The sequence below is a fragment of the Mobula hypostoma genome, chromosome 1 (assembly GCF_963921235.1).
Source record: "Mobula hypostoma chromosome 1, sMobHyp1.1, whole genome shotgun sequence".
Taxonomy (NCBI): domain Eukaryota; kingdom Metazoa; phylum Chordata; class Chondrichthyes; order Myliobatiformes; family Myliobatidae; genus Mobula; species Mobula hypostoma.
The window spans coordinates 44,359,285-44,503,463 of NC_086097.1; the positions used below are offsets into that span (position 1 = coordinate 44,359,285).

The 144,179-nt window shown below is 40.6% G+C and overlaps 2 protein-coding genes across 8 annotated transcripts; one reads left to right on the forward strand and one right to left on the reverse strand.

The window, feature by feature from the left end:
* Positions 1-6,326: 6,326 nt before the first annotated feature.
* wdr25 (WD repeat domain 25) lies at positions 6,327-71,883 on the reverse strand. Of its 5 annotated transcripts, XM_063047339.1 has the most exons (9): positions 71,768-71,883; positions 71,600-71,666; positions 69,215-69,273; positions 59,952-60,747; positions 23,692-23,839; positions 19,225-19,355; positions 18,177-18,347; positions 16,929-17,069; positions 6,327-9,217 (listed from the first exon to the last, which is right to left on the reverse strand). In XM_063047339.1, exons 4-9 carry the CDS (start codon positions 60,684-60,686, stop codon positions 8,996-8,998), a joined length of 1,548 nt encoding a protein of 515 aa, XP_062903409.1. In that variant the 5' UTR covers positions 60,687-60,747; positions 69,215-69,273; positions 71,600-71,666; positions 71,768-71,883; the 3' UTR covers positions 6,327-8,995. The 5 variants fall into 5 exon arrangements, with proteins under 5 accessions (XP_062903409.1, XP_062903403.1, XP_062903415.1 ...); XM_063047333.1 differs by lacking the exon at positions 69,215-69,273; XM_063047345.1 differs by lacking the exons at positions 69,215-69,273; positions 71,600-71,666 and having other exon boundaries at positions 71,768-71,871.
* On the forward strand, positions 71,822-108,176 carry LOC134346019 (tryptophan--tRNA ligase, cytoplasmic). Of its 3 annotated transcripts, none has more exons than XM_063047359.1 (11): positions 71,822-72,059; positions 72,452-72,594; positions 81,844-82,057; positions 83,546-83,654; positions 84,451-84,570; positions 87,626-87,808; positions 91,769-91,869; positions 96,027-96,139; positions 97,078-97,251; positions 97,398-97,538; positions 107,873-108,176. In XM_063047359.1, exons 2-11 carry the CDS (start codon positions 72,487-72,489, stop codon positions 108,029-108,031), a joined length of 1,422 nt encoding a protein of 473 aa, XP_062903429.1. In that variant the 5' UTR covers positions 71,822-72,059; positions 72,452-72,486; the 3' UTR covers positions 108,032-108,176. The 3 variants fall into 3 exon arrangements, with proteins under 3 accessions (XP_062903429.1, XP_062903430.1, XP_062903431.1); XM_063047360.1 differs by lacking the exon at positions 71,822-72,059 and adding an exon at positions 72,107-72,361; XM_063047361.1 differs by lacking the exon at positions 71,822-72,059 and adding an exon at positions 72,107-72,357.
* Positions 108,177-144,179: the final 36,003 nt, after the last annotated feature.

Consider the following 144,179-nt stretch of genomic DNA (forward strand, 5'->3'; position numbering starts at 1 on the left):
AAAATAATTTGTACCTGAATTATGTCTTATATACAGTGGGAAAATAGAAAAAATGTATTGAAAGTTATCAATTAAGAAACCTTTGAGTCAAAATTGCAGCTGTTAATATACTTAAAGCACATAGTGTCAGCTGTGCTCTGTTTCATGCTCTTATTTTTCTGCATTTTATTTCCTAAGGTCATCTAATAGCATTCAAAGTTTTCTTTGGTTTTACCCTTTTGGTATTTATCTCACCAAACATTGTTCTGTAATACTTTATTCTATTGTAGCTGCTTATGGTTTACAAAATATTTATGATTAATCTCAGCAGAAAATGTGAGATAAATGTGAAACTTTTGAGATGCTGCTTGTCCAAAACACAAGCCAGTACTTATATAAGATAAAGAACACGGTAGTAGAGGAACTCAACTGGTCAGGCAGCATCTATGGATAGAAATAAACAGTCAATATTGTGGTCAGAAACCTTTACCTGGACCAGCCGGATGAAGGGATTTGGCCCAAGGTTCATATGTGACAATGATCCTTCAGTTCCCATATGTAAGGAATATGAGCTGTGTTAGACCATTTGCCCTCTTGTGCTGCTCCACAATTCAATACAGCTTCAGCATTATTTTTAGTCTCAATCTCCATAACCCTCAAACACTCGATAGAGAAAAGTCCACTTTAGCTTTGAATCTATTCAATCATGCAGCCACTATTACCCCTGGTCATGAATTCCAAAGAGTCACAACCTTGTGAGGAAGAAATCCATCCTCATAGCTTTGTTACACAGTGACTTCTTATTCTGAATTACCTTGCCTCCATTTCAGTATTCCTTGAGATAAAGAATGCCACATACATTTTACTAAAGTGCAATAGAAACATTTTCTGATTGAATATGAGCTGATCTCAAATGATTATTTTTCAGTCCCTTCCACACGCAGTTTTAAAATATTTCTGATTTAAATATAAAACTTTGATTATTCTCTTCCATCTAAATGTTAACAAAAGAGTGGATTGTAGATGAATAACAATAGCTCATTAAAAGTATTCTATTTGCAATTCATGAATTATCCAAATTAGGTTTTATACACAATAAAAATACACTTAAGAAAAAAATACACCAGAAGACTTTTATTTCTAAGAACCAAGAATCTTTTGTTATGCATTATGCAATTCCATGCAAACCTACCAAAAAGAACCACCATCGCTAGGAATTTGCTTACATTAGTAGTTTTCAAAAGGCTGGCCTGAATTTGATACATAACTTCACTGAACATTTACCAGATTTTATTTCTTGTCATTGCATTTTGATTTGTAATGTTGTCTGAAATACCTGACCCAAGCCTATGTACCTCTGATACTTTCCACAAGTGTTGAATGATGTGTTAAATGAATCAGTGCTCCACTTGAATTATAAACCATAGAAGAATCAATAAAAGGATACTGGAAAGCACTATAGAAGAAAAGCTCTTGGCTGTGTCTTGGCAATTTTTAAAAATTATATTTTATACAGGCAACACTGACTATCATAATAGTTAATAATTCTTTATCAAAATATATTTTCACATGGACTATTCTCATAATCTTGAATTAAAATAAAAATGAAAGCTGGAAAGTTTACATTCCCTGGTAGTGACATCTAGGTTTTAAACAATGAGTTCTTCATAAAAAATTAGAGGCTGCTCCCATATTATGGTAGGAAAGAGGGCTGCATTTTAGAAAATAGCCCATGTCGTGATTTTCCATAAGGTGAATCCGTATCATCTGTGAATGTGTCAAGTAGTGAGAATTCAAAAGAAAATAAATTTTGTACTTATTTACTTTGTTCCCCTACAAATTAGAGCAATATTCATACCGCATCTCAAAGTTTTGAGTATTGATTTGTGAATTCTGTGAGGGTGAACTTTCATTACCCCAGACAGTAATAACGCAAGTCATTTGTTCTTAAATTCTTTCATGGTCCCAGTCCAATTTCAGACAGTTGCAATTTCATTCTTCCAAATTAATCGACAGTGGCAGTTGTAGTGTTCTTGTGCAGTGTGTTGAAACTCTGACTAAACACCAAGTTAAACCGGAGTCAATGAAGACAGAGTCGTAGTAAGGTTAACCATTTACTGTTCACTCTTCCACATTAACATCGCATGGTGAAAACTGTTGATAAAAAAATACAAACATATACAGCGTCTGTTTCATTCTGGAGACCATGCACGCTCTCTTCTTTTAGCGAGTGTCTCCAGCCGCCCCGAGGAGGGAACGAGGAGGGTCCCGTCACACCACCGCCGAGCCTGAGCCCACCCCGCGTTTGAAATCGAAAAGCCGACACGCGCGCCACCCGAACCGCGGCTTCTTTAACAGAAACCACATTAATATTTTTACTTCAAATATTTTCATAGGAACTTACGGTGTTGCTTCTATAATGTTTCTTTGTGGTAGACAGGGAGTTTTTCACGATCATGCTACACACATGGCATCCACCTTTATATCTTCCTGAACCAGAGTTACACACAAGAGCAGCGAAACCGGAGGTAACACCATCACATACCGCGATATAGCATAGGCAATGAGTTTACCTTCGTTAGATTGTAACATAATTATCAACCTTTAACTTTAACTAGAAAATAGTCACAAACAAATCATTTAAAGCGTAGACCCAACAAAGTCAAATAAATGCCTTAAAGGCAACACAGCAGTTATACCTGACAGCACGTTAATGATGCACTTTTCCAGAATGCTTTGTCACCTGGAAAGTCTGGAAAAAGATGCAGGGGTGTCCATACTTTTCCAACAGGATTCTGTGCTGCATGGGTTGTTCCCCTGGCCATTGACTGAGAAAAATATTATATCTGCTGGAAAACCTATATTGAGTGAAAGACTCCCTAAAATCTGCCCAAAATTATTCGAGTAGTCCATCATTAAGTGGTGAAAACTGGCATATTTTCAAATCCAGGCAAGGAAGAGAGCCAGTTTAAAGACAATGCACATAAAATAGTCAAAATGTGTTAAAACCCCAAAAACTATAAGTATGTCAACCACAAAAATGCCATCTATAAATTTGCTGACAATACAACCATTGTTGGCAGAATCTCAGGTGGTGACAAGAGGACATACAGGGGCAGGTTATATCAGCTAGTTGAGTGGTATCGCAGCAACAACCTTGCACTCAGCTTCAGTAAGACCAAAGAACTGATTGTGGACTTCAGAAAGGGTAAGATGAGGGAACACACATCAGTCCTCATAGAAGTATCAAAATTAGAAGGAGTGAGCAATTTGAAGTTCTTGGATGTCATGATGGCTCAGGGGCAGGAATGATTACTTTGAGTGCCAGGCTTTAAATGTTTCAGAAAGGACAGGGAGGGATGCAAAAGAGGTGGGGGCGTGGCACTGTTGATCAGAGATAATGTCACAGCTGCAGAAAAGGAGGAAGACATGGAGGGTTTGTCTACAGTCTTTATGGGTGGAAGTTAGGAACAGGAAGGAGTCAATAACTCTACTGGGTATTTTTTATAGACCACCCAATAGTAACAGGTATATTGAGGAGCAGATAGGGAGACAGATTCTGGAAAGGTGTAATAATAACAGGGTTGTTGTGGTGGGAGATTTTAATTTCCCAAATATCAATTGGCATGTCCCGAGAGTGAGGGGTTTAGATGGCGTGGAGTTTGTCAGGTGTGTTCAAGAAGGTTTCTTGACACAATATGTAGATAAGCCTACAAGAGGAGAGGCTGTACTTGATCTGGTACTGGGAAATGAACCTGGTCAGGTGTCAGATCTCTCAGTGGGAGAGCATTTTGGAGATAGTGATCTCAATTCTATCCCCTTTACCATAACATTGGAGAGGAATAGGAACAGACAAGTTAGGAAAGCATTTAATTGGAGTAAGGGGAAATATGAGGCTATCACGCAAGAACTTGGAAGCATAAATTGGGAACAGATGTTCTCAGGGAAATGACAGAAGAAATATAGCAAATGTTCAGGGGATATTTGCGTGGAGTTCTGCATAGGTACGTTCCAATGAGACAGACAAAGGATGGTAGGGTACAGGAACCGTGGTGTACAAAGGCTGTTGTAAATCTAGTCAAGAAGAAAAGAAGAGCTTACGAAAGATTCAAAAAACTAAGTAATGATAGAGAGCTAGAAGATTATAAGGCTAGCAGGAAGGAGCTTAAGAAAGAAATGAGCAGAGCCAGAAGGTGCCACGAGAAGGCCTTGGTGGACAGGATTAAGGAAAACCCCAAGGCATTCTACAAGTATAGGAACAGCAAGAGGATAAGATGTGAGAGAATAAGACCAATCAAGTGTGACAGTGGTAAAGTGTGTATGAAACTGGAGGAGATAGCAGAGGTACTTAATGTGAACTTTGCTTCAGTATTCACTATGGAAAAGGATCTTGGTGATTGTAGGGATGACTTACAGTGGACTGAAAAGCTTGAGGTTGTAGACATTAAGAAAGAAGATGTGCTGGAGCCTTTGGAAAGCATCAAGTTGGATAAGTCACCAGGACCAGACGAGATGTACCCCAGGCTACAGTGGGAGGCAAGGGAGGAGATTCCCGAGCCTCTGGCGATGATCTTTGCATCATCAATGGGGACAGGAGAAGTTCCAGAGGATTGGAGGGTTGTGGATGTTATAAACCAGTGAGTCTTACTTCAGTGGTTGGTAGGTTGATGGAGAAGATCCTGAGAGGCAAACTTATGAACATTTGAGGAGGCATAATATGATTAGGAATAGTCAGCATGGCTTTGTAAAAGGCAGGTTATGCCTTAGAAGCCTCATTGAATTTTTTGAGGATGTGGCTAAACACATTGATGAAGGTAGAGCAGTAGATGTAGTGTATATGGATTTTAGCAAGACATTTGATAAGGTACCCCATGCAAGGCTAATTGAGAAAGTAGGGAGGCACGGGATCCAAGGGGTTATTGCTTTGTGGATCAGGAACTGGCTTGCCCACAGGAGGCAAAGAGTGGTTGTAGACGGGTCATATTCTGCATGGAGGTCAGTCATGAGAGGTGTGCCTCAGGGATTTGTTCTGGGACCCCTACTCTTTGTGATTTTTATAACTGATGTGGATGAGGAAGTGGAGGGATGGGTTAGTAAATTTGCTGATGACACAAAGGTTGAAGGTGTTGTGGATAGTGTGGAGGGTTGTCAGAGGTTACAGCGGGACATTGGTAGGATACAAAACTGGGCTGAGAAGTGGCAAATGGAAATCAACCCAGATAAGATAAGAGGTGGTTCATTTTGGTAGGTCAAAAATGACGATAGAATATAGTATTAATGGTAAGACTCTTGGCAGTGTGGAGGATCAGAGGGATCTTGGGGTCCGAGTCCATAAGACAATCAAAGCTACTGCGTAGGTTGACTCTGTGGTTAAGAAAGCATACGGTGTATTGGCCTTCATCAATCATGGAATTGAGTTTAAGAGCTGAGAGGTAATGTTGCAGTTATATAGGATCCTGGTCAGAACCCACTTGGAGTACTGTGCTCAGTTCTGGTTGCCTCACTATAGGAAGGATGTGGAAATCTTAGAAAGGGTGCAGAGGAGATTTACAAGGATATTGCCTGGATTGGGGAGCATGCCTTATATGAATAGGTTGAGTGAACTCCACCTTTTTTTCCTTGGAGCGACAGAGGATATGAGGTGACCTGATAAAGGTGTTTAAGACGATGAAAGGCATTGATCGTGTGGATGGTCAGAGACTTTTCTCCAGGGCTGAAATGGCTAGCACGAGAGGGCAAAGTTTTAAGGTGCTTGGAAGAAGGTACAGAGGAGATGTCAGGGGTAAGTTTTTTTTTTACACAGAGAGTGGTGAGTGAGTGGAAAGGGCTGCCAGCGATGGTGGTGGAGGCCAATACAACAGGGTCTTTTAAGAGACTCCTGGATAGGTACATGGAGCTCAGAAAAATAGAGGGCTATGGGTAACCCCAAGTAATTTCTAAGGTAAGGACATGTTTGGCACAGCTTTGTGGGCCGAAGGGCCTGTATTGTGCTGTAGATTTTGTATGTCTCTATTTCCAGTGAAACCCAGTAAATTTAAAGGGGTTTCTAACATACTGGGAGAAAGGCACAGTAACTGGCATCTTGGAGATTTAGAAGGAAACATAGGAACTGGCATCCAGGTGATTTGGAAGGGAGTGCAACAAATATCAACCGGTGTGCCAGATGCTGAACCATTTGGATATTTGGGTCACTAACTGTCAAAGCGTTATTGCATATAAATGATTTGCAATACAAATGTTAACTTGAATATTTTATTATATACAAATTGAATTTTTATGAATTACGTATATTTTAAAATTATTTTTTATTATTCATTAGAACACAAACATTTACTTTTTCCCTCCCCACAGAAAACATAAACCAAAATCAGAAAGAACATTTAAAGCAACTTTTACACTTTTTAACCTAAGGATAGTCAATTTCAGCAGATTTTTGAAAAAGCACACCATCAAGAATTTTACATCACAGAAGAATGCAACTTAACCCACTGAATCTCTGCTGACTTTCTGGATTGCTAATCATCTTGCTCTATTCCTGACATTTGCTTGTATCCCAATAGAAATGATCCCAATGGAGTTCCTAAATCATACTAAATCATTGTTTAAAATACTGGCAGTACTAAAGTTTTACTGATTCCAAGCAATGTTGTTTTAAAATGTTTGAACGAAGTTGATACTGATTTTGAATTAATCCCATGATTTATGATATTTAACTCTAACATAATGTCTAAATGTCTACATAATGCAGAACAATTTCTATATACAGCAGGAAATTCAAGAGTTATTCATCTAAATAGAAATGAATGACATAGCTGGACTTCATTTGATCAGTACGTAGAGAAGGACTGAAGGTTCATTTAATGTAATATATACCCTTCTTGTTTTTTTTTACTGTTTTTAATGGAGGTCGGGATTGAGGACGTGATTTTAAGTTTTTTAACTCTGTCTGGTTTCAAGTTAGCCCATTGCTTTGCATTGCTTTTAGTTAGTTGCACGGTGGGTTTTTTTTTGGGGGATTTTTTTTTCCTTTTCTCTATTGATATATATATAAAAATTAGTATACTATTATGTTACCTTGGTACGTTATGTTTAAATTACATTGTTTGTAGTATTTTTTTTGTATTAATATCTTCTGTAATTTTATTATATTCTAACAGTGTATTAGTGCCTATATGGCTTACCTTTTTGTATACTTATTCAATAAAAAGATTTAAAAAGAAAAGAAAGAGAAGGACTGAAGGAAGCAAATTTAATTCCTTGTTCAAACAAAATAATTTGTAACACATTTCCTTTTATAAATTTTTTAATTATTGAAGATGGCAGGCAACATTAATTTTAATCGACTTCATAAAATATATCTCATCACAAACATTGCTGCCTTGAGCCACTTCTGACTCCAGCAAGTCGATAGTTCTCCTTATCGATTGATCAACACAGTCTGAATCATCAAACATTATTGAATAACATAATCAGAGAAGCATAAAATTATCTTCATTTATATTAACGGCTTATGAGCATCCAAAGTGAAATCCATAACATACTTTTGATGTGGAGGTGGACTGCATTGGCATGTAACATAATGAGAAGGGGCATTCGTGAGTGGAACACCATTCCATTTGACATCTTATGTTAATGACATTGCACATAACACTGCACAGTGTGATTATAAGTGTATATTGTATCAATCTTGGTGAAACAATTATTTCAGCTTCTGCTGCTACCAGTGAATCAAAAAAAAAGTGCCAAAATTGTAAACAGGAGAAAATCTGCAGATGCTGTAAATCTGAAGCAACCCACACAAAATGCTGGAGGAAATCAGCAGGCCAAGCAGTGCCTATGGAAAAGAATAAACAGTCTATGTTTCAGGCTGAGACCTTTCATCGGGACTGGAACAAAGAGGGAAAGGAGTCAGACTAAGATGGTGGGGGGAGGGGAGGAAGAAGTACAAGGTGGTAGGTGGCATCCTCTCTCTCTGGCTATCCATCCCATAGGATAATGATGGTTCTTTTCAGTCAGTTAGTGGGGTTTAATATGTGCATCCTGGAGTGGCTGTACAGGCCGATCCTTGATAGGCACTGCTTGCCACATGCTTGGCAGGTGAGGCCTGGAGGGGCAGCAGGGGCAGGAGCTCTGTGCAGTTGGGCTGACATCACCAGGGTTGAAACTGCTGGCATTCTGGCTCGAGAGAGGGCCTCGGTATTGGAGACCTTATCTCGTCAGGTGATCTTCATCAGAGAACACAGGTGGTGCTGCTGCAGTTGGTCAAGCTGGCGTAAGAGTCTCTGATATGGGCACCATGTCTCACATCCGTATAACAAGGTTGATATGACAACAGCCCTGTATACCTTGCACTTGGTGGCCAACCTGATGTTCTTTGACCAAACTCGATCTTTCAGCTGACTAAAGGCAAAGCAGGCTTTTCTGGTTCTTGACTCAATCTCTACATTCAGAGAAGCTGAGGATGTTATTATGGCGTAAAACAGGGTAGGTGACATACGAAACCAGGAGAGGGGGAGGGGGAGGGGTGAAGTAAAGAGCTGGGAAGTTGATAGGTGAAAGAGTTACTGGGCTAGAGAAGGGGTAATTTGATAGGAGAGGGCAGAAGACCATGGAAGAAAGGGAAGGGGGAGAACCACCAGAGGGAGGTGATGGGGCAGCTAAAATTGCCTAAAATTGTGGTCTGTTGGTTCATAAGTGGTTCACTGAATCATATGTATAACTTAACAGGATCAAACATTGTCCCTGTATCTGTGATTTTGTCATAGCCCAATTGAACTACAAAACTAGCATCTGGGTACTCAATCTAGTTTAAACTTCATATTTCTATTTATTATGAGTTATAAAATATGAAGCCTATGACAGAATCAATAAGCACAATACTCTATGTACTAATGAAAATTAATTTAACTTCTTTGCTGGGAAAGAATATTTTTCCCCAATTCTAAGACAGAATAATGAACAATATTATTCACTCACACCTCAAGTTTACCTCCCACTTATGCTGTTTAACCGATCATCACTGCCACAATTTGATTTCTCCACTCCAGTCAGAAGATGCGATAATAGATGGGTGCACGGGGTGAAATGAAACATCAACGCAGGCTTGCTTGTGGGCAGGCAGAGTATGGACCAGTTTTGAATTCAGATAGTTGTAAAAACATAATGTCCCATCGGAACTTCCTGAAGCTATTAGAGTTCCATCGCTTGAAAATTTGCAGCCCACTGCATAACCTTCCACCTGCAAAATATTATGAAAATTTATTTACTACAAATTAAAATGATGTTCAGTGCAGAGCCTTTCACAATAAAGCTACATTTTGAAGCGAATTGTAAAATTTTACTCAAGTTTAGCATTGAGCAAAATAGTATAAACATTTAGGATGCTAGATCGTCTTCTCAGACAAACATCAATTCAGATCGGAAAGATAAAACCTTAAAGGTTAAACCTAATAGAAGCTGAACTTTTTTATATCCTCAGACAATTTTAGATGCTTTATCAATATCCTTTTCTTCATAAGGTAAGAATTATGATTGGATCCTATTTATTAAGCTGTCTTCAGTCAACAAAAAAATAGAAAATAGGAAAAGTTGTATACCTATTTCAACATCCAAATGACCATTTTACCCTTTCTCATCATTTCCCGTATCCTTTGATTCCTCTGTTGATAAAATTATATCTAGCACTTGTATGAATATATTTAATGACCTGGACTCCATGGTCTTCTGTGATTAAGATTGCCACAGTTTCATCAGCCCCTGGGTAGAGAAATTACTCCAAATCATGGTTCTAAATGGCATATCTCATATCCTGAGGCTATGACCTCTTTTAATGAACTCTCTATCAGCTAACAGAAATATCATCTCTGTATCTAGTGCTGTGAAAAATTTATAAATTTCTATGAAATAGTCTCTCATTCTTCTATACTCTGGTGATCATTGGTCTAACTGCAGATATCACTCCTGCTGTTCCAGGAGTCAGTCTATTAAGTCGTAGTAAGTCTAAGAAGCTGCTGCAGGCCAGGTAGCATCTATGGAACGAGATAAGAATTAATGCTCTAAGCTGAAGACCTTTCATTAGCACTTCTCATTGTTAATCTATTAATGTTTTGTTGCAATTTCACTGTGGCAAGAACAGCCTTCCTCACTTAAAATGATGAAAACTGCACACGGAAATCCAGATGGAGTCTCAGAAAGACCATACACACAAGTAGCAAGAATTCCTTGTTCCTATACTCAAATCATTTTTAAAAATCATTTACAAAATACATTTTGCCTTCTTAACTAGTTGTTGCATTTGAATTCTTAATTTCAGTACTAGTATACCAGGACACCTAGGTCTTGTTCCATCTCCCCTTTTCCTAAGATCAAGATCAAGATTCAAGATTGCTGAAATGTCAATTTCTGGTACAGAAGTGTAACGGAGAACAAAATAATTGTTACTCCAGATCTGATGCATCACTAAAACAATAAGATAAGGAACACAATAATTTAAAAATACAAAATAAATAAGAACACATAAGATAGCTTGCTTATATATATACTGTACATTGATTGTATGTCCATAAAGCGATGCTAGGCACAGGAGAGTTTGTGCACAAGTTGATTCTAGCAGAAAATGATAAAGTAGTGGTGTTGGGGGTGTGGAGGTACTAATCAGCCTTACTGCTTGGAGAAAGTAACTTTTTTTTTAATCTGATGGTCCTAGCGTAGATGCTATGTAGCCTCCTCCCTGAAGGGAGAGGAACAAACAGGCCATTATCAGAGTGGGTGAGATCCTTCATGATGTTACTGGCCCTTATCCAGCACCTTTCTGTATAGATGTCCTTCATGGCATAGTAGGCTGGTGTTGGTGATGCGTTGGGCAATTCTGACTACCCGTCCTAGATCCTCCCTGTCTGCCAGTGCAGCTTCCATACCAAGCAGTGACGCAGTATATTGGGATGCTCTCTACTGTGCATTTGTAGAAGGCCGGGAGTATAGATGTACGTAGTCCAGCTCTCTTCAGGTTCCCCAGAAAGTAGAGGCAGTGGTGAGCTTTCCTGATTATGTAGAATGTGTTCTGGGACCAAGAGAGGTTGTGCGAGATGTGCACTCCCAGGAGTTTGAAAATGCTGGCAGTTTTCACTGCTGAGCCACCAATGTGAAGGGAAGTGTGAGTGAGTTCTCCTGCAGTCAATGACCATCTCCTTTGTCTTAATGACTTTGAGGAAGACGTTATTTGCCAGGCATCAGACCTTGAGCTCTTCCACCTCCTTTCTGTAGACCATCTCATCCTTGTTGGTGATGTGTCCCACCACTGTTGTGTCATCGGCAAACTTAATAATGTGATTCTCAGGCATTTGGCAAGTGTGTGTGAGTAGAGTGTAGAGGGCTCAGTACACAGCTGTGGGGGACACTCATGTTGAGGATGATGGGAGGGAAGAGCTGTTGTGGATCTTGACTATCCAAGATCTACTGAGGTCTGTTGGTTAGGAAGTCCAACACCAAGTTGCAGAGTTGTGTATTTAGACTGAGGAGTAGGAGTTTGTTCACCAAGATCTGTGGGACAATAGTGTTAAATGCTGAAGAGAAATCTGACACGAGTGTCCTTGTTTTCTAGGTGTGTCAGGGCCAAGTGAATGACAGATACTATGGAGCATTTCTATCGATAAGGATGTTGAAGAGTGTCAAGTGTGGGAGAAGTGTTGACATATGCAATATCCAGCCGTTCAAGGCACTTCAGGATGATAGGTGTCAGTGCCACCGGACAGTAGTCATTCAGTCCTGAAGGTGTGGAGTTCTTTGGTACAGGAATGATGGTGGCTGATTTGAAGCATGTGGGGACAGCAGCCTGGATGAGTGAGTGTTGAAGATGTCAGTGAGCTGGTGTGCATACTCCTAGTGCTCAGAAATAAGAGAAAATCTACAGATGCTGGAAATCTAAGCAACACACACGAAATGCTGGAGGAACTCAGCAGGCCTGCTGAAAATTCTCAACTGTACTCTTTTCCATAGATGCTGCCTGGCCCGCTGAGTTCCTCCAGTATTTTGTGTGTCTTCCCTGAGAACTCAGCCTGGGATGTTGTCTGGCCCAGTCGCCTTACACAGGTTGACTCTCTGCAGAGTCCTCCTCACAGCTGCTGCTGCCACAGATAGTGGCTGCACACCTGGGAGGGAGGCAGCTTTAGTGGCTGGCACTGTGTTCCATGCCTTGAAGCACGCATAAAAATTGGACTGTGAGATGACTGTTCTTGAGGTACCAACATTGTCTGCACACTTACAGATGCAACCAGTGACAGATGAGGCATACTCCTTGAGGTCTGTGTCTTTTCCGTTTGTGGCAGCGTCCTTGAACGTCTGCCAGTTAGGCTGTTCAAAACAGTCCTGAAGCATAGAGATTTCCTCATTAGGCCATACAGTGATGGTCCTCATGACTGTTTTCTCCATTTTCAGCAGTGGTCATTATGCTAGGATTGAGATTATTGAAATGTGATCAGAGAGGACCAGATAAGGGCGTGGGATGGATGACTTTTGTAAATATTGTGTTTCCTAATAATCACTGCTCAGATAATAAGCTTTTTGTTTTTAGTATCACATTGGATAACCTCACATTTATCTGTGATGAAACATCCAGTAATGAAACAGTCCATATCTGCTGCAACAGCTAAACAACACTTAGGAATGAGTAAGTAAACAGCATTTGTAACACTTTAAGTGTCAGCCATTGGTCACCTCCAGTCAGAGAACAAATCAACAGCATGGATGTAGAGATGGCACATTGGTTAAAACTTGGGAACACAAAGGGCCTGGATAAACAACTCAGAGACCAAGAGTTCAAATGCCACCAGGACAGCTCTGGGATTTAAATTCACCATGGATGTTCTGTCCTTATATACTTCCATCCTCCATCAGGAAGGTCTCAAAGCTCTACGCTTCTTTTTGGATTCCAGACCTAATCAGTTCCCCTCTACCACCACTCTGCTCCGTCTAGCGGAATTAGTCCTTACTCTTAATAATTTCTCCTTTGGCTCCTCCCATTTCCTCCAAACTAAAGGTGTAGCTATGGGCACCCGTATGGGTCCTAGCTATGCCTGCCTTTTTGTTGGGTTTGTGGAACAATCTATGTTCCGTGCCTATTCTGGTATCTGTCCCCCACTTTTCCTTCGCTACATCGACGACTGCATTGGCGCTGCTTCCTGCAGGCATGCAGAACTCGTTGACTTTATTAACTTTGCCTCCAACTTTCACCCTGCCCTCAAGTTTACCTGGTCCATTTCCGACACCTCCCTCCCCTTTCTAGATCTTTCTGTCTCTGTCTCTGTCTCTGGAGACAGCTTATCCACTGATGTCTACTATAAGCCTACTGACTCTCACAGCTATCTGGACTATTCCTCTTCTCACCCTGTCTCTTGCAAAAACGCCATCCCCTTCTCGCAATTCCTCCGTCTCCGCCGCATCTGCTCTCAGGATGAGGCTTTTCATTCTAGGACGAGGGAGATGTCTTCTTTTTTTAAAGAAAGGGGCTTCTCTTCCTCCACTATCAACTCTGCTCTTAAACGCATCTCCCCCATTTCACGTACATCTGCTCTCACTCCATCCTCCCACCACCCCACTAGGAATAGGGTTCCCCTGGTCCTCACCTACCACCCCACCAGCCTCCGGGTCCAACATATTATTCTCCGTAACTTCCGCCACCTCCAACGGGATCCCACCACTAAGCACATCTTTCCCTCCCCCCTCTCTCTGCATTCCGCAGGGATCGCTCCCTACACAACTCCCTTGTCCATTCGTCCCCCCCATCCCTCCCCACTGATCTCCCTCCTGGCACTTATCCGTGTAAGCGGAACAAGTGCTACACATGCCCTTACACTTCCTCCCTTACCACCATTCAGGGCCCCAAATAGTCCTTCCAGGTGAGGCATCACTTCACCTGTGAGTCGACTGGGGTGATATACTGCATCCGGTGCTCCCGATGTGGCCTTTTATATATTGGTGAGACCCGACGCAGACTGGGAGACCGCTTTGCTGAACATCTACGCTCTGTCCGCCAGAGAAAGCAGAATCTCCCAGTGGCCACACATTTTAATTCCACATCCCATTCCCATTCTGACATGTCTATCCACGGCCTCCTCTACTGTAAAGATGAAGCCACACTCAGGTTGGAGGAACAACATCTTATATTCTGTCTGGGTAGCCTCCAACCTGATGGCATGAACATCGACTTCTCTAACTTCCGCTAAGGCCCCACCTCCCCCTCGTACCCCATCTGTTACTCATTTTTATGCACACGTTCTTTCTCTCACTCTCCTTTTTCTCCCTCTGTCCCTCTGAATATACCTCTTGCCCATCCTCTGGGTCACCCCCCCCCCCGTCTTTCTTCCCGGACCTCCTGTCCCATGATCCTCTCGTATCCCCTTTTGCCTATCACCTGTCCAGCTCTTGGCTCTATCCCTCCCCCTCCTGTCTTCTCCTATCATTTTGGATCTCCCCCTCCCCCTCCAACTTTCAAATCCCTTACTCACTCTTCCTTCAGTTAGTCCTGACGAAGGGTCTCGGCCTGAAACGTCGACTGCACCTCTTCCTATAGATGCTGCTTGGCCTGCTGCGTTCACCAGCAACTTTGATGTATGTTGCTTGAATTTCCAGCATCTGCAGAATTCCTGTTGTTTATGTTGTTTTAAAGCCGGGCTGGTTCACTGTTGCCCTAGGGGCTGCAGAGATAAGTGCCATTGTGGAGCCCCTTCTAAATCTCTTTCCTATCTCCCTAAGTTCTGCTTGAAGAACTTCGCCTCCTTTACTGCAGCCATTAAGTAATGAATTTCATTCCAGCACCAAAGAAACAACAAACTATGCTGAAACCATCTTTGCATACACAGAAATGCCTGTTCACTCCTCCATTTATAGAATTCCTTTTTACTGTTGCTTTCTTTCCGTATTGCTGAGCCACCAGTGCTGCTATGGTCTTGACTTTGGCACTGCTCCCCAGGGGCACCTTCTCCCTCATCAGCAATCAGAATACTGATAAGAGAACAAATTCCCTCATAGGCCTCTTGAATCTTCTGCTTGCTCTTATTTTGGTTTATCTGGCAATTGCCCATACAGAGATTAAAGCTAGCCGCTATAAGCCAGTACCATGCACATCATTAATAAGTAAGTCAGCAAACATTAGCAAGTAAAAACTATGTGGAAGGAACAAACTGGTAAGAAGCTTACATGATTGAAATTTAAATACTTTTATCTCTACACACAATCCCTCTTGAGCTGCCAGAAGATCATCTCCAAAACGCTTTATGTGCAAAGTTCAAATTACATTCATTATCAAGGTGTATATATATATATACACAAGCTTGAAATTTGTCTTATAGGCTGCCACTAGAGAAAGAAACACAATAGAACACATTAAAAACCTACACAACAAAGACCATCAAACTCCCAATGTGCAAAAAGGAACCGCTGCTGGATTTGAGCAGCTGCTTTCGGAGATGTTATTGAAATTCTGGGATTTATGGATTGGACTGTAATTCAAACTAACTATAGTTCATATCGGCCTCTTTCAGTTCTACGTTTTCTTGTGTTTTCGTACATTCTTTCTTGTTGTAAATTGGTGGTCTGGAGGTTTGGGGTTTGATGTTCTTTTTGCTGTTTCTCCTTGTGGGCAATCTGTTAGTTTTTTATGTGTGTGAGAGAGGGGGTTGGGGATTTGATGTTATTGTCACCGTTGCTTCCTTGTGGATGATAGGTTAGTTTTTTTTTGCAAGGGAGGGGGTTTATGTTTTCTTTTCTTGTGGTGGGATGGGGTTGATGTCTTTTCTTTCCACGACATCTATAGTTTTTCTCTATTTCATGGCTATTTTCTCAGAGTTTTATTCTGCATGCATACTTTGATAATAAAATGTAACTTTTGAACCTTTGAAAAAAATAAATTGTGCAAACAATGAAAAGTAAACAAATAACACATAGAACATAAGTTGCAACGTTCCCGTAAGTGAGTCCACAGCCCCTGAGCCAGGTCAGCACTGAGGTGTGAAACCAGTCCAGAAGCCCGATGACTGTAGGCCACAGTCCCTGAGCCAGGTCAGCATTGAGGTGTGTGAAACCAATCCAGAAGCCCGATTACTGTAGGCCACAGTCCCTGAGCCAGGTCAGCATTGAGGTGTGTGAAACCAATCCAGAAGCCCGATTACTGTAGGCCACAGTCCCTGAGCCAGGTCAGCACTGGTGTGTGAAACCAGTCCAGAAGTCCAATGGCAGAAGGCCACAGCCATGCAGTGCATTGATCACATTCCAGAAAAAGTGTAATTAATAGAATAGTTAGTAGTTCATTTGCTGCCTGTAAAGTGTTGCTTTGTCTCACCAGCACCATCTTTGAATGAAGCACCCAGTCTCACAAGGAACAGCAGCAAAGTCCGCTGTTGCTCAAAGCCTAAACATAAGGTCCTACATATTTAGATATTTCCCTCATGTATGGTTGTCCAGATAGAAGATGCGCCCTGGATTTCTACATGGCTCTACCATGTCACATTCTACTTAAATAAACTCACTAAGCAGGGAACTAGAATGATTTAAATATAAAGCTACACCATTGCTTCTTTCTCACTGGGGTCCCACACAGAGACCACTTAACATGGTGGAAACTGCAAATGAGCTGTAAAATACAACAAATTATTTGAAAAGCTTTCAGATGGATGCACTATTCAATAAACAAGCTTAATACGGTGCATCTGTTAAATGATATGCTAAATCTCAGCTTGTTACATTTCTAGGTGGATTTTACAAAGAAATCAAAGAGACTTTCCTGAAGAGAACAAACATTTATATTCAGCAACAAACACAAAATGCAGGAGAAACTCAGCAGATCAGTTAGCATGGATGGAAAAGAGTAAAGAGTCGAAGTTTCTGGCTTAGACCCTTCTTCAGGATATTTATGTTCATTGGTCCTGCTTTAGTAGTAGAATAATCTATTAAAATACCTTATGCCCTTCGTATCGTTTCCTTTTGTTCATCCTGTAAGGTCTCTGAGTAGAAAACAGCACCATGTAGTTGCCATTAGTTTGAGCAACAAAGACAGGTTCTTTGGGATGGAGAGCCATGCATGGAATGGTGTATCGTTCCTATGGAGAAGGAAGGAGTTATCAGATCTTTAAATCCCATGAAAATTCACAACAAAAATGCCTCAAAATATTTTGGCAATGAAGTAAAGACCTCAATGCGATTTCCTTCAGGGACTTTGCAATTTAACTGCTTTCAGCAATAAACATTACTGCCAAAGATATCCCACTGGTCACATTCCAACAAATGAGCTCAGTCATGATTGAAAATGGCAGTAAATATGTACAAAATTATCTAGTGCTTTCTCGGCGTGTATGACAAATAAACTCTTCTTGGGCTTCTAGCCAAGTACAGGTATTGATTATAACCAACGTTTTGATGACAAACTTTGCCATCTTCATCAGGGATGATGCCTGGGCATGTCTAGTCTGGTGGTATTAAAAATGTCAGTTAAAAGCGATACTGGTACCTGGCTGGAAGCCTGATAAGAGTTTATTAGTAAATACGTAGAGAGTAGCAGGCCATGCATATAATTACAAAATGTACAGAACAAATAATTCATTAAAACTTTTTGGCAAAGTTAAAGTTGTTGAGTTTTTGTTTTTACACCAAGCTACTCAAATCATACAGCAACCCAGGATGATATGTAATTCGGTCGAGGCAGGTTCAATGTTGTCATTTAAAGTTAAATTAGATAGATATATGGACAGGAAAGGAATGGAGGGTTATAGGCTGAGTGCAGGTTGGTGGGACTAAGTGAGAGTAAGAGTTCAGCATGGACTAGAAGGGCCGAGATGGCCTGTTTCTGTGCTGTAATTGTTATATGATTATAAGTTAGCTCATCCTCACAAGTTACTGTGCAACTCGCACTAAAAGAGACTTAATTTTGTTACAAAATTTTGGCTGCTGTATTTTGCTAGCAATAATTTGTGTTATCCTTTGCTGTACTAGAAAAAAGCATTACAGAAATAATGAATTTCAAAGTGCATCAAAAGATTAAAATGACACAAATGAAAAAATGTTGTTGTACGATAAGAAGTAGTTATTAGGCAATTAAAAAGGGGCACCATAGATTTTCTAAAATTTAATTATACAGTGAGAATGAACTCAAAACATTTGACACAAGTATTCTCAATGAATAAATAAAAATGTGTATTTGTCATACTCACATGGAATATTTGATTGGATATTCGAGCAGAAGTCTGGAAATCCCAGGCTATGATTGTACGGTCTGCTGAGTCTCTGCTGACAGCATCTGTACTGGTAAGAAATTCATTTCCTCCTGGAAGGAAAAGAATGTCGAGTGTTTGCTGTATTCCAGCATTGTAGTCATTCACCACCTGGAATGAAATAGAAATACAATTACAGTGACAAAAAGTCTTTGTCCCTTTACACAAGAAGATTTTTAATAAAAAGCTCTGTTTTGCAAGTATTAGTCACAATTTAAGCCCGACTTTCAACACATGTGCTTTTATAATTTTGATCATCTCACTCTCAACTGAATCCAAAACCAATTTCCAAATGTAAACATTGTCTGCTGAACCAATACAAACTGAATTACAGGAGAAAAGTTGGAACATGTTAGCTTTTTTTATTTTGGCTGATAAATTAGCGGTTTAATACTTTAAATTCTAATGCCTTTGTCATTTATATTGCTGTTCTGCTGAAGAATTAAATGCATTGTAGAAAGGGAGCAGAGGAAATTTACAAGGACATTGCCTGGATTGGTTAGCATGCCTTATGAGAATAGGTTGAGTGAAATTGACCTTTTCTCCTTGGAGCAATGGAGGATGGGAGGTGACCTGATAGAGGTGTACAAGATAATGAGAGGCATTGATTGTGTGGATAGCCAGAGGCTTTTTCCCAGGGCTGAAATGGCTAGCACGAGAGAGCATAGTTTTAAGGTGCTTGGAGGTAGGTACAGAGGAGATGTCAGGGGTAAGTTTTTTTTTACGCAGAGTGGTGAATGCGTGGAATGGGCTGCCGGCGGCAGCGGTGGAGACGGAGATGATAGGGTCTTTTAAGAGACTCCTGGATGGATACATGGAGCTTAGAAAAATAGAGGGCTATGGGTAAGCCTAGGTAGTTCTAAGGTAAGGACATGTTCGGCACAGCTTTGTGGGCCGAAGAGCCTGTATTGTGCTGTAGGTTTTCTATGTTTCTAATTCAGCTTACTTCAGGTCAAAAATATATATCAATAATAAGATATTACCAAACCTTGCAACTTCTTGTATCCCATGCTCTCACTGTTGAGCTGAAACCTCCACTCAAGAAGACATTTTGATTTGTAGGACTGAACGCCAAGCAAGTGATTTGAAATTCATTACAAAAACTGTTGACTTGTTTACCTGTGTCAAGAAAAGTGAGATTTTAAGTTACCAAGCTGCCTGACGATCTTTAAGTTTTGACATTTTGAAATGACAAACAATACATTATCTATTTAGATTAAAGCAAAGGTTTATTTTATTCTTATGTTTCCTGATGATTGAATAGGTAAATATACCATGTTTCCTGGGTACTGAAAAGACTAGGTGATATAGTAGAAGCTGTCATTCTGTTTGCATTAACATATCTAATGTTATTGGGCAGAAATGAATGGAGTTTACATAAATACCAAGACTTCCACTTATCATCATTTGATGATCTATACTGCTAAGTAGGGAGATGGGGTTTAGTGGTGACATTCCTTGAGTAAGTAACTTTTTTGTGTTGAACCTTACGATGACAAATAAGAGATCTTCCCAATTCTATGAACTGTATGTCAAATGATTCATCAGGAAATATTCTGGAACAATGCTTGTGAGAACATGCTTGGAACATCAATATCTGTAGAAAGAGAAAGAAACTTAAACCTTTCAAATCAAAGAGCCTTAATTAGAACTGGGAAAGTGAGAAAAGTTCATTTTAAGCTACAGAGTGAATAGTTAAAAGGTGGATAGGACATGGGAAATATCTCTGGTAGTCCTGACGAAGGGTCTCGGCCTGAAACGTCGACTGCGCCTCTTCCTATAGATGCTGCTTGGCCTGCTGCGTTCACCAGCAACTTTGATGTATGTTGCTTGAATTTCCAGCATCTGCAGAATTCCTGTTGTCTGGTAGGCTAGAACTAGCTTTGTTTAATGTTCCACAGTGTTTACAAAGTGGTCTAGTCATCAGATTAATGAGAAACAGAGAGAAGACAAAGAGAGGTGATAAAACTGTGAAATGCAAGTCAGTTCCATTGCTCAAACCTGAAATCAATGTCTGTAATGTATGCTCCCATGAATTAAAGCTATTTTTCCTCCTGCTGGAATTGTAATTATTTTGTAAATCTGCCCACCCAAAATATTCAGTTCCTGTTACCTGTACTGGATAAGCACAGTTTAAAAACTGAGCCTAAGCACAGTCTGTGGGAAATACCTCTTTGCTTCCTTTGTCCCTACTCTCTTTGATCCAAGAGATTAAGGAGATAGACTGGAGATACCACAATTTTCCACATGGATTAAAGACCTTGGGGAAGATTTAAGCTATCTAAAGTGGATAGAAAGTAAATATGCTTTATTAATAACTAACATGGAAAACAATTGTCATTGTACATTTATGGAACATATATTGTTCAGTTTGACGGCTCTTCTTCGGAGGCCTTCAACATCTGCAGCAGTGTGAAGCAGGGCTGTGTGCTTGCCCCCACCCTGTTCGGCATCTTCTTCGCAGTCATGCTGAAGAACGCCTTTGGAACATCTACTGATGGTGTCTACCTCCACACCAGATCGGACGGGAGGCTGTTCAGTCTGTCCCGGATGAGGGTGAAAACCAAGGTTTGTGAAGTACTCATCAGGGATATGTATGCAGACGATGCGGCACTGGCAACACACTCTGAAGAGCAACTGCAAAGCCTCATGGACAGCTTCTCAAGAGCCTGCCAGGACTTCAGCTTGACCATCAGCCTGAAGAAGCCCAACGTGTTGGGCCAAGGCGTTGAGCACCCCACTGCCATTACCATCAACAACTACCAGCTGGAGATAGTTCATGAGTTTACATACCTTGGCTCCACCATCACAGACGGTCTCTCCCTAGACCCCGAGATTAACAGACGGATCGGACAAACAGTCTCAACATTTGCCAGGCTGACAAAGAGAGTCTGGGAGAACAGAAAGCTGACGACGCACACCAGAGTTGCAGTCTACAGGGCCTGCATCCTCAGCACACTGCTTTACGGCAGCAAGACCTGGAGCCTCTACTCCAGACAAGAGTGGCGTCTCAATGCCTTCCACCTTCGCAGCCTGAGACGCATCCTGGACATCAAGTGGGTTTGCCGAGTCACCAGCAATGAGGTCCTGGCCTGCACCCAGATACCCAGCCTCTTCACCCTGCTCCAACAATGCTGTCTCCGCTGACAGGAGGATCCTGAAAGACCTGCTGTACGGGGAACTGGCCTCCGGCAAGAGAACACAAGGGCGGCCTCATCTTCGTTTCAAAGATGTCTGCAAGAGAGACATGAAGTTACTGAACATGAACGTCGAGAAATGGGAGGACATTGCAAGCGATTGCTCTCACTGGAGGCTGAAAATACACACAGATCTAAAAAGAGAAGAGAAGCTGAGGCTTGCTGCTGAAAAAAAGCACACTCGCCGAAAAAACGGCACCAAGACAACACTGGAGGACAGTGCCTTCAAGTGCAGTTGCTGCAGCCAAGACTGTCACTCCCGTGTGGGCCTCTACAGCTACAACAGACGCTGCTCTACCAACAGAGACTGAAGCAAGACTTTCCAGGCGCAGATCCATGGTCTCGCGAGACTAACAGATGCCATCTCAATTCAAAGTAAACCTTTAACAAGATATTAATTAAATATTAAACAATGCTCTAGAATCAAGAGCTTAAGATAAGGAAATTACATCAACAATAAAGTTGGGAGGTTGAGAGTAGAAACTCTTTAATGTCTCTGCTCCAATTTTCAGTTGCTTCATCAATGACCTTCCGTTCATCACAAATTCAGAAGAGTTAACGTTTATAATCACAAGACTGCCAGACGCTGATCTCTGCAGCAAAATAGATGCCATTTTCTATTGCTGAGTCTCCACCACAAATATCCTGAGGGTTATCATTACTGGAACAGCTAAAGGAGTAGATTTGAGCTGGGTATCCTATGATAAATGATGTACCTTTTGACATTCCAAAGTCTTCTTACCATCAATAACAGCGAGCGTGATGGAATACTTTCCACTTGCAGGGAGCTCCAACAATACTCAAGCTGGTTGATACCACCCAGAATAAAGCAGCAGATTGACAACCACCTTCTCATCACCACCTTCTTAACAACAACTTGGGGATGGGTAATTAAATGCTAATTCAGCCTGCGAAAACCCACGTATCTGAATGAATGTATAAAAATAATTCTATACAAGTGATCCTTACCTCCAGGCTTGACAATAATCACTATCATAATCAGGTCACATAAGTATTTAATTATGTCTCTTCTACAATTAGGTTTTTCTTGTAATTTTCATTCCAAGTGCCACTACTAATGCATATTGCCAGATGGTGTTCCTCACTTTGAAACTGATTATTTTTGCTAAACAATTAATCTATAATGTAAGCAACACACATCAAAGTTGTTGGTGAACACAGCAGACCAGGCAGCATCTCTAGGAAGAGGTACAGTCGACGTTTTGGGCCGAGACCCTTCGTCAGGACAAAGAGTCTCGGCCCGAAACGTCGACTGTACCTCTCCCTGGAGATGCTGCCTGGCCTGCTGCATTCACCAACAACTTTGATGTGTGTTGCTTGAATCTCCAGCATCTGCAGATTTCCTCATGTTTGCGAACCTATAATGTAACCTTCCTTTGACAAGAATGGGTCTAACTACTGACCTCTGCCCAATCTAATATTAAATGAATATTATACAAAGGAATTTTACAATTTAACTATACAAGATGCATTTCTTAACTCGGGTACTTATTAACAAATAAATCATGAATACTGCTGAAGGTTCTAGAAAAGCTAAAAACTGCAGATGCTATAAATCAAAAATAAAGATACCCAGAAAATCTTAGAAATGCTCAGCAGATCAGATAGCATCCATGGAGTGAGAAATAGAGTATCAGTGTTAAGAGTTGATGAGATGCCCATTGTAATCCCCACCTTCCCCTTATCTACAATTTAAAACATTTCTTGACTTATTTCCAGTTCTGGTGGAAGGGCACTGATCTAAGTAATTAAATTATTGCCTCTCCATAAATATTGCCAGCCTACCAGTATTTTCCATTTTCTTTGTGATTTTTCTATTTTAATTAAAAAATGACAACATTGGTTGCTTGGAGATCATGTGAGCAAGTACACCTTGTCTCTAGGCTAACTGATGTTGCAACAGTAGACTGTTTTAAAGTCGTTAGGCTGAAAATAAATTGAAGAATAGTGTTGCTGAAATTAAATAATTACCTTTTTATATTAATGTTCAAAAAGTACTCAATAATTAGACATGTAACATTTGAACTATGATTACAGTTTGAGAATTCATTGCTCAAATAATAAATCTCAAAATTCAGGGAAAGAAATTATTTTGAGCTTGAGGAAAAAGTCGTCTGGTGGAAAACATACAGTATATCTGTGACTTACTTTCACTTCCTGCATTAATTTTGTTGATTGCAAATGCTTTTAAAATGAACACAAAGATATTTGAACATTAGAACATAACAATGCTGTACCTGTTTCAATATCTGTGAGATGGAGCATGGAATCAAATCCACCACTGAGAACCTGTCTTCCACACAAAGACCACTGAGCATCACGGATAGCCCCTGAATGGCCGAAGTACGTCTTTAAACACCTGCCTGTTTCAATGGCATCCCATATCTATATAAATGACAAAGATACTTAGAAATGGCATTTAAAACTAACACTTTTCTGTCATCTTCAAATTAATCCTCGTGGAGAGCCATTATAGTATTGTCAAATCAATTCAACCTTGATGAAACTTGACAGAATAACTGCATATAGCTCCAGGCTGTCTGAAGAGAGACAAAACCATTTTAGTAAAGACTTTAAAAGGCAAACAAAAATTCATATGGGAAGTTGAAATCTTTAGTGTAGGTGAGAATTTAGAACTTAGCTCCAAAACAGAAAATTTTGATGATATTCAATGGGTTTTAGCTGGACTAGAACTGTAGTAGAAGATTCACAGTAAAAAAAAACACCAAAAATTTGTAAAAGAGGGGAAAAAAACCTGTAATATTCACAATTGTTGGCAACATCTTCAATTTTCAACCTGAAACAAACAACAATGTCCCAAAATGCTAGAAGGAAGTATTACCAACCACATTTTACACCAACTAACATTACACCAATTAACATAACCAAAAGATTAATAAAGATTAAATAAGCTCCCCCAGGGAGAGTACAGAGAGATAGAAAGATGATGAAGAAAGAGAAATTTCAAAGTTTACGATCTTGACAGCTGTGGGTAATACTGGTATATTTGAATTCAGAGATGCTCAGGAAGACAGTGTGACAAAGGACCAAGTTATCAGAAGATTGATGCCAATAAGAGAGACAATGGGGAAACATTCAAAATGCTAATATGAGAGACGAGAGAGATTAACGAAAAGAGACACAGTTCCGAGTATTGTCAGACCGGTTGCTTTGAACCTGAACTGTTTGAAGTTTGATGGACAGGCGATACCCCAGCAGGGGGATAAAAGGAACAGGTTCGCTAAGGCAAGCGACACATTAAAATTACATTTAATTACACCACGAGATAACGAGACCCTGGAAGTGCGGTGTGCCCCCCCACAAGTGGTGGGAGTTTTGGAGGCCTGGTCGTGGGACTGACCATAGACGCACAGGGTGAAAAGGTACGATCGGCGGGAACCTGGTGTGTGTGTCCGCCCTTGCCTGGGTGCCGGGTTCACCGCAGAAGAACGATCGTATTCGGAATGGAGGGGTCACAGTCAGTGACCTCAGAAGACATTACAAAGGGCTCGCCTGAAAGCTAACTGCGAGGAATATCAAAGGTCTGTTTGAATCCGATTTGAATATCATCATTCGCGCTCTCTCTCTCTCCCCAACGGCACAACAGTGATTACTGCGAACTGAACTAAACTGAACTGAACTCTGCGTCACTTGAGACTGATCATTTTACCCCTAGACTGCAATAGAGCTTGATTGATCCTATTATCCTAGTTCTGTGTACATGCGTGTTTTATCATTGCTAACCTGTTGCATTTATATCCTTACTATTAGAATACTGTGTTACTTATTTCTTTAATAAAACTTCCTTAGTTCCAGTAATCCAGACTCCAACTAAGTGGTCCATTTCTGCTGGTTTGGCAACCCAGTTACGGGGTACGTAACAACAGAATTAGACAACAAGATACAACTGGAAAATAAACAAACAAACAAATAAATAAATCTACAACCAAAGCCACTGAAGGGAAACTAATTACATTTAATTAATTTCTTTCAAAATGCAATTACGGTAGTTTCAGAATTTTGATGACCAAAATTCACTGGAAAGTGAAGCCTCAAAAAAGGAATCATTAGCCAACAATAAGGGAGCATTATCACACAAAGGTTCAAAATTCCACGATAGTCAGATTTAATTCATGCTACGTATGATATAATGCAGGGAATGAAGAAAATACCAAATTGCAGAATGCCATGCGTTGGAAGGGTCACAACTTCATCATCTCTGTGGATCTGTAGCAATTCTGTCAAATACCATTCCCTTTTAGCTGCAAAGAAATAGTTCAATAAAAAAAACTAACGGACATCATCTTGACTTCAGTGAAGATCTAAACTCAAATGATGCTGCAAAAATGCAGAAGTCTTATATAATTTTATTTTTGAATAAATTATAACTAGCAATTAAAACTCTTAAGCTTCACCTTTAAAGATTATCATACATATCATTCCTCAATGAAATGTAAATTTGTCTTTTAGTTAATGATTATGTCAATTAGTAGTTTTAGTCAACCAGTGAAATGACTGCAGATTCACCTGCTTTCTATTGGATATTATAATTCTTGGCTTGTATTCTGGTAACAAATTGACGTCCTATTATCCTGTTGAAAGCATTTGAAAATTAGATATCTATAGGATCAAAGTAAAGCACTTTATAATATTTCCTTCATACTACGATTAAGAGCAAAATGCTTATGAGTGGCAATTCATACCAGCAAATGCAGATTAAATGGAAAATGCCTCACGGTATTCTGAAAACTGATGTACATTCTAAAATAAACTGGAAGGTATAACTGGCAGGAGAACTTAATTACAGACAGAATTACTTTTTCATTATGGCAATTCCCACGAGGCCCTCTGAACCGGTTCAATTAATTTAGATTCTCCCTAATGATCACGTGATTGTGCAAACCATGAACTAACAATTAAATATTAGCAATCCAAATACATTAAAAATCCATACAAATTTATCGTACAATATGAAAATATTTAAGACAAAACATAGTCTAAACTGGGCTGTTATTTTCTGTGCCTTTCATACTTGGTGATCGTTCAGTTTATACATGGTAGCAAAAAACTCTGATAATATTACATGCTCAATTTACATGGGAGCAGTTTTTCACCAGCAAAAAAGAAAATTCAGACCATAAGACCAGAAGACACAGGAGCAGAATTAGGCCATCTGGTCCAGCAAGTCTGCTCAGCCATTTCACCGAGGCTGATTTATTAGCCTTCTTAACCCCATTCTCCTGCCTTCTCCTCGTAACCTTTGACATCCTTACTAATCAAGAACCTATCAAACTCAGCTTTAAATATAACCAATGATGTTGCCTCCATAGTCACTTGTGGCATTGAATTCCACAGATTCCCCATCCTCTGGCGAAAGAAATTCCTCCTTAACTCCTTTCTAAAGGTACATCACCCTGCTCTGAGGTTGTGCCCTCTGGTTCTAGATTCTCCCACTATAGAAAACATCCTCTCCACATCCACTCTATCTAGGCCTTTCAACATTCGATAGGTTTCAATGAGATCCTTCCTCATTCTTCTGAATTCCAGTGAGTACAGGCCAAGAGCCATCAAATGCTCCTCGTATGATGTCTTTCAATCTCAGAATCATTTTTGTGAACCTCCTTTGAACCCTCTCCAATGTCAGCACATCCGTTCTAAGATAAGGGGCCCAAAACTGCTCACATTACTCTAGATGAGGCTCCTAAGAATAATAATCCTGGAATCAAAATATGGACTCTTCAAACTATCTGCCTTATTGTATCTATTACTTTGCTCTTGCCTGTTTTTACTGGCCCTGACATTTACCTTCCTCTCCATCCTCCACTATCAAACTTGCTTTCTGGTTCCTATCCCCCAGCCAAACAAGTTTATTCATCTAGACACATTTTTCAACATTAGAGGTGTGATATAGTCACAGGTAGCTGTTGTTATCACCTTTATTAAATAATGTTGGAATAAATGACATAGAAGACTGAACACAAAAGATCACGTAAACTTTAAAAATACTTCTCACTCCAGGTAGTTTAACAGCATCTTAAATCACCGGTTGAAGAAGACCATTTATGATATTTTTCTAACCAGAAGAAATTAATCTTCCTGATAGGAGCACTACTGTTAATGATTAAATTCCTGGACAATTCATCTGGATGTCCCAGGTAATAGTCCAGGCCTCTTTAGATGCTATTATATTAACTTGACCCACAGACTTATGAAGAAGCATTGTTGTCCAGGTGTACTTGCAATCTATGTATTAGTTACCAGCAGCAAGGCAGGTTCATTAGCAGTAGTGACATGGTAATACACAGTCAAAACGAAGCCATGGGAACCCCCAGCATACTTTCTGGACCCAATCAAGTTTTACAGCTTCAAGACAAACAAGGGCATGAAAAGCTTGTGCAGATTACCACTAACTATTTCCCTTTGGTTAATAAATCAGTACCCACAAAGCAACCTCATGTGTACAATGTCAGCTGGAAGCACTGAGACTGACAAGGGCACAGAATGTAGGGGAACATACAGTATATAATAAAGAACAACTCAGTAATACCAACAATAATTGAGACGGTCAAGAGCTGAACCATGTAGGCAAACTGAATGTATGACAAGTGATTAGAGAATCAGCATGATGGATAAACCTTACCTACCCTATAAATACCACTTGTACATGACAGAATAATGAGGAGCATCAACCACGTTCCTTGAAGAAACAATCTTCACTTCATCACTTCACACTGAAGATAAAGGTAGCAGAAATAGGGGAGGACAATCATTTTCAAGTTCCCTCTCCATGACATACACTGCACTAACTTGCAAGTACATCACTGTCGGTTCATTATTGCTGGGTGGGAATCCTGGAACTCCCTACACATTAACGTTGTGAGCATATTTGTTTAATATATTTCAACTATATACAGTTGAAGTTTAATATTTAGGTAAAGTAATTTCAATGCAAAACATACTTGTTTTAAAAATCCTAAATTTGCCCAATGGAAGAATTTTTCAGAAATTTATTAAGAGAGCATACATTTACCAGGACCAGATGGCCAATTTTAGAGTCTTTAAAGAAGTGCCTGCAGAGAAAATGGATACATTGTTTGCAGTCTTGCAAAAATCACTATGTCTGGACAGATCTCAGCTTAACGGAAAACTGCAAATGTAATTCCTCTACTCAAGAAAATAGACAGAAAGCATGAATTTATAGGCCAGCTAGCCTTATTTCTGTCACAGTTTAAATGTTGGAATCCATTATTGAGGAAGTAGTAGTAGGACTTCTAATAAATTATAATACAATTAAAATGTGTCCACAAAGTTTGTGAAAGAAGAGATTTGTTCAATGGATTTATTAAAATTCTTTGATTATGCAAGCAGGGTGATTAAATATATTAGCAAGTAAAATGACCAGCTAATCAAAAGAAAGCAACAAGTCAGGATAAATAGGAAACTTTCAAATTGACAAGGTATAACTATAAGACATCACAGGATTAATGTTGGGGTTACAACTACTTACAATTAAAACTATTGATTTGAGGAAGCAACTAAATAAATTGTAACAACATTTGATGTTACAAAGAAATATGGGAATGAAGTCCTTGTAGATGTGCTCAGTGATGGGGAGAGTTTATCTGTGATGGACACGGCTGTATCCACTACCTTTTGTAGGCTTTTCTGTTCTTGGATTTTGGTGTTTCTGTACCAGGCCGTGATGCAATTAGTCAGGATTATCTCCACCATGCATCTGTAGAAGTTTGTGTAAGTTTTAGATCACATGCTGTATCTGTGCAAACTCCTAAGAAAGTAGAGGTGCTGTCGTGCCTTCTCTGTGGTGGCACGTAGGTCATTCAGAGTCTGATTTTGGGCAATCAGCACAGCTTTGTGTGCAAGAATTTGTGTCTGACAGATCTCCTGGAGTTCTCCTGGACCAGAACTCTATTCCCTAACATAGGAAACTGAGGGGTGACTTGATATAGATATACCACATCATGGTCAGCAAAGCACATAGATTTTTTTCCCAGGGAGGTGGTGCAATAAAACTTGAGGGTATAGTTTTAAGATCAGAGGTAAAAGATTCAAGAGGGATATCAGAGGCAGCATCATTACACATAGTGTGGTATGGTGTGTGTTTGGAATGAGCTGTCAGAAATTGTGTTTGACAGAGGCACATCAGCAACATTTAAAAGTCATCTGGAATAAGTACATGGAGAGGACAGGTTTAAAGTGCTATGAGCCAAACGTGGTCAAATCGGACTCGCTCACTGGGCAGCACAGTTGGCATGGATGGTTTGAGCTGTTACGTACCCTGTAACTGGGTTGCCAAACCAGCAGAAATGGACCACTTAGTTGGAGTCTGGTTTAACAGAAGCTAATAAAGTTTTATTCAAGAAATAAGTAACACAGTACTCTAATCATAAGGATATAAATGCAACAGGTTAGCAATGATAAAACAGACATGTACACAGAACTAGGGTAATAGGAATCAACCAAGCTCTATCGCAGTCTAGGGGTAAAATGATCAGTCTCAAGTGACACAGAGTTCAGTTCAGCTTAGTACAGTTCGCAGTAATCGCTGTTGTGCCGTTGGAGAGAGAGAGAGAGATAGATAGAGATATGCAAATCTGATTCAGCAGTTCTTTGATGTTCTTCGCAGTCAGCTCTCGGGTGGACCCTTTGTTATGTCTTCTGTGGTCACCGACTGTGACCCCTCTGCTCTAGATACGACTGTTCTTCCGCGGTAAACCCGGCACCCAGGCAAGGGCAGACACACACACCAGGTTCCCGCAGATCGTACCCTTTCACCCTGTGCGTCTATGGTCGGTTCCCGCGACCAGACCTCCAAATTCCCACCAACTTGTGGGGGCACACCGCTCTTCCAGGGTCTCGTTATCTTGTGATCTCATGGTGTCATCGTCGTGCCTTAGCGAACCTGTTCTTTTTATCCCCCTGCTGGGGTATCGCCTGTCCATCAAACTTCAAACAGTGCAGGTTCAAAGCAACCGGTCTGTCAATATTCTGAAGTGTGTTTCTTTCTCGTTAATCTCTCTGTTCTCTCTTATTAGCATTTTGAATGTTTCTCCATTGTCTCTCTTATCTCTCTCATCAGCATCAATCTTCTGATAACTTGGTTTGTCCTCACAGAGCAAAAGGGCTTGTTTCCATACTGTATCCCTCTATAGGAAGTGTTTAAAGAGGAAAAGACATTATAATGAGAAAAAAGTACAAAAGTAGCAAATTCTAGTGCTGTAAACCAGTGAGACCCTTTTTGTGTATAGTTTGTCTTATTTAGAGCGTTATGCTTGCAATGGTGACAGATTAGCGAAGGCACACTGGGTTAATTCCTGTCTAAAGGCGTACACTTATGAGGAACATGCTGCTGCCTAAATACATTGGATTTTAGAAGATTGAGAGGTGATCTTATTGAAGCATAAGATTCTGAGGAAGGCTGACAAAGATACTAAACTGAAGCCTGCAGATATCCAACTAACAACTTATTCTGGAGAAAAGATAACTATTGCAGGAATGACATTTCTAACAACAAGTCACATTGGGCATGCATATGGTAAAAACAGGAAGGTCAGCATTGTGGGAATGTGAGTGGCTAAGACAACTACAACTTGATTGAAGATCCATCCAGTATCTGCATGCCACATCCACTGCAATAGGGTCAATTAAATACAAATTAAGAAAGGTACTGGACAATGCCACAGCAATGTTCATGGAAGGCACTGGAAAACTCAGAGATCAAGGGTAAAATAGTGTTAAATGAAAATGCTACCTCCAAGTTTTACAAAGCCTGTCCAGTTTCTTATACCACCTGTGCTAAAGTAGCCAGTGAGCAAGATAGCATGGAGGCTGAAGGAATTCTTTCCAAGGCTGACTGGAGCCCATGGGCAATGCCAGTGGTCCCAGTAGCCAAGAAAAATGGGTCTGTAAGGTTCTGTGGTGATTTTAAGGTCACCATTAACCCAGCACTGAAAGTAGATCAATACCCTCTGCCCAGGAAAGAGGATATCTTTGCAAACCTTTCTGGAGGAAAACACTTCAGTAAAATTGATTTAGCTAAGGCGTACCCACAGATAGAGATGGAGAATAGTCCAAAGTGTAATCACATACCATAAACACACACAAAGGGCTGTATTACTAAAATAGGCTTATTTTTGGAGCAGCATCTGCACCTGTACTCTGGCTGAAAGCTATGGACCAGATACTGCAAGGCTGTACAGGCCCTCATTGTTACTTGTAAAGACGACAAGAAACATTTCCAAAATCTAAAGACAATGTTAAAATGATTAGAAGATTATGGGTTCAGAGCATGAATTCTTTAAACCAAGCATCACTAAGTGTTGTCACATCATCGACACAAAAGATTTACACCGCTTGAGAAAATTCAAGCAGTGGTGGATGCCATAAGGCCAAAGGACGTCTCAGAGTTTTGGTCCTTTTTAGAATTTGTCAATTACTATAACAGATTCCTGCCAAACCTGGCTACTGTGTTTCACCCCTTGAACTCATTACTACAGATCGGGAAGAAATGGCAAAGGACAAAGCAGTGTTAGGTGAAGGAAAAGGAAATGGTGACATCAGACACTATACTCACACATTATAATCCACATTATCCAGTGAAGTTTGTTCTGTACTGTTTGGGATGCAAATATATCCAGAAGAAAGATGTCCAGAGACAACTCCTACAACCACCACAGAGGAGGCCCCAGAACCTGAGATTGTTTCACAGCCACAAGTCTCACCTCCCAAGCAGAATGATCCCCCTTGTCAGAAAAATGGTATTCCACAAGAGTAAGAAATCCTCCACAGCAATTAAGTATTTAGGCCTGAATGGGATAAATTAAAATTTACTGCGCTGTGGATGTCTGTATAGCAGTTGTGTTATATAGCATTACATACAAGTTGAGATGTATTAGTGTTGTGTATTTAATATTTCAAAAACATCTGAGTACCATTGTAAATATATTGCTTGATAAAGCATTCTTTGTTGTTGACATAATGCATTGCAGGTTATACGTAAAAGTACATAAATGACATATGTCATTACGCCACCGCGTTACATGCGTGTGCTTCACTTAAAGTAAAAAACAAAACTAAGGTGTTATTCTTGGCTCCATGTTCTAGTTTTGATTAGATTTATGTTTTGAAGTTATAAAACGTAACAGTAAATACCTTGTAACTTTTCTTCGTTTCTCTTCAAGTTTAGTCAAACTTTATTTCAGTTTAATGGCATAAATTATACTTAATTATCAAAGTTTCTTCCATGAACTAAATTAGCTGGTTGTTGAGAACTTGTTAAAAAAATCCTTAGTCAGATGAAGCTGGAATATTTTATTACTCCATAAATAGAACTCAACAAGACATTATTTAATGAGATTTTAGGAAATAGAAGTCATAATTGATGGATAGACTGTAATTACCTGTACTGCTATAGGGCACTTCCTCAGAGGCATTGATGCATGCATTTTTAATTGGATTGTGACAACTGAATAAATCCCTATATGCATAAAAGTCAGTATTGGAAACAAACAAAAGTAGATGGAGCTTTATGCTTGTTCAGAGATTAATATATCAAACGTAACATACTGTATATACACTCAGTGGCTATTTTATTAGGTACAATTGTACATCTGCTCGTTAAGCATGCAGGTATGGTCAAGAGGTTCAGTTGCTGTTCAGAATAAATATCAGAATGGGAAGAAATGTGACCTACATTGGCACTGTAAATAATTGACCGTGGAATGATTATTGGTACCAGACTTGAGTTCCTCAGAAACTTCTAATCTCCTGGGATTTTCATGCACAACAGTCTCTAGAGTTTGCAGAGAATGTGTGAAGAACATAAAGCACTTTATGGCCATCTGTTCTTTAAGCGAAAATGCCTTAATAATGAGAGAAGTCAAAGAATAGCCATGCTGGTTTAAGCTGAAGGAAGGCAACAGTAACCCAAAAGAAACACACGTTACAACAGTGGTGTACAGAAGAGCGTCACTGAACACACATGTCGAATCTTAAAGTGGATGGGCTACAGCAGCAGAAGACCATGAACATACACTCAGTGGCCACTTTATTAGATACAAGTGGTACCAAATAAAATGGCCACTGAGTGTAATACACACGATTTATAGATAGATACTTCATTGATCCCAAAGGAAATTAGTGTCGCAGCAACATTACAAGGCCACTGAGTGTAATACACACGATTTATAGATAGATACTTCATTGATCCCAAAGGAAATTAGTGTCGCAGCAACATTACAAGTGCACAGATATACAAATATTAGAAGAGATAGTTACAGTAAATTAATTTTCTTAAGCCAAATCACCTTCAAAGAATTCCAAATACCTTTGCTTGTCTGCAAAGGGAGCACATAAATGAACATAAATTACATAATTGGGATCTTATATTAAAGTTGTATAAGACTGTGGTGAGGCCAGATTTAGAGTATTGTATGCAGTTCTGGTTACCTGCCTACAGGAAAGATATCAACATGAAAGAGTACAGAGAAAATGTTCAAAGAGGTTGCCAAGTTTTGAGGACCTGAGTTATAGGGAAAGATTGAATAAGTTAATAATTCATTCCCTGGAGCATTGCAGAATGAGGGGAGATTTGATAGAGGTGTACAAAATTCTGAGGGGTACAGATAGGGGAAGCTGAGGGAACACACATCAATTCTCATCAACGGATCAGCAGTGGAAAGGGTGAGCAGTTTCAAGTTCCTGGGTGTCAACATCTCTGAAGATCTATCCTGGGTCCAACATACTGATGCAATTACAAAGTAGTCACAACAGTGGTTATATTTCATTAGGAGTTTGAGCAGACTTGGTATATCACCAAAGACTTCGCAACTAACTGGCTGCATCACCATCTGGTATGGAAGAGACACTGCACAGGATCGGAAAAGATGACAGAAAGTTGCAATCTCAGCCTACTCCATCATGAGCAATAGCCACCCTAGCATTGAGGACATCTTCAAAAGAAGAAGCCTCAAAAAGGCGGCATCCGTTATTAAGCATCCCAATTGGCCAGGACAGGCCCTCTCTTCATTGTTACCATCAACGGGAAGTACAGCAGCCTTAAGATGCATATTCAAGGTTCCACATGGTAGGCTTAGCCAGAAAGTCATGAGAAATACAGTATGATCCATGGATACTTGGCAGCATGGATTCAGAATTGGTTTCCTCACAGAAGAGGGTGGTAGCAGATGAAGCACTTCTGCCTGGAGGTTGATAACCAGTGGTGTTATGGATCAACTGTTTTGTTTACAAATGACTTGGATGAGAAAGTGGAATCATGGATTAGTAAATCTGCAGATGACATGAAGGCTGGTGGAGTTGTGAATAGTGAAGAAGGTTGTTTCAGATTATAATGGAATTGAGACAGGACACAGAGCTGGGTGGAGAAGTTGTAGATGGAGATCGATCTAGAAAAGTGCCAAGTGATACACTTTGGAAGATCAAACCTGAAGGCAGAGTACAAGGTCATAGCAGGATTCTTAGTAGTGTGGAGGTACAGAGGGATCTTAGGCTCCAAGTCCAGAGATTCCTCTAAGATGCCATGCAAGGTGGTTAAGATGGTGTATGGAGTGCTGGCCTTCATTAGTTGGGTGATTATGTTCAAGAGCCTTTAGGTAATGTTTCAGTTCTATAAAACTCTGGTTAGAAATGTTATAGCTACTTTGAAATATTGTGTTCAGCTATGGTTGCTTCATTATAGGGTATATATGGAAGCTTTAAAGAGGATGCAGAGGAGAATTACCAGGATGCTGCCTGATTTAAAGAGCAAGTCTTATGCAGAAAGCTTAGGCTTTTTGCTTTGGAGGGAAGGATGAGTGGAGACTTAATAGAGGTAGATAATATTATGGGAGGCAAAGATAGAGTGGACAGCCACCATCTTTTTCCCAGTATGACAATGGCCACCTGAGGCCCTGTGTTGGTCAGGGTCAACCATGGATATTGTGTCTTCACAAGATCACAAGACAAAGGAGCAGAAGTAGGCCATTCGGCCCATCGAGTCTGCTCCACCACTCCACCATGAGCTAAACTATTCTCCCATCTAGTTCCAATTTCCAGCTTTTTCCCCATATCCCTTGATACCCTGACTAATTAGATACCTATCAATCTCCTCCTTAAACACCCTCAATGATCAGGCCTCCACAGCTGTATGTGGCAATGAATTCCATAAATCCACATCCCTCTGGCTAAAAAAATTTCTCCTCATCTCTGCTTTAAATGGGTACCCTCTAATTCTAAGACTGTGGTCTCTTGTCCTGGACTCACCCACCAAGGGATACAGCCTTTCCACATCTACTCTGTCCAACCCTTTCAACATTCAAAATGTTTCTATGAGATTCCCTCTCATTCTTCTATACTCTAATGAATACAGTCCAAGAGCCGACAAACGCTCCTCATATGTTAGCCCCTGCATTCCAGGAATCATCCTCGTAAATCTTCTCTGAACTCTCTCCAACATCAGAACATCCCTTCTAAGATAGGGGGCCCAAAACTGCACACTGTATTCCAAATGAGGTCTCACCAGTGCCCCATACAGCCTCATCAACACCTCCTTACTCTTATACACTATTCCTCTTGAAAGCATTTGCTTTCCTTACTGTCAATCCAACCTGGTGGTTAACCTTTAGGGTATCCTGCATGAGAACCCCCAAGTCCCTTTGCACTTTCGATTTTTGAATTTTCTCCCCATCTAAATAATAATCTGCCTGATTATTTCTTCTTCCAAAATGTACAACCGTACATTTCTCAACATTGTATCTCGTCTGCCATTTCTTTGCCCACTCTCCGAAACTGACCAAGTCTCTCTGCAACCTTTCCATTTCTTCAACACTTCCCGCTCTTCCACCTATCTTGGTGTCATCCGCAAATTTAGCAACAAAACCATTTAATCCATAATCTAAATCATCGATATACATTGTAAAAAGAAGCGGCCCCAACACCGACCCCTGCGGAACACCACTAGTAACCGGCAACCAATCGGAATAGGATCCCTTTATTCCCACTCCTTGCTCTTTGCCCATCAGCCAATGCTCCACCCATTCCAATACCTTTTCTGTAATTCCACGGGCTCTCATCTTATTAAGCAGCCTTTTATGCAGCACCTTATCAAAAACCTTTTGAAAATCCAAATACACAACATCCACAACCTCTCCCTTGTCAATCTTATTTGAGATTACCTCAAAAAATTCCAATAGATTGGTGAGACAGGATCTTCCCTTCATGAAACCATGCTGGCTTGGGCCTATCTTGTTATGCAACTCGAGGTATTTCATAACCTCGTCCTTGAGGATTGACTCCAATAACTTTCCAACTACCGATGTCAGACTAATTGGTCCATAATTTTCTTTTTGCTGCCTCCCTCCTTTCTTAAACAGCAGAACTACATTTGAAACCTTCCAGTCCTCTGGAACCATGCCAGAGTCTATTGATTCCTGGAAGGTCATTTCCAATGCTTCCACGATCTCCAAAGTCACCTCCTTCAGAACCCGTGGGTGCACCTCATCTGGTCCGGGAGGCTTAATCTTTTCTTAGTCCATTTAGCTTCCCAAGCACTTTTTCTTTAGTAATCTTGACTGTACCTAATTCTATTCCCTGAGACCTCTGGCTATCAGGTATGTTGCTAATGCCTTCCACTGTGAAGACTGATGCAAAATACCCATTTAGTTCCTCTGCCATCTCTTTGTTACCCATTATAATTTCTCCAGCATCATTTTCAGTTGGTCCTATATCTACCCGTGTCACTCTTTTATTCTTCATATATTTTTTAAAAACTCTTAGTATCCTTTTTTATGTTAATTGCCAACTTCCTTTCATAATTCATCTTTTCTTTCCTATTGACTTTCTTAGTTTCCTTCTGTAAGTTTTTAAAAGTCATCCAGTCCTCAGTTTCCCACTAATTTTTGCTTCCTTGCACACTGTCTCTTTTGCTTTTATTTTAACCTTAACCTCTCTCGTTAGCCACATTTGTGCCATTTTTCCATTCATGACTTTTTTTCTTGGAATATATTTGTCCTGCACTTTCCTTATTTCTTGTAGGAATTTCATCCAATTCTGCTCTACCATCCCTCCATCTAGCTTACTTTTCCAATCGACTTGGGCCAGTTCCTCTCTCATACCACTGTAATTTCCTTTGTTCCACTGAAATATCGATACACCTGATACCAGCTTCTCCTTTTCAAATTTGAAACTGAACTCAATCATATTATGATCACTACTTCCAAGGGGTTCCATTACCTCCAGCTCCCTAATCGCCTCCGGTTCATTACACAACACCCAATCCAAAACGGCCAATCCCCTGGTGAGCTTTTGGACAAGCTGCTCCAAAAAGCCATCCTGTAGGCATTCTACAAACTCCGTCTCCTGAGATCCAGTACCTTCCTGACTCTCCCAATCCACTTTCATATTAAAATCCCCCATAATTATCTTGATATTTTCCTTCTGACACGCTTTTTCTATTTCCAGCTGCAACTTGTAGTCCACATCCCGGCTGCTGTTTGTAGGCCTGTATATAACTGCTATCTTTTTACCCTTGGCATTTCTTAACTCGACCCAGAAGGATTCTACCTCTTCTGATCCTATGTCCCTCCTTTCTAGTGATTTGATATCGTTGCTTACCATCAGGGCCACGCCACCTCCTTTACCTATCTTCCTATCTTTCCTATTGTTACGTACCCCGTAACTGGGTTGCCAAACCAGCAGAAATGGATCACTCAGTTGGAGTCTGGATTACTAGAACTAAGAAAGTTTTATTAAAGAAACAAGCAACACAGTAATCGAAAGGATAATAAATGCAACAGTTCAGCAATGATAAACACGCATGTGCACAGAATTAAGATAACAGCATCAATCAAGCTCTATCGTTGTCTAGGGGTAAATGACCAAATTTCAAAGTGACACAAAAGTTCAGTCCAATTTAGTTCAGTTCGCAGTAATCGTTGCCATGGCGATGGACAACATGGGGGGAGGGAGAGAGAGAACGGGAACGACTAATCATTCAGAAACGGCTTCCACTCGCAGACCGGCGATATTGCTCACAAGCAGCTTTTGGGCGGGTCCTTGGTGATGTCACCTGAGGTCACCGACTGTGACCCCTCCTCCAGCTGCGGTCGATCCTCTGCAGTGAACCCGGCACCCAAGCGAGGGTGGATACACACCGGGTTCCCGCTGATCGTACCTTTCCACCCTGTGTGTTTAAGGTCCGGTACGTCCCACCGACTCGTGAGAGGCGCACCGCTTCTAGGGTCTTGTTACCTCGGGTGTCGTGTGTGTCCTGCCTTAGCGAACCTGTCCCTTTTTATCCCCCTGCTGGGGTATCGCCTGTCCGTCACTTCAAACAGTTCAGGGTTCAAAGGGGGAGCCGCTCCAGACAGCTCTCCCTCTCCCGTCCCTTCATTACACATCTCCAGAGGCTGCTTCATTGTTCCTTATCTCTCCTCCCCCTGAGGACAGGTGGCAGACCAACTGCTGATGCCACTGATGCTAACCCAGGCCAGCAAACGTCTTAATTTTATGTGTATTCTCGTCACACTATACACTGTGTATCCTTGAACATTCAGCTCCCAATCACATCCATCATTTAGCCATGACTCGGTGATGGCCACAATGTCATATCTTTTAACCCTTAGCTGTACAACAAAGTCATCCACTTTATTTCTTAGCTGTCTATGTGATACGCAAGCCAAAATATGGAGAGCAAGTTGTTGCCCATGCAGCAGGCTCCCCCTCTCCACTCTGCTGATGAATCCCAAGGAACGGCAGAGACCAATACTATATGGCACCAGCCTTTGCTCCTTCTCCTATCAGTAAAAGTGGTTCCACTGGGCTTAGTAGCTAAGCCACACATGAAGCTGGACTTGGTTGTCAGAGGCTGATTGAGAAGCACACCATTAGGAGCAGTTAATAAATAGCGGGAGCTTTTCTCCACTACCAGCTCCAGCTATAACAACCTTAAGGAACACAATGGCCATCTATCAGGTTAGTGTGAGTGGGGGAAAGTTTAGGAGAGATATCAGAGGTAGGATCTTTCACAGAGAGTGTTGGGTGCCTTTTACAATAGGGACATTTAAGAGACTCCTAGATACGCACAGGGATGTAAGAAAAATGGAGGGTTATGGGTTATGTAGAAAGGAAGGGTTAGATTGATCAGGGAGTAGGTTTATATAGGTTGGCACAACATTGTAGGATAAAAGGCCCATAATGTCCTGTACTGTTCTCTGTTCTAGTTCTATAATTTATGCATTTTCACATTCTTAAATATGTGAATTTATCATAACCTGAAAAGCTCACTAGCTTTGGGGATTTTCCACTGAACAAGGAGTGGGAATCAAAAAAATTAAGCCCAGCACTTTCTTTGTCTGTTTATTATCAACTCTAGAGTCAAAGGAAATATCAGGTGGCTAGAATCGACCTATTGGATGCTTGTAGCTAATTAGGTGGCAATGTGAGATACAAAGGCTACTTTTTATTCAGGTTGGAACTCTTTAGACCAGCATCCTTAGGACTTCACGGATGCCAGACCACAGATATTGACCACGAGCATCTTCCTCTGAGAAGGCAAACTGTTCCAAATATAGGCACTGCTTCCAGCAACTGGTAGTAACCTGAAGCTTCTGTAAACTGGCTATCTATTAGATCACTGTCAGCGGCACTGCTAGATTAGTTAGCTAAAGGTTAGTACAGACCTCAGTCAATTTTAGATTTTAGTTAGTTCTGACTTAGAATTTATTAATTGGCACAGATCTGTACTACAGATTCAAAACACGCTGGATTACGGGAATTGACAGATCACAGAATGCCAAACTAGAGAGTTTCAACCTGTATTAAAAACTGAGCACATCACAAGTTTTCAGTAGCGAACAATTGCTCAAATTGTTTCTCTTTATATCAGTCAAGCCAAGAGCACTGCTTGTCAGTTTGATATCCAAACTATATTAAATATGCTGCAATACAGCACACAGTGATTTCAGATTACATTAATCTAAACATTATAAAACATTCCAAAACAGGTTAAAATTCTTCTCACATTTTTATATCAGTTGTGTATTGTGTTATCAGGTCTTGAAATTTAATATCTCCCTTCCCTTTAATCTCTAGATACTATTTGCACATCCTTGATATATTTATTAAAATGATGCTTGCTATCAATTTTGAAATGGTTAGATGCCAAAGAAACATTCTGACAACAGCGTGACAACATGCATTGCAAAAATGTGATCAGAATTTAGGATGAAATTATAGTTCACTTGACTAGACAGGTTCTGTGAATGGTTATTTCCCAAGACAACTCACTTATTAGTACTCGAGTATATACCTAAAATGGTCCAACCTAGAGGTATAGTAGGAAGCCATCGATCCCAGGGGATCATGGGTTTGTGCCTCTGGTGGACTGTGTCCTCTCCTGGGCGCAAGCCTGGGCGGGAAGATTTGAAGAACCAGCTGTTGTCCATGCAGTGGGTTCCCCCTCTCTATGTCACTGATGTAGTCCAAGGGAAAGGCAACCACCGATACAGCTCGACACCAGTATCGTCGCAGAGGTTGCCAGAGTGAAGTTGTAAATGACATCAAACTGCCTTAGGGACACCGGCTCCAGATTTCTTCCTCAGGGTTACTCCCGAAGGCTTTCCCATGGGTGGGTAAAGCCGCAAGGCAGCAGAGGTTTGAAATCAGGGTTTTCCTTCTCCTAGGCGGGCTGCCTAGGGGTATACAATACATTAAAAAATTGAACACACATTCACCTACATTAGAAAAAGCAAAGAAAAACTGCTGACAGGTTTCTCCTCAAATACTACTGCTCAGTTTATATATTGAAAGCAGAAATTGTTTTGCTTAGTTATGATAATGACTCAACAATTGCTGCCAATTACCGCATCTCACCAGATTTATTAAATTCTAAATGTGACTAGTTTTGATAGCTTCTATTGCTGCTTTTGAAATTAAAAATAATGTGGTTAGTTGCTCCATCAGGAATTGGCACAGTCGTAAAACAATAAAGATCCATCAGATTTAAGACAGAACATAAATGTTATTTGAGGAAAGAAGTTAAACAGATGATTAACCAAATGTTCAATACTTCTCACTGGATTAGTCATTGGGTTAGTGTTTCCTTTGAGAATCTAGAGTTCTGCACAACACATACTGCTCAGTTGATTTATCATTTTGGTGTCCAATTAAAAACCTTCATTTAAAAAAAAATCTAAATAATGAAACAGTTCAGCATGGAAGGCTAAAACTACAAAAAAAAACATTAAGGGGACTGGGAAGCACTTGATGGTTAAGATATAGCTTGCTATCATATCAAGGTTGCTATCAGTATTAACTACAGTCGATCACAAAGAATAGCAAGTGACAACCAGTAATTTAAAGATTCAAACTACATTTATTATCAAAGTTATGTAGGTAATATTCAACCCTGAGATTCGTCTTCCCACAGACAGTCTCGAAACAAAGAAAATCCACTGAACCCACTCAAAGGAAAACATCAAACCCACATCATACTAAAAAAAACATAAATCATGCAAACAAAAATAAAAAAAAGAACGAAAACCACAGAATATAAAACACCAAACCCTAAGGTCATCGAAAGAATCCAGTCACATACAATTTAGCTCAGTTTAGTACAATCTAGCACTGTCGTTCATTAACTCAGGCCACAGATTCAGTCCACCCAGATCAAAATTGCACAAAATAACAACAGAAAAAGGAGAGATCAGAAACCAGAAACTCATCATATCATGAACTACAGAGTCCAATCCACAAACCGCATCAATTAAATCTTGCCCAAGATCAAGGATTCCAGCAGTCACTCCCTGAACAACAGGAACAGAGAGATCGGACACACGCATACACCTTCATCTGGGAGCAGTGAGCGAGTGGGAGAGAGAGAGAGAGAGAGAGAGACAGACCATTGGAACGTAGGTAGGTGGCACTGAACACCCATCTACCTTCTGCTGTCATCCTTGATGATTTTCAGTCTTCCTCGACACTTTAATCAGCAAACTCTGAGAAAACTGGAGGCTTCTTGCCCGTGAGGCCACACACTTTTCTTGAAGCCGCTCCAAACTCCCACAGAGAAAGCAAAGCACCAGATTGCTCAATTGACCCAAAAACACACCAACAGAGTATAGACCATAGGCTCCAACAGGAACGGAACTATATTTAAGTAACAGAAGTGAAAGAAGTAATTTCGAGAACCGTCTGAAGGATGTTGCCCTTGGTTGCGGTGTTCTCTGGCCCCATGTTCTTCTGGAAGAAAATCTGGAAGGATTAATGATTTTGCAACTGTTTTAAGAGGGTGATGGCACCACAGAGTGGTAAGTTTTTGTGTGCAGCTCCCAAGAGAATTAAAACTTTCTCCCATTTACAACTACTACAGCTGAAATCTACAGTCACAGTCTCTGCAGCATTGGTTTAAGTCATTTAAATCTACTATCGTTTTTTTTTCAGAACCTGCAGATTTGGGACTCCTGTCCACCCAGCAGACGAGTCCTAATAAATTATAGCCGCTGTCTTGCCTTCTTTATAACTACATCGATACGTTGGGACCAGGTTAGATCCTCAGAGATCTTGACACCCAGGAACTTGAAGCTGCTCACTCTCTCCACTTCTGATCCCTCTATGAGGATTGGTATGTGTTCCTTTGTCTTACCCTTCCTGAAGTCCACAACCAGCTCTTTTGTCTTACTGACGTTGAGTGCCAGGTTGTTGCTGCAACACCACACCACTAGTTAGCATATCCCACTCCTGTGTGCCCTCTCATCACCACCTGAGATTCTACCAACAATGGTTGTATTGTCAGCAAATTTATAGATGGCATTTGAGCTATGGCTAGCCACACAGTCATGTGTATATAGAGAGTAGAGCCGTGGGCTAAGCACACACCCCTGAGGTGCGCCAGTGATGATTGTCAGTGAGAAGGATAAGTTATCACCAATCCACACAGACTACGGTCTACCGGCTAGGAAGTCGAGGATCCAATTGCAGAGGAAGGTACAGAGGCCCAGGTTCTGCAACTTCTCAATCAGGATTGTGGAAATGATGGTATTAAATGCTCAGCTATAGTCAATGAACAGCATCCTGGCATAGGTGTTTGTGTTGTCCTGGTGGTCTAAAGCCATATGGAGAGCCATTGAGATTACATCTGCTGTTGGCCTATTGTGGCGATAGGCAAATCGCAATGGGTCCCGGTCCTTGCTGAGACAGGAGTTCAGTTTGGTCATAACCAACCTCTCAAAGCATCTCATCACTGTCGATGTGAGTGCTACCAAGCAATAGTCATTAAGGCAGCCCATGTTAATCTTCTTAGGCACTGGTATAATTGTTACCTTTTTGTAGCAACTGGAGGTCCTTAATAATGGATGCCAGGTATCCAGGTATATCCTACAGAAGGTCATCGAGTGAGCACAAAGGCAATTCTGTGTGAAGTTAGAGACACAAATGAACGCATGTCAACTGTGACAGAGTTTACATGCCATTACTCCCCACAAGGCAAAACCGTTCAGGATAAATGGCTGTGATGCTTCACTCTCCGATGAGTTCAATGCCTTTTCGTTTTGAAAACTTTGAAAGAGAGAATAACACTAAGCCTGGGCAAATCCCCTCAGTATCTGGCAATCCTGTGATCTCTGTCTCATAGTTGGACATCAGAATATCCTTCAAGAGACTGAATCCTTGCGACATGGTATACCTGGCAAGGTACTGCATATCTGCACTGATCAACCAACTGGAACATTCAAGGACATTTGAGATTGCCACTTGCTTCAGAAAGGCATCAATCATCTTGACGCCCAAGAAGAGCGGGTCTGTTCTACAATTATTGCCTGGTACAATGAAGTGCATTGAGAGGTTGGTCATGGCTAGAATTAACTCCTGCCTAATCAAGGACCTGGACCCGGACCCGGACCCGCTACAATCTGCCTCCTGCCACAGAAGATCTACAGCAATGCAATTTTACTGGCTCTCCACTTGGCCTTGGAGCATCTAGACATCAGTAAAGCATATTGATTACAGCTCAGCGTTCAACACCATTATCCTCTTGCTACTGATCAACAAGCTTCAAAACCTGGGCCTCCCTTTGCAACTGCATGTTCATCTTTCTTATTGGGAAACCACAGTGTGGTTTGTAATCACATCATCGCCTCAATGACAATCAACACAGGCGTGTATGCTTAGCCCTCTGTTCTACTCTTGCTACACTTATGAATGTGGCTTGGCACAGCTCAAATGGCATCTGAAAATCGGTGATAACACCAGTTATTGGCAGAATTTCAGATGGTGGGGAAGCATACAGGAGTGAGACAGATTGGCTGGTTGAGTGATATTACAACATTCATGCACTCAGTGTCAGCAAGATCAAGGAATTGTTTGTGGACTTCAGGAAGGGGAAGTCAGAATCAGAACCAGGTTTATTATCACTGGCATGTGACATGAAATGTGTTAACTTAGCAGTAGCTATTCAATGCAATACACAATATGAAAGAAAAAAAACAATAAATCAACTGCAGTATACGCCTACCGAACAGACCAAAAACAGTGCAAAAAAACAGAAACTCTAGATATTGAAAAAAATATAGAAGTCAGGAGAACACACACCAATCATCATTAAGAGGTCAGCAGTAGAAAATAGGAGCAGCTTCAAGCTCCTGGGCTTCAGCATCTCAGAGGACCTATCCTGGGCCCAACATGTTGATGCAATAATGAAAAAGGCACACTGGCAACTCTCTTTTACTAGGAGTTTAAAGAGATTTGGTCTGTCACCAAAGACCCTTGAAAATTTCAACAGTACAGTGGAGAGGTTCTGACTGGTTGTATCATGGCCTGGTATGGAGCCTCCAATGCTTGAGATTGCAAGAAGCTGCAGTGGGTTGCACATTCAGCCAGTCCTATCACGGGCACCAAGGACATCTTCAAGAGGCGGGTCCTCAAGAAGGCAGTATCCATTATTACAGATCTTCACCATGAGGGACATGCCTTCTTCAGTTTACTACCATCTTGAAGGAGGTACAGGAGCCTGGTACATATTTGATAATATAAGTCAGTGATAACAAACATGATTCTAATTCTGAACTGCTTCAGGCCCAATTGATATTAAAGTAAATCAAGAATGTGACTTCAAAGTCAAAATAAGATTATTGTCAAAGCACGAATACACTCAGTGCCTATATTATTCAAGAGTCAGGATTGTTTAATGTTGTAATATCCCCTGTTCCGGTTTAAGATGGTGCTAGTGAGATACAGCGATGCCTTACTAGCAGCAAATAAATCTTCTAACTTCTCTGTTAATCACCCTTTTTCTGCACAACAATCACTGCAATCAATAGCCTATAACTTCCCCTTTGGAGTTGTGCTTTTGAACTACCTGTATGACCTGCCGTTTTTGCAGTGTGAAATGGAGTTTCAAACATGCTGTAGGTTGCGGCATAGTGGGTACAGGCCAAACCAAGGCAGTAGGGTCCACGCCCAAGAGTGACGAATGAACTGATGACTGTCCATTGCTGGAGTGGACCGGGGCTGAATCAAAGCAGCAGGACCCGGGCAAAGAGTGAGGAATGAGCTGATGTCTATCCATTGCAGGAGTGGACCGGGGAAAAGAGGGAGGAACGAGCCAATGTTTGGCTGATTTAAGCACCAGGCCAGATTGAAAAGGTCAGAGTGTTGGAGCCAAAGGCAAAGGATGGGCTGGTGTTTAGCTTGCTGCTCTCCAAGGTTTACTCATCTCTGCGCTGAACTGAGGCTGTGGCCTGTAACTAATGGGCTCCTGGAATGACTGCAGAGATGAACTGGCTGTTGATTCACTTTTGTTAACTTTAGTTCTGAGTGTTATTTATTTACTTTTTATAAGTAGAACACTTTGATTAGTCCCTACAAAACCAGAGGATGATTTTATAAACATGTTTGGTGAATAAAGTGGCAATTCTGCAAGTGGAGCATGTGGACACCCACAAATCTACAAGTCTTGAAGGGGTCTTCTCAGTTAAAAAAACTCAGTTATCCTTAGTCACCCGAGCTAGGGCTTTGGCATTTCTCCTTTCTTGTTTTAAATCCCTAGCCTTTGTCCTTGCTATTCGTCTGGACTGCCAGCTCTACCCTTTTTCAAATGGCTCATACATCTAGGCTAAACCATACTTTTTGTTTGTCAACAGCAGACAATGGTGGGGCAAGACTGCAGATAGTGTGACCCACATGATTAAATCATTCAGTACCAGTTATTAAAGCTTTTTTTGCTATGGTGTATATCAAGATAAAGGAGATCTATCAACTTGTTCTACTGTACAACTGTGCAACTTTGCCCTCTGACAATGTCTCCCAATCTCCGCATTTACTAAACCACATGCATGTTCTCCCAAATCTTTTTCATACTTGAACTTAGTTCCTCACAGCTGCTCTTCTCCATTCGATTTCACAGAACAGTTGTTCCTGCACAAAAGTGTGAGCTGTTCGGGTCATCTCTATTTGAAGCAGTGGTGAATTGTTACAGTTCGGAGATCGGCTGCTGGGCTCTGTCAGGAAACACCAGCTAACATCTGGTTAAAGACTTCTATGTTCCCAAAAATGTACATGCCAGTCTTTAATTTGCTGACACCTATGCTGGGTAATGTTGGTAGTTCTGCACATAAATGCCAGCTTCTCGCAGCAACAACTGGGCTGCTACGACTTTAAGGTGGTCCTCATCAAACTTCAAGGTATACGGTAGTAAAGCAGTCAGAAATTCAAGTTATGAAATGGGTCATGTTGGAGAGCTTTTTCAAAGTATTAGCAGAAGAATGAAAGCCTGAAGAGCCAGCTTCTCCAATATATGACACACTAAAGACAATTAAAATCTTGATAGAGATACCAAAAATCTTTTTTTCTTAAATTGAGTGACAGTTTCAAAATGAGAAAGAGAGTGAAACTCGAGGATGATGACAAAATTATCAGCCAGGGAGTTATCCAGATTGGAATGGCACTTTAAGCCCTTCACATTATCCATAATGCAGACTTCATTACAGGCAAATTTAACACCACTGATGAAGCTTTATGCTGCAAGCACTGAAGCTAATTTTCCAATCAGTCAAGCCACAGTGCTTAGACAAATCACAGATCATTTATAGCCATTATGATAAAAACAAATCCTTTATAATCAAAGTTATGCTGTTTTACAGTCATCACTCATTATATAGATCATGCATTTAGAAAAATACATGATCTATATCAATACATAATAATGATTATAAAGATCAACACGAGGGCAAATTTCTTGGCCATGAAATATTTGATGTATCACTGGTTAAAAAGTTTTGTGATAGAAGATTAGTCTTTCTGCAGAAGTGCCAATACAATATACATATTATTTTTAGTGATCACACACTTTACATCGGTGTTGCAATGAATAAGGGTACAATTCTCACAACAGAATAATGTTAAGATAACACTATGGCTCTTAAGGAACTATCTTGAAGAAGTGATGGCTGATCCTAAGGAACTGCTGTCCCTTGACAGCAAATGGAAAATATAAGATTTTAGGAAAACAAAGCACCAAATGGGGGAAATGCAGTTACATTAAAATAAATTCTTCATAAATGATATCGAGTAGGAAATCAAATCTGCATTTGTTCTTATACATGAACAGCAGGTTTTGGCATGACTTCTATTTACATATCTTTCTCTTAAATCACTGACCAGCAAAAAAAGTGAACTTTTATGTAGTATAAATGAGCTATGCTTTTGCTTTTTTATTCTTCTCCTTATGCAATCACTCATGGTCAAAGATGACTTACCCGTATTCCAGTTCTAGATGACATAAGATCTGCAGACTCTACCACATGCAACAGAAAATACTTAATTAGATGGGTGAATAGATAATATGGGGTGCAGAGTTACATCTACCCCTTGCGTTGGACTTCATTGTGAAACTGATTAAGATTCTTTAAGGTTCTTTACTGCCATATCAGCTATCCTTTCCCTAATTTGATTGGACATGGGACAGGAATACTCTCAAGTTAGTGAAGCTACTTATTTTCAGTGAAGTTTCGAGAACACCCTTGAAGCATTCCTCTGTTCTGATGATTTTTTGTTCTAAGTATCTGTACTGAGTCTGCTGCTGAGCACGCAAACAAAATGCTTTTGAGAGTACTTCTCCATGTGTTCAGCTGCCTGGTGTAGGTGGCTCAGCATTCAAGAGAGCAGGGACCATTGCCACCTAGTGGAATCTACAGTTCTGTGCTCAATTTGAGGTCTAAATCTGCAACTGTTTCCACAGATGGCCAAAGGACGTGCACTGGACATGGTGGTAAATTTCATTAGCAATGTCTGGCGTGCCTCATAGGTGGCTCCCAGGGTATGTAACAAGTTACTTTGTAGAGTCTTCGATATCTTGTGGTATTATATAGGACATAGGAACAGAATTAGGCCATTTAGCCCATTGAGTCTACTCTGCCATTTCAGCATGACTGATCCATTTTGCCTCTCAGTCCCAATCTCCTGCCTTCTCCCCATATCCCTTTATACTCTGCATAATCAATAATCTATTAACCTATGTCTTAAATATAACCAATGACTTGCCCTCCACAGCCACCTACTGCAACAAATTCCACAGGTTCACCACTCCCTGGCTAAAAAAATTATGCCACTCTATTCTAAGACTGTGTCCTCTTGTCTTAGACTCCCCACCATAGGAAACATCCTCTCCACATCCACTCTACTCAGCTCTTACAACATTCCTTAAGTTTCAATGAAGTCACCCCTCATTCATCTGAATTCCAGTAAATACAGGCCCAGAGTCATCAAACGCTGTTCATATGACAAGCTATTCAATACTGGAATGATTTTTGTGAACCTCCTTTGAACCTTCTCCCATGTCAGCACATCCTTTCTAAGATAAAGGGTCCAAAATTGCTCACAATATTCCAAGTGAGGCCTCACCAGTGCTTTATAAAGCCTCAACATGACATCCTTGCTTTTATATTCTAGTCCTCTTGAAATGAATGTTAGCATCGCATTTGCCTTCTTGACCACTGACTCAAGCTGCAAATAATCTTTAGGGAATCCTGCAAGTCCTCCCAAGTCCCAAGTCCTTTTGCACCTCAGATTATTGAATTTTCTCTCCATTTAGAAAATAGTCAACCCTTTTATTCCTTCTACCAAAGTGCATGACCATACACTTCCCGACACAGTTCTCCATCTGCCACTTCGCTGCTTATTCTCCTAAACTGTCTCTACCCTTCTGTAGCTTCTTTACTTTCTCAAAACTACCTGTCCCTCCATCTATCTTCATATATGTTAATAGTGTCACCTTTATTTTGACAGTATTTAATATAAGACTCGTTTTCTTGATCAGTTTGATGAATGAGCCCAGCTTGCCAAGAAACAAGAATGTTGTGGGATATCATAGGAGTACCTTCACTAAAGGACTGCGGTGGTTTAAAGTAGCAACTGCCATCAGCTTCTCAAGGGCAATTGTTGATAGGTAATAAATACTGGTCTTCCCTGAGGCAACTTAATCCTGAAAAATGAATACATAGAACGTTATAATTACACAAAGAAAAATGTCTATGTTTGTGGGGGCAAACCATCTCATTGCTAGGAAATTTTTGTGGGGGTTCTACAAGACACTGGACTAAGCCTAAATCTTGTCACATTCAGTGTTTACTCCTTCACCATAAATTAAAATGGGGATATTTGCTGATATTTGTCCAGTGTTCAGTTCTATTCCCTACTCCTCAGGCAAGAACCTTCATACTTGGGCCAATATAACATTGGGCAAGTAACATTAGCAGCACATTGGTGACAAGCAAAGGCATGAACAATTTACCCCCTCTCCTTGACATCCAGCAGTACTACCATCACCAAATTTCTCAACATTATGACAGTATCACAAGCCAGACACTTAAATTTGACTACAATACTGTGACAATAAAACAAGTCAGAGGCTGGGAATTTTAAGATGTGTCTAATCACCAAACATTTCTAGTGTCTTCAAGGCATTTCATTACTGTGATGGAACATTGGTCATCTGCCCAAATGGGTACAGCTACAAAAACATAAGAAACTCAAAAGGATCCAGGATAAAGTAGCTGTTTAAACAGTTCCCACTCCACCATTTTAAACACCAGAGCATGCAAAGCACCAATAGCAAAATACTAATACGAGAAAATCACACACACAAATATAAAGAGGAACTCAGCAGGCCAGGCAGCATCTATGGAAAAGAGTAAACAGTCAACACTTCGGGCCAAGACCCTTCTTCAAAACTGAAAAGATAGGGGAGAAGTCAGAATAAAAAGGTGGTTGGAGGGGTGGAAGAAGTACAAGGCAGTAGGAGATAGGTGAAACCAGGAGGGCAGGAAGGGGTGAAGTTAAGAGCTGGTAAATTGATTGGTGAAATAGATACAGGGTTGGAGAAGGGGGAATGTGATAAGAGGGAACAGAAGACCATGTAAGAAAGGGAAGGGGGAGGAGCACCAGGAAGAGAAAGTGTGAGAGGTAAACAAGAATGGAAACGGTAGGGGGGGGGGGCGGCAATTACCGGAAGTTCATGCCACCAGGTTCAAAGCTAACCAGATGGAATATAAGGTGTTGCTCCTCCAACCTTAGTGTGGCCTCATCTTGGCAGTAGAGGAGGCCATGGACTGACATGTCAGAATACGAATGGGAAGTAGAATTGAAATGGGTTGCTATCGGGAAATTCCACTTTTTGTGACGTAGAGCACCAGATACGGTAGATGGCCCCAACAGATTCACAGGTGAAGTTGGAAGGACTGTTTGCGGTCCTGAATGGTGGTGAGAGAGGAGATGTAGGAGCAGCTGTGGTATTTGTTCTGTTTGCCAGGATAAGTGCCAGGAGAGAGATCAGTGGGGAGGGATGAGTGGACAAGGGTGCGAACCTTGTGGAAAGCAGAAAGTGGGGGGGCAAGAGAGAAGGAAGGATGTGCTTGGTAGTGGAATCTCGATGGAAATGGCAGAAGTCATGGAAAATTACGCGCTGGATGCGGAGGTTTGTGGGGTGGTGGGAGGACAAGAGGAACCCTATCCCTAGTGTTGTGGTCGGAGGATGGGGTGAGCGCAGATGTACAAAATGGAAGAGATGCAGGTGAGGACAGCATTAATGGTGGAGGATGGCAGGTCCCCTCCTTTGAAGAAGGAACACATCTCAGTTGCTCTGGAATGAAAAGCCTCATCCTGACAGCAGATGTGGCAGAGACAGAGGAACTGAGAAAAGGGAATGGCATTTTTGCAAGTGACAGGTTGTGAAGAGGTATAGTCCAGATAGATGTGAGAGTTAGTTGGTTTATAAAAGGTATCATTAGATAGGCTGTCTCCAGAGATGAAGACAGGGAGCTCGAGAAAGGGGAGAGAGGTGTCAGAAATGGACCAAGTAAATTTGACAGCCAGGTGGATGTTACCAAGGGGTTACAATTGGTTACCAATTGGTGTTACAAATCACCAATGTTTTTGACACCGCTCATCAAGTCTGTAATCTCTATCATCTAGACCAGGGATTGGTCCATGGCATAAAAAAAGATGGTTGGGAACCCCTGACCTAGAAAGATAAGGAAAGCAGACATGAGAGGGCTTTCTGTAAATTCCTCTTCAATTTGAACACCATCTTGTCTTGGAAATGTTTTGTTGTTCCTTCATTATCATTAGAACAAAAATTCTGGAACTTCTTATCAAGGTAGATGTGCCTTTGTCAGTCATCAAGGGACCATTTACCACTACAATCTCAATATACAGTGGCTGTGTCAGTGAAATACTTACTTCATGAATTAATTTTTTAAAACATATTGAACCCATTTCTACCTGCTCATTCAAATCCTAGCTACTTGCTGCATGGATATTGTGTGAATTTGTGTGAAATCAAAATACTGCAGATGCTAGAAAAACGAAATAAAAACAGAAAATAATAGAAGTAATCAGGAATTCAGGAACATCTCTAGAGTGGAAAAAAAATCGAAGTAACATTTTAGTCTGATGACCATTCATCAGCATCTCCAGTATGTTTTGTTTCTAAAAGCATGTGGTTATTAACCTTTTGCTTAATGGAAACAAGCAATTTATGATAAAGCACACTGATAATTTCCCTCCATCTCTGATTCACATGAAAGGAAACCACTGATGAATAATGTCAGCACTGGGTATCAAAAAGTCTCAGGTGAAACTGATCAATGAAATTGCATGAAACTGATCAATGAAATACAATGCTACTAAGCTTATTTCATCTTTACTGTATACTAAGGCTATGTCCACACTAGACCGGATAATTTTGAAAACGCCGGTTTTGTGTAAAAAGGATAGGCATCCACACCAGGCGTTTTTGAAAATACCTCCGTCGACATTAAAACGGATATTTGGGCAAATCTCCTCCTACTGGGCATGCGCAGGACACAGAAAACAAGCGAAGAGGAAATGGTATACTTGGTGCACGTTTGTCCAGTTAGACTAGAAAAACTTAAAAGGAAATTTGTCCAGAAACATTTCCTACAGCCATAGTCTCTTCACTGACGAAAGGGACGACAGCTACAACTAAGTGCAATAAGGCTTGTTACTGGGCAAAAGTGAAATTTGCTGTTACCTCATTTGTTTGCCTTTACTTTTGCCACGTCGTTGTGCATTATTTTGCTGTATTTAACATGTACAATAAAACAAGTTACTGGGCAAAAGTGACAATTGCATCTATTGAATGCTTGCACAAGCAATGCATTAATAAAGCACCTTGTTAAATGTACAAAACATGTCTGCATCAGTGTTATCTTGTATTTCTATACAATGTTACACTAGGCTGTTACACATCTATTGTCAGATATTGTTGTTGTGGTGTTGGAGGTTGCGTTCAAGAAAACAATGAAATGCCACACTGCTGCCACCATTTGTTCCGGCACGTCATGACAGCGTTTTAAAAATTAGCTGGTTACCCCGTACACACTACAATGGCCAACCGGCATTTTCAGATTTAAACACTCTGGAGAGTGTTTTAGGGGAGGAAAACGCTGTTTCAGTGTGGACGCAGGGTCAAAACAAAGAGAAAAGGCTTTGGTTATGGATTTATCCGGTCTAGTGTGGACGTAGCCTGACGGAGATAATGTCATTAGGCAAGAGCAAATATAAAATGTTTACCTTCCCTCTCATCCTATGCTTACCCATTCACCTCGTCCCTCATTGCCAGTCAAGGGCCGCAAATAGTCCTTCCATTTGAGGCAACTCTTCACCAGAGAGTCTATCAGATTTATATACCGTATCTGGTGCTCCCAGTGCAGCAACAAGCAGAAGCTTTTTTTTTTAAAAAGTTCCAATATCTTTTGGGATTTTAGTAAGTTAACTAATTAATCAATTTTATTGCACAGCCAGGTGATAAATGTATGTCTATGTACATGAAATCTGCTGAACGATCTCAAAATTTGTACCACAGAGACATCTGGTGACAAGAAACCATAACTGATACAGGTATTGATGCTCAGAAATGAGGACAGAACAAATACCTACAACCCAACATGAACAATGCATAAACTTGCAGGAGTTCCTTTGTAAAACAAAGTGCAACAGTAACTACTATTAACCCTTACCTAGCAACTTTACAAAGCCAACATATGAAGATGCTTTACAGGACTCATAACAAACTGACACTATACTATTTACAGAAGATATTCAAAAGTTTGGTGAATGTCTTAAGGACTGCCTTAAAGATGGAGAAGGCTGAGCAAGGTAAAAATGAATAATGGGGAAATTCCAAAACTTAAGGCCAAGACAGCTGCCAATAGGGAAGCAATGAAATAAAGGAGAATAAAAAGACCAGAATAAGTTTGCAGCTGTTTTGATGCTAGAGAGATGGACAAGATTACAAGAGAAGGGAAAGGTGATCATAGACAGATTTGAAAACATGGACAAGAATTTTAAATTCAAGGTTCTGCATAAGGGTGGCAATAAGTGAAACCAGGTGCAAGTCTGGCCATTCAAAGATGGGCAGGAAAATGGTGGACCGAATTTAGTACAGATGGTGTGAAGTGATGTACATTGACCAAGGAGATACAATATAGACCACATGCTACAGTAGGTGCATAGGAACAAAGCCAGCTTAATGTTATGTGAATTGGTCTTTGATACTTACTTAGACATGTTGGGAGAGATTTCAGTTGAAAAAAAATAGGACACAGGATTTCACGGCTAGAAACAGGTAGAAGAAGGGAGGTTGTTTTGAACCTCTATAAAACATCGGTTAGATCTCAGCTGGAGCAGTGCCCAATTCTGATCAATTTAGGAAAGAGGTGAAGTTGCAGAGGTTTATTACAAAGGTTTTTGGGATGAAGGATTTCAGATACAAGGTTAGAATTGAAGCAAGAATTTGAAACAAAGACTGAGGAAATTTCAATAGATGATAGTTTTAGAAAGAATAAATAGAAAGCAAATAGGTTAAGAGTTACAGATTTAATGTAATGAGGAAAACATTCTGGACAAATTTGAGAAAAACAAATTTTGCTTTTGGAAACTCACTGCTTGCAGAGTTCTGGAGAACAAAGTCATCCAGGACTTTCTATAGTTGGATCGGCACTTGAGGGAAATTTGCAAGCCCAATAGGAAAGAAAGAGATTGGAACTGACTGGACCATTTTATAAAAATCCCACACGGACAAGATTACCAAAAGGACTCCTTTTGTGCCACATCAAATCTATGATTCTAAAAAGTTCGCAAGATAAATGGTGAAAATGCAGTTCCAAGCACACTAAACTGTGGATTAAGAGTAAATGACCTCCAGCACCCAGGGCATGCCTTTTTCTCACTGTTACCATCAGGTAGGAGGTACAGAAGCCTGAAGGCACACACTCAGCGATTCAGGAACAGCTTCTTCCCCTCTGCCATCCGATTCCTAAATGGACATTGAATCCTTGGGACATTTTAATATATTATTTCTGTTTTTTTGCACATTTTTTTAATCTATTCAATATACTTACACTGTAATTGATTTACTTGTTTATTATTTTTAATTTATTTATTACTTTTTTTTTCTCTTCTAGATTATGTATTGCACTGAACTGTTGCTGCTAAATTAACAAATTTTATGTCACATGCCGGTGATAATAAACCTGATTCAGATTCTGATTCTGATACTGGTTTTCAAACACCAGAAGTTTGAAAGGCATTTTCTTCTGGCAGTTTTAGTCTTTCATCAGAATCTTTTAATGCTGGGAGACTGTAATATTTTATATAATTACTTCGAGCAATTGACAAATATGATTGATGTGTGAAATCCAATTATAATGCATAAGTCAGTGGGGCTCACCCCTGGATACAGAAGCCCCTTTGGAGAAGCACAAAGGATTCCAGATGGTGGGTAGAAGGTGGCATTCGTTAGTCTTGTGAAGGTCTCCAGGGCGCAGGCCTGGGCAAGGTTGTATGGAACCCTGACAGTTGCCCATGCTGCAAGTCTCCCCTCTTCACGCCACCAATGTTGTCCAAGGGAAGGGCACTAGGGCCGATACAGCTTGGCACCAGTGTCATCGCAGAGCAATGTGTGGTTAAGTGCCTTGCTCAAGGACACAACATGCTGCCTCAGCTGACGCTCGAACTAGTAACCTTCAGATCACTAGACCAACGCCTTAACCACTTGGCCACGCACCAACACACACGCCAATACTATTTATTAAATATTTATCTAACTAGAAAGTTTGCAAAAGTTAAAAAACAAAATAAATATACTGGTCATCTCATATTGCTAGAAGTGCCCAACAATTTCCAATGTTCTTAAAAGCAGCAGCTCATCTCAACATCAGATGTGTCTGATTGGAACACGTGTTTTAATGATTAAATAGAGTTTTCCTTCAAAAAATGGTTGGACATAGATAAATCTAAAGAAACTTAAGGGGCATGACATGGAAAGTGAAGCAAGTTGGAATGCGAATGGCTTAAAAAGGAAGGAACAGAACAAAAGTAAGAGGCAGTTTCTCAGGGAGATTGTAAATGAGTGTGATGTCTCACAAGTGTAACCTTTCTATGATAGGTGAAGTTCATTGTGTCAATTGATTCAGTTGTCTCTGATAAATGCCTAGAAAAAATAGTTCCAAGGTTTTCATATAATATTGTACAAAATCCTGAAACGCAATAGAGATTGAAAAATGCAAGAATTCAATGCCAGTAAATACGAGCTAGTTCATTTTGAGGGGTTGGAATCTATAATTGAAAGGTGGCTGGTACAGAAAAAACAGGATGGGATGTCACTGAATTATCATGTGGACTACATGGCAGCACTCTAGGGTGGAGAGATAGCCTCTGCCTCCTGCTCAGGCAGTGGCAGGTATCAGTTAACCACAGCATCACACTGGCATGTTCTATCCAGGACAATCCAATTGTTATAGTTTCTGTTACACAGAAACATTTTTTCCCCAGAAGTTCCTAATTCTTAAAACTTACTTTAAATGATATTGCATTCCAATGAAACCAATGGGTGTATCACCTGCAACAAGTCTAAGCTGAATTATTCGAGGACATTCCCAATGTATATCCTGGGGAACTGCAGGAAAAAAACTGTACAGCCTCTCTAGGTTCCAGAAGGGTTCCAGCCCCACAGTGCATTCCAAGCAACATGTGGAGATATGGTTCAAAGGTATATTTAATGTCAGAGAATTGTTAATAATATGTCAAGTAACTGTTAATGTTTCCCTGCAAAATCTAGTAGCATACTAATAGGTTTAATAAACACTGGCAAGCATACTGTCCTTCTTTTTATAAAAATGAGCTCGATATTGAAATAAAATTTTGATGATATGAGACCATAGATAAAATAGAATTGATTCAATAATTTTAAAATTCACATCAAATATAATTAACATAAATGAAAAATTAGTACTCATTGAAGTTCATGGCAATAAATATTTAAAAAGTCATCCAAAACTAAAGTGTGGAAATATAAAAGTGAATAAAGTCAGAATATACTGGAAATCTTCAACAGATTAGTCTCTAGAGGGAAAACTGAGCTGATAAAGAGACATTTTATAGGCTGTGTCAGAACTAGTCAGTTCTGATGAAAAATCACCATCTTGTAGCTTGAAGTTTTTCTCTCTCCACAATGTGGCCTACCTGCCTGAATATCATCAGCACATCCTGCTTACAGTATTTTAGATTGTCATTATTGTCAGGGTTTTGCTTTTAAGTTTATCACAGCCCATTTCAATTCTTGAGAGTTCAACAACTTTTAAACAAGTCTATATTGCAAACTAAAAGTGCAGCTTTAAATGTATCAGGGATTAGGAAGACAATTAACATCATTTGCATCCCTTCAAATAGAAAGTTATCTGCCTCATAGCAACACACACTAAATGCTGGAGGAACTCAGCAGGTCAGACAGCATCTATGGAAATGATGTTTCGGACTGAGACTCTTCATCAGGACTGGAAAGGAAGACATCAGAATAAAAAGGGTGGAGGAGGGGAATGAGGACAACTAGAAAGTGATAACTAAAGCCAGGTGGGTGAAAAAGATAAAGGGCTGGAGATGAAGGAATCTGATAGGAGAGGAGAATGGACCATGGGAGAACAGGATGAAGGAGGAGCACTGGGGGAAGTGACAGGCAGCTGAAGAGAAGATGTACGTGGCCAGAGTGGGAAAAGAAACACGGGGAAGGGGAAGGGGAAGGGGAAGGGGAAGGGGAAGGGGAAGGGGAAGGGAGAAAAAAAAATACGGACAACCCCAACAGATTTGCAGGTGAAATGTTGCCTCTCCTGCCAGGATTGTTTGGGGACCTGAGTGGAGGTAAGATGAATGAGTAGGTGTGGCATTTCTGTTGCTTGCTGCGATATGTTTCAGGAGGGAGATTAGTGGGTAGGGACGAATGGTTCAGGGAATCTCGGAGGAAGCAATCCCTGTGGGAAGCGGATGGGGAGGGGTTAAAGGTGTGTTTGGTGGTTGGATCCCGTTGAAGGTGGTGGAAGTTGCAGAGAGAGATGCACTGGATGCGGAGGTTCATGGGGTGAGGACAAGAGAAACTCTATCACCGTTAAGGTAGCGGTAAGATGGGGTGAGCACAGATGTCCAGGAAAGTGGGGTTGTCCATTGTAACCAGTGCTCCCAATATGGTTTCCCTTACATTAGGGATACACTCGACGTAAACTGGGGGACCACTTTGTCGAGCACCTCCTCTCTATTTGCCAAGTGTTTCTCAGTGGCCAACCTTTTAATTCCTATCCCCATTCTCCTTCTGACATGCCAGTCCATGGCATCCTCTTTTGCCACGATGAGACTGCTCTCAGGATGGAGGAGAAACACTTCATATTCCTTCTAGGAAGCCTCCTACTTGATGAATATTGATTTCTTCTTCTGATAATTTTTTCCTCTCCTCCTTCCCTCTGCTTCTATTCTGGCCTCTTACCTCTTCTCCTCACCTGCCTATCCCTTCCCCCTGGTGACCCTCATCCTTCCCTTTCTCCCATGTCCACTCTCCTCTCTAATAAGATTCCTTCTTCTCCAGCCCTTTAGCTTTCACATCCACCTGGCTTCACCTATCACCTTCTGGATAGTCCTCTTTCCCTCCTCCACCATTTCATTCTGGTATTTTCCCCCTTCAGTGCCAGTCCTGAAGACAGATCTCGGCCTGAAACGTCGACTGTTTATTAATTTCCATAGACGCTGCCTGACCTGATGAGTTCCTCCAACATATGGTGCTCAGGATTTGTAGCATCTGGGGAATCCTGTGTTTATTGTCTGGTTTATTTCAACTGTACACAGAAATCTTCAAACTTTGTAGCTGACCAATTTCATTATATTTTCATTATACTTTCTTTAATCAATCTAGTGTTCACTTTCAGCTAAAGAGCAAAATGCTAAGGGCCAGCTATTGTTTAATGTGACAAGTAGTCAATATTTTAAGAGCTCTAAATTATACCTTAATTATAGCAGAATAGCCTTAATTTGCATTTTATTGAAACTCAGTTCCATTTAATTGAGACAAATTAATGTAATATAGTGTATTTCTTCCCCTCTATACTTATGCAGTCTAAGTTAGGAATTTAGAGAATAATTTGCAAACCTTTACCGAGCCAAACCCACTTGGTTATCAACACTAATCCTTATAATGCTAAATCATTGTAAATAGAGTCCATGAGTGACTTTTTTCCCCTCTTATGAATCAGCCAGCATCAGCTCTGCCTATAAATTGTGCTTATTTTGGGAAAATACCTCCAAGTACTGTGAAAGGGGCTTTACTTTAGTCATGTAATTAATAGATTTGTGAGAAGCAATGTCTGTACCATAACCAGGAACAATTAAAACATCTGCTTTAACAATTATACTGGTGAATAGTCAACAAATACTATAACTGTCACTCAACAAAAGAACATTTGATAGGATCTTGAAAGCAGTGCAAAGAGATTCAAAAGAGAAAAACAATCAAATCCCATATTTCAATTCCTATTAGCTAGCAATTACACAAAAAAATTTAACAACTTTTACTCAATAAAAAGATGTAAACAACTTTTTAAATCACCTAATAATACCAGCATTTATTCCCTAAATACATCAGAAGGTGCACTACCTTTATTGACTTATCCATGGAGGCAGAGAGCAGTAAATGGCTGTGTTGTTCCACCGGACACCACTGTATTGTGGTAACTGGTCCACTATGCTGAGACATCTGAAACACCAAGTGTTTAGGGATTTTTGAGGTCTTGTGTTGGCTCTCCAAATAGGGCTTTATGAAGTCTGAAACTTTGCTTAGCAGACCTAACTGGTATTCTGCTGGTGCAGTACAATCTATCCCAGTGTCCAAAATGTCTCTGCTTTCTTGAAGTTTGTTGCTTTTATTACATGCAGCTTCTTTCTCCCTCAATCGCTTGGGTACATAAGGTTTAATATTTTGAGTTCCAGTCATTGAATCTTGAAGTAATCTTTTCTGAGCTGAAGGGATCATCTTTCCAGTTCTGCCAGATTTCTGCACCAGAGGCAGTGAATTTTCATGGACACCTTTAGAAACCTGGAAGCAAGACTCATCATTTAGAGTCATCACTGCTGGTCTGGAAGTTACACCAAAGTGTCGCTGTGCAAAATTCTGTGTACTATTCAAACTGCAATCCACATTGCTACCAGTTGAGGCCATTTTTACCTGATGACCACATCCTGATGTTTCCATTCTTGAGGTAGTTGGAAATACAGATTGAAGTTCAAAGTTAGAATGAGCAAAATTATCTTTGTCCCGAGTGTACTTGATTTCTTCACTTTTGTCATTCTCTGACTCTGAATCTGAGGAGTCATAAGCAACCAGCGAATTCATGTCACATTATGCAATGGAAAGAATCTGCACACAGTTCTGTCTGCGAGGACGTTGGATGTTCCTGCAGGTGAAACATTTTCATAAATTGAAAGAAGTAAATTACACCCTTAGATAGTATAATGTAAATTTCAACTTTTATTTACTTTTCAAAAGTATGTGGCACTTATTCTCCAAAAGGTTATCATATATTTTTAAAACATGGATTCTCTCCCTTTTGTAAATATGCAATTGGAAGTTCATCGAGATGATTTCAGGTAATTGTGGTTCAGTATTCCTACTGGAACAACATCTAAAAGTTGTATCGTGACAGGGTCATATACAAAGATGGGCTATATTCTCTTGGCACCAAGATAAAATCAAAAGTAGATGTCAACTGAATGTATGTGAAAATAATGAAGGTGAGAAGATTGGAATCTATTTAAATATATTCCAAAAAGGGAGAATGGAATAAGCCACATGAAAATAGACTTACATGTCCAGCATCATTCCAGGGAAAACAAACAATCTGCTGGAAGAACTCAAGATGGTTGTGCAGCAATTGTGGGAGGAGAGGAATCTATTTGCTGCTTCAGATCCCAGCACCAGCAATCTTTAGTTCCTTCATCTAGAGGAAGTTTTTTTAGGGCCAAAAATGCAGGATAAAATTTAAATCACCTAGAAGCATATGGTTTTGTAAATTAGAAAAGTATGTGATTAATATTTCTGGACATTCATGCATATGAATGAGCTTCCATAAAAATTATGTGAGGGGATCCTGCAGTGCCCCTATTAACTGTTTGAAGAGAGACGGAGAGAGACATTCATCATTGATAGTTTGTTTCGAAAGGAGAGAGAGAGACAGAGTTATTTACCACCGCTATGTTGCTTCTGAAAAGAGAGAGAGAGAGACGAAGATTAACGGTTGGACTGTCACTTTAAGGCATTGGAAGTAACTTTGGATTTTTACTGAGTTTGGAGTTGGAGACAGCACCGAGCAGCTCGAAGGTTGCTATGGTGACCAAAGGCTGGTTGTTGATGTTACTTTCAAGGACATGTTGCCTGCTTGCACTCCTTTACAGACAAAGGAGAGAGGGACTCTTTGAATGACAGGCGATGCTCAGCCTGGTGAAATAAATGAGAGGTCGGATTATACAGACCTCAGGACACATGATCTGGACACTGAATGAGCATTGTGGTGCCCGCACAGAAAGTGGGTTTTGGAGGATCGATCAGGCGGATCGATCCAAATTGCCATTCCAACGGTAAAGAAGGGGTTGACTGGTGGGGAGTTGTCTATGTGTCCACCCTTGCCGGGGTGATAGCTCCACCACAGGAAGACCGGTCCCCCGGTTAAAGTCACAGTCGGTGACTTGTAAAGGATTTCGGAGGACGACGAGAAGATCGACGGCATCAGCTCACCCGAGGGCTCAACTCACTCTCTCTCTCTCTCTCTCTCCATCACTACTCAACTAAATACCACGAACTGAACTGAACTTTACTCAACATCGTAAAACTGTATCTTTTTACCTCTAGACTTAAAGAAGCTTGGTTTTTTCATACATATATATTCCACACTTACTTTTATATATAATCATTGCTAACCTGTTTGATTTATCTACATTTATATTACTGTATTGTGTAGTTACTAATAAATATTATTAGTTTATAGCAATATGAGACTCCAAAGTGTTTTCCATCTCTGCTGGTTCTTTATCCCCGTCACGGGGTACGTGACATAGCAATTGGGGCCTGCGTCCGCGATATGAACAAATTGGTCGGGAGGCTGGTTTGAATTGATTGGGGAAAATCCCTTTTGAATTTGGACTTTTGATTTGGTTGTGTGGAAAAACAGCAGAAATGGATGTTAGAGACTTTCTGAAATCACCAGACCTGGTGACTTTGAAGTTTGCTAAAAAGTATGAGTTGCGGGACATTGCTAAAGAATTGAGAATTGAGAAGGGTGTGAGTAAGGTAGAAATTCAAAGAAAAATAGTTGAATATTATATAGATAAGGGAACATTTAATGAGGAGGTGTTAGAGGTGTTCGTGGAAGATGAACCTACTGAGGATGAGCTTCAGCTTCTGTTGGAAATATTGAAGAGGGAGCATGAATTGAAATTAAAACAGCTCGAGAGAGAGGCCAGAGAGGCAGAGAAACAGAGAGAAGAGGCAGAAAGACAGAGACAGCTCGAGAGGGAGTGAAGAGCAATGTGAAGATCACGTGGCAGAAAGGCAGAGACAGTTTAAAAGGGAGAGGTTGCAGCAAAGAGGTTTAGAGTCGGACCCTGATGATTCTTACAGCTCGGAAGGGCTAGTTTTGTGTGATGAATTTAAAAGTTGAGCTCCTGATGAGGTAAGGGCATACCCAGTGGCAGAGGATGCCCCTATCCTGAAGGGGTTTGATAAGAAAGCAGACGAAGAAGTTTTAACCCACGAGGTTGAGTTTACTCCAGAAGGAAGTTGGCCAGAGAATAGCTGGGAGGTTCGAGATGACCTTGAATTTGAAACTGGGACAAGTGATGAAGGCCTAGAAGAGGCAGCTGTCCCGATTGCCTGTGTTCAGGTTGTTGAAGTACCTGTGGATTCACAGGGTACTGAACCTTATGTTGAGGCTCAGATAAGGTCTAAGGTGCCTGACTTGGTTGAAAGGGAATGCAGTCCTTTTGTGTCAGATGGACTTGGTACCAGTGGAATGTGAGGATTCTCAGTCATTTGTAGTAGACTGTGTTTTAAAACCTGGTGAGGTCAGTGTTGTTGAAAATAATGGCAAAAGTGCTGTTCCTGGACTTTTGGATAAAGTGCTGGAAAAGGTTGGATTGGTTGCGCAACCTTTGACCCTGCTTACAGGACAAAGGCCTGCTGTGACAGGATGCGCTAGTTTGTTGGATTTTGTTTGGACATTTGGAAGTATGCACTTGCAAGGTCATGCTGTTATTCAGTGTACTGTGATGGAAGCAAGGCATAGTGAAAGTCAGAGAAAGTTGATAAAAAGATTGTTTGGCCTCTTTCATATTCTCACCAGCCTGATTATGATGCAGAATTTGGTAAACAATGGAGGCATGTTGACAGCTCTCCAAGATAAGAGTGTTTCAGCAATTCAGCTGATGTGCAAAGTTTCTGTTGAGGCCTATAGCAAGACCAAAGGTTTAAATTATGATGTGTCAGAGACCTTTCTACCTTCCAGATTTCAGCAGGACAGAAGGTAGTACAGCTGATAAGGGTAAGGTGTATAAGAAAAGTTTGTCTTTGTTGAGAAAGGAATGTATCAAGGAACAGAAGCAAGATTCTGAAATGGTGACTTTAGGGGAGATGGCTCTCACAGGAGAGGAGGTTCAGAGAGAGTCAGTGGGATATTACCTTAAAGATGGGGTGTTGATGAAGGAGGTGGAGACCAGCCACAGTGCCTGCAAGTCACGTGGTGGTTTTGAAAGGTTACAAGGCTGAAATTTTAAACATGGCTTACAGTATGCCTTTAGGTGGATGTCATTGTGTAAGAAATGAGGAAAATTGGAACGAGGGGGTTCCCCTCTTCTTATTTAGTGGTGGAGATGCGATTCAGAAGGCAGTGAAGGGTAATTTGTTGGAACCTGTGTTCAGTTACAGGCCAAAAGGACCTTTGACCTACTCAGAGAATTCTGGAAGGGGTTTAGCAAGTTTTGTGACTTCGCTAAGGAAAGTTTACAAAACGGTCGAGTCAAAATAAGACACTTGTTTACTGAAATTGCAGCTGTGAGAATTATTGGAGTACAAAATGGAATCGTGAAATCTGATAATGGAATGGAAAAACATGTTTACTCATTGAATCTAGACGCACCAAGATGTCAGAAATCCATTGTTTTGAAAAATATTACTTATAAGGTCCACCAGTTGGACCCAAAGCCGAAAAAACAAGTAAAAGTACTAATTGGTGTTTTGAAATGGTACACAGGTGCAATGCATGACATCATTATGAATTTAGTCCAGCCTATGAAATGGCATCTTCACAGAGTGAACTTTGAGAAAAGTAAAATGGTTGAACAAGAAATTAGAAACAAGAAAGAATAAAGAAAGAAAATGGATGACGGTATTGATAGAGTGGGGAAGGCCAAATACCTTATTAAGATTGATTTGTTAAAAGGATACCGGGGTGTTCCTTTAACAGAGAGAGTTAAAGAGATATCAACATTTGTGACACCGTCTAGACTGTATGAATACAATGCTTTACACCTTGGGATGAAAAATCCTCTAGAAACATTTCAAAGAATAATGATCAATTCTGTGATTGGAGGGTTAGAAAGCACAGGAGTTCATATCACTGATTTAGTGGTCTGGAATGACACATGGGAGGAGCATATTGCAGCTGTAGAGAAACTGTTTGATAGACTTTCTAAGGCCAATCTTACTGTGAACCTCGCTAAAAGTAAGTTTGGCCATGCCACAGTCACATATCTGGGTTATGTGGTGGACCAAGGCCAAATGGCTCCTGTACAGGCAAAGGTTCAAGGGATTGCTGAAGTTCCTGTTCTGACCGACAAGAAAGCTTTAAGAAGGGTTTTAGGAATGGTTGGGTATTATAGAAAATTATGTAAGAACTTTGCTGACATTGCTCTCCCCCTAACAAAACTCCTAGGGAAGAGTGAAAGATTTGAATGGAGTGACCCTTGCCAGGAGGCATTCGAACGTTTGAAAACCATCCTGTGCTCAAAGCACCGGATTTCTCGAAGCCATTTTCTACAACAACAGGTGTTAGTGACGAAGCTGCTGGGGCAGTACTGTTACAGAAGGGAGTGAATGACATTGAACACCCAGTAGCTTATTTCTCAAAGAACTTTAATATATACCAGATACACCTAAAAAGCAACTTGGTCTCCGGACCGGTCACGATCGGGGTGAGGCCCGAACTACCGATGGGAGGTCTTACTCGGTAATGACCTCGCCGGCGGAGAGGTGTACCCAGCAGTAAGATTGACAAGCCAGGCTGCCAGCATTGAGGCCCCGCCCATGGACTCACAGGTTTATCCCATTTGCGCAGTGACTCGGCGCATGTCCAGAAAGGCTGCCGAAGCAAAAATAGATTTAGCATTATTCAACTGTTGAAAAGGAATTACTAGCACTTATTCTGGCTTTACAACATTTTAAGGCCTATGATCAGAGACCTCAAAACCTTTCTGTTGCTCAGAGACCACTTGTGGTTTGCATGGGTTATAATCCGTTGGTGTTTCTAAATAAAATGAAGGATAAGAATAGAAGGTTGTTAAATTGGAGTCTAGTATTGCAGGAAGGTGACTTAAAAATCAAACATGTAAAAGGTACTGACAATGTTATAGCTGATTAGTTATCCAGATATTAAGTTGAAAACTGTAACCATTTTTGCTTTGTCATCTGATGTTTTTTTTCCCTGTATTGTTTAAAACCCTGTGATGGACATTTTAAAAAAATCGTCTTCGACAATTCTTTTTCCTTGAGGAAGGGGAGTGTGAGGGGATCCAGGAGTGCCCATATTAACTGTTTGAAGAGAGACGGAGAGAGACATTCATCATTGATAGTTTGTTTCGAAAGGAGAGAGAGAGACAGAGTTATTTACCACCGCTATGTTGCTTCTGAAAAGAGAGAGAGAGAGAGAGACGAAGATTAACGGTTGGACTGTCACTTTAAGGCATTGGAAGTAACTTTGGATTTCTACTGAGTTTGGAGTTGGAGACAGCACCGAGCAGCTCGAAGGTTGCTATGGTGACCAAAGGCAGATCGTTGATGTTACTTTCAAGGACATGTTGCCTGCTTGCACTCCTTTACAGACAAAGGAGAGAGGGACTCTTTGAATGACAGGTGATGCTCAGCCTGGTGAAATAAATGAGAGGTCAGATGATACAGACCTCAGGACACATGATCTGGACACTGAATGAGCATTGTGGTGCCCGCAGAGAAAGTGGATTTTGGAGATCGATCAGGCGGATCGATCCAAATTGCCATTCCAACGGTAAAGAAGGGGTTGACTGGTGGGGAGTTGTCTATGTGTCCACCCTTGCCGGGGTGATAGCTCCACCACAGGAAGACCAGTCCCCCTGGTTAAAGTCACAGTCGGTGACTTGTAAAGGATTTCGGAGGACGACGAGAAGATCGACGGCATCAGCTCACCTGAGGGCTCAACTCACTCTCTCTCTCTCTCTCTCTCCATCACTACTCAACTAAATACCACGAACTGAACTGAACTTTACTCAACATCGTAAAACTGTATCTTTTTACCTCTAGACTTAAAGAAGCTTGGTTTTTTCATATATATATATTCCACACTTATTTTTATATATAATCATTGCTAACCTGTTTGGTTTATCTACATTTATATTACTTTATTGCGTAGTTACTAATAAATATTATTAGTTTATAGCAATACGAGACTCCAAAGTGTTCTCCATCTCTGCTGGTTCTTTATCCCCGTCACGGGGTACGTGACAATTATTATACTCAAATAAGAACCAGATAGAAAAAAAATAGTTTACATGTTTTTTTTCCACTGTAATCAGGCACTATCATCTCACCGTTGCCAATGAACAGTGTTGACAAGAGCCAATTGACATTTAGATTTGTTTATTGTCTCCCTCTGCCTAGTTATCACGTCCCACACACAGTGGCTGGTTTTGATGTATGTTATGTTATTTAGTAGGGTATCACAGAAGAGTGCAGCATAGCAATATACACAAAACACAGGTCAGGCAGCATCTACGAAGGGAAACAAACAGTTGTCAGAATTCACCATGGGAAGCCACTTAAAAGAATTGCTTTGGAAATTGACAAGAGTTGTTTTCATTGATGCTTGTGCAATAGTCAGTATGGACTTGTGCAGGAGAGGTCATGCCTTACAAACCAGATGAGTTTTTTTGAGGAGGTGACAAACATGATTGACGAGAGTAGGGTAGCAGATTTTGTATATGTGGACGTTAGTAAAGTTTTCAATGAGGTCCCTCATGTTGGTTGATCCAAAAAATTAAGGCACATGGAATCCTTGGAGGCTTGATAAATTGCATTCAGAATTAGTGGGGACGAGGACTGTCACTAACTGGAGATCTGCGACTAGTTGTACTCCACAAAGATCAGTGATCAGACCTGTGTTGTTTGAGTTATATCAATGATCTGGATGAACATGCAGGTGGGCTGACTCCAACACAAAAATTAGTGGAACTATAAATAGCTTGTTAAAGGATTCAGCAGCATATAGAGCAGATGGCATGTAGGCAGGGATGGTGTTTATTCTGAAGCAGTGTGAGGTGTTGCACTTTGTGAGGTCAAATAGAAGGGGAATGTGCAGAGGAAAGAGCAGGACCCTACAATTGATACACAGAGGGATCTTGGGGTACAACTTCAAGGTTCTGTAAAAGTGGCAACACTGCTAAATAGAATGAGAAAGAAGGATTATGATATACTTGTCTTCATCAATCAGGGTATAAAAGAAGGGAAAGTCATGTTGTAGTTATATAAAACTTTAGTTTGGGCACATTTGGAGTGCTGTGTGCCCCTTCACATGGAAGGTGTGGAGTCTTTGAAGAGGGAGCTGAAGAGCTTCCCCAGATGCTGCCTGGAATACAGTTTATTAACTATTTAATAAGATACTGGACAAACATTAATATTTTCTCTGTAGCATTGGATGCTAAGGGATGACCTGATAAAAGAATGTAAAACCATGAGAAGCGTTGATAGGGTAGATACAGCCTACTTCCCAGCACATAAATGCCAAATTATAGAAGGCATAGGATTAGGATGCAATGGAGAAAAGTTAATAGCATCTCTTGATGACCACCCATTTTAATTCTACTCTGAATTCCCACACCTACATGGCTGTATATGGCCTCCTCTACAGCCATGATGAGGCCAAATGTAGGATGGAGGAGCAACACATCATATTCCTGATGACATGAACATAAATTTCTCTAACTTCCAGCAACCATTCCCTCTGTTTCCCCCACTCACCCACCTGCACTTGGCTTTCCCTCATTCTAGTGGCTCTCTCACCTCTTCTCTTCCCCTCCCTTGCCCTCATGCGTGACCTGCCCATCACCTCCTGGCGGTTCCCCACCTCCTTCCATTTATTCCATGGTCCATTGTCCTCTCCTTTCAGATTCCTTCTTCTTCACCCCTTTACCTCTTCTACCTATCACCTTCTAGCTTCTTACATCATTCCCTTTCTTCACACCTGCCCCAGCCACCTACCTTTCCCATCATCAGTGCTCATTTACCACCTGCCAGCTTGTCGTCCTCTCCCTCTCCCCACCTTTTTATTCTGGCTTCTGCCCCCTTCCTTTCCAATCCTGATGAAGGGCCCTAACCCAAAATGACAACTGTTTATTTCCTTCCATAGGTGCTGATTGACCTGCTGAGTTCCTCCAGCACTTCGTGTGTATTGCTCATGCTGTACGGTTTTGAGTTCGATGATGCCCTGTTAAATAAAGTTACAAATATCAGAGCCAGCAGCTGAGTGTGGGACATCCTGATTCCACACTATTGTAACTAGGCAGGGGGAGACAACAAATACACTCTCATGTTAATTCTTTCTCATCAGCACAATTCATTAACCTTACCTCCATATTAACAAGGGATTTTGCTTATGGATGTCTGTGAAACTGGAACCTGCTTGTAACTGGGGGGGGGGGAGGGGAGGGGCGGGAAGAGAAAGAGGTACAAGAGGTACATTGAAAAAGTACTATGGTTATTACTATGGTTATTGCAAATGCAGATTTCTAAAATGTGTCCTAATAAAATGCTACAAAAAACATTTCAAAAGTATTGAAACGTAAATATTTTGAGTTTTACATGATAAAGTTTGGGACATGATTAAAGATAGATTAGTGTGTCTGATTGTGTCAAGAAATAACAACTCAATGATCATATAATTCATGCATTATAATCCCCGGCAGGAAATGTAATGATATTCAAACAGGTTAAATGCACACACACTGTCAATTTTTTACTGTCAAGTTACCGTATATTTTTTACTTGACCTAGTAAATAGCTTTTTATATTGAAAATCCCACAATTGCACCCTTTTGCTACTGCAACAGAACTTTAAATTTACATCTATATTCTTGGTAATTATTCTCTTTGTCTACTTTATCTGAAGGTTATAATCAGCTCTGCCTTATCATATTCAAAACAACAGAAGTGTGTTAAATATATGTAAGTATATAGATGTGATTTGGATTTGGGAAAGGGGTTCAAAATTATGCAGAAGAGATTAAAAGTATGTGAATTTGATTTAATATGGAGGGAGATCTGCATATCAAATAACATTAAATGACAAAAAAGATTGTATGCTTTGAGCCAAAAGAGAAGGAGAATTACAGATCAGTAGGGTTGCAGGGACACCTCCTTTTTAAAAATTAATGATCTTACATAAATACTAAATTTATATGATTTATTGGATAGGCCACATCTGTATCATAATTTGACCAGCTTGCTTACAGAAAGAGCATCGTCCATGGGGTCAATACATGAAATTCAAATGCATGGATATTCCAATACATCAATACATATATCAGCAAATTTGCAGATGACACCAAGATCGGAGGTGTAGTGGACAGCAAGATAGGATATCATGGTTTGCAGAGGGATCTGGATCAACTGGAAAAATCGGTTGAAAATGGCAGATGGAATTTAACACAGACAAGTGTAAGGTTTGCACTTTGGTAGAACCAACCAGGGTAGGTCTTACACAGTGAATGGTTGGGCACTGTGGAATGTGGTAGAACAAAGGGATCTGGGAATAGACATCCATAATTCATTGAAAGTGACATCAGGGTTGTAAGGAAAGCTTTTGGCATAGTGGCCTTCATAAATCAATGTATTGAGTACAGGGGATGGGATGTTATGTTGAAGTTGTATAACACGTTGGTGATGCCTAATTTGGAGTACTGTATGCAGTTTTGGTCACCTACCTGCAGGAAAGATGCACATAAGGTTGAAAGTGTACATAGAAAATTTACAAGGATGTTGCCGGGTCTGGAGGAGCTGAGTTATAAGTAAAGATCAATTAAGTTAGGACTTTATTCCTTGGAACATAGAAGATTGAGAGGATATTTGACAAAGGTATACAAAATTATGAGAGGTATAGATACGGTAAATGCAAGCAGGCTTTTGCCACTGGGTAGATGGGGATGACACCAGACATCATGGGCTAGAGGTGAAAGGTGAAAAGTTTAAGGGGAACATAAGGGGAAAGTTCTTCATTCAGAGGGTTACTGAGAGTGTGGAATGAGTTGCCAGAACAAGTGACACATGTGAGCTCAAATTCAATGTTGTAGCAAAGTTTGGACAGGTACATGGATGGCAGGTGCAAGAGAGATATAGTTCTGGTACAGGTCAATGGGAGCAGGCAGTTTAAATGTTTTGACATGAACTAGATGGGCCGAAGTGCCTGTTTCTGTGCTATACTCTTCTGTGACTCTAAAGTCAAATCAGTAATGAGAGTCCTCTTAACATTTTCCAAGAGCTCTTTACACTCAGCAAAGCAGCTAATTACATAAAATTGGTAATGTATACATAGATACATTCCCAAGATGAAGAAAATAAGGAATTTATTTTTAAACTGTGAGGACTTCTGGGACTCAGATCCCTACTAGAAACAATGGTTGAAACTGAACATAAAGAGCTTTAAGAATATCAGTAACGATAAGAAACACTCAGGGATCAGTCAATCACAATGGAAAGAAACTCGGTTAAGATTGATTAATCAAACTTACAAGTTTGTTTTAGTTAAGTCCAGAGTCCATAAACTTAAAAAAAATCTTAAAGGACAGAGAACTAGTTCCAGTCAACAAGTAAAGGTACAACAATTTTATAACATGAAAAGCTATAGAAACATTTTTGAATGAAATACTGTAGTCCACAACAACGAATCGCTTGCTCGCTGACAGTGGGGACCTACTCATGCTGACACTTGTCACTTTGAAACTGAATAGAACACTTACCGGATAATTCTTCTTAAAATGGATAACTATGAATAAAAGGACTTCCTTTCTTCCATTTCTTCCTACCCTGAGAAATATATATCGAGCCGATTAACACGTACAACAACACTAAAAAGACAATTTGAGTTGGAAACCCCACTAGAATAAGGCCCCGCCTTTAGTCCGTACCATTCATGATTCCCCCGTCACAACGCACTTTCATTTCGTTCCGGCGCTGGTTAAGCAGCCTTACTCTTCTGAGCTCCTCCAGCATTTTTGTGTGTGTCGCTTACCCCGTGTTCCCGGCTGTAGCTGAAGGAAGGGGAGAAGCGTTTCGCGAAGCCTGAGCGTGGTGGAAAGACAGGAAGGGAGGAAGAGCCGCAGAGACAAGCCCGGGAGCGCTGCAGCTGCTGTGGAGACGGAACACCGTGTGGGCGTCGGGGCGTCAGCTCATTGCTGATGCAACCGACGGGGAGGGAAGGTGAGGGCCGGGAATTGGGCTGCATGGGGTCCGGGCAAGGGGGAATGAGGGAGAGGATCGGATGAGGACCCTGGACTTGGACTGCGGGAGGGCCACAGGAGAGGAGGAGGAGAAGAAGGAAAGATCGCCTGTCCGAGATCCCGGGAGGGAAAAGAGAGAAGAGAAAGTGGCGAGGGTGGGCTGTGTGCCCGGGAGAGTGAGAGACGAAGGATAAGAGGAAGGGGCGAGGGCAGACGATCATCTTCTTTATAGCTGTGGATGAGGGCACAGAGATCCGAGAACCAGCTTGAACCTGGACGTAGGTAAAGGCCGTGAACCTGGCTACTCATGTGGGTGTAGAGCTCTGGGTATGGGTAATCTTGCAGGCGTTTATAATCTGGCTTTTTTTACAGGTGCACAGGCCATTAAGTAACCAGTTTTAGAGAAAATGTCAGCTAATAACTGTGAAATATCCACAACCCCGATGGATTTGTATATGAAAGTGGCCGAACAGGGGGACACTGTCCGTTTGCTGAAGTCAAACAAGGCACCAAAGGTAAAGTTTCTGGATAATATATAACATAACATTAAGTATGTGTAAACATGCTAAGTACTTTTCAGATGGCCACATTTTCAAGCCATTTCACTGGCTCTGGATAATTTGGACAATGAAAATGCATATATCAGGATGCTCTTCATTGAATACAGCTCGGCATTCAACACTATCACTCCTCAAAACTAATCACTAAGCTCCAAGACCTGGGCCCTCATACCTCTTTGTGCAACTGGATCCTCAATTTTCTCACTTGCAGACTCGTCAAAACTGATTGGCAACAACGTCTCCACAATCACCATCAGCACAGCTGCAATAGAAGGCTGTGTGCTTAGCCCCCTGCTCTATTCGCTTTATACTTATGACTGGCTAAGCACAACTCCAATGCCATAATTTCATGTGCTGATGACACCACTGTGGTTGACTGAATCAAAGGTGATGACTAATCAGCATATAGAAAAAAAGATTGAAAAATGGTTGAATGGTACCACAACAATAACCCATAAGACCATAAGATATAGGAGCAGAATTAGGCCATTTTGCCTCTCGAGTCTGCTCTGCTATTTCATCATGGCTGATCCGTTTTCTCTGTCGGCCCCATCTCTTTCCTTATCCCCATAACCCTTCATGCCCTGATCAATCAAGACTCCTGTCAACCTCTGCCCTGAATATATGTAAAGTCTTGGTGTCCACAGCCACCTTTGGCAATGAAATCCACAGGTTCCCTGCTCTCTGGCAAAAGAAATTCCTCCTAATGTCCATTCTAAAAGTACACTCCTCTATTCTGACGTATCATCCTCTGGTCCTAGATTCTCTCACCATAGGAAACATTCTCTCCACATCCACTCTATCGAGGCCTTTCAACAATCAATAGGTTTCATTTAGTTCACACCTCATTCTTCTGAATTCCAGTGAGTACAGGCCCAGAGCCATCAAATGCTCTTCAGGTGACGAGTTGTTCAATCCTGGAATCATTTTCGTGAACCTCCTTTGAACCTTCTCTTTTCTAAGATGAGGGTCCCAAAACTGCTCACAATACTCCAAGTGAGGATTCAACAGTGCCTTATAAAGTCTCAAGATTACATCCTTGCTCTTACATTCTAGCCCTCTTGAAATGAATGCTAACATCGTATTTATCTTCCTTACCACCAACTCAGCCTGTAAATTAGCCTTTAAGGAATCCTGCAGAAGGACTCAGAAGTCCCTTTGTACCTCCGATTTTTGAATTTTCTCTCCATTTAGAAAATAGTCTACCCGTTTATTTCTTCTACCAATGTGTATGACTGTACACTTCCTGACACTATTCCATCTGCCTATTCCTTGCCCATTCTCCTAATCAGTTTAGGTTCTTCTATAGCGCCTCTACTTTCTCAAAACTGCCTTCCCCTCTGCCTATCTTCGTACCATCAACAACCTTTGCAACAAAGCTTTTGGTACTGTCATCCAAGTCACTGACATATAACTTAAAAAGAAGTGGTCCCAACACAGACCCCTTTGGAACACCACTAGTCATGGTAGCCGACCAGAAAAGGCTCCCCTTATTCCCAACCTTGGCCTCCTGCCAACTAGCCACTGCTGTATTCATCCTTGTATTTTTGGGCTGTTAAGCAGCCTCATGTATGGCACCTTGTCAAAGGCCTTCTGAAAATCCAAGTACACAACATCCACTGATTCTCTTTTGTTTCTCCTGCTTATTATTTCTTCAAAGAATTCCAGCAGATTTGTCAGGCAAATTTTCCCTTGAGGAAACCATGCTGACTATGGCCTATTTTATCATGTGCCTCCAAGTATCCCAAAACCACATCGTAAACAATCAACTCCAACATCTTCCCAACCACTGAGGTCAGACTAACTGGCCTATCATTTCCTTTCTTTTGCTTCTGTCCCTTCTTGAAGAGTGGAGTGGACTGACATTTGCAATTTTCGAGTCTTTTGGAACCATTCCAGAATTTAGTGATTCTTGAAAGATCATTACTAATGCCTCCACAATATCTTCAGCCACCTCTTTCAGAACCCTGGGATGCACTCCATCTGATCCAGGTGACTTATCTATCTGCAGAACTTTCAGTTTTCCAAGAGCCTTCTCCCTAGTAATGGCAACTTCACACACTTAATTCCCCCAGCACCTGGAACTTCCACCATACTGCTAGTATCTTCCACAGTGATGACTGCTCCAAAATACTTACTCAGTTCAACGACTATTTTGTTGTCCCCCATTACTACCTCTCCAGCATTGTTTTCCAAAGGTCTGATATCCACTTTTGCCTCTCTTTTACACTTTATGTATCTAAAGAAACTTTTGGTATCTTCTTTATATTATTGGCTAGCTTACTTTTGTATTCCATCTTCACCTTAATGACTTTTTTGTTGCCTTCTGTTGAATTTTAAAAGCTTCCCAATTCTCAACTTCCCACTAATTTTTTCTCTACTATATGCCCTCTCTTTGGCTTTAATGTTGGCTTTGACTTCCCTTGCCCAAGCTACACACTCTCCCTGCCCCTGAAGCCTTCTCCCTTCTCTCTGCTGAGTGTGTGTGCTCCAAGTCCCCCAGCTTTGGAGTATCCTGCCTCCATGTGGATGACCACCCTCCCCTGCCTGTCTGTGACTGCAGGTCGTGTTACATCAAGGCAAAGTTGCTGGACCGGACAGTATCAGCCCCAGGGTACGGAAGGCCCGTGCAAACCAGCTGTCTGGTATTTTGCAGCACCTTTACAATCTGAGTCTGAGTCAGGAAAAGATACTGGTGCTATGGAAGACTTTGTGCTTGGTTCTTGTACCCAAGAAGGCAACCCTATCTGAACTTAATGACTACAGACCAGTTGCCTTTACGTCTCATAATAAAGGTACTGGAGAGGCTGGTCCTGACTTAACTTGGGCCGCAGGTGAGATCTTCATTGGACCCTCTACAGTTTGCCTGTCCATCTCGTGGGAGTGGATGATGCCATCATCTACCTTGCAGAGAGCTCACTCCCACCAGGATGATGCTGCTGGCATTGTGAGAATCATATTTTTTGATTTCTCTAGTGCTTTCAATACAATTTACCCACTTCTTCTGAGTGAGAAGCTACAAAGGATTGGAGTAGACAAGTGCACTGTCTACTGGATTACTGACTACCTGACAGATAGACCCCAGTTTGTACGGCTGGGTAGTTCTCTGTCTGAGATGGTGGTGAGTGGCTATGAAGTGCCACAAAGGACTGTCCTGTCTCCGTTTCTGTTCACACTGAACACCTCAGTCTTTCAGTACAAATCTGAGTCTTGTCACTTGCAGAAGTTCTCTGATGACTCTGCGGTGGTTGGGTGTATCAGGGATGGGTAGGAGTTGGAGTACAGAGGATTGAAGGACACGTTTGTGGAGTGGTGCAGGAGGAATCACCTGCTCGTGAATGTGGCCAAAACCAGGGGGATGGTGATTGATTTTAGGAGGAAGAGGACTGTGACGAGTCCTGTATACATTCTGGGAGAAGAAGTTGCGGTGCTGGAGGAGTACAAATACTTGGGTGTTCACCTCGACAACGAACTTGACTGGAAAACCAACACCAGGGCCGTTTACAATAAGGGGAGAGCAGACTCTATTTTCTAAGGAAGCTGAAATCCTTCGATGTGTGCAGCAGGATGTTGGAGATCCTTTACCAGTTTGTTCTAGTCCTGACGAAGGGTCTCGGCCTGAAACGTCGACTGCACCTCTTCCTACAGATGCTGCCTGGCCTGCTGCGTTCACCAGCAACTTTGATGTGTGTTGCTTGAATTTCCAGCATCTGCAGAATTCCTGTTGTTTGTGTTCTAGTGAGTGCAGTTTTTGCAGGTTTATATTGGGGAGCAGCATCAGCCCTGGAGATGCAAAAAGGCTAAATAACTCATTAAAGAGGATGGATCCGTCCTTGGCTACAACCCAGAATCTCTTAAGTTAGTGGTGGAGAGGAGGTCACTAAACAAACTGTTATCATCATGGACAATCAGGCACATCCTCTCCATGACCTACTGAATAGGTAGCAGAGTACCCTTTCAAACAGGCTCATTCAGCTCCACTGTCACAAGGATCGTTACGGAAAATCTTTCCTAGCAAACGCAGTAAGCATATACAGCAGTTCATCTCTGTGCGACAGGAGAGTACACATTTATAGTACAATATATTTTATTATTTTGTACATTATTATTGCACATTAAATTATAAGTATATATTTTTATTATCTTTAGTATTAATTAATATTATATTAATTATCATTTATTATTATTGCTAAGTGTGTTTTTAAATGTTGCTGTTATAACAAAATAATTTCCCACTCGGGATCAATAAAGTACTTTATTATTGTTAGCCAAGGTTGTGTCATTTTGCTTTTAGAATACTTCTTCCTCTTTGGGATGTATATATCCTGTGCCTTTCAAATTGCTTCAGAAATTCCAGCCATTGCTGCTCTGCCATTATCCGTACCAGTGTTCTTTTCCAATCAATTTTGGCTACCTCCTCTCTCATGCCTCTGTAATTCCCTTTTCTCCACTGTAATACTGATATAGAAACAAAAAATATACAGCACAATACAGGCCCTTCGGCCCAGAAAGTTGTGCCGAACATGTTCCTACCTTAGAACTGCTTAAGCTTTACCCATAGCCCTCTATTTTTCTAAGCTCCATGTAGCCATCCAGGAGTCTCTTAAAAGACCCTATCGTTTCCGCCTCCACCACCGCCGCCGGCAGCCCTTTCCACGTACTCACCACTCTCTGTAAAAAAACTTACCTCTGACATCTCCTCTATACCTGCTTCTAAGCACCTTAAAACTATGCCCTCTCATGCCAGCCATTTCAGTCCTGGGGAAAAGCCTCTGACTATCCACATGATCAATGCCTCTCAGTATCTTGCACACGTTTATCAGGTCACCTCTCATCTTCTGTTGCTCCAAGGGGAAAAGGCTGAGTTTACTCAACCTATTCTCATAAGGCATGCTCCCCAAACCAGGCAACATCCTTATAAATCTCCTCTGCACCCTTTCTGTGGTTTCCACGTCCTTCCTATAGTGAGGCAACCAGAAATGAGCACAGTACTCCAAGTGGGGTCCGACCAGGGTCCTATCTTGCTGCAACATTACCTCTTGGCTCTTAAACTCAATCCCACGATTGATGAAGGCCAATGCACCGAATGCCTTCTTAACCACAGCATCAACCTGCGCAGCAGCTTTCAGTGTCCTATGGTCTTGGACCCCAAGATCCTCTGATCCTCCACACTGCCACGAGTCTTACCATTAATACTATATTCTGCCATCATATTTGACCTACCAAAATGAACCACCTCACGCTTTTCTGGGTTGAACTCCATCTGCCACTTCTCAGCCCAGTTTTGCATCCTATCAATGTCCTGTTGTAACCTCTGACAGCCCTCCACACTATCCACAACACCCCCAACCTTTGTGTTATCAGCAAATTTACTAAGCCATCCTCCACTTCCTCATCCAGGTCATTTCTAAAAATCACAAAGAGTGAGAATCCCAGAACAGATCCCTGAGGCACACTACCGGTCACTGACCTCCATGCAGAAAGTGACCCATCTACAACCACTCTTTGCCTTCTGTGGGCAAGCCAGTTCTGGATCCACAAAGCAATGTCCCCTTGGATCCCATGCCTCCTTACTTTCTCAATAAGCCTTGCATGGGGTACCTTATCAAATGCCTTGCGAAAATCCGTATACACTACATCTACAGCTCTACCTTCGTCAGTGTGCTTAGTCACATCCTCAAAAAATTCAATCAGGCTCGTAAGGCACGACTTGCCTTTGACAAGGCCATGCTGACTATTCCTAATCATATTATGCCTCTCCAAATGTTCATAAATCCTGCCTCTCAGGATCTTCATCAACTTACCAACCACTGAAGTAAGACTCACTGGCCTATAATTTCCTGAGCTATCCCTACTCCCTTTCTTGAATAAGGGAATAACACCCGCAACCCTCCAATCCTCCGGAACCTACCTCTCCCATCCTCATTGATGATGCAGAGATCATTGCCAGAGGCTCAGCAATCTCCACCCTCGCTTCTCACAGTAGCCTGGGGTACATCCTGTCCGGCCCCGGTGACTTATCCAACTTGATGCTTTCCAAAAGCTCCAGCACATCCTCTTCCTTAATATCTACATGCTCAAGCTTTTCAGTCCACTGCAAGTCATCCCTACAATGGCCAACATCCTTTTCCATAGCGAATACTGAAGCAAAGTATTCATTAAGTACCTCTGCTATTTCCTCCGGTTCCATACACACTTTTCCATTGTCACACTTGATTGGTCGTATTCTCTCACATCTTATCCTCTTGCTCTTCACATACTTATAGAATGCCTTGGGGTTTTCCTTAATCCTGTCCGCCATCGCCTTCTCATGGCCCCTTCTGGCTCTCTTAATTTCATTCTTAAGCTTCTTCCTGCTAGCCTGACTTTTTTATTTATATATACTGATATATCTGACTTTTGCTTCTCCTCCTTAAATTTCAGGGTGAAATCGATCATATTATGATCACTTTCCCCTAAGGGTTCTTTTACCTTAAGCTTTCTAATCAATTCCGGTTCATTGCCCAACACCCAAGTGACTGTTGCAACATTGCCCTTCTGGCATGCATTTTCAATGTCCAGTTTTAGTTTGTATATCACATCCTTACTACTGTTTGGGGGTCTGTATATAACTCCCTTCAGGACCTTGCAGTTCCTTAGCTCTACCCACAATGCTTCAACACCTTCTGACTCTATGTCACCTCTTTCTAATGATTTGATTTCATTTTACCAGCAGCCACGCCACCCCCTCTGCCTGCCTGTCTATCTTTTTGACATTAAGCTCCCAGCTCTAACCTACTTTAGGCCATGATTTACTGATCATGACTATCAGCAAAATCAAAGAACTAATTATTGAAGACAAGAGGAAGTAGCCAGAGGTCAATGAGACAGTTCTCATTAGCGGATTGGAGGTGGAGAGGGGCAGTGACTTTAAATTTCTTGGCATTATCTTATCAGAGAATCTGTCCTGGGACCAGTCATAAATACCATCACAAAGAAAGCATGGCAGAGCCTCTAGTAGAAGTTTCCACAGATTTGAAATGTCATCTAAAACATTAACAAACTTCTGTAGATGCACATTGGAGAATATCCTTACTGGTTGCATCATGGCCTGATATGGAAACACCAATGCCCAAGAATGGAAAAGCCTACAAAAAGTGGGGGACACAATTCAGTCCATCACAGGTAAAGCCCTCTCCGACATTGTGCACATCTACAAGTAGCGCAGCCACAAGAAAGCAGAATCCATCGTCGAAGACACCCACCAGCTATTACCCTTCAACCAATAGACTCCTGAACTAGGATGGATAACTTTAGTCACCTCAACTCTGAACTTATTCCTTAGTCTATGGGCTCATTTTCAAGAACTCGAGAACTCATGTTCTCCATAGTATTTATTACTTACATTTTTAAAAAATATATATCATTTGCATATTGTTTGTCAGTCTTTGTGTGTAGTTTTTCTCTCTTCTACAGTGAATGCCTGCAAGAATGTCAATGTGACAAATACGTACAATGATAATAAATTTACTTTGAACTTTAAATTTTTACAAAATCTTCCTCTAGTTTTAGAGAGAGATTTAGTTTCAATATCTTTAATGCTTTTGTAATCCCTTTTCTCCACTGATTAAATAAGCAAGGTAAATTTATTATAAAACTACATATATACCACCATATGGTACCTATTCATTTTCTTGCAGGAAAATAAAGAAATACAGTAGAATCTGTGAAAACTATGCATAAACAAAAACTGACAAACAACCAATGTGCAAAAGAAGACAAGTTTATTTGAATCCAGGGAATATTATTAATCACTCTTGTTTACCTTATTCAATTCCAAATCCTTAAATTATTTGTACACTTTAAAGACTTTTAACATTAGAAAGATGTGGGGTAACCTTATTTTGCTTCAGACTTTTCTGTTCAATTTAACAAATAGCAGTATACAATAGTCTGTATTGGTATGCAGAAAAGTAATAGCATTTTATCCAATAATAAAGTTCTATAATATATATAACTTCACCTTGAATAGTAGAACTGAATGTAAAATTGTTGCTATCGCACTTTTGCTCAATGCTTGAGGTGCTTCTTACTATAGATTAGTATGAGCTTTAAAAGGAAAGCTTTTGCCGTTTTCTAAATTTGTATCTTTATTATACCAGGGTAATTTGATCACTTTGTGATACAGAGTGATCTGAAGTTGGGTCCCAATTTACGAGGGGTGATTGATAAGTTCGTGGCCTAAGCTAGAAGAAGTCAATTTTAGAAAACCTAGCACATTTATTTTTCCTACATTTACACACTTAGTCCATTGGCTGTGGAGCATATGGATCCCCTCTTTGTAGAAGCTGGCATCTTGGACCTCCAGAAGTGGTCCACAGCAGGGGTGATTGATAAGTTTGTGGCCTAGGGTAGAAGGAGATGAGTTATTAACTTAAAACTTTCTGCATTTTCACTCAAAGGATTGAACTGCATGTGCATGTAACAAGAGCTGTATAACTCATCTCCTTCTACCTTAGGCTACGGACTTATCAATCACCCCTGCTGTGGACCACCTGGAGGTCCAGGACGCTCTCGTTACAAGCACGTGCAGTTCAACTCTTTGAGTGAAAATGCAGAAAGTTTGAAGTTAATAACTCATCTCTTTCTACTTTAGGCCACAAACTTATCAATCACCTCTACTGTGGACCACTTCTGGAGGTCCAAGATGCCGACTTCTACAAGGAAGGGATCCGTATGCCCCATGACCACTGGACTAAGTCTGTAAATGTAGGAAAAATAAATGTACTAGGTTTTCTAAAATTGACTCCTTCTACCTTAGGCCACGAACTTATCAATCACCCCTTGTAAGTTTGTTTTACCTTGCATGACAAGATTTATAAGTTAGTTTTATAGCAAGAATGTCAGGGAGTGCAGCGGTTTAGATTGGAGGGTGAACTGATTTCCACAATTTTGACAATCTTTTAAGAGTCAAATCATAGAGTTATACAGCACATTATAGGTTTTTACAATAGCATCACCGCTAATTTGAAGATTTATTAGCTATCTGTTTTAAAATTAATTTTATTTCATTTCTATTAAAATTACTTTATAACATTCTATAAGCTGTAGAGTCACCACTTAATGGACTGGAAGATCGTGTGCAATACCAGAGAGGGGAAAATGGCAAAAATCATCAATGAAATATATATAACTATTTACAAGCTCCTACTTTTTTTAATTCAGGAAGAAATTGATGCTGCTGTAAAGGAATTGCTGGCACTGAAGCTGAATTATAAAACATTGACAGGTCAAGAGTATAAGGTTGGCATCCCACCTACTAACTGCACACCAGTTAACAGTAATTGCCCAGCCACTGAAGAAGATGATGGCGACTACGTCGATCCATGGACAGTACAGACATCCAGTGCCAAAGGCGTGGACTATGACAAGTTGATAGGTAAATATCAATTTATTTTTCATAAATAATATATAATTTTCCCTATTTTATTATAGTGAAATGTATATTATGCTCTAGTTGGAAATAAAAATATAACAAAAAAATAAGGCTTTTATATTACATTAATATTTACTGAAATTTTGACAGTAAAGGCAGCAGTGAAACTGTTGATAATTGTAAAATTGCAGGTGGCTCTCTGCTGTACATTTTTGAGAGGAACCTGCCATCCCTACTGGGTTGAACTGAGTTTTTGATTCTTAACTGGCCAAACAAACCATTGAATTATATCAAACTATTACAGTTGCAAACAGCATTGCAGAGCATCTCTACCACAAGACAACTGTGGTACAGAAAGGTGTCCCCCAACTAATTTGTCAGGATAGCAAGGAATTGTCCATAATGCTGACTTCAAGTGGCAGTCACAACCCAAGAATGAATGTTTGAAAAAGTACCTGATGACTTCGACCAATTATATGTAGGAACAACTGAATAGGATTTAGTACGTATAAATTCATTGGTGAGCTTAGAATGCAAAATGGTGTGTAACATGGACAAGTTGCTTTCATGGGAAATTTGCTCTGATGAGTGGACTGTATTCCATGGAAAAAAACCATACGTGACAGTTTGGAAATGGGTTACCATAAGACATAGGAGCAGAATTAGGCCATCTGGCCCATCGACTCTGCTCCGCCATTCAATCATGGCTGATCCTTTTTTCCTATCTCCTCCTCAACCCCAGTTCCCAGCCTTCTCCCCGTAACCTTTGATGCCATGTCCAATCAAGAATCTATCAATCTCTGCCTTAAATACACCCAACGGCCTGACCTCTTCAGCTGCATGTGGCAACAAATTCCACAAATTCACCACCCTCTAGCTAAAGAAATTTCACCGCAACTCTGTTTTGAAAGGGCGTACCTCTATCCTGAGGCTGCGCCCTCTTGTCCAAGACTCTCCCACCATGGGAAACATCCTTTCCATATCGTCTAGGCCTTTCAACATTCGAAAGGTTTCAATGAGATCTCCCCTCATCCTTCTGAATTCCAGCAGGTACAGACCCAGAGCTATCAAATGTTCCTCGTATGGTAACCCTTTCATTCCTGGAATCATCCTCGAGAACCTCCTCTGGACCCTCTCTAATGCCAGCATATCTTTTTTAAGATGAGGGTCCAAAACTGTTCACAATACTCAAGGTGAGGCCTCACCAGTGCCTTATAAAGTAGAAAACTGTTTCAAGGCACTTAAAATTCTCAGAATACAGTAGTTTGTTATCATATACAGGCATTTCTCCCTTACTGAGCATTGGCAATTGCCTTTGGGCATTATTATTGATGACAATGGAACTTAATTGTAGCAATTTGCTATACAGAGCAAGAAAATAACTTTAGTCTTATCATTTAACTATTATTTGGGTTATTTAATATCTGTATCATGATACTGTAATGTTGCATTGCTTTAGCATAATAATTGTGAAAACTTCATTATTTTCAGTTCGGTTTGGAAGCAGCAAAATTGATCAGGCATTGATTGAACGGTTAGAACAACTCACTGGTCAAAAAGCTCATTACTTTCTCCGAAGAGGAATCTTCTTTTCTCATCGGTTGGCAAGTTTTTTTAAATCTCTATTCAGTGAAAAATCAATGATGAGAATCATTCTATAAAATGTATGTTTTAGTCACAACCAGGGAACAGTCTATTTAAGTTATTACAATGACAAGTGACATTTTCTAAATTTGTCCATGCAGTAGATTTTCTTTAATTTTGAGCTACTTTTCCAGTTCCAAGCAAATTGCTTCAAATGTTGGAAATCTGAATTAAAAACAGGAAATGCTGGAAGTACATGACACATTAAGCAGTATTGTGATAAGAGAAATAACTGGATTTGTTTAGATGGAAGATTACTCTATTTCCTTCTCCATATATTATACTTGATCTTAGTATTTCTACATTGTTTCTTTTTGCAGATTGTGCACATTTTTGTGGGGAATTTTTCAATATCTTTTGATTCTGCTTTATGTTACTGTGTTTGCTTTATACTTTATCCCTGCATTCTGTTTGGAGGGGAAAGCCACATGCTATCATAATATACATCTTTTGTGTTGGTAATTGCTATAAACTGTCACTTTAGTAAAAAATAATTAGTGTATTCTTAAAAACTCTTTTACCATTACTGGAGACATACATTTAGCCGTTATACTTCAATGTACCTGAAAAAGAACAGGTTTTGCTTTGTAGTGAATATTTATGTCAATATATTAAGGTATGGAATGCAATGTAGACTTCAGATAATTGTGATGAATCAATATAATTGCTTCTCAACTCTTTCTAAATAGTTTTTGAGTTGTAAAGCTGTTTTAGTTGTATTTTTGAACTTATGAGTTGATCATGTTTTAAAGGGATATGCAGCAGATCCTTGATGCTTTTGAAACAAAGAAATCCTTTTACCTGTATACAGGGCGTGGCCCTTCATCAGAGGCCATGCACGTGGGTCATCTTACCCCATTCATCTTCACAAAGTAAGTACGTCTGCTGAGATAATAACCCCAGAACATGCATCTTATACTTAATTGCAGTTATTTTAATATGCATTTGGGAACAGCCATCTAAACTGCTCTATTAATGTCAGCGCATATCTGTGTGACAGAACTACAGATACCATTGAACATCTGAATGTTTGCCATAACACTTTACGACGAATTATTGAGAAAATCCATTCTGTATTTTATAACCAGTTTTATAGAGATAGGATATAAAGATTTGCATTTATATTGTGCCAATCAAAACCCTTTTAAAACCAACTACAGTTTCTTTTTACAGTCAACTCAGTAATTTGAAAGTGAAATCACTGTTGTAATATAGGAATTGCACTTGCCAGTTTGTCCACAGCAAGAACTTTCAAGGAGCAATATGATAATGATTAGAAATATATTTCAGAAATGTGGAGTGAAGGATAGTTATTGGCTATGACACTACTCTTCAAACTGGGTTTTCTTGTATCCATCTTATTGTGATGTTTCTTATTTAACATCTGAAATATAGAATATAGTTCCTCTGCCATTACCGTGTGCTGTCGTCACTGCACTGGAGTATTAGCCTACATTTTTGAACTCAAGACTCCTGAATAAATTTAGATAAAACCGTAAGACATAGGAGCCATTCAGCTCATCAAGTCTATTCCTCCGTTCTATTATGGCTGTTTTGTTACCCCACTCAACTCCTTTTTCCATCATTTCCCTGTAATATTTGACACCCTTACTAATCAAGAATCTATCAACCTCTGCTTTACATATCTTTGCTGATGATACAAAAGTTGGGGGTGTTGTGGATTGTTTGGAGGGTTGTCAGGTTACAACGGGACATCGATAGATGCAGAACTGGGCTGAGAAGTGGCAGATGGAGTTCAACCCAGTTAAGTGTGAGGTGGTTCATTTTGGTAGGTCAAATATGATGGCAGAATATAGTATTAATGATAAGAATCTTGGTAGTGCGGAGGTTCAAAGGGATCTTGGGGTCCGAGTCCATAGGACACTCAAAGCTGCTGCGCAGGTTGACCCTGTGGCATACCGTGTATTGGCCTTCATCAACCGTGGGATTGAGTTCGATCCGAGAGGTAATGCTACAGCTATATAAGACCCTGGTCAGACCCCACTTGGAGTACTGTTCCCAGTTCTGGTCACCTCACTACAGGAAGGATGTAGAAACTATAGAAAGGGGGATGTTGCCTGGATTGGGGAGCCTGCCTTATGAGAATAGGTTGAGTGAACTTGGCCTTTTCTCCTTGGAGAGATGGAGGATGAGAGGTGACCTTATAGAGGTGTATAAGATGATGAGAGGCATTGATCGTGTGGATAACTAGAGGGTTTTTCCTAGGGCTTAAATGGCTAAGACAAGTGGGGCATAGTTTTAAGATGCTTGGAAGTAGGTACAAAAGGGATGTCAGAGGCAAATTTTTCACAGAGTGGTGGGTGCGTGGAATGCACTGCTGGCGAAGGTGGTAAAGGTGGATACAATAGGGTCTTTTAAGAGACTCTTAGATAGGTACATGGAGCTTAGAAAAATAGAGGGCAATGCAGTAGGGAAATTCTAGGCAGCTTCTAGAGTAGGTTACATGGTTGGCACAACATTGTGGGCCGAAGGGCCTGTAATGCACTGTAGGTTTTCTATGTTCTATATACCCAATGACCTAGCCTCCACAGGCTTCTGTGGCAATGAATTCCACAGATTAACTACGCTCTGACTAAAAAAATTACTCCTTATTTCCGTTCTAAAGGGAAACCTGTCTATCCTGAGGCTGTGCCCTCTGCTCCTAGACTCCCCCACCATAGGAAACATCCTCTCCATGTCCACTCTGTCTAGGCCAGGGGTTCCCAACTTGGGGTCCATGGACCCTCCTGGTTAATGGTAGGGCTCCAAGGCATTAAAAAAAGGCATAAAAACTCCTGATCTAAGTCTTTCAACCTTCAATAGGTTTCAATGAGATTCCCTCTTCATTCTTCTAAACTCAAGTGACTACAGGCCCAGAGCCATAAAATGCTTCTCATATGTTAACTCTTTCATTCCCAGGATTCTTGTAAAACTCTGAACCCTCTCCAAAACTGCTCATAGTACTCCAAGTACAATCTGACCAATGCCTTATAAAGCCTCAGTATTACATCCTTGCTTTTATATTCTAGTCCTCTGGAAATGAATGCTAACTTTGTATTGGCTTCCTTACTACCTGCATCATTTTGCAAGTAAGCCATTAGGGAATCCTGCATTAGGACTCCCAAGTCCTTTTGCACCTCTAATTTCTGAATTTCATCCTTGTTTAGAAAATAGTCTGTGTCTTTATTCCTTCTACCAACTGGCATGACCATACTCTTCTCTATACTGTATTCCATCTACCATTTCTTTGACCATTGTCCTAATTTGCCTACATCCTTCTGTAGACTCCCTGCTTCTTCAACAATACATGTCCCTCCACCTATCATTGTATCGTCCGCAAACCTGGTCACAAAGATCTGAAACCTTGTGACTCAGCAAGACTAGACATAATTTCAAAGAGCTGTATTTAAAAATAAATGTGCATTTACATTATTTTAGTGGAATCAGAGAGACATATCATGTTGTATGGCCTGAATATGGTTAGCCACACAGGAAATCTAGATGTCATTGCTACATATCTTCTAATTATCTTATTCCAATTAAGTCAGGACTTCAAGGTAACTCTCTTGTTATTAGGACTTGTGTGACATTGCTCGATAATGTTCTGACTCAAAAGAAATCAAATGCAGCATTACAGCTATTGACCTTATCCATTAATATGCACATGTTGGGTCAGTAACATCATTTTATTAAAAAAAAACCTGTGCCCTAAAAGCATGATGCAATATTTCACCATTTTGATCTGCAGAGAATGCTGTAACTTCAACATGGCTTTTAAAATTTGAAATGTGTTTAATTTGTTCTTTTGAAAGTATTTCCAAACTGTTTAAAAATATATATAATGGAAGTTATAATCCATTGCATTTTCAATTTGTAGATTTTCATTTTGTAAAAGCTTGTTTATTTTGAGATATTTCTATTATATAGGTGGCTGCAAGATGTTTTCAATGTACCTCTTGTAATTCAGTTGACTGATGATGAGAAATACCTGTGGAAAGACATAACACTAGAGCAAGCCTATAAATATAGTATTGAGAATGCTAAAGACATCATTGCTTGTGGCTTTGATCTGAATAAAACCTTTATCTTCTCCGATCTGGATTATATGGGGTATGTTCATAGTTCTATTACAAATGTATTTTCATTAGAGTTTTTCTTTAGAATAATAGTTTTTATGTAAATGTGAGGAGCAGTAGTGATGTCTTGGCTTTGATTTTAATAAAAAGTCTTAACACAGAAATATAATGAGAACAAACAGATAATGGGGATTGTACTTGTTGTTTCAGCTGGGGAGTTACTTCCCAAAAAAATTGTTGAATTAGTAGCTGATTGCATTTCTTACTCTAATGGCTAGAAGATCAATTTTGCTGAATTGGAAAGCGATTAACCCTCCTACGGTATTTAATTGGTTTTCACAAACTATGGTATGTTTGAATTTGGAAAAAAATTAGAAGTGCGGTTTATGACCCTTCCATTAGATTTGAAAAAACTTGGAGGCCATTCATTCAGCATTTTCATTTGATGTAATTTGACCATTTCCAAACTTGTTTTATTTCTCTGTACTGTTGGTTGAGAGGAATGGAGTCGTCGACACTAAGGTTTTCTTCTTTCCCATTTTCAAGTTGTTAGTATTGCCCAAGTCTTTTAGTTTAGTTGACTAATTCTGTTTAGTTTTTTTGGGGGGATGGGGTTTGTTTTTTTCTTCTTTTTCATGATTCTTCTTCAGTTTTTTTTTTGCTTTGTATTATTCACTATTATTCTGCACGATTGGGAGCTTTGTTAATTTTCACTATTTGGTTTTACAATTACTCATCTTAAATGTAACAATGCATCTCCTACTACTTGTATTTTTGCTTTGTTATGTTTTCATTCTATGAAATTAACAAAAAGATTGAAAGAGAGAGAGTTAGTAGATTACGCAATAGTTTGCCTGCAGCAGAGAGGAAAGTCACTGCAGAGGGGGAATTTGTTCAGCAAAAAATGTTATGGTATATGTAAATTTGTAAAATGAAAAATTATGAAGATGTTTAACTCAAAAATAATGCCACTGAAGTGAATTAAATTAGTGTGCTTATCACTAAATTATTAATACTTGCACATCTCCTAATCTTGCAAAATGAGGATGAGCTTCCATATTTAAAAATGTAAACACGAGGAATTCTGCAGATGCTGGAAATTCAAGCAACACACATCAAAGTTGCTGGTGAACGCAGCAGGCCAGGCAGCATCTCTAGGAAGAGGTACAGTCGATGTTTCAGGCCAAGACTGTTCATCAGGACTAGGGTCTCGAGGCCTTCTGCGTTCACCAGCAACTTTGATGTGTGTTGCTTGAGCTTCCATATTGATTGAATTGCTCGTCCACACAGCCAGTACTGATTCTATGGACCAAATGTATCCTCCTGCACTGTTAACCATGATACATGTGATAGATCATTTATGAAGCATAGAAGTGATTCATCACTGAATAAACTTTCCTTTTGTGATTTTGTTAGTTAATTTAAAAGCCTCTATTTCCATTAAATATAAGGAGCTCTTTTTAAAAAACAAAGATTAAGATTAGCTTTATTTGTCACATGTACATCAAAACATTGGGTGAAGTTTGTGTCAAATCAAATCAGCAAGGATTATGCTGGGCACAAATGTGGCCACATTTCTACCACCAACCTAGCATGCCCACAACTCACTAAGCCTAGCCGTACAGTTTTGGAGTGTGGGAGGAAACTAGAGTACCCAGAGGAAACCCACCTGGTCGGTCATGGGAAGAAAATGCTAACTCCTTACAGTTACACAAACAACAGGAATTCTGCAGATGCTGGAAATTCAAGCAACACACATCAAAGTTGCTGGTTACGCAGCAGGCCAGGAGGCATCTCTAGAAAGAGGTACAGTCGACGTTTCAGGCCGAGACCCTTTGTCAGGACTAACTGAAGGAAGAGTTAGTAAGAGATTTGAAAGTTGGAGGGGGAGGGGGAGATCCAAAATGATAGGAGAAGACAGTAGGGGGAGGGATGGAGCCAAGAGCTGGACAGGTGATTGGCAAAGGGGATATGAGAGGATCATGGGACAGGAGGTCCGGGAAGAAAGACAAGGGGGGGGGGAACCCAGAGGATGGGCAAGGGGTATATTCAGAGGGACAGAGGGAGAAAAAGGAGAGTGAGAGAAAGAATGTGTGTATAAAAATAAGTAACAGATGGGGTATGAGGGGGAGGTGGGGCATTAGCGTAAGTTAGAGAAGTCGATGTTCATGCCATCAGGTTGGAGGCTACCCAGACGGAATATAAGGTGTTGCTCCTCCAACCTGAGTGTGGCTTCACCTTTACAGTAGAGGAGGCCGTGGATAGACATGTCAGAATGGGAATGGGATGTGGAATTAAAATGTGTGGCCACTGGGAGATCCTGCTTTCTCTGGCGGACAGAACTCTTTACAGTTAGCAGCTTGAATTGAGCGCTGATCTTGCAGCCAGTGCTATGAAACATGGGCTAACCACTCCACCCCACTTCATCTACTTTTTATAATTCATTGACCAAAGAGGGGAAATACGATGGGAAACATAAGGCTACTTGCTTGTGGAACTTATGCCTTTATAAATCTCATATTTCATATTTTGTTATGCAATCAACCCCCTAACTCTATGATTTCAGTGCAAACCAATTACTCCCAATTATTTTCCCTGTAATATACTGTATGCTTTCTCACAAACTCATCGATTCTCTCCTCCCTGATTCTTCAAACACCCATCTACTTTTGGAGTAATTTTCAGAACCCATTGAACTTGATCATCAGCACATTTGGGACAACACACCATCTACTGGAAGGACATCACAGCACAACATCATGGGCCAAATGACTTGTATTGTGCTGTACCATTCTATGTTTTAACTCAGCAGGTCAAGCAGCATTGTTGGGAGGAGAAATACTGTCAACATTTCAGGCCAAAACCTTGCATTAAGGCAAAGAATGGAGAGGCGAGTTAGCCAGCATTGAGAAGAGAAGGGCAGTGGCAAGAAAGGAATCCAAGGTGAACTGAGAAGGAGTGTAAGGTGACAGGCAGAGAGGGGAGGTGTGTGGGGGTGGAGTTGGGAGACGGTGGCAGTGAATGGTAGATGGAAGCAGATGGAGAGAGGAAAAACAGATTGAGCATGGTGGGAGTATATCTGGGATATGGGGGGCTTGGGTTGTGATGGGGAAAACCGGAGCCCTTGAGTAAAACCCACACGGTCACAGGGAGAATGTACAAATTCCACACAGTCGGGATCTAAGATTAAGGTTGAAGCCTTGTCATTAGAACTGTAAGACAACAGCACTACCTAATATACCATAGTGCCTTTTCGTTTGTCTTGTGAACCAGCTATCCCATACTTGCAAAATTGCTGGAATGGACCTGGTTCCAAGCCTCCCTTCTGCCCAAATCATACCATACAACTGGCTACTGGAGGTAGCTGAGGTCAACAGGACATGGCCTTCCCTTTCTGTGCATCCTCACCATGATATTAAAATGAACGGTACATGGGAGCTCCGGTACGTTACCAGAGAATATTACGTAGGAAATAGGTGTAGGAGTGAGCTATTTAGTCCTTCTTTCCTGCATACTATTTAGTACATTCGAGGCTGATCATCCACTTCAGTACATGTTCATCATGAGTATCCTCCCTGTATCTAGTCTGTCTTATACTGTTATAATTTTATAGATTCTATGAGATCTTCATTCATTCTTCCATACTCCAGTGAATAAGGACTCAACATATCCAATTTATCTTCATATATCAATCCTGCCATCTCAAGAAATTAATATAATAAACATTATTTTTTATTGTTATTGAGCCAGTACATTCCAACTCAGATAAAGACGCCAAAAACTTTACCAGAAACTAGATTGGTTTTCAGCAAGGCCCTGTATAGCTGTTACAAGATATACTTGTGCTCTAAATGTAAGTGTACCATTCACCTTATCAGCAACTTATTGCATTTGAGATACATGGCTATTAAGAAATCTGCTAAACCACCATTTTATATATAAGCTTTTACCCAAAGAGACTGCATTTAATATCTTAATTCTTGTTTTGTTATAGGCAGAGCCCAGGTTTCTATCATAATGTGGTTAAAGTCCAGAAACATGTTACTTTCAATCAAGTGAAGGGAATCTTCGGATTTGGGGATAGTGATTGTATAGGTAAGATTGGCATTGCTTATTTTCCAAGTTAAGATGTTTATCAGTTGGTGAACCTACCATTGTACTTTAATGTTTAATTTACATATTGGACATCCTGTGCTCATAAAAGGGGCAATCTTACTGTGTCTTATATTCTTTTTATAATGGAAACTGCTGCCAATCCTTGGAGTTTCAAAGATAGGAGCTTCATTTCACCATGCAAATATACCTTGAGAATTTTTTTTATATTTGTGCAAGAGCCTTTGCTGTCACAATTAATGGTACTTGAGAATCCTCACATCCCATTTATCAATACTAAGACTCAGCTAATTTAAACTGAAAATGCAAATATTAGATTGTATCTGGGGAAAATCTTTTCACTGTGCAACAACAGAGCTTCTGAAGTGGCAAGAGCATGTCAGGATAGTTGACAAGAGTATTATTAAAATTGATAATGGATCACATAACCAGATGTTAGGGCAGGTGAATAATGCCTATAGCAAATTGTTAGGTTTTAAGGAGCCATTTAGAGAAGGAAAGAGAGGTGGAGAGGACATAGGGCCATTGCAACTCAAAGGCATAGCCTTCAATAATATAGGAGTTAAATATGTGTGTTCTCAATAAACCTGAATGGGAGAGGCATATGTATTTTACAGGATTATTCTGTATGGCCATGTGAAACATGTGATCACATTGACAGTATGGATAAAGTCATTGGAAGAATTCGAAAACTAATATGAGAACTTGCAGCTTCACTTAATTGGAACCATTCCAGTTTGACAAAGTGAGGGAAGATTTGGTGAAACATAGCGCCTGAGCAGTCGGGTTTTGGATAGCCTTAGGTTTATAGAGAATTAAATGAGGAAAACTAGCCAGGAATTCATTTGAAAGTACCAGAAGAAGTAACATTATGAAGGAGGAGGCATTAATGATCTTTAAGTGCATAAGGATAGATTAATCCCAGGGACCTGATCTGGTATATACTAGGACATTGTGGAAAGCAAATGAGGAGCTTGCTGATGCCCGAGCAGAGATTTTGCATCTTTGATTGACCATTGATGCTTTCCTCACCTGTATTTCCTTCATTTCCCAAACATCCGCGCTCACCCCAGCTTCCTGTTGCTTCAACAGTGATAGAGTTCCTCTTGTCCTTACTTACCACCCCATGAGCCTCCGCATCCAACACATCACTCTCTTCAATTTCCACCTTCTCCAAAGGGATTCTACCATCAAACATATTTCTATCTTCCCCCCTGCATCCCATCTTCTGCAGGATTGCTCTTTTCATGATTCCCTTGTCCTTTCATCCCTCCTCAATAATCTTCTTCCTGGCAGTTATCCCTGCATGTGGCCAAAGTGCTAGGCCTGCCTGTACACCTCCTCCCTCCCATTCATTCAGTGCCCCAAACAGTCCTTACAGGTGAGGCAATGCTTCACCTGCGAATCTGCTGGGGTCGTCTATTGTGTCCAGTGCTCCTGATGTGGCCTCCTCTACATTGAAGAGACCCGTCATAAATTGGGGGGAATGGGTTCGTCAAGTACCACTGCTCCAACCACCAAAAGCAGAACTTCCCAGTGGGCAAGCATTTTAATTCCAATTCCCATTCCCATGGCAAAATGTCAGTCTATGGCCACCTCTTGTGCTAATAAGAGGCTACCTTCAGGATAAAGGTGCAACACCTTATATTCTATCTGGGTAGCCTCCAATCTGATGGCATGAATATTGATTTACCCTCCCCCTCCACTCTCCTATTCCCCAGTCTGGTCCCTCACCTCTACTCACTTCTGTCACCTCCCCCGGGTCCCCTCCTCCTTCCCTTTCTCCTATGGTCCACTTGTTAAAGTCGAATCTGAATAAGACTCAGGAGACCAGCTTCTTATAGTTACAACAGTTTATTGTGCATCCTACTGCAGGAGTTTGAGACCCAGTAGTCAGAGGGAAGGCACGTAAGTACTGCCACCATCCAACAAGTAGACCCACTTAGTCAGGTTACAGCCATATATTTATACATAGTAAGCCCCATACATTACTGTTGCAAGGTGTTATTAGAACTGGTACTCACACCAAGTCTGTTGGAGCAAAACTTAATTACTTAGATGAGAGAGTCCACTAAATCAAGGTTTTAATTACAGATGGATGTACTGTCTATTCCTTATCAGTTATTCCCTTTGCTAGGCCCTGACTTAATTACAGACAGATATCATTCCTGTCCTTATCGGTGAGTCCTCCTCCCCCTACTTAACCGAGGGTACAATGTTATCAAACTCTCAATGTCTCTCTGCAAACCAAGGAGAACTGGTAATGAGCTTGTTTTAGCTAACTGCTGAAGACAGAGTTTAGTTCAAAAATTCCTATTCCGTCCCAATTATTCTTTTAGCCAGAGGTATTTTAGGTTCAAAATGATTTTTTTATATTCTCAATTCCTCACACTTTGCTGTCCTATCAGATTCCTTCCTCTCCAACACTTTACCTTTCCCACCCACCTGGCTTTACCTTTCACTTTTTAACTGTCCTCCTTCCCCTCACCTCACCTTTTTATTTTGGCGCCTTTCCCCTTCCTTTCCAGTCCTGAAGAAGGGTCTCAGCTCAGCTCGACTGTTTATTCATTTCCGTAGATGCTGCCTGATCTTCTGAATTTCTCCAGCATTGTGTGTGAGTTGTTTTAGATTTTCAGCATCTGCAAAATTTCTCGTATTTATAATTTTGTATCTTCATCAGCCGTAGGTGAGGTATTGGATGTCTGAGAAATACCTAATGTTTTGGCTTTAAGAAGGGCTGCACGCACAAGCAGGAAAATGTAGGCCAGGAATCTAAATTCAGTGGTGCGAAGATTAGTGAAAGGCATTCTGAGGAACAGGATATATTTGGAAAGGCAAGGACTGATCAGGGGTAGTCAGCATGGCTTTGTTCACGGGAGATCATATCTCAAAAAATTTTAGTTTTTCCACGGGGTGAACATGATAATTGACAAGCAGGACAGTAGACATTGTCTACTTAGCCTTTGATAAGGTCTCACCTAGTAGGCTGGTCCAGAAAGGTAGAATACATGGGATCCTTGGTCAGATGGCAAATTGGCTACAAAGCTGGCTTGGTCTAATAAGCAGACAGTGGTAGCAGAGGGTTTATTTTTAAATTAGAAATCTGAATCACTGGTTTGCCACAGGGATCGGTGCTAGATCCTTTATTGTTTGTCATATATATTAATGATTGAAGGAGGCATAAAGGAGTGAGATAGATCAGCTGGTTGAGTGGTGTCACAACAACAACCTTGCACTCAATGTCAGTAAGACCAAGGAATTGATTGTGGACTTCAGAAAGAGGAGGTAGAAAGAACACACACCAATCCTCATCAAGGAGTCAGTGGTGGAAAGGATGAGCAGCTTCAGGTTGCTGGGCATCAACATCCCACAGGATCTATCCTGGGCCCCATGTACTGAGGAATCACAAAGAAGGTATGTTAGTGGCTATAAGTCATTTGGAGTTTGAGGAGATTTGGCATTGTCACCAAAGACTAGCAAATTTTGACAGATGTACCATTGTGACCATTTATCTTACACCCAACTGTGATTGTGGAACCTTCCTACATACTGGTTGACACTTTTTTACATCTTTGACTACTTTTGAAAAATAATTAATTGTCCATAAAGTATTGCTGGAGTACCACATGGACCACCAGGGATTAAACAGGAGATTTTAGAAGTACAAGCATCTGTGAGTTCAGAGAGAGCTTATTCCAGGGGCAGACAGGCAGACACAAACAGTGGTAATTAGGGATTTGGATGACAAACAATGGAAGTAAGTGAACAGAGAACATCAGCCTGTGATTGGGATGAGACCACATGAGAATGGATGACTCAAGTTTCTGTATTGTGAAATTTACTTGGAGGGAGGGAGTAAGAAAGGATGCAAGAACAATGATTTTAAGTAGAGTGCTAGAAAAATTGAGTAGCCTTTCAAATCAGTCAATAATAAATTTCTTAGAGCAGAGTCTGAAGGAGAAATGCTGTGAGGTTATCTCTGAGAAAATGTTTATATTTGGGTGGCAATGAAAAACAACTGTTTTAATCGGGGCTATAAGATTTTTTGTGGCATATATTGTTTTTAATTCTTTTAAGTATTTGATTGCTGTCATTAAGAAACATATTTAAAACTCTTCATTTTTTTTTTAAATTGGCAGGAAAGATCAGTTTCCCTGCAATACAGGCTGCTCCGTCGTTCAGCTCCTCATTTCCACAAATCTTTAATGGCCGAAAGGATATTCAGTGTCTTATTCCATGTGCCATCGATCAGGTCAGTGCTTAATATCAAAATAAATCGTGTTTGAAAAGTGCCAATGCTTTTTATTATAAGATTGCAGAGATTGCATTATTTTTTCCACAGTATTTCAGCTTCAAGTGCACAGAATGAGATTATATTTTCTCTACAAGTCGTTATTATATACTACTGTCAGCCAAAGAGAACGGAGGCAGGCTTGATTCGTTGTCTGTGTGAAAGTGACGATTTGAAGGGGAGAAAAAAAATTTCCCTTTTTTCCGGGTTTAGTTATCTCTGAGCCAACACAATTAAAAGAGAACTATTTAGCCATTTGTCATACTACCAGTTGAGAGATCTTTTTTATTTACAAATTGGCTGCCATACTTTATTGCATCATTAACCACATTTCAGAAATAATAACCGTGCAATATGCTGGAATGTCAAAAGACCATGTAAAACTGCGCCTCTAAATAGAGAAAATATTTGTACTATTACTCTTAATAGATGCCCTTCAAGATGTTTAGAAGGTCAGTTTGGCAAAGGCTCTGTTTTGGGTAGCTTTTCACATTGGAGAACCTGCCACTTCCTTAACAAACCTAAAGAAGCACATGCCTGAGCTTGGAAGTTCAGTATGGTTTGGTATCAGCAAATGAATTGTCATCTCACCATTTGGAAGGAACACATAATAGTGCAACAAAGGTTTAGTTACATCTCTGGGTGTAGGTAATTCAGTGTAGCAAGTTTGAGTATGTTATAATTTTCAATTTGCACTTAATAAATATCGCTACATCTACGTCAGATTAGGGATTGTAAATAAGGTATGTTAAATCAAAGATTTTACTGGTCATTTCTCTTACTGCATTGATAAACTTCTAAGTGCTTAAATTAGACTCAGTAATTATTTATTAGCTCAAGAATCAGTTTTTGAGAAACAAGCTGAAGTCTTATTATTTGTGCATATGCTTTTTCCATAGGACCCTTATTTTAGGATGACAAGGGATGTTGCTCCAAGAATTGGTTATTCAAAACCAGCATTGTTGCATTCCACCTTCTTCCCTGCTCTGCAGGGAGCACAAACAAAGATGAGTGCCAGTGACCCCAACTCTTCCATCTTCCTTACAGATACCCCAAAGCAAATCAAAACAAAGGTAATGTTCCTCATAGATATAAACTCATGTCCATATTTGTTGGTCAAATGAGGAATCGAAGATGTTTTGCATTACTATTCTTTGAAATTAAAATTTCAAATTATACAACGTCAATGTACTTAATTCTTATTTTTTGTTTCACTCAGATCAACAAGCATGCATTTTCAGGAGGTAAAGATACTATTGAAGAGCATCAGCGTCTTGGTGGCAATTGTGAAGTGGATGTATCTTATTTGTACTTGAGGTTTTTCCTGGAAGATGATGAGAGATTGGACAAGATAAAGCAGGTCAGCAGAGTTTATTAAAAACTTAATTTTATTCATTTCAGTCCCCTAAAATGATAATGTTACATAACAACTTTGTCATGTAAAGGGTGGTTGATGGTCAGTGCAAACTCTCTGGGTCTAAGGGCCTGTTTTTGGGCCCGCTCTCTGATTCTTTGATGAACTTATTTTCACCAAAATACAATACAAAAATCACAAGTAAACAGGAACTGAAGTAGGCTGCCTGCCTGCCATTCAATGTGATCATGACAGATCTGTCCCAGGCCTACATAGCCCTCAATTCCTTAATCTTAAAACAAAATCTACCTGCTCTTTAAATACATTCAGTGATCTACTTCCACACGTGCAGTATTCCAGAGATTCAGCACCTTCTGTGGCAGCTCACATCCCTTCACTTGAGACTCTACCACAGGTTAGGGCAACTCAACATTTGCTCTGTCATGCCCTCATAGAAAAAAGGTGATGCAACTGAAACATACATATATAGGATTTCATATGTTTCATTTAGATCAGCTGTCGTCTCAACTTTAAAGAATACCATCTAATCTTTTAGCCATTATGACAGGACAACCCAGGAGTTAGCCTCATGAATTGCATTTGAACGGCAGCCAATCAGAAATCGGGAGCGAGCAACCCAGCACTTTGTGTGAGTTTTGGTATTTGAACAATGACAGTCAGAGGTCAGGATTCATTAGCAAAACCAAATAAAAATAAGGCAAGGGGAAGTGGAGTGGCCTTTGTCAGAGTAGACAGTGTTAGAGTGGGGATTTTAGGCTTTAGATCTTTGAGGCTCGATTGTGAGAAGGCAAAAAGCTGTAGGTAGATTTTTTTCCAGTTTATTTATTGTTTCCTTCTTTATAACTGCACAGTTAGAGCAGTAGGGATGCCAGGCAGGATAGTTGAATGATCCTCTTGCGGGATGTGGGAAGGCAGAGAGATCTCCGGTGTCCAGAACAACTATAACTGGTGAGGTACTGGAGGATTAAAGGATAGCTAATGTTGTTGGCTGTTTAAGAAAAGCTTGAAGAATAAACCAGGAAATTATAGGCCAGTGAGCCTGACATAAGTAGTGGGAAGGTTATTGGAAGGTATCCCAAGGGACCAGATATATATGAGTATTTGAATATACAGGGACTGATTAGGGATAATCAGAATGGCTTTGTGCATGGTAGATCTTATTTTACCAGTCTTGTAGACTTTTATCAAGGAAGTTACCAGGAAAGTTGATGAAGGCAAGGCTATGGACATTGTCTATGTGGACTTTAGCAAGGGATTTGACAAGGTCCCCAGTGGGAGGTTGGTCAAGAGGTTCAGTTACTTGGCATTCAAGATGAAGTAGTAAATTGGATTAGACATTGGCTTTGTGGTAGAAGCCAGAAAGTGGTAGTAGATGGTTGCCTCTCTGACTGGAGGCCTGTGACCAGTGGAATGATCTGGATGATAATGTGGTTAACTGAATGAACAAACTTTTTTAGATTAGATGATGAGGACACTCAGTCCTCGTTTATTGTCATTTAGAAATGCATGTATTAAAAAATGATACAATGTTCCTCCAGTATGATATCACAGAAACACAAGACAGACCAAGACTAAAACTGACAAAAACCACATAATTATAACATATAGTTACAACAGTGCAAAGCAATACCGTAACTTGATAAGAGCAGACCATGGGCATGGTAAAAAAAAGTCTCAAAGTCCCGATAGCTCCAACATCTCACGCAGACGGTAGAAGGAAGAAACGCTCCCTGCCATGAGCTTCCAGTGCCGCAAACTTGCCGATGCAGCATCCTGGAAGCACCCGACCACAGTCCGACTCTGAGTCCGCCCGAAAACTTCGAGCCTCTGACCAGCCCCCCGACACCGAGCACTGAGCGCTTCGACCCTGGCCGCCAAGCAACAGGCAATGCCGAGGATTCAGGGCCTTCCCCTCCGGAGATTTTGGATCACACAGTAGCAGTGGCAGCAAAGCAGGCATTTCAGAAGTTTCACCAGATGTTCCTCCGTGCTCTCACGTCTGCCTCCATCAAATCAGAGTTGTGCACGGCATCCTACTTGACAGATTACAGATATTCATCACCGGAGAGGCCGCGCATGCTGCGTCGCGCCGTCATCTTCTCCTCCTCGGTGTGAATGACACCAAGATTGGGCATGTAGTGGACAAGGAGGAATTCTATCAAAGCTCGCTGCGGAATCTGGATCAACTGGAGAAATGGGCTGAAAAGTGGCAGATTGAACTTAATGCAGATGATTGTGAGATGTTGCACTTTGGGAGGACCAGCCAGGGTAGGTTTTACAGAGTGAGCAGCAGGGCACTGAGGGGTGTGCTAGAATAAAGGCCCTAAATCATTGAAAGTGGCATCACGGGTAGATAGGGTTAGATATAAAGCTTCTGGCACATTGGTCTTCATAGATCAAGGTATTGATTGGAGGAGTTAGGATATTACATTGAAGTTGTATGAGATGTTTGTGAGGCCTAACTATTGTGTGCAGATTTGTTCACCTTCCTACAAGAAAGATGTAAATAAGATTGAAAGAGTACAGAGAAAATTTACAAGGATGTTGCTGGGACTGAAGGACCTGAGTTATAAGGAAAGATAGTTAGAACTTTATTCCCTAGAACAGTGGTCCCCAACCTCTGGGCCGCAGACTGATACCGGGCCACGAAGCATGCGGTAGCCAGAGTGCACCCAGCACATCTTTAAGAAAAAAGCCAAAATAAACAAGCTAATTAATTAGGTGCCGCCCGGCACGTGAATGTCGGCCCAGATCAGAGGCGATTGTGGATTTCACTTGCTCTACGCCAGGGGTCCCCAACCTTTTTTGCACTGCGGACCGGTTTAATATTGACAATATTCTTGCGGACCGGGGGTGTGGGGAGGATAGGGTTGCCAATGGACAAAAGTAGCAGTCAATACATTGTGTTTACCCCAAGAAAGACTACAATGACCATGAAGCCTTGCGCGGGCATCTGTGTGCGCATGCGTGTGCGTGCCAATTTTTTCCCCTACAAATCATTTTTGGCAATTCTGTTCGGGGGGTGGGGGAGTGTTAATCACGACTGGAATATAGGTGGTAAGTGGCTAATGCACTCAATTTCGTTTCTAAAAGGGGTTATCTAATGAATTTAATATTAAACACACAGCGCATATTTTCCTCGCTTGAATATAGTGATGTCAATTATCAGGGGAGGACAGGGGAGCTTGAAGTAGGTGTTGATCGAACTTCCAGTAGAAGTGGTAGAGGCAGGTTCGATATTATCATTTAAAGAAAAATTGGACAACTATATGGACAGGAAAGGAATGGAGGGTTATGGGCTGAGTGTAGGTCGGTGGGACTAGGTGAGAGTAGCGTTCAGCACGGACTAGAAGAGCAGAGATGGCCTGTTTCCGTGCTGTAATTGTTATATGGTTATATAAGTCACTTAATAAGTCAATAGCATCATAACATTTCAAGTAACGTTTGGATGTTAAACACACCGTACATATTTTCCCCGTACGAACATATAACATCATTGCAACCCACCAGTATCACTGAATCAGTGGGAGCCCTGGGCTTGTTTCCCTGCAACAACACGGTCCCATCGAGGGGTAATGGGAGACGGCGATACTCGAAGGGGGTTCCTTATGTCCAGTCTATTCTGCAATTTAGTTTTCGTTGCATTCATCGCAGAGATATGCTGGAAATGGAAGCAACGTTTTCAGTGCTTTCATGGCTATCTCAGGATATTCAGCCTTGACTTTGATCCAGATTGCCAGCAGAGATGTTATGTCAAACATACTTTTCAGCTTGTCGTCATTTGCAAGCTTAAGGAGTTGATCTCCTTCCCGCGTTGACATGGATGACGCGCGGGTAATGACCTCGCGTGCGTTCAAGCTCAGTGCGTGACAGGGAATGAGGGAAGGTGCAGCTGACTCATATCGCCAAATCATATTGTTTCCTCGCGGCCCGGTAGCACATGCTTTGCAGCCCAGTACTGGTCCGTGGCCCAGTAGTTGGGGACCGCTGCTCTACACGATGTTCACTCCACTTTCCAGGGCGCTGGAGCCTTTAGCTGTTCCATTGTTTGGTCGATTTAAATGCCAGCCCAGACAGGGCTGTCAGGATCGAGGTGACATGTTGAATCTACACAAACTTCTAATAAAGTATATGCGCTGCCGTGCTTTCTTTGTAATGACAGTTACGTGCTGGTCCCAGGACAGATTCTCTGACACTTTTCAGAGAGAGAAACGTCGATCCTTAATGCTGAGGAATTTAAAGTTATTGACCCTCTCCACCTCAGTTCCTCTAATGAAGACTGGCTTCTGGGCGGCACCTAATTAATTAGCTTGTTTATTTCGGCTTTTTTCTTAAAGATGTGCTGGGTGCACTCCAGCTACCGCTGCACCCCTGCATGCTTCGTGGCCCGGTATCGGTCCGCAGCCCGAAGGTTGGGGACCACTGCTCTAGAACATAGAAGAATGAGGGAGTGGGGTGTTGATAGACGTATACAAAATTATGAAGGGGATAGATAGGGTAAATGCAAGCAGGCTTTTTCCACTGAGTTTGGGTGAGATTTCAACTAGAGGTTGTGGGTTAAGGGTGAAAGATGAGATGTTTAAGGGGAAGCTGAGGGGAAACTTCTTCACAGAAGGTGATGAGAGTGTGGAATGTTTAAACGTGATTTTTAACATTTAAGAGAAGTTTGAATACGTGCATGAGTGGGAGGGGTATGGAGTGCTATAGTCTGGGTGCAGGTCGATGGGTCTTGGCAGTTTGAATAGTTTGGCGTAGACGAGATGGGCAAATGGCCTGTTTCTGTGCTGTTGCCTTCAGTTATAGTGTATACTTTCTTAAATAAGCTTTCCAAAGCTGTTCATGACTCTCCAGGTGCAGCTTCTTCAACTCCTCGCACAGCTGTAACAATATTGCCCTATATTTAATTTACAAATCCTTAGCAATAGGTAGATTGTTAATGTGCTGTTTGCTGTCTTAGTTACTGTGCTACACTTATTTGCAATTTGCATTTCATGTCCTAAGACATCTTGATCCTTCTGCTTGATTCATTTACGTTTCCTTCTATTAAGATAATAGTTTGTCTTGTTATTCCTCCTACAAGGTGCAAAATCTCAACATTCCATCTGCCAAATTTTTGTCCGCTCACGCAACTTATCCACTATGACAGAGTCTAACTATCTTTATCCTGGCATGCATTCCCATACCTTTGAGTCATTAACAAACCTGGATACTTTACACTTTGCCCTCTCCTTCAAGTCATTAATATAGACAGTGAGTAATATTGTGCACCAGCCTTTTATGTGGCACCTTATTGAATGTCTTTTGTATATCCAAATACCCTACATTTACAGGTACTCTGCTATTGATCTTCTTTGCTTTAAAGATGTAACCTGATTTCCCTTACGTAAAATCACACTGATTTGGTTTAATTACATTAAGCTTCTCTAATTGACCAGGCATTCATTTAGATACATGTTAAGGTAACTGGCCTATAATTTCCCACTTTTTGCCTCCCACCTGTCTTGTATAAAGAGTCATGTTTGCAGGGTGCCAAACTGCTGTTATTTTCCTGAAATATGGTTAGTTTTTAAAAGCTTCAATCAATGGACCTATTATTTCTGCAGCCATTCTCTTTCAAAACCTTTGATGCAGGCCATCAGATATGGTTGACTTGCCTCCCTTCGGTCTCATTATTTCCCTCCTGATGGCGATTGCTACAAGTTCTTCCATGCTGTTGGAAACTAGCCACTCTGTTTATATTTGGAATTGGAATTGGTTTATTATGTCTTCCGCCATGAATTATGTACCATTTGCTTATTTCCTGCTGTAAAATTCCCAGTCTTATTCTCCATGAGTCCTATGCTGAGCAAGCCTCTTTCTTTTGATATACCATATGTAAATAAATTCCTGCTGTTTATTTTGATATTGCTAGCCAGTTTTTTTTTTCATGATCAGCTGTCTTCCTCATCTATATACTACTAAAACTCTCATGCTCTGTCTGTCTGTTTGTCTGTTTGTGACCTCCAGTTAGTGCAAACGGTGCATTACAGCGGCACTTTTTTTGGCTAAATCAAATTAAAATGCGCTAACTTACAGAATGCAGGCAAAGTTCAGGGTTATATATTCGTATAAAATTGCTCATTCGCCAAAATAAACAGGCTCCCTTTTAACCCGAGACCCTATCGGCCATCATGGAAATCAGGACGCGACAGCCTGACGCATGCGCACGGCCAGCCTCAGCAGTGACACCTACTGGAGCAAAAGGGCAAGGCAGCTCTATTTCGAAGGGCCACATTCTGCTAATCACCATCAGCATGTGCAGGATTGGGACAGATCTAACTGCCACCCATCAATAAGAGATAATTAAATCTTATTGTAATGATGTACTTCAAGACACCCATAAAACCCTTTGCTGCCGTCAAAGGACAGCGATGACTATATCACGTCCATTTAGGAGAACGCCAGCCACATCATCAAGAATAATCAGCATCCTTTGGTGTTACTGCTTCGTATCTTCTATCCAGCATTAGGGTAAAAAAGAAATGGTCAGCCTAATTATGCCGCATGGAAAGGGAAGGGGGACATTATGGTCAAGAGATGATGCCAAACGTGGTCGGGAAGCAGCAAGGAGAGGGAGAGAACAAGAATCGGATGAGGCCAGGGCCGCAGGACTCCAGGATCAAAGAGTCAGGACAAAAAAGGTGAGAGAAGAAGAGACAGAGGAGGAGAGGCATGCACGTCTCCAGGATCAGAGACAAACAACAAACAGCAGAAGAGATGAAGAGACGGGGGATGAAAGGACTGCACGTCTCCAGAATGACAACGAGAGGCAGAAGACTGGCAGATAAACCAGAAATGATGCCATCAAAAGTGTCCTTCGTTAAATGAGGAGCAGCTATATTTGCTTTGCTATGCGTCGTTCTTCTTTAATAAACTGAGGTTTTCTACTTCCGTTTCCAAAGCAAAGCGATACCAATAGCATTCAGGAAAACTTAATGTTTATTCTGGTCACATCAGACTGCACTACCCTTCTCTCAAAGGGTGCCCCAATGGGTCACCCCGCTGTCCAGTTAGATTTTAAATCTCCTGTCTTCTGATCTACCACTACCTTTTCCCTTTCTGAATACACTGGCTTTTAATTTTATAATTTTCCTTAATTGGCTTTGTTAACCACAGTTAGATCTTTCTCACTGAGTTCATCTAGCTGAAGGCGATAAATTTCTGATGTGGTATGAAAGATCTTCTGAACATTCTCCCTCTATTCATCTACTGACATTTCTTTTAACCTATTTTCCCAATGTCTGAAGGACAGATTTTCCTTTAGACATTGGTTAATTATCCTTGCATAAGTTGAGTACACTGGTTTTGAATCAGGATGTTTATCCTCAAACTGTTACTGCATTCTACAGTGTTGTGATCAGAGCTTCATTTGCAATCCTTGAGATGTTTTATTAATCTTTCCTCATTATATATGACCAAATCTAAACTAGCCTGTTCCCAGCTGTTATAAAATAGTGCTCTAAGAAATAACCATTTAGCACTGTACAAAAAAAGTCTTTTCAACGCTATCCATGACAGTTTGATTAACAATGCATTTGCTTTCCTTACCACCGACTCAACGTACAAGTCAATCTTTAAGGAATGCTACACAAGAGCTCCCAAGTTTCTTTGCACCCCTGACTTTTTAAATTTTCTTTCTGTTTAGAAAATAGCCTATACCTTTATTCCTTCTACCAAAGCGCCTGATCATACACTTCTCTACACTATGTTCCTTCTGCCACTTCTTCACCCATTCTCCCAGTCTAAGTCCTTCTACAGACTGCTTGCATCCTCAACACTACCTGCCCCTCCACCTATCTTTATATCATCTGCAAACTTAGCCACTAAGCCATCAATTCCATCATCCAAATTGTTGACATGTAACGTGAAACGAAGCGGTCCCAATACTGACCCCTGTGGAACACCACTAGTCACCAGTAGCCAAACAGAAAAGATCTCCTTTATTCCCACTCTTTGTCTCTTGTCAGTCACCCAACCTTCTATCCATGCTTGTATCTCTCCTGTAATTTTACAGCCTCTCATCTTGTTGAGCGACCTCATATGCGGTACCTTGTCAAAGGCCTTCTGAAAATCCAGGTAAACAATATCCACTGACTCTCCTTTGTCCATCCTGCCTATAATTTCTTGAAATAATTCCAACTGATTTGTCAGGCAAGATTTCCCCTTAAGGAAACCATGCCTACTTCATCATCTGTCTCCGAGTACCCAGGAACCTCATCCGTAATAACGGACTTCAACATCTTCCCAAGCACTGAGGTGAGGCTAACCGGTCTATAATTTCCTTTCTGCTCCCTCCTCCTTTCCGAAAGAGTGGAGTGACATTTGCAATTTTCCAGTCCTCCATTCCATTCCAGAATCTAGTGATTCTTGATAGATCATTACTAATGCCGCCACAATCTCATCAGCCACCTCTTACAGAACCCTGGGGTGTAGTCCATCTGGTGCAGGTGTCTTATCTACCTTCAGATCTTTCAGTTTCCCAAGTACCTTCTCTAAATAATAGCAGCTACACTCACTTCTGCCCTCTGACACTCTTCTGGTATACGTCTAGTGTCTTCCACGGTGAAGACTGACTCAAAATACTTTTTAAATTCATATTTGCATCCTATGTCACCTCTTTCTAAGGATTTGATTTCATATTTTTTTTACCATCAGAGCCACCCCACCCCTCAAGTACTGTACGTGTACTGTATGCAGATGCAGTGGAAACCTACTAGTAGCAGCATCACTGCATTCAGATAAGGAATCTTCATCTTTGTTTTGCAGTGTTTAACTACAGATCCATTGTGTTGCATGTTTTTGCATTTATTTTCCATCTCTTTCTGTCATGCTTTGATTTTCATTCTCCTCGCTAGCCTCTGTTCTTTCGATTGATTTTCATTCGTGTCACTTGACATTTTCCCTCCTCTGGCTAGTTGAAAGGCTAGTCTATAACCCTAGTTTTTGTTTTTTTCCAGTTCAAATGAACCTTGCCCCAAATGTGCAGTTCCTTCTTTCCCCAGATGGTGCCAGTACTTCATGAATCAGAACCTATTTCTTCCACTCACCCTTGAACCTTGTGGTTACTTCTGTTATTCTATTTACCTTCTGCAGTTTACATATGACTAAAGTAATAATCTGGAGATTATCATCCTAATGGTTCTGCTTTTTCAACTTTGCTCTAACTGCTCATAATCCTTCAGCATACCCTCCTTCCCAACCCTACCTGTGACGTTAATGCCTATGTGACTGGATCCTCCCCGTCGCTCCAAGTTAATCCCCAGCCCTGGCGGAAGGCACTCAAGACTCTTTGCTGCGGAAAATAATGTCTCTTCTCCCATCTATGGTATACCCCATGACCACGTTTCTTTTTTCTCCCACTACTTGAATGACTCTCTGCATCTTGCGCTATGAACAATTTTCATATCCCCTGTAAATCCCTAGTCTTGTCCAAACACGAAGCAAGAACTTCATACCTAGTAATGGCTGAGGCTCACCCAGAACTACCCTCTAGATACACTTATCTGCCTCTTTTGCAATCATACCGTTAACTTTTAATACAGCCAACAAATAGAGAGCAGGAATTAGCAACGCCAGTGTAATATTTCGAGAATGTATCAGTTGCACAGGATTGCTAATTTAGTCCGAGGAAGTCCTGGTGATGATGCAGCTAATGAAGGATTTGCAAAAGGCATGACATAAGAGCAACTTCAAGATATCCAAATGTTTTTTTCTGCAAATGAATGACTATTAAGTATATTCGCTCTTATAATATAGCAGAAGTAGCATCGAACATGCCCAGAATAAGCTCACATTTGCAGTAATATGACTGTGTATTTATTTTATAATACTGATTGAAGGATGCATGTTTGTCAGTGGTGTGATCAGCCAGCTTCTTCACTTACACTTGAGAATGAAGATATTGCGTAACTTTAACATCCCATCTGAAAGATTAATGTGTTTAGAGCATTCCTTCAATATTACATGTTTCTGGTCATTTATTTGTAGGGGAATGCAAAAATAATTTCTCCAGTGATGTGGCTTTTGGTCTCTGCCGAAAGAGGTGTTAAAATAATTTTTAAAGAACTATTAGCTGTAAGTTGCACCTTAAGAACGTGAGCTGATGCAATGAATGGACCACAACATATTTCTAAATGAATAAAGTCGCACTGAAAGGCCGCCTTTATACATAATTATCCTAATGATTTTAATAACGTCATTTGAAGCATACACTGGTGTAGTCAATGCAGTTACATCAATGAATTTAGGATTAATTTCTTTATTATCCTTATTTCCTTTAGGATTATTCAAGTGGAAAGCTTCTTACAGGAGAACTAAAGAAAATTCTCATTGAAACACTGCAGCCTCTCATAGCAGAACACCAAGCACGACGCAAGCAGGTTACTGACGAAGTGGTAAAACAGTTCATGACCCCTCGGAAACTGGCATATAATTTTTAATGACAAGTTTTGGAATTCACATTCCTTAATGGAGAATGCAGTCCAATTTAATTCATTAAAATCTTAACATTATGAAGAAGTTCTATGTAATATGATGGACAAATGATTCAAAATCAAATAAATATCACTAAATTATAACCTGTAAGTTCCAGATCTATGGAGATAATTGCTTACTCACTCTTTGGTACATTATTAGATTGTCCTGATAAAACTTCACCCAGATCCATATAACAATTTGCCCTGATTATTTCTTATTCAAGAAGCCTACTCTTTCATAATAAATGGTTGGTCAAGAATTCTCTGCCCCAGAGGCCAAATCATTAGAGATATTTAAGGTGGAGATAGATAAATATTTGGAAGATAAAGGAATTGATACAAAGGAGTTTTTATTTCATTTATTTTTGTTTCGAGATCTGGCGCAGAACAGGCCTTTGCTAGCCTTTGAGCCGTACCTCCCTGCAACCCCTAACAAATCTGATTTAACCCTAACCTTATCACAGGACAATTTACAATGAGCAGTTAACCTACCCAGTATATCTTTGGACAGTGGGAGGAAACCAGAGGACTCGGAGAAAACCCACACATTCCATGGGGAGGACATACAGAGATTTCTCACAGAGGATGCTCTGAGGGCTTGTTTCTATGCTGTCCTTCTCTACGACACTGCTCTACCACGCTGCCAGAATAGATTTGAATTGAGGCCAGCATACATCGGCCATTCTCATATTGAATGGTGTGGTAGTCTTGAGAGGCTTGTTGGCCTACTTCTCTCCTATTTTCATCTGTTATAATTGAAAAAAGCAAGTTTAGAGTCAGGTAGTTGGATAATCACTTAAAAAAGAAAATTTGTATTATATGGATAAGAGGGGGAAAATATAAGACACCAGGACTAACTGGATTGATTTTTGAAGAAGACAGTACACAGGTTTGACATGCAAAATGGCTGCAACAATCATACCCTCAGTTCTAATCAACACGCTCCAAAACCTGCACCTCTGGATGCTTAACTTCCTCACCGGGAGATCACAGTCTGTGCCAATTGGAAATGACATCTCCATGCTGACAATCAACCCTGGTGCACCTCAAGGATGTGTGCTTAGCCCACTGCTCCACTCCTTCTACACCCAGGAATATGTGGCTCGGCACAGCTCAAATGCCATCCATAAATTTGCTGACGACACAACTATTGTTGGCAGAATTTCAGATGGTGTCAAGGAGGTGTACAGGAGTGAGATAGATTAGCTGGTTGAGTGGTGAGACAACAACAACCTTGCACTCACCGTCAGTAAGACCAAGGAATTGATTGTGGACTTCAGAAGGGGGAGGTCAAGGGATCACACTCTAGTCATCACTGAGGGATCGGAACTGGAAAGTGTGAGCAGTTAAAGTTTCTGGGTATCAACATCTCTGAGGATCTATCCTGGGCCAAACATTTGACGTAATTACATAGAAGGCAGAACACCGGCTATACTTCATTCGGAGTTGGTATTGTCACCAAAGACACTTGTAGATTTCTACAGAACATTCTGTAGAAATATCATGGAAAACATTCTAATTGGTTGCATCGTCATCTTTAGAATCTCAGGTAATTGGATAATCACTTAAAAAAGGAGAAGAAATCTTAAATTATGAGGGTGAGAGGGAGAAAAATATGGAAGGGCCAATGCACTAGATTGGAAAAAGCTGCAGAAATTTGTAAACTCAGCCAGCTCCATCATGGGCACTAGCCTCCCCGGCATCCAGAGCAGCTTCAAAAGGCGATGTCTCAAAAAGGTGGCATCCATCACAGGACCCCCATCACCCAGGATATGCCCTCTTCTCATTGCTACCATCAAAGGAAGACACACACTCAATGATTCAGGAACAGTTCCTGCCCTTCCACCCTCAGATTTTTGAATGGACAATTAACACACGACCACTTCCTCACTTTTTTTTCCTCTCTTTTTGTACTATGTGTTTAATTTTCTTTTTTTATGCATACAGTGTAATTTATAGTTATTATGTATTCCAATGTTCTGCTGCCATAAAACAACAAATTTCATGACATATGCCGGTGATATTAAGCCTGCTTCTGATTTCTGTGCTGTATTGTACTGTGATTTGTTTCCTTAAACAGTTTACTTCTGAAAAGATAGTTGATTGAATCCAATTTTATTTTGTTCTGCAAACTACTTATTAATCCAAGTTTATTACTTTGACATGTGAGTGTCAACTGTTAATGAGCATTGCAGTGCAGTGGTTGGAAGTATTCCCATGGTGGTCTTGGGTAATTATTCAGTGATTTCATAAGATCAGTGATAGCTGCTCAAATCAGGGTAGTGAGTGACCAGAAGATAATGGTGGACTAATGTTTTAAAAAAATGTTAGATCTAGAAGTTGTTGAAGCTTTAGATATGTTGTACGTAATTCATCCATTTCAGATGGTGAAAGGGGTGTTTCATCAAGTGGACTGTTTTGCCCTGGCTGGCATTAAGTCTTGAATTCTGCAGGTGGTAAAAAGATTTGGAGACCTGTTGTTACAAAATACTCATCTCCCATTTGCACTAGTAGTTGCATTTCAGTGATCAATCTTATGTTTACTTTCCATTCATTGGTGATTCCCATATATGATGATGGGGGGGATTCAGAAATGGTATTGTTGTTTAATTGTCATAGGGAGGTGCTTAGCTGTGTTAGGAAGAAGATGGTCATTGCCTGGAATCCGTGATTTCCAGAAGGCATGGATTTCATTATCTGAGGAGTGGGGAGTGAAACTGTGTTCTCAGTTCCAACTTTGTACATTTGTTTGCAGGTGTAAGTGATAGTTGAGCATGAGCAACTTCTACAGTGATGACCTAGGGCTGAGATTAGCGCTCAGCAACTGTTAAGGATCCGGCCTGAACACTGGGTCGAAGGGCCTCTCCTGGTAGCTCTGGATCACGACAGTCTTTAATTTCTGTTTTCTTTCACCTGGCCTTGTGGGTCTTGGCCCAGCCCCTTTCCTTTTTTGGACTTCTTCCAATTACCTGCTTGTCTCCTCATTTGCACCCTCCTGTGTCTAATTTTCACTCATTACCCTGTCCATTTAAACCCTGCCTTGACTAGCATTCTCTGTCCAGTTTGTCCCAGATTCTGACCTGTGTCATTCTAGCCTGTCATTGCGACTTCTGCCAACCGATTTTGCTTGGTTCTGTGTTTGGATTTTGCCTGTTCCTGGACCTGATTTTTGCCTGTGCGCTCTGGATTGTCTGCCCTTGCCTGACTGCCTTTCCTGGTAAGACCTCTGCCTGCCATTTCGGATTCGTGCCTGCCTTCTGTTTTTGAAAGATGGTTGCCTTTGTGCTCCCTAATAAACCCTGGTGAAAAAGTATTCATCGATCTGCCCTTGAGTCGTGCCAAAACCCGACAGAACGAACTGGCCAAAATGGACTCAGCGGACCCCAACCAGGTACGTGAGGCCCTCTCCCAACAGGGCATGTTGTTAGGGAGACATGAAACGCAGTTCGCCTCTATCAACCTGTCGATGGAAGCTTTCTCCGCCACTCTGACCAGCATGGCCTCCCAGCTACAGCAGATTCAGCTGGCTCTGAGCTCTAACCCGCCTTCTCTTGCTGCGCCATCAGCCCCACAGACTCCAACCCAACCAGCCTGAGAGCCCCGTTTACCTCCACCTGAACTTTACAATGGTGAACCAGGCACCTGCTGATCCTTCCTGTCTCAATGCTCGCTGATCCTTCCTGTCTCAATGCTCGCTGATTTTTGAGCTGCAGCCCACTACCTTTTCCTCTGATCGATCCCGTATCGGTTATGTTATCACACTGCAGTCAGGAAGAGCAAGAGAGTGGGGTACAACTGTGTGGGACAGCAGAGCCCCTTTTTGCCACACATTTAAGGACTTTTGTGAGGAGATGAGAAGAGTCTTTGACCATTCCCAGCAGGGGCGAGAGGCGGCAAAGGGAGATGTTGCGAGTTCGTCAGGGTAACCATTCTGTTTCAGACTACGCCATTCAGTTCCGCACTCTAGCCGCCACTACCAACTGTAATTTGGTGGCCCAATCTGACGTGTTTCTCTATGGGCTTAGCGAAGAGGTTAAGGATGAACTAGCCTCCCATGACATGCCTACTGGCTTCCAAGAGCTGGTCGATTTGGCCATTAAGATTGACAGCCACATAAAACAACGTCAGCAGGAGCGTGATGTCTGGGTGGTGGGGGGGGGGGTCAGGAAGAACCACCAGGGGGCGTCTGACCCCTCCCCAGCCAGCACCCAGATCTCCTTCCCTGAGTCCTCAGTCACCCCCATCCAGCCCATCGGAGCTCATGCAGATTGATTGTACCTGTCTGTCTCCTTCAGAAAGGAGGAGGAGAATCAGTACCAACTCCTGTCTGTATTGTGGTCATGCTGGTCACTATGTATCTACCTGTCCTGTAAAAAGCCAACGTTCGCTCGTATAGAGGGGACTACAGGTGAGCAGTACTTCCTTCCCCAGTTCCCCATCACTCGAACCCTGCTACCTGCTTTTATACTGGCTGAAGGGAGGAGACGCACCGTTTCATTTTTATCGACTCTGGGGCTGAGGGAAACTTTATCAGTTCCAGCTTTGCGGCCAATCTCGGGATGCCACTCTCCTGTCTGAAGCAACCCCTGGAGGCCAGCGGCTTAACCAGAGTGAAACTTGCCATGATTACCCACTCTACAGCTCCGGTGAGTCTCCTCATTTCTGGCAATCACCAGGAGAGCATTGCTTTCCATGTAATAGATTCCCCCAAAGCTGATGTTGTGTTAGGCCACCCATGGCTAGCTCAGCACGGTCCACAGATTGGTTGGTCTAATAACAGAGTGTTAAGCTGGAGTCCTTTCTGCGTAAATCATCGTCTGCGTGTTGCTCATGCTACTCAAAGTCCGGTTCCTCTGCCTACAGAAGAGTTTCCCGATCTGTCCTCTGTACCCCCTGAATATCTGGACCTAAAGCTGGTATTCAGCAAGACTCAGGCCACCACCTTACCCCCACGCCGCCCCTATGACTGCGCTATAGATCTCCTTCCGGGAACCTCGCCACCTAGGGGCCGTCTGTATTCCCTGTCTCCACCTGAAAGGAAAGCGATGGACCAGTGTATCCAGGAGGCCTTACCAGTGTATCCAGGAGGCCTTGGCTGCAGGAATTATCCGTCCCTCTTCCTCCCCAGCAGGCGCAGGGTTCTTCTTTGTGGCCAAGAAGGACGGGTGCCTGCATCCTTGCATGGACTATAGAGGTCTCAATGAGATCACCATTAAGAACCGCTATCCTCTTCCTCTTATGTCATCTGCATTTGAATTGCTCCAGGGTGCTTCTATCTTCTCCAAGCTCGACCTCCGCAACGCTTACCATCTGGTCCACATAAGAGAGGGGGGATGAGTGGAAGACCGCATTCAATACGCCATCTGGGCACTATGAATATTTGGTAATGTCTTTCGGACTTTCTAATGGTGTTGCTGTGTTCCAGTCCCTGGTGAATGACGTCCTCAGAGACATGTTTAAGCAATTTGTATTTGTTTACTTGGATGATATTCTGATATTTTCTAGGTCCCTCTCTGAACACATCCAGCACGTCCGTCGGGTGCTCCAACGACTCCTGGAGAATCAGTTATTCGTGAAGGCGGAAAAGTGTGAATTTCACCGGAGTTCAACTTCGTTTCTGGGATATGTGATCAGCGCTGGAGGAATCCAGATGGACCCTCAGAACATCAAGGCGGTACAGGAGTGGCCACAACCCGCCTCTCGATGAGATGTCCAACGCTTTCTTGGGTTTGCCAACTTCTATGGCCAATTCATTCGAAATTGCAGCATCCTGGCCGCCCCGCTGACTGCGCTAACCTCCTCCAAGTCGAAGTTGGCCTGGAATCCAGCGGCTGAGAAAGCCTTTTCCGATCTAAAGACCCGTTTCACCACGGCACCTATCCTCCTTCAGCTCGATCCTACAAGGCAGTTTATTGTAGAGACTGACGCCTCTGATGTAGAAGTAGGGGCTATACTGTCACAGTGTTCAGCAGAGGACGACAAGCTACACCCGTGCGCCTTTTTTTTCCCACAAATTTTTGCTCACAGAACGCAACTATGACATCGGCAATCGAGAGTTATTGGCTGTTAAACTTGCTGTTGAGGAATGGCGGCATTGGCTTGAGGGAACGACTACTCCTTTTCTAGTCTGGACGGATCACAAGAACCTGGTATATATCCATTCAGCCAAATGCCTCAACTCCCGCCAGGCTCGGTGGTCCCTGTTTTTTGCCCGTTTTAGATTCACCCTGGCCTACCGTCCTGGCTGTAAGAACAGCAAGCCTGACGCGCTGTCCAGGCAGTTTCCAACAACCGACGAGGCGCCCGAGGTTATGACCATTCTCCCCCAGCAATGTCTGGTCGCCGCAGCATAGTGGGAGATTGAATCTGTGGTCCAGTCTGCCCAGCAGGGTGAGTCTGCTCCTAGTGCCTGCCCTGCTAATCTATTGTATCTTCCCCAGTCTGTCCACACCCAGGTTCTCCAGTGGGGACACACCTCCAAACTGGCATGTCATCCTGGCGTCTGACGCATGACGGCTTTCATCAGTCGAAGATCTTGGTGGCCATCCCTGAGGAAGGATGTTGAGAGCTTCATTTCTGCCTGCCTAGTCTGTGCACAGAACAAGACCTCCAGCCAGCCACCAACTGGTCTCCTGCAACCCCTGCCTGTTCCTAGAAGGCCCTGGTCACACATTGCACTGGACTTTGTCACTGGACTCCCTCCATCGGACAGTAACACTACCGTTCTTACCATAGTGGATCGTTTTTCCAAATTGGTCTATTTAGTTCCCCTTCCCAAGCTGCCCTCTGCCAAGGAGACTGCCAACCTGGTGATTCAGCATGATTTCCATATTCACGGTCTCCCCATTGAAGTGGTATCTGATAGAGGTTCGCAATTCACCTCCCACTTTTGGAGGACCTTTTGCAAACTACTCGGAATCAGGGTTAACCTCTCATCTGGGTTTCATCCACAGAGTAATGGCCAGACCGAGGGGGCTAATCAGCAGATGGAGGTGATGCTCCATTGTGTGACGTCTCAGGAATCTTCCTCTTGGAGTCAGCAACTTCCCTGGGTCAAGTACGCCATTAATTCTTTGCCTTCTGCTTCATCAGGTTTATCCCCATTCCAGTGCTGTCTTGGCTATCAACCCCCCTTATTCGCGTCTCAGGAGGAGGAAGTGGGTGTTCCCTCAGCCGAAGCGTTTGTCCAGAGGTGTTCACGGACCTGGAGACGAGCCCGAAAGGCGCTGCTTCAATCTACAGCCAGAATGAAGCAGTAAGCAGACCGTCACCGCATTGAGGCCCCCCCGTTACCGCCAGGGTGAGGTGTGGTTATCTTCGCGTGACATCCCCTTGAAGGTGGACTCCCGCAAGCTGGCACCACGCTACATTGGACCTTTCCCCATCACCAAGGTGATCAGCCCTTCGGTGGTACGTCTAAATCTACCCCCTACCCTTCGCAGAATCCATCCTACATTCCATGTTTCAAGGATTAAGCTCTTTGTCTGAGCCCCCTCTGTCCCACCCCCAAGCCCCCTCCCCCTCCCCATCTCATCGATGGCTCAGAGACCTTCACTGTGCACCGATTACTGGACGTTCGACGCAGAGGTTGTGGACTGCAATACCTTGTTGCTTGGGAGGGCTATAGCCCCAAAGAGAGGTGTTGGGTTCCCGCTCGAGATATCCTGGATCCCTCTCTCATGAAGGACTTTCATAGGAGCCATCCCGTACCAGCAAGAAGGGCATCTGGAGATGCCCGTGGGATGGGGGGAGGGGGGGTTACTGTTAAGGGTCTGGCCTGAACACTGGGTCGAAGGGCCTCTGCTGGTAGCTCTGGATCATGACCGTCTTTAATTTCTGTTTTCTTTCACCTGGCCATGTGGGTTCTAGCCCAGCCTCTTTCCTTTTTTGGACTTCCTCCATTTACCTGCTTGTCTCCTCATTTGCACCCACCTGTGTCTAATTTTCACTCATTACCCTGTCCATTTAAACCCTGCCTTGACTAGCATTCTCTGTCCAGTTTGTCCCAGATTCTGACCTGTGTCGTTCTAGCCTGTCATTGCGACTTCTGCCAACCGACTTTGCTTGGTTCTGTGTTTGGATTTTGCCCGTTCCTGGACCTGATTTTTGCCTGTGCGCTCTGGATTGTCTGCCCTCGCCTGACTGCCTTTCCTGGTAAGACTTCTGCCTGCCATTTCGGATTCGTGCCTGCCTTCTGTTTTTGAAAGACGGTTGCCTTTGTGCTCCCTCATAAACCCTGGTGAAAAAGTATTCATCGGTCTGCACTTGAGTCCTGCCAAAACCCGACAGAACCCGACAGCAACTCAGCTCTTTCCTTGCTCTGGGAGTAGTACCAAACATCCAAGAAAATGAGGTACTTACCTAGTGAAGCTATAACACGTGCATGCTTAACTGGAAAAGCAGCATGTAATAAACAGAGCCAAACAATTCCTGACTAGCAGGCCAGATGAAATCTCTCAGTTCTGTCACATCTGATTATGAGTAATGGTAGGCAATAGAACAACAAACAAGAAAGGTTAACTCCAACAACATCCAATCCTCTGAGGCAAGGTTAATGTATTTGCAAAGGCATTCACTCAGAAGTGCCGAGTAACTGATCGTTCACAACTTTCTCCTGAGGAACACTGCTTTGCAGAAGCCAGTTTTCAGGTCTGATTGTACATGATATAAAGAAGCTCCTGAAAATACAATGAAGGCAGCAGGACAAAATGACGTAATTACTATTTTGCTGAAACAAGTTGTGACTCCAACCAAAATGTTCCAGTTCAATTATAGCAAGTGCTGATATGGAAAATTGCCCATCTATGACCTATCCACACAAAAAAAGTGAAATGAAATCTGGTCAGTTACCATTCCATCAGTCTACTTTTAATCAACAATTAAGTGATGGAAGGCATTGTAATTAGTGCGTAAAGCAGCCCCTCACTCATCAGTAACCTGGTCATTGATGCACATCTTGGGTTTTTATCAAATAGTGTTTGTTTGTTTTTTACTATGGTGTTAATCTAAACTTTTACCAAAGTGCTGAAATGCAGAGGTGAAAATAAAGGCAGTATCTGCCCGAGTATGGCATCCAGGAGCCCTAATACTACTACTTGCATTACATAACTAACAATTTCCTCTTTGGTTACTCTGATCCTTTGTGTGTCCATGGATTTAAATAATGATGTCTCTTCGTCCGAAATACCTGCAAGGCCTTGTTTGGCTGCAGCCAGCCAGTGAATATTATGGGAGCACAGGAGTTATGCTACCAGATTAGTATACAAGATCTCCACATTTGGAATAATCCCTAATTTATTTCTATGCAATTACAAACCTAAAGATGAATGTCAAAAGTCTGTGAATAAATTGAAACATGTGCTGGAAAACTAGCTGTCTGTTAACTATTTTCTGATTTCACGGATGATGAATTTCAGTGTTTCCGGTATTTCTTTAAATTCAAAGACGAAGCTCTTTCACTCAATTCTTTATCATAATTTCTTTGTTAGACTCTATACAATAAATCAAATAGTCATGATATTTAATATAAATGTAATAAACACTGTCATTTGAGGTATTTCTTTTTCCTGGGATAGGAAAGATTGCAACTTGTTATCACCTGTGGTTTAGGTCAATGCATTGATGTAAGAAGAAGGGAATAGAAGGTCACATTTTTTTTAAATCTAAAGTTTTTAATTTTCCTAAATGTTAATAAAGTTCAAATTAAAAATAAAGTGCCAAAAATACTCAGATCAGGCAGTGACAATGAAGAGAGAAAAACAGTTAATATTTTGGGTCAATGACCTGTCATCAGAATTGGAAAACAGATGGGAGATAGATTTTAAGTTGCAGAGAGGGAGAAGGGTGGAGGAGCAAAGAGAATGCCTGTGACTGGGTCAAAATCTAGATTGTCCAGTTGGAAAAGGGCAGTCAGTAAGGAGACAAAAGCAAAATATGGTGGAACTGTGATATGCAGATAAAATACAACATTTGCTGGAAATCTGACACACAAAATAATTCTGAAAGTACACAACTCAAGTACTCATGCTGAGAGAGAAAAGAACTGAGTTACTGTTACTGATGACCTTGCATCATAACCGTCCAGTTCTGTCACAAACTAGAAAAATCAGTTTCCTCAAACATTGGAATTCAGTTTTGAGCCTTGAGGTCTGTAATGTGTAAATGAGATGAGCTCCTTCAATTTACGTTGGGCTTTGTTGGAATACTGTAAGAGGTCAAAGATCGGGAGGTTACAGTAATGGAGAAGTGGCAGGTAACTGGATGCTCCAGGTCACTTTTGCAGACTCGGAGATGTTCTGCAAAGTGACCATGCCATCTGTATTTGGCTTTGCCAAAGTAGAAACCACACCATGGGCACTGAACACAATATGCTAAATTGGAAGAGGTGTAAGTGAACTGCTACTTTATCTGCAAGACAATTTGCATCCATAGATGATGGGAAGAGGTAAAAAGGCAGTGTTGATTATTCCATGGTTAAATCTGAAAATACCATTACATAATTGATACAGATGGAAAAACAAACCAGGGACTTGTAAAGAGAACAGTCTCTTCAGAATGCTGAGCGGAAGATGTGTAAAGTAATGGAACCTCATTACAGTTGCCAGAAATTACAGATGAGCTAGTAGGTGGAAGCTGAAGATCAGGGTATATATTCCCTTGGGTGAGAGTGGAGGCAAGAGCAGATCTATAGGATGTAGAGGGGACATGTTTGAGAGTGCTGCCAACTGTGTTAGCAAGGAAATTTTGGTTAAGGAAAATAGAAGATAGTTTCACAATCACCATCAGAACAGGTAAGATGGAGAAAGTGGGACAATGGAATGAAGCAGTGTTGGAGGAGGTGTCGTCAAGATAACTGAAGGACTCATGGACACCTATTCATTGACGAACAACGGCTTGAGATGAAGATAGGTAGCTAAAATGAGAAGAGTCAGTTATGGGTAATGTGAAAGTGAGCACGACAGTAGGTGTGAATTGTTAGTTCTATATTAGTACAGAAAGCAGTCAATGTGTTATAAGTAAACAACAGGAATTCTGCAGATGCCGGAAATTCAAGCAACATACAAAGTTGCTGGCCTTTGATGAACATTGACTTATCTAACTTCCGCTAAGGCCCCACCTCCCCCTCGTACCCCATCTGTTACTCATTTTTATGCACACATTCTCTCACTCTCCTTTTTCTCCCTCTGTCCCTCTGAATATACCTCTTGCCCATCCTCTGGGTCACCCCCCCCCCTTTCTTCCCGGACCTCCTGTCCCATGATCCTCTGGTATCCCCTTTTGCCTATCACTTATCCAGCTCTTGGCTCTATCCCTCCCTCTCCTGTCTTCTCCTATCATTTTGGATCTCCCCCCCACTCCAACTTTCAAATCCCTTACTCACTCTTCCTTCAGTTAGTCCTGACGAAGGGTCTCGGCCTGAAACGTCGACTGCGCCTCTTCCTATAGATGCTGCTTGGCCTGCTGCGTTCACCAGCAACTTTGATGAATGTGTTATAAGTATAGTTATGAAGGAGAGAAACCTGCGCAAGACTGCTCGAAGTATGCCACAAAGAGACGGGCATCACTTGGGCCATGCAACTTCTGTAGACATCTTCGGTTTCCAGTAGATGTCAGGATTAGATGATATACTGTGTCAGAAGTATTATGACGACTATAAGCTTGTTCATGATCCACTTCACCAGCTGAGTTTTATTATAGATATATGAGGAGATTTATTTTTCTTGTTCAGGCACAAAGTTGACATACTATTGTCGTAAAGGCCTTGTAATTAGGGCTAAAACATTTTTAACTGTTCTACACTAGTTTAGGCAATCTGATTACAAATCCTACAGATGTTTAAATTTGATTGGGTATTTTAAAGAAGTTAGTATGTTAGTTGTCCTGTCTATCTGGATTTTCCTGAAGCTGCCGATAGGATACATTACCAAGGGTTTCCCTACAAGATAAAATTGTATGAAAATGTTAATAAATCTGTGGTAGATTAAAATCTAGCTTGATGTCAAAGGTAGAAACAAACTGTCAGTCACCAGTTATGTAGGAGTTGGAATGACCAATTATTTATAAATAACCCTGAGGTTTGTGACTTTTTTTAACAAATCCTGATGTTAGAGGAATTGGGCCCCGTCTGTATAATATTTAAATTGGGAAAAGGTATTGTGCTTATGAGCAGGTCAAATGCTGAATCAGTTGCAATCCTACAGGGGACATTTAAAGACAGTGGAAGACATTTTGATATGGTTGTTTTAGTACACCAGATTCTAAAGATTTATGACCAATATCTTGAAATATAGGCAAAGTGGAAAATGGTTTGTGATATATTTATAGTACAGTTAGCAAAAAAGCAAAGTTGACATTTTGGCTTTGTGCAAGACCTTGCTTAGAACTCAAGGTAGAATATTGTATTTAGTTGGGGTCTCCTTTTATATGAGGTATTGATATGCATTTTAACACCCTGGGTTTGTATTTTTGAGAAATATAGGGCTTTTAGGATGATGAAGCTGACAGAAATTAATTTGTGCAGATGTATTGTTTTGATTGATGAGCTTTAACAAGGCAGGAGCACTCTCATAATAAGCTGCTGTTGTGTAATTAATATATTATGGAATTAATGTGCAGAAACTGTTACAGTACAATTAACTACCCAATTACTCAAAGTAATAGGACTAACTTCTGCTACATGTAATGTGGAAATCGGACATTCCTGAAGTTATATCTGATGACATTGGAATTAATAGTAATATGTAAGAAAACTCAAAATTTCTCATTTTATGAAGGGAATATTTTAGTGAATTAAACCAAAATTAGTAAGTAAGCAGCTTTGAAAATAAAGATGTATCTACTTTTTCCAATGAGAAAGTAAGTAACTGCAGAGTTTTTGGCATCTCTATAGATTAATCCATCAGGAACATCCTGCAATGGGCTAGATGTTTGAGAAACACTAAGCTGTTCCAGTGTGCGAGTCACTTGCCCTTGGATTGCATTGTTACTTACAGTGAGATTCTGGCTCAGTCTTCCAAAGGGAGGCTTGCTTCCAGCTTGTCAAGGAGTCTTGCGTAGGGCGGCTTCAGTGGGAGTCAAAACTGTCGAATATAAATGGATATGTGATCTATCGGTCACATTTTGTTCCTTTTCCTTTGTGTTGACATATTGGGCCCACTGACTTGACAACTGAGGGAGGAAAAAATTTTTTTACAAGGGAATCAAGATATTGCTATGTGACAAAAGCTGCAAGCAATAGATTAAATTAAAAGGTACAGGCAAACTGGTAATTTAGAGTGTGCAGCTCCACAACATGGTACCTCCAAAAAAAACTTCCTAAACTACAGGGCCAATGGAAGACTTTTCAACCTGTGCCAGCTGCACTTCAGCACAAATGTGCCAACCACAGTGGTTGAGCTACAGCATATAGACAGTATATATCTGGGGCTGACAGAGAATGGTCCGTGTCTGCAAAGCAAAGAAATTCTACCAATATGCCCACTGTGTACAATAGCATCCTCTGACAACAATGAGAGCTTAGAAAATCTGGCTCACTTCCAATATCTCAAAAGCACTTCTAAGCAAAGTCAGACATGGATGATGAACTTCACCTTAGCTCCCAGTGCTTCAGTACAGCTTTTAAGTGTCTAAGGAAAGTAACAGGACCTCAAAGCCAGTGCAAAATGAATGGTCCATAGACATCAATTATCCCTACCTTCCTCTTTGTAGACCATCAAAAATAATCAATGAACTTGGTACACATTCTGGGAAGGGAGGAAAAAAATCAGTTGTAGCAAATGAGAAACCATTCTACTATCATGTGGTATATTCAGAGTTCAAAGTAACTTTATTATTAAAGTATGCATATGTTATCATATACTACTTTGTGATTACACTTTGCATGCTGGCATTTACAGAGGAAAAAAGTACAATAGAACTTAACAAAAAAAATACATAAGACACAAAGACTGACAACCAACCAATGTGCAAAGGTCAAACTGCATATAAAAATAATACTGAGAACAAGTGTTGTAAAGGGTCTTTGAAAGTGAGTCCATAGGTTGTAGAATCCATCAGCGTTGTGGTGATTGAAGTTATCCATACCAGATACTGGTGGCTGTAGGGTAATAATTTCCTGAACCTGATGGTGTGGGACGTAAGGTTTCTGTCCCTCCTGCCTGATAGTGGTAGTGCGAAGAAGTAATGACAACCTGTGTTACATTACACCTGAATAAATCTATAAAGACAGATGAAAGCCTTGGCACTCATTTACTCTCTTTACATACAGAAAGAAATTTCTTCTTCAAGTGGTAAACAAAAGGTGCAACTTTCAAATCCTGTGCTATAATGAAAACACAGCTGCTTCACAGTGCCAGAGACCCAGGTATGGTCCTGACCTTGGATCCTGTCTGTGTAGATATTGCACGACCTCTCTGTGACCAACGGGGTTACCCCTGGATGCTTCATTTTCTTCGGCCGTCCCAATATCATTCAGGTGGTAAGTTAACTTGCTGCTGAAGAACTAAGCCACTTGGCTGTAGATAAGTGGTAGAATCAGGTTGGGGTAGTTGAGGATATGGGGAGAATAAAAATAATGGAATTAATGCAGGTTTAGTGTAAATGGGTGGTTGATGGTGCAGATGCAATGGGCTCGAGACTGATTACCTGCTGTAACTTTATATCTCTATAGCACTAAGAGAAGGAACTGAAGTTAAACCTAATTACAAAATAATTAACACAATAACATTTAGAAATATTTGCATTAATATACAAAATTTTGTACATTTGCTTTTCAGGATTTTAAGGAATCTTAGATTAATTTCATCATACAGAAGAGCTGAAGTGCAAAAGTACTTTGAGCTAACAGTGCAAATCAGTAGGGATTTTTTTGGTTCGTATTGAGAAGCTCAATCTACTGCTAAACAATCTTAAATCAATACAAAATGCTATATTTAGCTTCTAACATGGGAAAATAATAGCTTATTTTATGCAAAATTTCAATGTATAACATCAATAAGCATTCAGCACCAATAAACATTAAAAGTATAAAGTTCAAAGTAAATTTATTATCAAAGTACATATATGTCACCATATATAACCCTGAAATTCAGTTTCTTGTGGGCATTCACAGTAAATACAAGAAACACAATAGAACCAATGAGGGACCACCCCAACAGGGCGGACAAACAACCAATATGCAAGACAAAAAACTGCAAATACAAAAGAAAATAATAAATAAATATTGAGAACATGAGATGAGGAGTCCTTGAAAGTGAGTCCGGAGGTTGTGGGAACATTTCAGTGATGGGGTGAGTGAAGCTATCCCCTCTGGTTCAAGAGCCTGATGGTAATAACTGTTCCTGAACTTGGTGCTGTGGGTCCCGAGGCTCCTGTATTACATTCCCAATGACAGCAGCAAGAAGAGTATGGCCTGGATGGTGGGGGTCCTTGATGATGGATGCTGCTTTCCTATGACAATGCTCTGTGTAGATGTATTCAATGGTGGGGAGGGCTTTGCAACTGATGGACTGGGATGTTCGCACTACTTTTTGTAGGCTTGTCCATTCAAGGGCATTGGTGTTTCCATATCAGGCAGTAATACTCTCCACAGCACACCTACAGAAGTTTGTCAAAGTTTTAGATGACATGCCGAATTTTCGCAAACTTCTAAAAAGTAGTGGTGCTGCCGTGCTTTCTTTATAATGGCGCTTTCATGCTGGACCGGACAGATCCCCTGAAATGATAATACTGAGGAATTTAATGTTGCCAACCCTCTCCACCTCCGATCCCCAATAAGAACTGGCTCATTGACCTCTGATTTACTCCTACTGAAGCCAATAATCGGCTCTTTGGTCATGCTGACGTTGAGTGAGAGGTGGTTGTGGTGCTATTCAGCCAGATTTTCAATCTTCCTCTTACATGCTGATTTGTCACCACCTTTGAATTTGCCGACGACAGTGGTGGTGTCAGTAAATTTAAATATGGCATTGGAGCCTCATAGTTATTAGTATAAGGGGAATAGAGTAGGGAGCTAATCATACAGCCTTGTGGTTCACCTGTGCTGATTTAGTGCCAATAAGCAAGTGGCATTGAATTTAAAAGTTTAAAAGTAGAAAACTGGAACAGAAAAAAATAAGCAGATATTATCGAAATATGTTTTTTCTCTTTAATTCACTTTCTGTAGCCGTTTCATTCTTGGTGCAGGACAGAAACAAATGAACATTTATAATAGGTATTTACATTCAAGGTGTTCACAGGCAAAGGCATTCTTATTTAGTCCATGGGGGAGCCTAGGACCAGAGGACACAGCCTCAGAATAGAGGGACGTCCCTTTAGAACAGAGATGAGTAGGAATTTCTTCAACCAGAGTTTGGTGAATCTGTGGAACTCCTTACCACAGACAGCTGTGGAGGCAAAGTCAATGGGTATATTTAAAGCGGAGGTTGATAGGTTCTTGATTAGTAGGGGCGTAAAAGGTTATGGAGAGAAGGCGGGAGAATGAGGTTGTCAGGGATAATAAATCAGCCATGAAGGAATAGCAGAGCAGACTTAATGGGCTGAATGGCCTAATTGCTCCTATTCCTTAATCATTTTTCAGCATATGGGAGTCACTGACAAGACCAGCATTTGTTGCCCATCCCTAATTGGGAAGATAGTGGAAAGTCAGTGTATTGAATCATTGCCACCTTTCTGGTAAACATATTCCTGCAGTGCTGTTGGCTGCGAGTTCCAGGATTTAGATTCAGATTGTGTATAAATCGTTGGGGAGTAAATTCAACATTGATCATTCACTTCTATCAGTTCAATAGGTACATTTAATGTCAGAGAAATGTATACAATATACATCCTGAAATTCTCTTTCTTTGCAAACATTCACAAAAACACAGGAGTGCCCTAAAAATAATGAATGGCAGTTAAATGTTAGAACCCCAAAGCCCCTCCAGCTCCCCCTTCCCACGCACAAGCAGCAGCAAAGCAATAACCCCCCCCCCCCACCAAGCACTCAAACGTACAGCAAAGCATCAATAAAGTCACGGGCTTGCAGTACCCCAAAGACTACTCGTTCACCTGGTAATTCGACATATCACAGGCGCTGTCTCTCTCTCTATCTCTATCTCTCTCTCTATCTCTCTCTATCTCTCTCTCTATCTCTCTCTATCTCTCTCTCTCTCTCTCTAATAAGGGAAGAAGAGATGTCCCCATTTCACAGTGAGAGGGGAGACATGACAAACAACTCACTGATAAATGATATTAAAAGTTGTGTCGTTTTTTTCGAGCCCTGCATCCAGAGAATCAGCCCCAGACAGGCTCGGGTCTTTGGGCACACAGCCAGCAGCAAACCCGCTGCTCCTGATGTTCCATGTTCTTCCACGACACCGCAGTCAGGGGTACCAGCCTTCAATTAACCCATCTACAGAGCCACAAAAATCCGGCACCCTGGAGGTGTGCTAGTCTTCCAGGCCATGTCCTTGGCACATCAAAAAGCAGCCCATTCCTACAAAGAACCAAAGTCAGACTGTAACTCCAGGTCAGGTCTTCAAAAGAACCTTAAAAAGGAAAAAAAAAAGAGATATCAAAGATAGAAATAGAGCTGTTTCTGAAGATACAAGCAAAGGTGTTGCCATTTAGCACCATCATCACTTTGCTCTGCCCTCCAAATAGGTAACGTATTAGAGAAGGTTCTTAGGGATAGGATCTACTCAGATCTGTAAAAGCATAGACATATTAGGTATAGTCACCAAAGCTTTGTGAGGGAGAGGATGTGCTTTGCAAACCTGAGTTTTCTCAGGAAGTGATGAAAATGTTTGATGAGGGTAGGACAGTGGATGTTACATGCATGGACCTTAGTAAAGCTTTCAGCAGGGTCTTCATGGTAAGCTGATCCAGAAGATTAAGACATGGAATCCAGGGAGATTTGGTAGAATGGACTCAAAACCAGTAGGTAATTTGTACATGACATTATTTCTCCCCAAATATTAACTCCCCCCCCCACAACTACCCGTGCATTTAGCCTAATTAATAGGATGGAACGCAACCATGGCAAATAACCAAGGTAATATACAAACCACAGGAAAATTACCAGCTTACCTCAGCAGTCCCCGCAGGGCAGCCTGCAAATAAAAAAGATCAAGTCTAGATGGCTTCAGGGCAGAGCTGCTGTGCCAAAATTGACATTCAAAATTATGACGATTTCTGCATGTGCCAAAATAAACTGAACTGCATATAGCTACTGCTAGGACAGGCAATGCCATTCCTTAATAAAATCTGTCAACCTGTGTTGGGACAGGAAGAATGATTACTTTTGTTCATTTCATAGCTCCGATATTGCCATATACATATAAACTATGAATTACAAATATACTGACACAAATATTTGTCTCATTTCTAATCCCATTCATGATCAACTTAGTTCAGTTTGCATTTGGTTAAATTTTCCAAACTCTGTAATGTACAGTATGTTGTTGAATGAATCTCTTCCTTGTTTACTAACTAAATAAACGTTCCAACACATAAAGAGTTCAGTGAAAAATAAAAGAAACACAATGGATCAAATGAATGTTAGTCTTTAAAGCCAAAGGAGTAGAATAAAAAGGGGAGGATATTTTGCTACAACAATACAAAGACCCATTTAGACCACATATGTGGCATTTTTATACAGAACAACCTTGGAAGCCATGTTGATCAGATTCACCCAAATGCAACCAAGGCACTAAGGTTTAGATAATAGGATAGATCACCCAAATATTACTTGCACTCTGCAGAATATGCAAGGATAAAGACATTTGTTTCAAGATTTGATGATTTTTGAAGTGAATTGACCAAGTTTTTCTGCTGATGAGTAGAGTAATACCAGAGCAAGGGGATGCATAGAACGGGATTGTACTTAGTCCCTACTGTGCCGATGTTCACTCTTGTTCTTCCCTTCCCCAAGCTTCATACTCCTCCCCACTAAATCTTTCCACACCTCCACAAATCCAAGCAGTGGCCCCATAAAGAACAGAAAATAGGTCTCAGGCAGCAGATGCCAGACTGCCACATCCTATTGATGGCTTCATCTGTCAAAGGTCTTTACCATGATTTCCTGATGTCTTTGATAATCAGTTGAAATAAAATGCAAAATGTTTAAGAAAAAAATAAAAATACTTTTTTGTTCTAGTATAAAGACATTGATGTTAAATCAAACAAAGAAACAGCCTTTTTCAATGCATGCCATTACCTTTTAAAATGAATGAGGTGGTGCTACTTACCAAGTTGTGCCTGCCATAAGGCTGATACAGAGTGTAATCTTCACTCATATCAGCAAGAGAGAGTTCCAGCCCAAGCTCAAAGTTCAACCAAGCAGCAGATTAGGAAGTGAGATAAATCCACATCTGATCTTAAGCACATTCCTCCTTCTGCACCCATGCAGCAGAGAAGTCAGAACATGCTGACCTGTGAGGAGGTCCTCACTGATAATTCTTTTCCTAAATGTTGGCCCAGGCATGAGAAAAATCCAGATGCATTTCTTTTCTGGAAGAGATGTGGAATTGTCTCCCCTCCCCAACAAAAAAAGAAGCTACCTCAAAGAATTTAACTTCTGAGATCAATGTTTTGCCAGCCAGAAGTACGAAAGGGACACAGAGGAAGTGAAGGGAGTTATGTTTCACTGGATGATGGAACGTGCACAAGCAACAGAGTGACACGTTCACACTGCTCTGTTCAAAATGTTCCACTTTAAAGGGAAAAAAAATAAAGAGGCAACTCAATTAAGCAAATCTAAGATCAATCTTCTTTAATTTGAAATAATTTATTTTTTGCAAAGGTTTAAAAAGCTGGCCATGATTAAATTTTCAGCTTTATTGTAGCTTGCAGTTATTTCAAAAGATGGCATTGAAAATGATTTGAATTAACAAGACTCAAATTGAAGTCTATGCAATTTGTGATCAGTTTATTGATAAAGTAGTTTTATAGGGAAATCATTCTGTACCAGACATTGTGCAGAACTATAAATGGTGATGATTAACTTCTGGAATTCCCTTGTGAAATGGGGACACCTCTTTTTTCTTTATTAGGGGGAGAGAGAGAGTCTGTGCTATGTCAAATTCCGGGTGAACGAGTAGTCTTTGGGGTACAGGAAGTCTGTGTCCTTATTGATGCTTTGCTGCACATTTGAGTGCTTGATGGGGAAGGGGGGTTCATTGCTTTGCTGCTGCGTGGGAGGGGGAGTTGGGGGTGCTTTGGGGTTCTAACATTTAACAGTCATTCATTCTTTGGGGCATTCCTCCGTTTTTGTGGATGTTTGCGAAGAAAAAGAATTTCAGGATGTATATTGTATAAATTTCTCTGACATTAAATGTACCTATTGAAACTTTCAACACAGTAACGTTCAATAGCTCTGTTACTAAGCAATAAATAAAATGTTTTTGAACAGAATTTCTCCACACTTCACATTATATAGATTTACCTTGACTCTCTATAAAGTTGATCAAATACAATGCCAAACTCCACTGTACGTGTGTTGTGTCTGAATTCTCACCTGGTGAGATAACTGCTATTAACTGCAATATCATACATGTAACTATGGGCAACTTCCAGCAGTAATTCTAATAAATACATTACCTTGATTGTATTCAAAGGATATCGCACAACTTTACCAAGTCCACCTGTGTTTGCAATGTAGATTTTTTAGCAGTGGATGCCTTTAATTACATTCTTATATTATTATAACATAATAAGTCATGAAATGTGTCAGCAATGATACATACACATTAATTTAATTTCTGTATTTTCCCTATATGCTGATAATAATGAAGAAACATATTAGCAAGATAATAGTCACAAGCATAATCAGATGGAATGCAAAAGAAAAAGTTTTGATTTCAGCTCTGAATTCACACTTTAATATTCAGCAAAGGATCATGGAAAAATGAAGATTGGATGCATAGTAAGCCTTCTTTATTCAGCTCCAAATAACTTAGTTCACATTCTGAACTTTTACTTTGGACTTGGTTTTGAATAGAATCTCCGTGCTACTGCAAGATTAGCCGAAGGTCCATCTAACATGCATGATGAAGTTCAAAAAATTGCATCTAAATGGCAAAAAATTACCAATTAATAATGCATTTTCAGTCCACATGATGCAGAGCAATCAGGTTTGGCCCAAAACATTGACTGCTTATTCATTTACATAGATTAATTTACTCCTTGACCTGCTGAGTTCGTCCAGCCTTTGTGTGCGTTGCTCTGGATCTCTGCAGAATTTCTTGTGTCTAATCCAAGAACAACATTGGTTTAGTTCAATGCATTTTTAGCAGGCAAGTCTGGGACTGGGACAATTATGGCTAGCCCAAGGAGTGACTTAAATGAGGCCAGAGAGCCCAGGAAGGGATAGAGCTTAGTATGGTTTTTGCCTAGCAGCTTCAGCAACCTAGGTTGAACACCGACTTCCATTACTGTCTATTTGGAGTTTATACACTAAATGGCCACTTTATTAGGTACCAGAGTGGAACCTGGTGTCTTCTGCTGCTGTAGCCCATCCACTTCAAGGCACGCTATGTTGTGCAATTAGAGATGCTCTTCTGCACACCGCTGTTGTAATGCTGTTGTAAATTACCTAGATCTCACTTTTTTAGATATCTACAGGTTAGAAACTTTTTAATTACTGTTTCTCCTAATTTTCCACACTTATATCCAATGGATATTTTGGAAAAAATTTTAGATTTAAATCTTTCTCAGAAAGGTGTTGTAGCAATTATTTATAATATAATTATGAATTTATGTCCTGATGTATCTAATAAAATTAAAACTGATTGGGAAAGAGAATTTTAGATTACTGTACCGATTAAAAAATGGGGAAAAAAATTCTTCAATTAGTTAGTTCATCCTCTATATGTGCTAAACATGTGTTGATACAGTTTAAAGTAGTGCACAGGACTCAGATGTCCAAAGATAAATTATCCCGTTATTACTCTTATATAAATCCTACATGTGATAGATGTCACTCCGAGATAGCTTCTTTAACTCACATGTCTTGGTCATGTCCTTTGTTGAAAAAATATTGGAAAGATATTTTTGATATTATTTCAACGGTTTTGAATATAGACTTACAACCTCACCCAATTACTGCTATTTTTGGGTTACCAATGATAGAATCAAATCATTTAACCTCTTCAGCTCGTCGGATGATTGCATTTCTTACTTTAATGGCTAGAAGATCCATTTTGCTGAATTGGAAAGAGATTAACCCTCCTACCATATTTCATTGGTTTTCACAAACTATGTTGTGTTTAAATTTGGAAAAAATTAGAAGTGTGATTTATGACCCTTCCATTAAATTTGAAAAGACTTGGAGGCCATTCATTCAGCATTTTCATATGATGTAATTTGACCATTTCCAAACTTATTTTACTTTTCTGTAATGTTGGTTGAGAGGAACGGAGTTGTCGACACTAAGGTTTTCATTTCTCCCATTTTTTATGATGTTAAAACAGCCGAAGTCTTTTTTTTTTAGTTTAGTTGATTAATTCTGTTTAGATTAGTGTTTTTTGTGGGGGGGGGGGGTTATTTTTTTTTTACTTTTTAATGATTTTTGTTTAGATATTTTTCTTTGTTTTATATTATTCATTGCTATCCTATACGATTGGGAGTTTTATCATTTAAGTGTTATTTGGCTTTATAATCACTCATGTTAATTATAACAACGTATTCCCAATAACTTTGTACTACTACCATGTCATGTTTATATCTTTATTTAACTAATAAAAAGATTGGAAAAGAAAGGGAAAAAAAGGATACGGGGAGAATACATTAGGATTGGTGTAAGTGATGGCAGATGCAGGTTCGGTGGTCAAAGAATAGGTTTAATGCTATCTGACTATGCATCATGGTTGGTGTGATATATGCAAATTTAAATACATAGTTGTATAAGTGATTTAATACAAAACGTCTTTTGCTTATTGCACTTTGTGTGGTGCAACATACCATTTGTTTTTAAAAGAGTGGTAAAGGTTTAAACTCTCCCAATAAATCATAACGACTCAGCTCACTGTCAAATCTAGCTGTTAGCTGGAACATTGCCATTTTTCATCAACCAGAAAGAAATGCTAAGTAGAGGTATCGCCCAGATCTAATATATTTGCAATGTAATTTGGAACGCTGTCCTCTGATTTTCCTACCACCCACCTGGACTAGAGATCATTCAGACCACAGGCATGCATTTGCAATAGAGCATCCGAAAGCCAGCAACCAGTAAATCTGTGCAGTTTGGGAGCGTAACAGAGCACCAAGGGAAACACAAATGGGCAGGGCAAGTATGAGCAAATTCCACGTAGACAGCACACAAGGCGAGCATTGAACTGAATTTGGGTTGCTGCAGCTATATCACCTGCTGCATCGCTGTGCTGCACTCGGTGTTTCAATGGCCAGAACTAGACACAGCATTCAAGCTGTAGCAATGAATGACCAAAAGTATGAACGATAGATCAGTAGGCTACATTTGATCCCTTTAAATTTATGTTCAACTTTCGAAGCGCAATATTTCAAGTTCAAACTAAATTTATTATCAAAGTATATATAAACGTTTTCAAGAGATATTGAGGCCCTGGTTAAGAAAAAAAAAGGAGGAGCACAGCAGGTCTAGGCAGGTAGGAACAAATGAGGTGTTTATGGAGTATAAGAAATGCAAGAGTACGCTTAGGAAAGAAATCAGGAGGGCTAAAAGAAGGCATGAAGTTGCCCTAGCAGACAAGGTGAAGGAGGGATTCTACAGATATTTTAAGAGCAAAAGGATTACAAAAGGCAAAATTGGTCCTCTGGAAGATCAGAGTGCGAATCCATGTGTGGAGTCAAAAGAGATGGGGGATATCTGAAATATTTTTCTGTATTTACTCAGGAGATGGACACAGGGTACTATAGAAGTGAGGCATAATGAAATCAACTTCATGGACCCTGTACAGATCACAGAGGAGGAGCTGGTTGCTGCCTTGAAGCAAATCTGGTGGATAAATTCCCAGGGACTGACTGGTGTTCCCTTGGAACCTACAGGAGGCAAGTGCAGAAATTGCTGGGGCCCTAGCAGAGATATTTAAATCATCCTTAGCAATAGGAGAAGTACCAGAGGATTGGAGGATAGACAATGTTGTTCCGCTGTTTAAGAAAGGATCTAAAAGTAAACCAGGAAATTATAGGCCGGTGAGTCTGACATCCATTGTGGGAAAGTTATTGGAAGGTATTCTAAGAACTAGATATACAAGTATTTGGATAGGCATGGACTGATTAAGCATAGTCTGCATGGCAAGTCATGTCTAACTAATCTTATAGTGTTTTTCAAGGAAATTACCAGGAAAGTAGATGAGGGCAGGCAGTGGATGTTGCCTACATGGACTTTAGCAAGGCATTTGACATTCTGCTGCTGTAGCCCATCCACTTCAAGGCACGCTATGTTGTGCAATTAGAGATGCTCTTCTGCTCACCGCTGTTGTAATGCGTAGTTATTTGAGTTACCGCCACCTACCAGTTAGCTTGAACCAGACTGACCATTCTCCACTGAACTCTCTCATTAACAGGTTATTTTCGCCCACAGAACTGCAACTCACTGGATGTTTTTTTGTTTCTCGCACCATTCTCTGCAAACCCTAGAGAATGTTGTGTGTGAAAATTGCAGGAGATCAGCAGTTTCTGAGATACTCAAACCACCCTGTCTGGCACCAACAACCATTCCACGGTCAGTCACTTAGATCACACTTCTTCCCCATTCTGATGCTTGGTCTGAACAAACAACTGAACCTCTTGACCATGTCTGCATGTTTTTATGCATTGAGTCACATGATTTGCTGATTAGATATTTGCATTAATGAGATGTGCTGGTGTACCTAATAAAGTGGCCACTGAGTGTACAGTATATTTTTGCTGCAACTACTTTGGATGCTTCATTTTTCTCTTACATTTAATAGCTGTCTGGTGTAGTAGATTAATTAGTTTCTATAAATTGTCCCTTTGCATATAAGGAGATGAGGATATGGCTCAACCTTCCACTATGGATCAAGCTTATTTACATTGGAAAATCAAAGGTACAGTACGATTTTGTGATTTACTTTTGATAATTGTTTTATGTCCTTTGACCAACAATCTAATAAATATAAATTACCTAGATCTCACTTTTTTAGATATCTACAGGTTAGAAACTTTTTAATTACTGTTTCTCCTAATTTTCCACACTTATATCCAATGGATATTTTGGAAAAAATTTTAGATTTAAATCTTTCTCAGAAAGGTGTTGTAGCAATTATTTATAATATAATTATGAATTTATGTCCTGATGTATCTAATAAAATTAAAACTGATTGGGAAAGAGAATTTTAGATTACTGTACCGATTAAAAAATGGGGAAAAAAATTCTTCAATTAGTTAGTTCATCCTCTATATGTGCTAAACATGTGTTGATACAGTTTAAAGTAGTGCACAGGACTCAGATGTCCAAAGATAAATTATCCCGTTATTACTCTTATATAAATCCTACATGTGATAGATGTCACTCCGAGATAGCTTCTTTAACTCACATGTCTTGGTCATGTCCTTTGTTGAAAAAATATTGGAAAGATATTTTTGATATTATTTCAACGGTTTTGAATATAGACTTACAACCTCACCCAATTACTGCTATTTTTGGGTTACCAATGATAGAATCAAATCATTTAACCTCTTCAGCTCGTCGGATGATTGCATTTCTTACTTTAATGGCTAGAAGATCCATTTTGCTGAATTGGAAAGAGATTAACCCTCCTACCATATTTCATTGGTTTTCACAAACTATGTTGTGTTTAAATTTGGAAAAAATTAGAAGTGTGATTTATGACCCTTCCATTAAATTTGAAAAGACTTGGAGGCCATTCATTCAGCATTTTCATATGATGTAATTTGACCATTTCCAAACTTATTTTACTTTTCTGTAATGTTGGTTGAGAGGAACGGAGTTGTCGACACTAAGGTTTTCATTTCTCCCATTTTTTATGATGTTAAAACAGCCGAAGTCTTTTTTTTTTAGTTTAGTTGATTAATTCTGTTTAGATTAGTGTTTTTTGTGGGGGGGGGGGGTTATTTTTTTTTTCCTTTTTCATGATTTTTGTTTAGATATTTTTCTTTGTTTTATATTATTCATTGCTATCCTATACGATTGGGAGTTTTATCATTTAAGTGTTATTTGGCTTTATAATCACTCATGTTAATTATAACAACGTATTCCCAATAACTTTGTACTACTACCATGTCATGTTTATATCTTTATTTAACTAATAAAAAGATTGGAAAAGAAAGGGAAAAAAAGGATACGGGGAGAATACATTAGGATTGGTGTAAGTGATGGCAGATGCAGGTTCGGTGGTCAAAGAATAGGTTTAATGCTATCTGACTATGCATCATGGTTGGTGTGATATATGCAAATTTAAATACATAGTTGTATAAGTGATTTAATACAAAACGTCTTTTGCTTATTGCACTTTGTGTGGTGCAACATACCATTTGTTTTTAAAAGAGTGGTAAAGGTTTAAACTCTCCCAATAAATCATAACGACTCAGCTCACTGTCAAATCTAGCTGTTAGCTGGAACATTGCCATTTTTCATCAACCAGAAAGAAATGCTAAGTAGAGGTATCGCCCAGATCTAATATATTTGCAATGTAATTTGGAACGCTGTCCTCTGATTTTCCTACCACCCACCTGGACTAGAGATCATTCAGACCACAGGCATGCATTTGCAATAGAGCATCCGAAAGCCAGCAACCAGTAAATCTGTGCAGTTTGGGAGCGTAACAGAGCACCAAGGGAAACACAAATGGGCAGGGCAAGTATGAGCAAATTCCACGTAGACAGCACACAAGGCGAGCATTGAACTGAATTTGGGTTGCTGCAGCTATATCACCTGCTGCATCGCTGTGCTGCACTCGGTGTTTCAATGGCCAGAACTAGACACCGCATTCAAGCTGTAGCAATGAATGACCAAAAGTATGAACGATAGATCAGTAGGCTACATTTGATCCCTTTAAATTTATGTTCAACTTTCGAAGCGCAATATTTCAAGTTCAAACTAAATTTATTATCAAAGTATATATAAACGTTTTCAAGAGATATTGAGGCCCTGGTTAAGAAAAAAAAAGGAGGAGCACAGCAGGTCTAGGCAGGTAGGAACAAATGAGGTGTTTATGGAGTATAAGAAATGCAAGAGTACGCTTAGGAAAGAAATCAGGAGGGCTAAAAGAAGGCATGAAGTTGCCCTAGCAGACAAGGTGAAGGAGGGATTCTACAGATATTTTAAGAGCAAAAGGATTACAAAAGGCAAAATTGGTCCTCTGGAAGATCAGAGTGCGAATCCATGTGTGGAGTCAAAAGAGATGGGGGATATCTGAAATATTTTTCTGTATTTACTCAGGAGATGGACACAGGGTACTATAGAAGTGAGGCATAATGAAATCAACTTCATGGACCCTGTACAGATCACAGAGGAGGAGCTGGTTGCTGCCTTGAAGCAAATCTGGTGGATAAATTCCCAGGGACTGACTGGTGTTCCCTTGGAACCTACAGGAGGCAAGTGCAGAAATTGCTGGGGCCCTAGCAGAGATATTTAAATCATCCTTAGCAATAGGAGAAGTACCAGAGGATTGGAGGATAGACAATGTTGTTCCGCTGTTTAAGAAAGGATCTAAAAGTAAACCAGGAAATTATAGGCCGGTGAGTCTGACATCCATTGTGGGAAAGTTATTGGAAGGTATTCTAAGAACTAGATATACAAGTATTTGGATAGGCGTGGACTGATTAAGCATAGTCTGCATGGCAAGTCATGTCTAACTAATCTTATAGTGTTTTTCAAGGAAATTACCAGGAAAGTAGATGAGGGCAGGCAGTGGATGTTGCCTACATGGACTTTAGCAAGGCATTTGACATTCTGCTGCTGTAGCCCATCCACTTCAAGGCACGCTATGTTGTGCAATTAGAGATGCTCTTCTGCTCACCGCTGTTGTAATGCGTAGTTATTTGAGTTACCGCCACCTACCAGTTAGCTTGAACCAGACTGACCATTCTCCACTGAACTCTCTCATTAACAGGTTATTTTCGCCCACAGAACTGCAACTCACTGGATGTTTTTTTGTTGCTCGCACCATTCTCTGCAAACCCTAGAGAATGTTGTGTGTGAAAATTGCAGGAGATCAGCAGTTTCTGAGATACTCAAACCACCCTGTCTGGCACCAACAACCATTCCACGGTCAGTCACTTAGATCACACTTCTTCCCCATTCTGATGCTTGGTCTGAACAAACAACTGAACCTCTTGACCATGTCTGCATGTTTTTATGCATTGAGTTACTGTCACATGATTTGCTGATTAGATATTTGCATTAATGAGATGTGCTGGTGTACCTAATAAAGTGGCCACTGAGTGTACAGTATATTTTTGCTGCAACTACTTTGGATGCTTCATTTTTCTCTTACATTTAATAGCTGTCTGGTGTAGTAGATTAATTAGCTTCTATAAATTGTCCCTTTGCATATAAGGAGATGAGGATATGGCTCAACCTTCCACTATGGATCAAGCTTATTTACATTGGAAAATCAAAGGTACAGTACGATTTTGTGATTTACTTTTGATAATTGTTTTATGTCCTTTGACCAACAATCTAATAAATATAAATTACCTAGATCTCACTTTTTTAGATATCTACAGGTTAGAAACTTTTTAATTACTGTTTCTCCTAATTTTCCACACTTATATCCAATGGATATTTTGGAAAAAATTTTAGATTTAAATCTTTCTCAGAAAGGTGTTGTAGCAATTATTTATAATATAATTATGAATTTATGTCCTGATGTATCTAATAAAATTAAAACTGATTGGGAAAGAGAATTTTAGATTACTGTACCGATTAAAAAATGGGGAAAAAAATTCTTCAATTAGTTAGTTCATCCTCTATATGTGCTAAACATGTGTTGATACAGTTTAAAGTAGTGCACAGGACTCAGATGTCCAAAGATAAATTATCCCGTTATTACTCTTATATAAATCCTACATGTGATAGATGTCACTCCGAGATAGCTTCTTTAACTCACATGTCTTGGTCATGTCCTTTGTTGAAAAAATATTGGAAAGATATTTTTGATATTATTTCAACGGTTTTGAATATAGACTTACAACCTCACCCAATTACTGCTATTTTTGGGTTACCAATGATAGAATCAAATCATTTAACCTCTTCAGCTCGTCGGATGATTGCATTTCTTACTTTAATGGCTAGAAGATCCATTTTGCTGAATTGGAAAGAGATTAACCCTCCTACCATATTTCATTGGTTTTCACAAACTATGTTGTGTTTAAATTTGGAAAAAATTAGAAGTGTGATTTATGACCCTTCCATTAAATTTGAAAAGACTTGGAGGCCATTCATTCAGCATTTTCATATGATGTAATTTGACCATTTCCAAACTTATTTTACTTTTCTGTAATGTTGGTTGAGAGGAACGGAGTTGTCGACACTAAGGTTTTCATTTCTCCCATTTTTTATGATGTTAAAACAGCCGAAGTCTTTTTTTTTTAGTTTAGTTGATTAATTCTGTTTAGATTAGTGTTTTTTGTGGGGGGGGGGTTATTTTTTTTTTCCTTTTTCATGATTTTTGTTTAGATATTTTTCTTTGTTTTATATTATTCATTGCTATCCTATACGATTGGGAGTTTTATCATTTAAGTGTTATTTGGCTTTATAATCACTCATGTTAATTATAACAACGTATTCCCAATAACTTTGTACTACTACCATGTCATGTTTATATCTTTATTTAACTAATAAAAAGATTGGAAAAGAAAGGGAAAAAAAGGATACGGGGAGAATACATTAGGATTAGTGTAAGTGATGGCAGATGCAGGTTCGGTGGTCAAAGAATAGGTTTAATGCTATCTGACTATGCATCATGGTTGGTGTGATATATGCAAATTTAAATACATAGTTGTATAAGTGATTTAATACAAAACGTCTTTTGCTTATTGCACTTTGTGTGGTGCAACATACCATTTGTTTTTAAAAGAGTGGTAAAGGTTTAAACTCTCCCAATAAATCATAACGACTCAGCTCACTGTCAAATCTAGCTGTTAGCTGGAACATTGCCATTTTTCATCAACCAGAAAGAAATGCTAAGTAGAGGTATCGCCCAGATCTAATATATTTGCAATGTAATTTGGAACGCTGTCCTCTGATTTTCCTACCACCCACCTGGACTAGAGATCATTCAGACCACAGGCATGCATTTGCAATAGAGCATCCGAAAGCCAGCAACCAGTAAATCTGTGCAGTTTGGGAGCGTAACAGAGCACCAAGGGAAACACAAATGGGCAGGGCAAGTATGAGCAAATTCCACGTAGACAGCACACAAGGCGAGCATTGAACTGAATTTGGGTTGCTGCAGCTATATCACCTGCTGCATCGCTGTGCTGCACTCGGTGTTTCAATGGCCAGAACTAGACACCGCATTCAAGCTGTAGCAATGAATGACCAAAAGTATGAACGATAGATCAGTAGGCTACATTTGATCCCTTTAAATTTATGTTCAACTTTCGAAGCGCAATATTTCAAGTTCAAACTAAATTTATTATCAAAGTATATATAAACGTTTTCAAGAGATATTGAGGCCCTGGTTAAGAAAAAAAAAGGAGGAGCACAGCAGGTCTAGGCAGGTAGGAACAAATGAGGTGTTTATGGAGTATAAGAAATGCAAGAGTACGCTTAGGAAAGAAATCAGGAGGGCTAAAAGAAGGCATGAAGTTGCCCTAGCAGACAAGGTGAAGGAGGGATTCTACAGATATTTTAAGAGCAAAAGGATTACAAAAGGCAAAATTGGTCCTCTGGAAGATCAGAGTGCGAATCCATGTGTGGAGTCAAAAGAGATGGGGGATATCTGAAATATTTTTCTGTATTTACTCAGGAGATGGACACAGGGTACTATAGAAGTGAGGCATAATGAAATCAACTTCATGGACCCTGTACAGATCACAGAGGAGGAGCTGGTTGCTGCCTTGAAGCAAATCTGGTGGATAAATTCCCAGGGACTGACTGGTGTTCCCTTGGAACCTACAGGAGGCAAGTGCAGAAATTGCTGGGGCCCTAGCAGAGATATTTAAATCATCCTTAGCAATAGGAGAAGTACCAGAGGATTGGAGGATAGACAATGTTGTTCCGCTGTTTAAGAAAGGATCTAAAAGTAAACCAGGAAATTATAGGCCGGTGAGTCTGACATCCATTGTGGGAAAGTTATTGGAAGGTATTCTAAGAACTAGATATACAAGTATTTGGATAGGCGTGGACTGATTAAGCATAGTCTGCATGGCAAGTCATGTCTAACTAATCTTATAGTGTTTTTCAAGGAAATTACCAGGAAAGTAGATGAGGGCAGGCAGTGGATGTTGCCTACATGGACTTTAGCAAGGCATTTGACATTCTGCTGCTGTAGCCCATCCACTTCAAGGCACGCTATGTTGTGCAATTAGAGATGCTCTTCTGCTCACCGCTGTTGTAATGCGTAGTTATTTGAGTTACCGCCACCTACCAGTTAGCTTGAACCAGACTGACCATTCTCCACTGAACTCTCTCATTAACAGGTTATTTTCGCCCACAGAACTGCAACTCACTGGATGTTTTTTTGTTTCTCGCACCATTCTCTGCAAACCCTAGAGAATGTTGTGTGTGAAAATTGCAGGAGATCAGCAGTTTCTGAGATACTCAAACCACCCTGTCTGGCACCAACAACCATTCCACGGTCAGTCACTTAGATCACACTTCTTCCCCATTCTGATGCTTGGTCTGAACAAACAACTGAACCTCTTGACCATGTCTGCATGTTTTTATGCATTGAGTTACTGTCACATGATTTGCTGATTAGATATTTGCATTAATGAGATGTGCTGGTGTACCTAATAAAGTGGCCACTGAGTGTACAGTATATTTTTGCTGCAGCTACTTTGGATGCTTCATTTTTCTCTTACATTTAATAGCTGTCTGGTGTAGTAGATTAATTAGCTTCTATAAATTGTCCCTTTGCATATAAGGAGATGAGGATATGGCTCAACCTTCCACTATGGATCAAGCTTATTTACATTGGAAAATCAAAGGTACAGTACGATTTTGTGATTTACTTTTGATAATTGTTTTATGTCCTTTGACCAACAATCTAATAAATATAAATTACCTAGATCTCACTTTTTTAGATATCTACAGGTTAGAAACTTTTTAATTACTGTTTCTCCTAATTTTCCACACTTATATCCAATGGATATTTTGGAAAAAATTTTAGATTTAAATCTTTCTCAGAAAGGTGTTGTAGCAATTATTTATAATATAATTATGAATTTATGTCCTGATGTATCTAATAAAATTAAAACTGATTGGGAAAGAGAATTTTAGATTACTGTACCGATTAAAAAATGGGGAAAAAAATTCTTCAATTAGTTAGTTCATCCTCTATATGTGCTAAACATGTGTTGATACAGTTTAAAGTAGTGCACAGGACTCAGATGTCCAAAGATAAATTATCCCGTTATTACTCTTATATAAATCCTACATGTGATAGATGTCACTCCGAGATAGCTTCTTTAACTCACATGTCTTGGTCATGTCCTTTGTTGAAAAAATATTGGAAAGATATTTTTGATATTATTTCAACGGTTTTGAATATAGACTTACAACCTCACCCAATTACTGCTATTTTTGGGTTACCAATGATAGAATCAAATCATTTAACCTCTTCAGCTCGTCGGATGATTGCATTTCTTACTTTAATGGCTAGAAGATCCATTTTGCTGAATTGGAAAGAGATTAACCCTCCTACCATATTTCATTGGTTTTCACAAACTATGTTGTGTTTAAATTTGGAAAAAATTAGAAGTGTGATTTATGACCCTTCCATTAAATTTGAAAAGACTTGGAGGCCATTCATTCAGCATTTTCATATGATGTAATTTGACCATTTCCAAACTTATTTTACTTTTCTGTAATGTTGGTTGAGAGGAACGGAGTTGTCGACACTAAGGTTTTCATTTCTCCCATTTTTTATGATGTTAAAACAGCCGAAGTCTTTTTTTTTTAGTTTAGTTGATTAATTCTGTTTAGATTAGTGTTTTTTGTGGGGGGGGGGGGGGTTATTTTTTTTTTCCTTTTTCATGATTTTTGTTTAGATATTTTTCTTTGTTTTATATTATTCATTGCTATCCTATACGATTGGGAGTTTTATCATTTAAGTGTTATTTGGCTTTATAATCACTCATGTTAATTATAACAACGTATTCCCAATAACTTTGTACTACTACCATGTCATGTTTATATCTTTATTTAACTAATAAAAAGATTGGAAAAGAAAGGGAAAAAAAGGATACGGGGAGAATACATTAGGATTAGTGTAAGTGATGGCAGATGCAGGTTCGGTGGTCAAAGAATAGGTTTAATGCTATCTGACTATGCATCATGGTTGGTGTGATATATGCAAATTTAAATACATAGTTGTATAAGTGATTTAATACAAAACGTCTTTTGCTTATTGCACTTTGTGTGGTGCAACATACCATTTGTTTTTAAAAGAGTGGTAAAGGTTTAAACTCTCCCAATAAATCATAACGACTCAGCTCACTGTCAAATCTAGCTGTTAGCTGGAACATTGCCATTTTTCATCAACCAGAAAGAAATGCTAAGTAGAGGTATCGCCCAGATCTAATATATTTGCAATGTAATTTGGAACGCTGTCCTCTGATTTTCCTACCACCCACCTGGACTAGAGATCATTCAGACCACAGGCATGCATTTGCAATAGAGCATCCGAAAGCCAGCAACCAGTAAATCTGTGCAGTTTGGGAGCGTAACAGAGCACCAAGGGAAACACAAATGGGCAGGGCAAGTATGAGCAAATTCCACGTAGACAGCACACAAGGCGAGCATTGAACTGAATTTGGGTTGCTGCAGCTATATCACCTGCTGCATCGCTGTGCTGCACTCGGTGTTTCAATGGCCAGAACTAGACACAGCATTCAAGCTGTAGCAATGAATGACCAAAAGTATGAACGATAGATCAGTAGGCTACATTTGATCCCTTTAAATTTATGTTCAACTTTCGAAGCGCAATATTTCAAGTTCAAACTAAATTTATTATCAAAGTATATATAAACGTTTTCAAGAGATATTGAGGCCCTGGTTAAGAAAAAAAAAGGAGGAGCACAGCAGGTCTAGGCAGGTAGGAACAAATGAGGTGTTTATGGAGTATAAGAAATGCAAGAGTACGCTTAGGAAAGAAATCAGGAGGGCTAAAAGAAGGCATGAAGTTGCCCTAGCAGACAAGGTGAAGGAGGGATTCTACAGATATTTTAAGAGCAAAAGGATTACAAAAGGCAAAATTGGTCCTCTGGAAGATCAGAGTGCGAATCCATGTGTGGAGTCAAAAGAGATGGGGGATATCTGAAATATTTTTCTGTATTTACTCAGGAGATGGACACAGGGTACTATAGAAGTGAGGCATAATGAAATCAACTTCATGGACCCTGTACAGATCACAGAGGAGGAGCTGGTTGCTGCCTTGAAGCAAATCTGGTGGATAAATTCCCAGGGACTGACTGGTGTTCCCTTGGAACCTACAGGAGGCAAGTGCAGAAATTGCTGGGGCCCTAGCAGAGATATTTAAATCATCCTTAGCAATAGGAGAAGTACCAGAGGATTGGAGGATAGACAATGTTGTTCCGCTGTTTAAGAAAGGATCTAAAAGTAAACCAGGAAATTATAGGCCGGTGAGTCTGACATCCATTGTGGGAAAGTTATTGGAAGGTATTCTAAGAACTAGATATACAAGTATTTGGATAGGCGTGGACTGATTAAGCATAGTCTGCATGGCAAGTCATGTCTAACTAATCTTATAGTGTTTTTCAAGGAAATTACCAGGAAAGTAGATGAGGGCAGGCAGTGGATGTTGCCTACATGGACTTTAGCAAGGCATTTGACATTCTGCTGCTGTAGCCCATCCACTTCAAGGCACGCTATGTTGTGCAATTAGAGATGCTCTTCTGCTCACCGCTGTTGTAATGCGTAGTTATTTGAGTTACCGCCACCTACCAGTTAGCTTGAACCAGACTGACCATTCTCCACTGAACTCTCTCATTAACAGGTTATTTTCGCCCACAGAACTGCAACTCACTGGATGTTTTTTTGTTGCTCGCACCATTCTCTGCAAACCCTAGAGAATGTTGTGTGTGAAAATTGCAGGAGATCAGCAGTTTCTGAGATACTCAAACCACCCTGTCTGGCACCAACAACCATTCCACGGTCAGTCACTTAGATCACACTTCTTCCCCATTCTGATGCTTGGTCTGAACAAACAACTGAACCTCTTGACCATGTCTGCATGTTTTTATGCATTGAGTTACTGTCACATGATTTGCTGATTAGATATTTGCATTAATGAGATGTGCTGGTGTACCTAATAAAGTGGCCACTGAGTGTACAGTATATTTTTGCTGCAACTACTTTGGATGCTTCATTTTTCTCTTACATTTAATAGCTGTCTGGTGTAGTAGATTAATTAGCTTCTATAAATTGTCCCTTTGCATATAAGGAGATGAGGATATGGCTCAACCTTCCACTATGGATCAAGCTTATTTACATTGGAAAATCAAAGGTACAGTACGATTTTGTGATTTACTTTTGATAATTGTTTTATGTCCTTTGACCAACAATCTAATAAATATAAATTACCTAGATCTCACTTTTTTAGATATCTACAGGTTAGAAACTTTTTAATTACTGTTTCTCCTAATTTTCCACACTTATATCCAATGGATATTTTGGAAAAAATTTTAGATTTAAATCTTTCTCAGAAAGGTGTTGTAGCAATTATTTATAATATAATTATGAATTTATGTCCTGATGTATCTAATAAAATTAAAACTGATTGGGAAAGAGAATTTTAGATTACTGTACCGATTAAAAAATGGGGAAAAAAATTCTTCAATTAGTTAGTTCATCCTCTATATGTGCTAAACATGTGTTGATACAGTTTAAAGTAGTGCACAGGACTCAGATGTCCAAAGATAAATTATCCCGTTATTACTCTTATATAAATCCTACATGTGATAGATGTCACTCCGAGATAGC

Bases quoted from the DNA above. Each gene is read 5' to 3' on its own strand.
- wdr25 (XM_063047333.1), bottom strand. From the start codon at position 60,686: ATGAATTCGCTGGTTGCTTATGACTCCTCAGATTCAGAGTCAGAGAAT. The intron at 18,348-19,224 runs GTTTGGTAATAT...ATTTCATTCCAG, and splicing joins GGGATACAAGAAGTTGCAAG to GTGGTGAATGACTACAATGC. The intron at 9,218-16,928 runs GTATTTTAATAG...AATATTTTGCAG, and splicing joins AACGATACGAAGGGCATAAG to GTGGAAGGTTATGCAGTGGG.
- LOC134346019 (XM_063047359.1), top strand. From the start codon at position 72,487: ATGTCAGCTAATAACTGTGAAATATCCACAACCCCGATGGATTTGTAT. The intron at 83,655-84,450 runs GTTGGCAAGTTT...CATGTTTTAAAG, and splicing joins GGAATCTTCTTTTCTCATCG to GGATATGCAGCAGATCCTTG. The intron at 87,809-91,768 runs GTATGTTCATAG...GTTTTGTTATAG, and splicing joins TCCGATCTGGATTATATGGG to GCAGAGCCCAGGTTTCTATC.